General features: G+C 50.3%; 4 protein-coding genes and 1 long non-coding RNA gene across 16 annotated transcripts; 1 reads left to right on the top strand and 4 right to left on the bottom strand.

Annotated features, from left to right (window-relative positions):
- Nucleotides 1–326: 326 nt before the first annotated feature.
- Gpd1 (glycerol-3-phosphate dehydrogenase 1) lies at nucleotides 327–7,718 on the bottom strand. Its single transcript, NM_022215.2, has 8 exons — nucleotides 7,666–7,718; nucleotides 6,977–7,154; nucleotides 6,033–6,173; nucleotides 5,258–5,396; nucleotides 4,847–4,959; nucleotides 3,320–3,553; nucleotides 2,937–3,043; nucleotides 327–2,186 (listed from the first exon to the last, which is right to left on the bottom strand). Exons 1-8 carry the CDS (start codon nucleotides 7,704–7,706, stop codon nucleotides 2,090–2,092), a joined length of 1,050 nt encoding a protein of 349 aa, NP_071551.2. The 5' UTR covers nucleotides 7,707–7,718; the 3' UTR covers nucleotides 327–2,089.
- A 3,814-nt stretch (nucleotides 7,719–11,532) lies between these two features.
- On the bottom strand, nucleotides 11,533–22,073 carry Smarcd1 (SWI/SNF related, matrix associated, actin dependent regulator of chromatin, subfamily d, member 1). 2 transcript variants are annotated; one of them, NM_001108752.1, is made up of 13 exons: nucleotides 21,892–22,073; nucleotides 21,067–21,254; nucleotides 20,733–20,775; nucleotides 20,512–20,634; nucleotides 19,954–20,076; nucleotides 18,931–19,047; nucleotides 17,771–17,872; nucleotides 17,377–17,538; nucleotides 17,159–17,256; nucleotides 15,864–15,999; nucleotides 14,284–14,406; nucleotides 13,205–13,306; nucleotides 11,533–13,101 (listed from the first exon to the last, which is right to left on the bottom strand). In NM_001108752.1, the coding sequence occupies exons 1-13, from the start codon at nucleotides 22,066–22,068 to the stop codon at nucleotides 13,048–13,050; spliced, it is 1,548 nt and encodes a 515-aa protein (NP_001102222.1). In that variant the 5' UTR covers nucleotides 22,069–22,073; the 3' UTR covers nucleotides 11,533–13,047. The 2 variants fall into 2 exon arrangements, with proteins under 2 accessions (NP_001102222.1, XP_063120031.1); XM_063263961.1 differs by lacking the exon at nucleotides 21,892–22,073 and adding an exon at nucleotides 21,667–21,841.
- A 1,247-nt stretch (nucleotides 22,074–23,320) lies between these two features.
- Nucleotides 23,321–53,542, bottom strand: Asic1 (acid sensing ion channel subunit 1). 9 transcript variants are annotated; one of them, XM_017595126.3, is made up of 12 exons: nucleotides 52,211–53,542; nucleotides 50,947–51,324; nucleotides 50,231–50,426; nucleotides 29,453–29,603; nucleotides 28,737–28,864; nucleotides 27,841–27,994; nucleotides 27,471–27,527; nucleotides 26,892–27,045; nucleotides 26,364–26,455; nucleotides 25,809–25,888; nucleotides 25,627–25,731; nucleotides 23,321–25,493 (listed from the first exon to the last, which is right to left on the bottom strand). In XM_017595126.3, the coding sequence occupies exons 2-12, from the start codon at nucleotides 51,306–51,308 to the stop codon at nucleotides 25,389–25,391; spliced, it is 1,584 nt and encodes a 527-aa protein (XP_017450615.1). In that variant the 5' UTR covers nucleotides 51,309–51,324; nucleotides 52,211–53,542; the 3' UTR covers nucleotides 23,321–25,388. The 9 variants fall into 9 exon arrangements, with proteins under 9 accessions (XP_017450615.1, XP_038935865.1, NP_001401832.1 ...); XM_039079937.2 differs by having other exon boundaries at nucleotides 51,264–51,324; nucleotides 52,211–53,540; NM_001414903.1 differs by having other exon boundaries at nucleotides 27,841–27,991; nucleotides 52,211–52,767.
- Nucleotides 53,543–60,499: 6,957 nt separating this feature from the next.
- On the bottom strand, nucleotides 60,500–70,855 carry LOC134479572 (uncharacterized). The gene is made up of 2 exons (XR_010053091.1): nucleotides 68,993–70,855; nucleotides 60,500–60,809 (listed from the first exon to the last, which is right to left on the bottom strand). It is a non-coding gene; the product is annotated as an uncharacterized LOC134479572 (long non-coding RNA).
- Nucleotides 70,856–70,961: 106 nt separating this feature from the next.
- On the top strand, nucleotides 70,962–100,911 carry Racgap1 (Rac GTPase-activating protein 1). Of its 3 annotated transcripts, none has more exons than NM_001108112.1 (17): nucleotides 70,962–71,138; nucleotides 80,137–80,225; nucleotides 82,637–82,842; nucleotides 83,945–84,081; nucleotides 85,316–85,385; nucleotides 87,189–87,239; nucleotides 88,621–88,701; nucleotides 89,223–89,340; nucleotides 90,080–90,207; nucleotides 92,346–92,510; nucleotides 94,587–94,682; nucleotides 94,766–94,964; nucleotides 97,011–97,116; nucleotides 97,277–97,409; nucleotides 97,632–97,755; nucleotides 98,735–98,840; nucleotides 99,882–100,369. In NM_001108112.1, the coding sequence occupies exons 2-17, from the start codon at nucleotides 80,141–80,143 to the stop codon at nucleotides 99,955–99,957; spliced, it is 1,881 nt and encodes a 626-aa protein (NP_001101582.1). In that variant the 5' UTR covers nucleotides 70,962–71,138; nucleotides 80,137–80,140; the 3' UTR covers nucleotides 99,958–100,369. The 3 variants fall into 3 exon arrangements, with proteins under 3 accessions (NP_001101582.1, XP_006257462.1, XP_038935257.1); XM_006257400.5 differs by having other exon boundaries at nucleotides 71,011–71,138; nucleotides 80,141–80,225; nucleotides 99,882–100,911; XM_039079329.2 differs by lacking the exons at nucleotides 70,962–71,138; nucleotides 80,137–80,225; nucleotides 82,637–82,842; nucleotides 83,945–84,081; nucleotides 85,316–85,385 and adding an exon at nucleotides 85,072–85,252 and having other exon boundaries at nucleotides 99,882–100,911.
- The last annotated feature ends 6,983 nt before the right edge of the window (nucleotides 100,912–107,894 follow it).

The raw sequence follows: 107,894 nt of genomic DNA, 5'->3' as shown, positions 1-107,894 counted from the left end.
GAGGTGGGGAAGAGGGGGGCATGTTTGACTCACTAATGTTTCTGTCTTGTGCGCGACCTCCTCGTAGGCAAGCGATGTGACAGAGCCTCTAAGAAACGCTGAGAAGACTGGCTGACAGCTTGGGTGGAGGAGGGGATACGAGGCACAAGAGGGGAGAGGGAGAAAAGGAGGGAGCAAATTGGACGCCAATGCTGATTGATGCCCGAGTTGTGGCTGCTATTAAATAGGGATGATCTTTTTTTCCACTTCTTGTCTTACATTGAGTAAAACATGCATGCAGTGATACATGACCCCACGTGCTGCCACATAAACTACAACTCTTCCAGTTTCTGGAAAAAACACACTTTATTGGGTAGACAAGTGGCCTGACAGAAGGCCTCAGATTCACAGTTGACTGAGCAAACATAGGTTAAGGTGTTGGAATCTGTCTGCATCCCGCCCCAGCCTCCTGGGAAACAGCTCTGAATTGAGTCATGCGTGGGAGGGTTCCGACCCAGTTGGGATCGATGACAGGGCTCCCCCACTTCACCTTTCCCAATGGCTCTGACCTTCATTGATAAGACTGAATTCTTAAAGGCTAGGAGCGGAGAGGGGCCTGGCACTCCGATGTGTTAGTTTAATAGCAAGCTGGCCAGAGACACCGTGTGCCAGTTGCTGCCACACGCGAAATGGAGACCCCTGGTGGAGGGAGAAACCTCTCAGCTCCCGGAGACTATTTATAGCTAGGGCTCCAGGCTGCTGATCTGTGACATTCTCCTGCTGCCACCAAACCTTGGAAAGGGGCCAGTACAAGGCATACTCCCATCCCCCTGCTGCTTTCCCTCACCCCAGGGCAGGCTCTTTTCAATTGTTTCTTCCCTCGAGTTCCCCAGCTCCTGATGTGTGCTGTGCTTATGGTCTCATGAGGACCTTGTCCCAAGGGCAGCTGGCTTTGGCCTTTCAAGGCCCACCAACCATTGTGGAAACCTGCTGAACCTTGAGCTGCTCCTTGGCTCCAAGCCTATACAGATACTTGGTAGCGCTCTGGCTGTTTGAAAACAGCGGAAAGACACACTGGCTTGGGCAAGAGGAAAGGGTAGAGTCAAGAATACGGGTTGAAGGAGCTGTGGAAGATAAGCTATGAATCCTACATTCTGTTAGACATGAAGTCAGTGATGGGGACAACCCTGAGAAGAAAGATATGGGGTTCGGATGCCTTTTTTAAAGGCGTCAGCAGTTGGAGGGGCTGGCTGGCGCTTCTCATAGCCAGAGCTCCTGACTAGGGAGGTGGACAAATCAGAAGGTCAGGGGAGCCTGAGCCATCTGAGCCTGCTATGAAGAAGTGTAGCTCTGTCAGCAGATTGAGTTCCTGCTCCCCAAAGAGGGTGCTGGCAGCTGGGTGCAGCAAGGGAGAGCTCGGAAAGGTCACACAGGGTGGGGAGGTCCTGGCAAAGCTCTAGGGACCAGGAAGTCTCTGGGAAGAATGGAGGCCCCGGGGCCAGAAATGCCAGTGTGGAGCTCTCTTGTGCCAGAGTAGCCTGGAGGAAGGGGAAGCAGAGGCTTCTGAGGTGGCAAATGTTGCTAGGAGAAGTTAGAAGGGAGTTGTTTGAGAGCTTTGTATTTTGTTAGCAAACAGTGAGATCATTGATGCTGCGTGGGGCCTAGCAGAGGTCGGCCAAAAGGGTCTCTGGGGTCTGCATCAGCTCAGGCGTCCAGACCCTTCCCTTGGCAGCCCTTGCCTCATCTTTCCTGTGGCTAAAGAACTTCTTCAGTCACTTAACGGGACAGATTCCCAGTGTGTGTGAGGCAGTAACCAGCAACCCTTGACTTGGCGCCTTCCCTTCCCCCAACTGCACCCCTAGAGCAGGCAGCATTGGGGCTTGGTTCCACACCTCCCAGAGGACGTGGAGGAAGCGTGGTGTGGTTCTGCGAGAGGCCGCAGGTTCCACAGCAATCTCCAGGTATGTGGCCGAGCCCCACAGCCTCCTGTCCCCAGGGTCCTTCAGAGAGGACTCTGCTGGATGGGAAGTCCTGGAGACTGGTGGTGTCACACGCTTCTGCTTGTCTCCCTTGGGGCAAAGGCGCTGTCTGTCTTGGGCTCTGGCCGAATTCACATGTGCTCTGGGTGGTTCTGCAGGCAGCAGATGAACTCACCCACTGGCTGGCCCTCATAGCACACTTTGTACACCGCGGTGAACAAGGGAAACCTAGAGAGAGAAGGAGCCTCAGCTCATGTCCCTACCCTCGGTCCACCCTCAACACCCATGCCCACCTCGGTCCAGACTCAAGGCTAACTCACCACTTCCCTAGGCCAGCTCTCAGTTGCTACCCACCGGGACTCTGAATTCCCAGCCCTGGAATTTAGGGTCAGGTTGCCACCCACCCTCATCTTAGCATACTGCACTTGCCCGTCTGACTCAGGCTTTAAATCCTTCCTGGTTTTTGATGAGTAACCCATTTAACTCTCCGGACCTCAGTGTCATTGGTTATAAAATGAGTCCAGTATGATACGGTAGCAAGGATGTGGTTTATATGCTGGTGTACTACGCCAGCTATTTCTTGTCTTCCCCCGCGTGGCTAGTCCCTGCATCCAAAGCCATGAGCTGCTCTTTTGATCCTGTGCTACCTGGGAAGGAGGACCCTGAAGCAGAGCCCATCCTCAGCACCCAGGACAGGGGTAGGGGACAGAAATGGTGATTTTAAGGGAATGTAGGAAGAGGTAGAACAGTCAGGTGAGGTTTCCTGTCCTGGAACTCCAACGTCCAAGGGCGGGCAGGGGACAGGGAGGAAAGAGCCAAAGGGGCCAGGCAGCTAGTGGAAAGACCGCTAGAGTGAGGGTGAACTGGCTGAACATAGTCGGCACCCCAGACGCTCCAAGCTCTCTGTCCATCGCACACGTGGAGAGGGGCGGCAACCACCCTGGGACTCCTCCCCCAAGGGCTTTGGCGAACACTCACTTGTCCACGAGGCCCTTGTGTTGGAGGATGCTGTGCAGCTCCCGGGCTGTCTGGGGCCCCTGTAGCTTCTGCCCGTTCAGCATCTCTTTCTCCAGCTGCTCAATGGACTGTGTGAAGAGGGTGCCAGGAGAAGGGAAGTGGGAGGGGGCGCTACGTGGGCAGGAAGGTCGGGTGGGAGGTGGGGTCTTGAGGGGGTGGAGGAGAAGTAGAACCGTTCCAATCTCTCCTTCCCTGTGGTTGAACCCAGGGCCTCAAGCGGACTCTGCATAGGAGTGCTCTACCGCTGAGCCACATTCCAGCCCCTGCCTTCTGAGACAGGGTCTGGTTGCCCCGCCACCTCCCTACAAATCACCCCTCCTCCACCTTGGCATCTCCCTGCCTACCTTTCCGGTGCGAGCGAAGGCCTCTGCCACCTTGCGGTTCCGCCCCCCGTAGCAGGTCGTGATGAGGTCAGCGACCCCACAGCTCTCCAGGAAGGTGGCGGAGGACACAGAGCCACTGCAGAAGAGCTTGGCGAAGGCGATCATCTCCATGAGCCCCAGCCGGATCACTGCCGCCTTGGTGTTGTCACCGAAGCCAAGCCCGTCACAGAAGCCAGCCCCAACAGCCACTATATTCTTTGAGGAGTAGAGGACATGGGTAGAAAGTTGCCTCTCCAGAGGCTCTACTTGGAGCCTTCTGCACCTCCCTGTGCTGCCTATCGGCCTTGACACACCCATCAATGAACAATGACGTGGCCTCTTAAACTAAGTCTTCCCCTTCCTCCTTCCCCAAGTGCTGTGTGCCTTCCCAAACCCATGTCAGTGTGCATGCGTGTGCATGTGTGGGTGCCTGTGCGCGCGCCTGTGTATGTGCATTGCATGCTCGTGGGCGTGTGTGTGCGTGCATGCGTGCGTAGATATCTGTGTGCCTGTGTGTGGAAGTGACTGACATGGTTTTTCTCAATTACTCTCCACTATTCTTATTATTTACTTATTATTAATTTGCCAGATGGTCTCACCATATTACTTTAGCTGGCCTAGAAATCTGTGTAGACCAGACTGGCCTCAAACTCACAGAGAACCACCTGCCTCTGCCTCCTGAGTAATGGGATTAAAGGCTCGCTTTACAAGGCCCAGAAAAACTTTTTTTTTTTTTTTTTTTTTTTTTTGTGATAGCATCTCTTGGCGAGCTTGGAGCTCACTAGTTGAGCTTGACTGTCTGTCCAGGAACCTCATGCCTCTGCTTCCTCACTGCTGAAATAACCAGTGTGCCACTGAGCCTAGCTCCTCAACATGGCTTCTGGGGATCAATTCAAGCCTTTAGGCTTGTGTGACAAGCACTTTACCAACAGAGTCATCTCCCTGCCCTGGCTGACCTGGAACTGAAGAGATCTGCCTCCCTCTGCCTTCTAAGTGCCGGGATTAAAGGGGTGCACACCTCCACCACCTCTTGGCACTTTTTCTTAATTTCTATCTCATATTTATCCTTGACATTCCCTGTGAAGAGTCACACCTCCTCTCCTTTTTAGAGTATCACAGTATCTCACTATGTAGTCCCTGACCAGCCACAAAGTTACAGAGATCCACCTTCCCCTCCCCAGTGCTGGGATTCAAGACACCGGCCACCATAGTTCTGGCCATCGACACACTGAACATCTTGTGTCCTATTAACCTGGAATCTCTTCACATTGGACCATCACAGGGACTCGGGGCTATGCCTCTCACAGGAGGTCTAAGGGGTGGAAGAAGGACCCACTGCTGAACAGTTACAAGTCAGTAACTGGACCCTCTGGCCTTACTTCTACGGGTTTTCTGTGTGTACACCAATGGAGACGTTGCCCAAGTACAAGAGTTGGTTCCAGCCACCCGGAAGAGCTCAGCTGGGCCCTCTGGCAGGCTTCTCCTCGCTCTAAAGCTGTATCCTCTCACCTTCAAGGCCCCACAGATCTCCACTGTGTCCACCTCTTGTACCACGGTGATGCGGAAGTTGGGTGTTTGCATCAGCTCCTTCAGGAGCTGTCCCTGAGCAGGGTCCTTGCAGCCTAAAGTAGAGAAGGGGTAATCTTTGAGGACAACCTCTTATTTTGATCCTTAAGATGGTCTCTTGGGCTCTTGCTGTGTTGCCTAGGCTGACCCAGACCCTGGGCTCAAAGAAACCCTCCTGCTTCAGTCTCCTGAGAAGCTGGGGTGACAGGTGCATGGCACAAGCAACCACCCAACTGCCCCTCACACCAGCCAAAGCAAGACTCACAGCCCCACCCCCCGATATCCCAGGCTCCCCTCCCATCGGACAGCTAAGGGCTTGGGCAGCAGCTAGGGCGGTGTGTACAGGGGTCTCACCAATGGTCGTCTCACAGAACTTCTCTTCAGCCACCTCACTGGCAATGTTGGCCCCCATCAGCACGCTCATAGGGATGCCAAGGCTCTCCCCAATCACTTCAGAGATGAGTTTCAGTCCATTGGGGCCCTCGTCTATCCCCTGGGCAGGGCAGAGGGTGGAGCTCAGGTAAGCTGTCCTTCAGACCCATCTGGTACCCTCTCTAGAGATCCTGCCCCAATCCCATCTAGCCCTGACTTGCTGTGAGAACAGCAGGTAACAGTGGCCAACCCATCCCATTGACTCCCTCCCACACTCTTATCCAACCTACCTCTTAGAAGCATCGTATGCCCCTAAGGAGCCCCCTAGACATCCCAAGCCACTTCCTTTCTAAGACATCTACCTCTATCTCATCTTCATCAAGTGACCCAGCACCACACACACACACACACACACACACACACACACACACACTCTCACACTCACACACTCTCTGTCTCTCTCTTTCTCTCCACCCCAACACTCTCTGCCTCCTTCCTCCCCCCTTTCTGGTACTAGGGATTGAACTCAGGACCTCGTGCACGCTAGGCAAATTCTCCACCACTAAAGCCACACTTCCACTAAAGCCACACTTCCAGCCTCAGCTGCTTTCTTTACTCTCTCCAAAGCCAATCCCTCCCATGTCCGGGGTTCTCAGCCTCTTTCCTGTATATTCTTTTCTGTGCTCTTCTATCTACCCCCCAAAACCCGTAATAGTTAGCAGCACCTCATCCCCAAACACCGAGGCTTCCCTGGTACCTTAATAAGAGATATGCCAATAGTATTGGCTTTCAAGTGGCCCTTGAGCTGGTCACAGATCTTGCCAATGAACTGATGGGGTACCACAAAAACCAGGATGTCAGCACCTGTTGCAGCCTGGACGACATCTGGGACAGCCACCTGTGGGGAGAGCAGGTCATGTGCCTGTTAGACCTCTCCTAGTCCCAAGGCGGACGGACCCCTTTTGGAATATCTTCAAGCCAGTGTTAGGGGAGGGAGGCTGTTTGAGACTGAACTGGAAATATCCTAACTTCTTGTATTCCCTGTCCCCAGCTCTCCTGGGTCACTGAGCCTTCCTAGAACACGCCTCCTCCACACAGCCACACTCTTAGCCCTTGGCCATGGGTCAGTGAAGACGGCCAAAGGCAGCCTAGGCTTGGCAAGAGAAGAGGCCAACTAAGATTTCATCACTGTGTCTTAGGGGCCTTTACTTGGCAGCGGCAGCCCCGGTCTCCCTGCCTATTCCCTAGTCCCCCTTCCTAGGTGAGGAGAGCACCATATGGATTTGACCAAAGACCGAAAGTCCAACGATCAGCCTTCAAATGTGCTAATAGCCAGTGAATGAGTAACGAGATTAGAGTTCAGAGCAGGCACGAGAGGTTGGACCCCGAGTCCAGGGGCCTGAGAACCAGCCTTTGGTTGCCACGGAGACCAACTCCCCCACACCCCGCTTTCCCACCTAAGCACCTCTAAGGGGTGATACATTCAGATTCCAGAAAGAGTCCAAAGGAACAATTTAGGGGCTGCATGGGGGTACTCCAGGCCTAGGGCAGTCCACCTGCTGCTCCACCAGACCAGCTGGCATTTAAAGTGGCTTCCTGCCCTCCTTTCAGGAGGAGGCATCTCGAAGTCAGTTTTGAGTGTTGACTGCGGGGGACACCCCTTCCTTGCCACGCTCTCTTCTCACAGCGGTTGGAACTTACCACATTAGGGGGCAGCTTGTGCCCCGGCAGGTATTTCACATTCTCGTGTTGCGTGTTGATGATCTCAGTTAACTTTCTGCCCCCGATGTCTTCCTCAAACACCCACATGGTCACCCGTGGATCAAAGTGTGCCAGTTGGCTGGCATTACTACCCACGATCTTGGCAATGGCTGAGCCCCTGGCAGGAGAGGAAGCACGGGAAAGTAGAGTAGGGTGAGAGGGAGGAGGGGGGTAGCACCTCAAAAAGTTTGTTGGATTTTTTTTTAACCTCCCCGCCTCTCATGTCACTCCACCCCCTTGCTCCCACCCTGATCGCCTATGGTAAATGTGCCTCCCACCGCGACTGGCAATAGAGAGACGATTCTGTCTACCCAGTCTTTGCTGCTGGTGAAGTGGGCTAGCCTTCCCACACTACACAGGCAGCTCCTTGGGCAGGGAAGGCGGCAGCACTTAGCTCACCTTCCTCTGGCGAGCAGGTGCAGCTGCCCAGCAGGCACAGCCGGGAGGTTGGGCACAGTCTGTCCTGTGCGCCGCCTAAGCACTGGAGACAGCAGCCGGAGTCCGGCCCGCTCCTGAGCGCATTTCCCATCCTCTGCCTGCTTCCTGCTCATCCAGCCTCCCTTTGGGGAGCCCCTCAGCCCTCGGAGAAACCTTCCCTCCCCCCCCATGCCCTTCATAGAACCGCTTACCAGTTGCCGGAGCCTACGATGCAGACTTTCTTGCCAGCCATGGTGCTGCTTCTTGCTTCTCTGCCCCGGCGGGTGTGGGCTCTGAGTATTTAACTCCACCACACGTGGGTGCAGCCAAGCTCCGCCCCTGAAGTGGCCCAGAGGCTGGCACCCAGGGACAGGGAGTCTGGCCTGGAGAAAGGGGAGTAAAGGGTACAGACGTGTGGGGAACAGGACTGAAGCTGAGACCAGCTTTTCTTCCCGTTTGCAGCTGACGGTGCCAGCCAGTTTCTTTCCTCGACTGGCTTCAGCTTAGTCCCCCCACCTACGTCTTGTCTTGTGTCTGTTCAGGAAAACAGTCCCCACTATGCTTCAGTCTCCAGCACTGAAATAAACTGCAACTAACAGGGCAGGCATGGTGTTGTGAGTCTTTAATCCCAGTACTTGGGAAGCAGAGGCAAGAGGGTCTCAGTGAATTTGAGGCCAGTCTGGGCGACAAAGTGAGACTCTGTCTAAATAAATAAATAAATAAACAAACAAACAAACACACACACGAGCATCAGTGCTTTGGTGCACCCCCGACCAAGGATTAAAATATCCTGGGAGAAACTAGACATAATGGTGCACCCCTTAATCCCATAATCCCAGAACTCAGGAGGCAGAGGTAGGTGGACCTCTGTGAGTTCAAGGCCAGCCTGGCTTACAGAACGAGTTCCCAGACAGAGGGGGTTTCACAGAGAAACCCTACCTTGAAAAACTAAAAACGGGCTGGAGAGATGGCTCAATGGTTAAGAGCTCTGACTGTTCTTCCAGAGGTCCTGAGTTCAAATCCCAGCAACCACATGGTGGCTCACAACCATCTGTAATGAGATCTGATTCCCTCTTCTGGTGTGTCTGAAAACAACTACAGTGTACTTATATATAATAAATAAATCTTTAAAAAAATAAAAAAGAACAAGGTTCTTATTAGTCAGGGTTTTCTAGAGTCATAGAACGTATGGGTAGTCTCTATACAGTAAGAGGATTTGTTGATGACTTACAGTCTGTAGTCCAACTCCCCAACAACGGTCAGCAGCAGCTGTGAATGGAAGTCCAAGGATCTAGCAGTGGCTCAGTCCCACATGGCAGGCAGGCGAAGAGTGAGTCTTCCTCCTTCCAATGTCCTTATATAGGCCTCCAGCAGAAGGTGTGGCCCAGATTAAAGATGTGTACCCCCACGCCTGGATCTGGGACTTGCTTTGTCCCAGATGACCTTGAACTCAGAGAGCTCCTTGCTTTTTAGTCTCCTGGGATTCATAGCCACTTTGCCTCAAGATCTCCATGCCAAGATCCAGATCAGAAACTTGTATCTCCCAGCCTCAAGATCAGGATCACAGGTGAGCCTTCCAGTTCTGGATTGTAGTTCATTCCAGATATAGTCAAGTTGACAACCAGGAACAGCCACTACAGTCATCGTGGTTACTCACAGGCCAGGGACTCACAGTGAGCCCCTTCACCTCAGATAATCCCCATTTGAAGGTCTCTAAAGGGAAGGCAGGAAGGAAGGGCAAAGGTAGAACCACTGATGCCACATGGCCCAGAGTCCTTCCAGGCTTCAGAAAGGGCAGAAGGCGGTGACCAGCATACACAGTCCTGGGTAAGCTTGATCTTCCTTCAATTCTTCTCTCAAGGCTCTGCCTGTCCTACAGGAACCCTTAAAATAGCTAGTTTACAGACACTAGACAGCAGAAGAGAAGCCAGAGTTACAGCAGCAGCTTCCAAAACTCAAGGGTAGCCATGTCTCCTGAGCTTTGTGGTCTCTGATGCTCATGTGTGACTTTGGGGGAGGGGAGAATGGCAGGCCCACATCTAGCAGTTTGAGCACCATGGCATCCACAGACATCTGTTTGACTAAGAGGAGGAGCTCGGGTTTCCAAGCCACTCCGGAAAGCTCAGTGCAGGCTCCTCACCCTCTGGAGCTGCACCTTGACCCACAGGGCAGACGCCAACCACTGTATGCTCATGTGCAGACCTCCTGGCTTGGCACACCACGAATGGAGTGTTGTCATCCTCCAGGCTACCACCGGCCAGTAACAGTAATCGGCACTAGGTTAGAGGGGAGTGCTGACAGCACTAAGAAAAAGTGGGTAGGAGGTAACGACTGGAAGCGTGTCTCTTCCCCCCACCCCCACCCCGGATCAGGGATTACACAGAAGCAGCCTATCGTGGTCAAAAGGCCAGGCAGTCTGTGATGGGGACAAACTCGAAATCAATCAGTGGTTGTTTTTTCTTCTACCAGATTCTGCCTAATGTGGAGCTGTCCTCCCACAGACCACTCCTTTATCACACTGGCACCGAGATGAAGGCGCCAGTGCCAGGCTGCCAGCTGGGAGCACTGATTACGAGGGCTGGAAGAGAAAGGATGTTCCTGCCCCTGGCACGTATGATAGGAACATGAAAGAATGGGCATTTATGCCTGAAATGGGTGCCTTGTTTTTGCCTAAATACTCCCGTCTCTTTTTGCCCCGACAGCCTATTCGGTTGTGTAGAGAGACCAAGCACGTGGCTATTCACACAGGAATAAAGGGATGCTCGGCACAGGAAGTTTTCTGTCCCACCAAAGCTTCTCTAAGAGCAAGCTGGACAGTGTCTGCTTGGAATTAATGACTCATCAGCCACTCATCACACGTGCAATTAGACTGGGTAAAAACAGATGCCGGTTCAGTGCCTTGATACCTGCTTCCTCTGTTCCGGGTTATAACGCCTCTTTTTAACCCTCTCAACTCAGACAATCCAGCATGCCCTGCACTGGCAGACAACACTACTCAGCAGATATCCAGCTACTCAATGGGCAAGATTCTTTTTGTGTGTGTGAAACGGGGTCTTTGTAATCCTGGCTGGCCTGGAACTCAGAGGTTCTGCCTCTGCCTCCCTGGTGCTGAGATTAAAGGCCGGTATCAATGAACTGCACGGATGGGTGAGATTTTTTAGCAGTGACTTCAGGGTGTGACAGTCGCTCGTTCAGTGCGCCACACCTTCCTGGACGAGAGAGTGCAGTGGGAAGTTGTGAGCCACCCAATGGAAGCAGGCGGGACCGCAGGCATTTCGTGCTTTTTCCAAGGGGGATTAATGTCTGAGCAGCCAGGTAGGCAGCCCTATCTACTCCACACAGGACCAAAGCAGCCACTCCACACTGGATTTTAAGAACAGAACAGGCTTCTTACATCGGGCACTGTAACGACTCGCATCTGTAATCTCCACTTGCAGGTGGGGGCTGCTGAGATAGGTGCACAGTGAGTTTAAGGTTAGCCTTAGTTACAGAGACCCCTATCACAGGGAAACAACACAAAGAAAACCCCGGTGTCTTGGGGCCATTCACAGAACCTCAGAAAGCATGAGATCAGTGCATGTGGTGGGTCTGTATGGAAAACCTGTCACTGGGCCCTTGGCAGCGGCTGGATGGACATGTACTCTTGGGAGAACAAAGCCCAGTTTCATCAAAATCAAGGGGCCACAGATGCCAAGGACAGCTTGTTCCTGCCAGTACATGACATGGAGATTTCAAGGACGAGGGAGACACCAGTAGCGGCACTGCCTTGTCTGTTCTTGATGGCTGGGAGTTGGAGCAACCAACCCAAGGGCATTGCTGAGGTCACAAGCCTCTAATAAGACCCAGAGTCCCCAGGGGAAAAAGACTCATTTCCCAGACCTCCAGAGCCTGGCACGACCGGCAAACATCCTCAAGAAACACCTGTCAAGGAAGAAGGCACTGGGAGGGAAGATGGCAGACACTACAGTAGTGACTCCCAGACAGCAGGGGACTCAGTGATCACCCCCCAGATAGTGGGGACCCAATGATTCCCCCCCAGACAATGGGGACCCACAGCAACCCCACAGACAGCAGGGACCTGCTCTTCAGAAGTCTTTTATTAAAACTGGGTGACATCAGTAAGGAGACAGTACAAAAAAAATTTTGGTCCATGAAAAAAAACAAAACAAAACACAATTCAGTTAATAAAAACAGTTATCAACAGGGACACTGGGAGTGCCGAGTTCACCCATCATGCTTCTAGCCAGAAGCCAGGCTGGGCTCAGCTGCCCCAAGGTTGTCCAGTGTCACTGTGGGGAGGACCTTCCAAGAGGAGGGAGGCTATTGGACATGAGGAGGACAGGGGAAACACTGCTGTCCCAGTACAGAACAGGCAGGAAGGAAGGGTGCAGGAACACTGCTCGCAGGAGCCTGAGGTGGGGGTGGGGAAGCAGGGGCTTTGTCAGTTCTGTGGGTTCAGAGCCCATGCTCAACGGAATCCCCGTGCCCAGCTGTCTCCCACCCTGCAGTGTTGTCTGCGAGCCTGGGACATGCCACTCCAGGTGACAAAACCTGGAAGAATCTGAGGCTTCCCTGGAAGACGCAAAGCCATCTGTCCCAAGGGGCCAAGACCACACAGCCTGCTGCTACCTGAGGTCTGAAGCTTAGAGGGCAGGGGTGGGGAGTCACAAACCCATTTCAGACCTATTCTCCAGCCCTAGGCGCTTTTACTCCTCAGTGCCCTGGAAGCCACCAGTGGGTTTCAACTGGGCAGACATGGGACAGGAAGACAGGGACGGCCTAGGGCTTTACCCGTTTGATTTCAGGCCTGTTTCTCCATTTTTGGAAGGGGGCAGGGTGGAGTGAATGAAGAAGCCACTCCTCTAACAGCAGGAAGGACAGTCTCTGCTGGGAATGACAAGGAAAGGCGAGATCCCAGCCCAAACACTGCGGTTAGGGCAGGTGTGGGGAAATCCTATACTGACAGCTACGGGAGTGTGTGGAGGAGCAAGAGTTGAAACCACACTCCAATACTGACATGGACCCCACTTGGGGGTCAGACAGCAGGTTAAGTCCAGAGGGCAGGGACCAACCTGGATTCAGTGAAGCCCGGAACCTGGGCTCCTTTAGTGCTAGAGGGCAAGAAGAAAGGTGAATGAATCTGCTCCAACCTGTGGAGGGAGGGAAGGAAGGGAAGAAGTAGGGTTACCAGGAAGCCAAGGTCAGCTAGCTTACAGACTGCCCCAGGCCTGAGGCTCAGAGGGCGACAGCTCCCAAGGCCTGGGTCTCCCTGCAGCCCGCCTGACCTCAGGAGGCCCCACCGCTTCAGAGCACTCATTACCACTACGGTTCTCTACACTATCTAGAGGTCCTATGTAGGACAGGGAGGTAGAGGCACGTGGGAGCTTGGTGGGGAGGAGCTGAGGTGGGAGGCCGGGGTGCAGGAAGGGATAACAGGTGACTGTGAGACGGAAATGTGACACCCTCTTCATTGTGACACTGTCCTGGAGCCAACAGCATCTCCTAGAATGCCTCAAGCAAGACCAAGACAGGGACACTGAGGCAGGCAACACGGGGCCCACAAACTCGGTGCAGACACTAGGGCCAGGGAGGCCCTATGTGTTTCGGATTCCCAGGGCTTGCTCTAATTCTTGCCGCCTCTGCTGCACCTGCAGAGAAAACAGGAATGCAAGCTCGAGAAACCAAAGGCTGGCGGCCAACGCCGCTGCCCCTCCTTGGGCCACTTCCCCTGTGCCCCGGCACAGCACCGACCTTGGAGTAGAAGTATCGACACACGGCCTCCTGGGCCCAAGGCTGGAAGTAGAACTCAGCTCGGCGCTCCTCTTCCGGATTACCCACCACATCAGTCATTGTCTGAGGGAGGAGAGGACAACAGGGTTCCTGCTTTCAAGTCTGCTCTCAGCTGAACTTACCTCTTGCCCACCTCCAACCCCCACCAAAGATGCTGAAATTCTAATCCCCCGGTACCTGTGAATGTGACCTGACATGGAATAGGGTCTTTGCAGATGATCAAGTTAAGAGTTCATTGGGATTGGCCCTAATCCAGTATAACTGGTGTCCTTATAAAGGAGGGAAATGCAGACAGACAGACAGACACATACACAATGTGAAGACAGCAAGCCTGAGCTGAGGGACACCCAGGGTCACCAGAAGCTAGTGGAGATGTACAGGACCAACCCTGTGGCTACTTTCATTTGGACTTCCAGTCTCCACCACTGGGAGACAATCCCAGTGCTCAAGCCGCCCAATTTGGGTCAGGTTTCTTCAAAAGCCCCAGCAGACAAAAAAAAAAAAAAAAAAAAAAAGACACCCCCAAGTCACCCCAAGCACCCATTAAGTCACTGTCAGCAGGTGACCTTTCTGCTGTGCTGGTCACAGCAATCACGAGTCGGGCACCTATGGCAAGCCGCCAAGGCACATCTTCCTGCCTGGGCCTATGATTTTCTTCTTCCTGGGAAGCATCTTCAACCCCATCTCGCTTCATCTGCATCCCCTCACTCTGAACAGGTTTACTGCCGCCAGTCGGCTGGCCACGGTTTACTACCCTTTAGTGACACACTAGCCTATGTTTTCCCAATGGAACACATCTGTGGGGGATCAGAGCCCAGATCCCCAGTTCTAGTCCAGCTGGGAGTCCAAAGCCAACACTGGGGAAGTGCTGACTACATTCCTGATGGCCCTGCCTCATTTCCCTCATCAACTCTAAAATGGGATGGACTGAAAAAACAAAAAGGTGGTCCCTCAATTCTTCAACCAGCTTTCTGCGCAGAAGTAAAATGATCACGTGTTGCACTCCCTGAGTCCCTCTGGGCCTTTCTCAGGCTCTTTACCTTGAGGTCCCGGCACTGGGATTGAAGCCAATCATTGATGAAACCCTGAGGGTCTCGGGCAAAGCTCAGCATGAACTCTCGTTGGGTCTTCAGCTGGTTGATAGTTTCTATTGTCTCATGGATCTGAAAGAAAGAAGGAAGCTCCAAGGTAAAGGCAGACCCAGGCTGACATTGTCAAGGTGCCCAGAGTCCACGGGTGCAAGCACTCGCACGGTGGCCGTCTGGCTCCCTTCAGAAAGCAACGTGCTGGCTCCTATGCAGGTAAGGGAAGCTGCAATTTCGGTGTCTTCAACAGGAACCAGTACAAACCGAACGTTTGGCCACCACCATGCTCCAGCAAACCCTCGTGCTCTCTTAGCTTCGCAAGACACGGTCGGCTGAAGTCTCAACTAAAGTGGTTACCCTTCCCCTAACTCTCCTTCTCCTTCTCCTCCTTCTCTTCTTCCTCCTCCTCCTCCTCCTCCTCCCAGACAACTCTCCCTCCAAGGCCGGCCTCCTCTCAGCCCCACCCAACAGGAGCCACATTCCTTTGAACTCCATCCTGTCTGCACCTTTAGTTTGGAGCCTGGACACATCTCCCACAAACCATCAGCCCAGTCTCCAAATGGATCTGCTGCAGGTCTGCCCCTCTTCAACTCTCCCCACCTCCCCGCTAATGCAAACAGCATTAGTACCTCCATGACGAAGGTTTTGTCCCGGCTCTTTTACCTCACCTGCAGGAGGGATACATGTGCTTTTCCCAGATCAAAGCGTTACAGCCAGGCTCCTACTGCCCCAGTAGCTTCCTCTCCCCAAAATCATACCCTGACATCTTGTACTTCTTGTGCTGATTTTGCGGTTATCTGTAATTGTAGCTGCCAGGAACTTGTTATGTATACAAGACTGACCCTGAACTTGGGGTGTACCTCCTCCTGCTGCTGCTCCCAAGTGCTGGGATTGCAGGAGTGAAGAACATGCCTTCCTCTGCTTCTTTCATGGATACCCCAGGCTCATTCTCCCTTTGAATTCTTGCACACCTTGTTCTATCTCTCTTGTCTTCTGCCTCCCATACCCCAAACACCACTGTGTTTCTTTGCCATCTGTTAACTTCTATTTCACCCTTCAAATTTTAGTTGAGGCGTCTACTCTCTAGGAAAGTCCACACACATTATCTCTGGTGGCTACAAAGCCCTTTGGTTTTGCGTACAGTGCCTACAGTACCAATGGCGGCAGCAGGGAGAGCTCCCACTGATACCTTATGGCGGGAGGCACAGGCTCAGGTCCTTAATAACGTGGTCTCATTTCACACGCAGCCGCCATGGCTCGTGTCTATAACCCCAGCACTGTTGAACATGACGTAGAAGAATCATCATGCATTTGAGGCCAGCCTACTCTACAAGGGACAGATGCACTCAAAATGCTAAAAACAAAAACAAAATGTAATAGGCAGAATCTAAATGCATGTATGTAACCTGCCTCCACTTATCACTAAACGTTACCGACAGCCTGACAAGTTCTGGGTATCAACATATTTTTTAGTTAAAAACGAAAAGCAAAAGGCAGCTGGGAGCTATGATGGACGGTGGGACAGAGACCCCGACCTTGTTGTCTAGAGTAGCGATCTCCTGCTGGCTGGCAGTGGACAGCAGGAAAGAGTTCATCTGGGTCTTCAAAGTGTCATCCACTTCCACATCAATGTCGTAGCACGCTGTCTTTTTCTGGTCATTTGGGTCAACACTGGGGAGGAAAGTAGCAGAGTTCAGTAAATGGCTTTTTCTGAGACCTACGTACCAACGTCAGAAGATGGTCCAGGGATGAGAGGAAAAGGAAGCGACTGCAAAAGGTCAAAGTGCACAGCAGAGATGCTCAACGTCTTCCTTCGGAGAGCTGTATGGAGTTGTATCTCCAGATGCCTTACTGCCTTACTTCAAACAGATTTAACCTACGGTCCAGCCTGCCTCTATGAGTAACAACTTGTAACTCAATAAATTTGGTTTTCAGTACATTCCCATATATTCATTCTCTGTGTGTGTGTGTGTGTGTGTGTGTGTGTGTTTCCCAGGGCTGATGTCAGGTTGTCAGGCTAGGCAGCTAGTGCCTTTAACCAGCTGAACCATCTTGTTGGGCTGAGCTTGGTTTTAAGAAAGTCATAAAGTTCAAATAGCACCAAAGGCATTTTGTGAAAACTTTTAAAGACAGGAGTCCGTGCAATGGACTTTAATCCCAGCACACAGGAGGCAGACGCAGGTGGACCTCTATGAGTTTGAGGGGAGCCTGGTCCACAGAGTGAGTTTCAGGACAGCCAGGATTACACAGACTCTTGTCGGAAAAAAAAAAACAGCAACAAAAAGAACAGGACTCCAGTTTCTGTGGACGCGATGTACAAGCTATAGAGGGACTACAGGTGAGGGGCTCAGGGACTAGGGAAACTCAGTCTTTCCGGAGTAACTGGAACAAAGAGGGCAAAGAGCAGGCGTCTGACAGGCGCAGGGCTCTTTATCTTCCAAATTATGAGAAAACAAAGCAAGAGTGGGAGTCTGACTGGAAGCCCCTCCTTTCATAAAAAGATGACTGCTGACTCCCACCACAGTGACAATCTGCATCTCCCGCGGGAAGTGGAGCCCTGCTGTGACAGTGCTGGCTGATGTCCAGCCACTAACACTCTAGCTTTAGCCAGAGAAGAGTGTGCAACCACCCCAAACACCAGTAACCTTCAGGCATAAACTCTGCAAAGGTGAGCAGGTAACAGGCAAGCAGAGGTTGGTGCCATTATCGGTTTTCACAGTAATGAGCTTACGTAATCTAAACAGAAATAGAGCAAGTGCATCTAAGGAGACCTCTGGACATCTGATAACGGGACGAGCAGGCTCCCGAGGGCAGGGTCCAGCACACTCACCTGATGACGTGATTAATGATGATGGGTTCTGGTGGCATGAGCAGGGCATGCAGCCGCTGAGGGATCTCTGAGAACTTCATCCGCTGAGATTCAAAGATCTGAGAGAGAGAGAGAGAGAGAGAGAGAGAGAGAGAGAGAGAGAGAGAGAGAGAGAGAGGCATTACAAATCGGCACTTTCAGTGCAATTAGACTCTCGAAATAGAATGTGCCTTACATACCTGCTGGAGGTACTTGTCACAGATAACAAACTCTCGCTCGTGAGGGTCCTGGAGCTTATGTGTTTTAATATATTGCCACAGTGCCTGGATGATCACTGGACGTGTCTGGGTGTGGATGCCCAAGAGGCGAGCCAGGCGAGGGTCTAATTTAAACTGGGGGGGCTGCAGAGAACCAAGAGTGTAGATGAAGCTAATGAGATGGATCCATGTGTCTTTCGGGGTATTTAGTACAGCAACGGACTCAATCTAACGGACATTAGTAAATCTGGACGGCAGGGTTACAGAGGACGAAGACACATGCTGCTGTCGCTCTAGTGGAAGAGCATTCCTGAGTAGTCAGACACTCATACACTGCGGCCAGGAAAGCTGGACTCTCCACACCTCCCAAGAGTACCTGGTAATCCAGCATCAGCAGGACAGTGCACCGTACATTCACATCTCCTGGTCGCTTCACCTGGAAGCCGTCTGTCTCCTGGGTAGTGGCGGTCCTGTGCCACTACAGAGAGGAAGGTGTCAGGGGGTACTCTTCCAGAGGAAGAGCTGGGGTGGGAGGGAAGAGCGTCTGTAATAACTGAACATTCAACTTCCATTACTGTGGCTACTGGGGAAGAGCAATAGCTCCAGGCATCTCTAAAAAACATAGATGGCTTTGGAATTATTGTCTACAAAAGCAGAACTTTCCAACCCTGTTTGAGATGACTGCATTTAAAATGGCTTGAATTTCCAGTAATAAATTTACCCACAAAATGAATATTATACATGGAACAGGAACCTAAGACAGTGTCAGTTTACTGAGGGCCAGCTACCCATGTCTATGACATGTTACATCCATGTCTATGACATGTTACATTCGCTATGTAACAGAGCCAGTGCTTGAGCTGACTCTAGTCCAGTCTTAGCTATTCTACTGCTATCAAGTCAAGCGCTTTACAGATTTCTACTGACTCTGACTTACTTCCCATGTCTCTTAGTGGTTGGAGTTAAGGGGCTGCAGCTACAGTGGTAAAGAAAGGGCAGGTTAAGTTCACACGTACACTAGACCGCTCTGGGTTCACGTCCCCAAAACACTGCTGCTCACAGCTAACACAGTCATCGAAACACTGCACACCCAGGAGCTGTTTAGTATTTCTGGTTATCTGAGACATAAATCTAAAGGATCAGGGACCAAAAGGAAGATACAGATCGATAACCTAGGCTCTAGTATCACTAGTACTCCATCAGTCAACCCATTAACTACAGCAGCGACGATCAGGAAAATAAAGCATGTCAGCAACTACAGCCCACCAACACTTGTAAGCAAGATGCAGAGACAGCCGAGAGTGTAAGAGGACTCTACCAGAATTTTCTCTGGGGGGCAGTAGTCAGGACAGAAACAAGTGGTCAAGTCAGATAGCAAGAGCTCCTGGGTCCCAACTCAGTACGGCTAGCGCCGCCTGGAGGTCAATGTGCAAACTGCAACGGCGGAACCCCATACCTGGGCTAATCTGTTCAAGCTTGGTCCCCAAACCCATCATCCCCCAAAAAAGTTAAGGCCTGGAAGGCAGAACTACTCACTTCTACCAGATGGTTGTCTGGCCCATAGAGGTCTTTGTCCAGTTCGATCACCAAGGACTTAAAAAAGGAAGAGAACTTTCTCTTTTGCTTGGTGGCATCATATTTGGACAAGGCTGACTAGAAAAGAGATGGGGAGGGGGAGGGGTATGTTACACGAAGTCCCCAGGACAAAGTTCCTTAGGAAGCAGTTTCTAACTCCAATGGGGAAAACCCTTGAAGTATCTTCTGGTTATGGCCAGGTGGCCACTGAGTCAGTCCTGGTCCCAGGAGCACAGTAACAAGGACAGGATCTCTGACTTCAAGTTAAGCCAAACCGCTAGCACAACAAAGCACATCTGAGCAGAGGAAAGCCTGACAGCAGAGGGCAAATGAATCCCAGGCCAGAGGCAGGGGAACAAAACCTGCCTTTCTCTGGACAGAACACATGACCAGCAAATAGCCTGGACCTACCCAGAGGCAGCTCGGTTCCCCAGCAAAAGTGCATCAGACGAGCTCACTTGCACACAGTTTAAAAGTGTCAGAGTGCAGAGCTCTGAGGGAACGGCGAGCCTCCCCAATGAGCTGCTGGGTGGAGAGTCTGGGGTGCTCATTAGTCTGATGAGCAACAAAGAGCCAAGCCTTTGGGGGGGCTATCGTACTTAAACTGTGGTGCCTCCAATGAAACCTGGGAAGACAGAAATAACCTCAAGGACCTAAGGGAGGAAACATGGGCTCAAACACTAAGCACAGATGGTGGTGGGGATAAGTGAGCACTGAAATCCGAAGGGCAGCATCACCAGGCAAAGTAAACAACAACCCAGACCCCAGAGCAACAAAGGTTTCCACTTGATACCAGAGAAGCTGTGAGAGTAGGCACAAAGGACCATTGTCTTTGTAGGCAGGGAACACAGCACCCCCAACCCCCTTCCGGAAGCTCCCAGCAGGAGTGGTGAACACCAGTCAGGTTTCCTGCTGACCACACAGCACTGCTCCTTCCCAACAGCTCCCACCCTGAGCACCAACCACCATGGACCCTGAACTCACATCCTCCAGGAGCCGTCCTTCTACCCGGAGCTCCCAGGAAGCCACAGTCCCTTCCCCGTCCTCGGCATCCGACTTAGCCGGATTGAATGTGTTAGAAATGAAAATCCGCAGCTTCCGTTTTTGCTGAGGAAGGCAGAAACAGGATTGACCGTGGGGCTTCAAGAGCACAAGGTTCCCTAAAGCTCCCAGGTCACTCCTACCAGGCTGGCTTTGTAGATGGATAAGGACTCCACTGAGGAGCAAACAGGCCCTGACTTGGGCCTGAGTAAATGTGCCAGGGTGCCAGGGAGACAAAGTCGTGCAAAGTGGCAGGTTCCCAAGGTAGCGAGGAGCAAAAACAAGGACAGGGTGTGTTTCTGCTGAAGAGAGTGGGAAGCCCCCCCTCTCCTTGCCAGCCGCCCCACTCCTATGCTCCTGATGTAATTCCTGGTTTGCAGGCAGAAGGGAAAGATGCAGTTTAAATGCCAAAGAGAGATGTGCTGTGCCTTTGGGTTTTCTTCCTAAGCTTGGTGGAGCGTCCTGGCTCCCTCCTGTGACCCTCTGGTACTCTCCTGGTACCTTGATGGGCCGCTTCAAGGCCTCCTGGATATCCAGGCGTTTCCTCATAATAGTCTGGTCCAGTTTCCTTTCAAAAGCCAGGAGATCCATGTAGGCCTGTGATTCCGGTACCAATTCCCGAATCTTAGGAACAGAAAGATAGGGTCAGGCCCTAGAGCTGACCACCTCTATTCTCAAAGCCACTACCCCTTCAGGAAGGCCTCTACAGCTGCTGCACTCACCCTCTGAGGTAGGATTTTGTCAGCCATCTTCTTTTTCTTTGCACTGTTCAGAATAAATACTGTTATCAGGTTGGGATAGGAACTAGTCAAAACATGAGCATCGCTGTGAGCACCTCCATTTATGGTACAGCTACTACGGCCTACGGGATGACTCTCCATCTCCCAGTACCACAAAAACTCCACTTCATCACGAGGCCAGAGAGCCTTCAAAAGGGTGAGTCCCTGCAGCACCATTTGATACTGCAGCGCCTGACTTCCTGGGGACTCCCAGCATCAGCATCCTCACAGGCCTCCTCCCATCCCCGTCTTTCCTTCACCCCAGGGGGCATCTTACTTGTGATTTCGATTTTGGACCGCCTGCTGCTGGACCTGCTGGATCTGTTGAGGTGCAGGTCTCTTGCGGGATTGGTCCATCCCTGACTGGGCCAGGCCAGGTCGGACTGAAGGGTTCCCCCCATAGCCAGGAGGTCCCATGGAAGGTCCCTGAGGTGTCATTCGGCTGCCTGGCAGCATACCTGGTCTCTACAGAAGGGAGAGGACCAAGAGATGTCATATTTTTCCATGCTAGCCCCACCAAGGAAGGAAAAGTGGTGGAAGGCTGGATTTCAGGGATGGGGTAGGGCTGGGGGGTGGGTAGAGTGGAGGACAAGACAATCCTTTGCTTCTTTGAAATATGGTAACTGGAGCTTCTTCAGGCCTACTAGTGATTTAATGGAATATAGTCTAAAAACTAGATTATACTTGAATTTTCTGATCTATGCTGGATCTGACTCATCAGACATTTCTAGTCCTACTTTTTTCTTTTTTTAAACTAGCTGCTGTCTCCTCTAAGGCTGACCTCAATTTGCTGCAATAGCTTGGGTGTTCCTGGAGACACTGGGGCTGCCCATTCCCCTCTGCATCCCATGCCCATCCCAGGGCCCACTTCACCCACCCTGGTTCCACACTCGCTCCTCACACGGAAACAATGCCGCTGGGAGCAGGTAAGGATGCTAACCTCCTTCCCCCCACTCTTCCTCCGCTCAGTTTCCCCCACCTCCACTCCCGGCCCGAGCCCCTCCCTAGGGAGTCCCTCCCACTTCTCCCTCACCCCTGTCAGTCCTCCGCCCTCGCTCGGCCCCGCCCCCGGCCCGCGCGCCCCTCCTCCTGTCCCACTCACCGGATAGGCCGCCCCGGGCATCGGAGAGCGGTACAGCCCTTGACCCGGCGCCGGGCCCATTCGCACGGGAGGCCCGGGAGTTCCGCCCGGGCCCAGAGCAGCCGCCACGCCCGCTCCTCCTGAGGCTCCCGCGCCGCCGCTCGGAGCCACGGACTGGAAACCCGCCCGGGCCGCCATCTTCCCGGAGCCGCCGCTGCAGCTGCACAAAGAACCGGAACCGGAACTCCCCCCGCCCCCCGCGCGCCCCCCGAGCGCCTGGGCTGTTTGTGGGCCCGGCCCGCCGGCGGGCACGGGCGGCTCGGGGCAGCGAGACTACGGGCTAGAGGGGGCGACTAGCGGGAAAGGCGTGCTGACCACTCCCTCCCGCCTTCACGGGCCAGGAGGGAGCACCATAGAGAGGCGGTGTGCTGATAAAGAAGTGCCGGGAGCGAGCGCCCCCGGGCGGTTGGAGGACGTCAAGGCCTTGCAAAGAGCCCAGCCCACCCCGCAGGCGGCTGGAGTGATGCTTCACCTCGGCCCAGTGCGTTTACCTCTCCAAAGCATTCTGGTTGGTTTGCTTTTTGTTTTCCTACGGATCAGACTCCGGATGCTAAAGAGGGAAACAGGCTGTTTGTTCGTTTTACAAACGGAAAAGCTGAACTCAAAGGAGGTGAATGTCGTGGCAAAGACAAATCGAGATAAGAGAAAAGCCATCCTGGATTCGGGTCTCCTGGCTGGTAGCCAGGGCCTCATCTTATAAATAATGGCTTAAGGGGTTGGGGATTTAGCTCAGTGGTAGAGCGCTTGCCTAGGAAGCGCAAGGCCCTGGGTTCGGTCCCCAGCTCCAAAAAAAAAAAAAAAAAATAAATAAATAAATAAATAAATAAATAAATAATGGCTTAACAGCTCCCCGGCACGGGAACTTAGCCCTTCACCTCAGACCTTTAACTTCAGATTTTAATGAATTCTTTTACCTTGAATCTTCTCCAAAGAGACCCGGATATCTGTTGCTTTAGATTACTTTGCTGGTCCACTGCCTAGGGAACAGAGGATTCCTGAATTTGTTCTTTTCCAGGTGGATCAGTGTTTTTACCTGATCAAGTATGTAGGGTCTCGAATAGCCTGGTCTAGCGTTAAACTCACTGTGTGATGGAAAACAGCTGCTCCATCTCCTATGCGCTGGAATTAGAGGTGGAACCACCACACCAGACTACCACCCAAATTTCTTTAGTTGTGTGGCCCTCAAGGCAAGCTCCGATCTAAAGGTTAACACCCAGAGTGCAGGGTGCTGGCAGCTCATACCTTTAATCCTAGCGTTTGGGAGGTAGGAGGATCTCTGTGAGTTCGAGGCCAGCCTGGTTTACAGAGCTGTTCCAGGACAGCCGAGGCTACACAGAGAAACCCTGTCTCAACACAAAACAAACAACAAACAGAAAACCAACACTGAAGAGATGGTTGAAACCCAGTTTATTAGACCAGAGGCATGCGTCACCCAGAGCCCCTTCTGCTGCCCCCCAGTCAGTGTCCATTTCCCTGCTTTGCCCTGCTTCCTTCTGGGGGAGTTCTGTTCTCTAAACAACTCTTGGGAACCAAAAGGTTTCAAAGATTCTATAGCCTCACTCTCTGGCTCCAGGCCAACCCACACAGGTGATCTGCCCATAAGTCCTGTTTTGGAATTAGAGACCAAGAGACAGTGGGGACAGAGAAGGCCTGGAAAGATATTGGGGCTCTGGCCTGGGAAGGGTACCTGGTGGGGGTGGGGAGGCCCTCTACCTCGACTTTTTTTTTTTTTTTTTTTGGTTCTTTTTTTTCCGAGCTGGGGACCGAACCCAGGGCCTTGCGCTTCCTAGGTAAGCGTCTACCTCGACTTTTAGCCAGCCCTGTATGGTAGGGACACACAACAGCAGGGCTTTCAACTCCTGCTCTAGGCCTACCTCTTTCCTCACATGACCAAGCCCTGGCTCACCAGAAAATGCAAGCAGTGGGCCTAGGCATCAAAGTGAGGACAGGGCACTGGGCACCCTGAGGAAAGAAAGGCCACTGAATGAATGAGGGCTTCAGCTTCTGGCCTTGGGTACTCACTGCCCAACTGCAAGGGTCAGTCACCAATCCCCAGCTCCCCCTGTCTGTAACATTCTTGGCTTAGTTTCCAGCCAGTGTCCTTCATTCCTGGATAGGAGCTACCTCTCCAGCAATCCCTTCCCTCAGGGAGGCTACAGTCAGCCAGACAAAGGGCACCAGGATAGGTGGAGCAGGAACATGTTAAGGCCGTGGGGAGGGCAGAGAGTGCCCCGGTCATGGGGGCCGAGGGAGAGGCCAGAAAGAGGCAGAGCTTGTAATTCACAGCTTCCTTTATGTCGCCACCGAGACAGTGTGAAGGTTACAATGCGCGTGTCATCTCCTTGTGCTTCTCAAAGGGATGTGTGTACACAGTACAGACACCAGGGGAGAATCCAACTCTTTATACAGGCAAAGGCATTCAGAGACAGGAGAATGGGAGGCAGGGGGGGTGGGGGGAGACAGAAGGGAGAACTTGGGGCTGGGGGATGATTCTCAGAGACAAGAGGGAATGGGACTGAGACAAACAGGGCCGGAGGGGAGTATATACAAGGCTATAGTAATATAGAGTCTGTATCATATAGAAATAGAAAATGCAGATGAGGTTGCCAAGAGAAGCAAATGAAGTCAGGGAAGAGGACTTGGAACTGTTCCATAAGAAAATTTATGGATGCGGCCCTCTGCAAAGGCCTCTGAGAGAGAAGCCAGTGAGGTCAGGCGGCCGTGCCGCTCTCCCTGAGCTGGAAGCTAACCAGTCAGGTCTTCTAGGGGATGTCACAGAGGGCTGCCTCTTGGGATCTCTCTCCAGCAGCTTTGGGTTGGAGGTGACTTACGGATATTGGGATGTGGCCTACAGCACCAGGGCCACACGGAGTCCCCGTCTCTACTTCTTCAGGAGATCCTCCGCCCCCCTAAAGGTTCTATATGCTTGAGGGAGCAGAACTGGGCATGGAGTCCTTACCTGGAGACTTGGGCTCCTGGGGAGTCACCCGGCTGAGAGCATCTCTTAAGGCTAGGGAAGTCCCCTCACCAGCCCTCTCCCTTAAGGTACATTCTCTGGTTTGGGGCCAAACTTCAGATCCTGGAGATCCCCTCCACCCCTCACTAAGAGGGGGCTTTGGTGACTGGTGGCAGCAGAATGTAGGTGGACACTCAGATGACAGACAGCCAGACAGACAGAATTCAGGCTTGGAGCTAGGGGAGGCAGCATGGAGCAGAGGGGCAGCCTGAGGTCCTGACCGATCTCTCTCTTTTTATATTAGTTTAATTTCGTTAAAATAAAAAGATGGGATAGAGGCTGGGAGAGGACTCTATGGTCAAGACTCCTTTCTCACCACAGACAAGAGGGAACCACTGACCAGGAATGCAGTTAAGTCCACAGGGTAGCTGGGGGCAGTTGGGGGCCCCTTGCTCCCCCAGCCCTCCCCACCTAGGCCTTTGGTACAGCGGCCTGCGAGGGCTTAGCAGGTAAAGTCCTCAAACGTGCCTCGAGCGGGATGGTGAGGTAGGATGTTGGCAGCGTACGTCATCCCGGCAGGATGTCCTCGGAGGCTCTCGCAGGGATTCTAACAGAGGGACATAAGACGGGAACCGGTTACAGAAAGGGTTGCGGGCAAAAAGGCGGCGTGGAGACGGGGTTGGTCTGAGGCTGTGGGGGAAGGGCACGCCGCAGGTCGCCTCCCTGCCTTGCTCCCTCACGTGTCTTTTGACGTCATCCAGGCTGAGCGCCACGCCCTTGTCTGCGCTGCTCCTCTTAGCCTCCTTCTGGCACTTTCCACGTCTGCACAGCCTGTGCTTAATGACCTGGGAGAGGTCGTGGCAGGGTGGGTGGATCGGAATCCCCAGTGGGGTGGCCCAGCCCTGCCCCCTTACCTCCTTACCTCGTAGGCATAGTCAAAGAGTTCCAGCACGGTGAGGATGCTGGCACCGATGAACAACCCCATCTGGCCCCCGATGTCACCTGAGGGGTCAGGTCGGAGAGGTTAGTGGGCTCAGGACCAAGGGGCTATGGGGTTCAATAGGACAGGGGCAGGCCAGCCATATTTGCAGAAATTGGTGCCTTGATCCAGAAGGATTAGAAGACCACACTCTGGCAGGATTTTATTCTCTATTCTGTATGTTCCTTCCCAAAATGAGTGTTTCTTATTCAAGAAAAATAAACTCTTTACAAAACTCACTACTTTCTTAGTGTCTGGACCACTTTCAAGGACACACGGAGCGGCTTCTACCTCTAGCCCTCAACCCCTCCTCTGATGCCCGACTTATCCACTTTGTCCTAAGAGAAGACCGGGTCCCTTTTCTCTACTTCCTGCCACACAAGAGGGCTCAGGGAAAGGCCCCTGGGGATGGGACAGACTGAGAGCACTTAGTTTGGGGTAGGAGGGAGTCATATCTTATCCTAGGCATAGGAGAAGGCTGGTCGTTCAGAAACTCACCCAACAGCCCTGCGATCTCATAGGCCTTTTTCTGCTCGATGGTCTCATAGTTGAGGACTTCAAAGAAAATGTCCAGCACCAGAATGTTCTCCCTGCACAGGAGGGGGGGGGGTAAAAAGTTAGGTTCAAGTCATATCTCTGCCCCTTACTAGAGAGGTCATCTTAGCTGTGAGTCTCTCTGAGTCTGTTTCCAAATCTCTGAGACACGGATGAAGAGTCCTGCCTGCCTTCTAGGGGTGCTGTGAGGATTAAATTAAATGGTTGAAAAGACACCCTGCACGCTGGCAAGTGGAGGCGGTCCCAGTTACAGGGATGAGTTTGGAGTTAAGAGGCTAAAAGGAGGAGGGAGAGGAGTGTCTGAATTACTTCCAGCTTGGTCTCCCCACACACAACCCACACTCTTCGGGGGCCTCTTGGACCTTCTGTGACTTATCTCAGCTTCCTTGCACCCAGAGACTCTCGTTAGGCCCACCTGTACCCTCTGCGGTCCTTGTACAAGTGCTCCGCCCTGCGCCGTAGACCCCTTACCCTATGTACTGCTCCGATTTGTTGAACTTCTTGGCCAGGTACTTGGCGGAGGCTTTGCTTGGGATCTTGACCATGGACAGCTCCTTGCCGTAGCGGGTCAGGTTGCAAGGCATCTCACACACGCAGTATTCCTGGTCTTTCTCCACTAGGAAGTCTGTGCCCACGTGAAAGGCACACGTTGAGTGGCGTCCTCCTTTCAGTGCCTTCCCAAGATGGACACACTGACCCTGCCCAAAATATCCCTAGAACCCTTTCTCATCCGCCTCGGTCCTGTGTCAATCCTTAGCTCATTCTCACCCGGCCTTCCTGCCCCTGCATTTAATCTTATGCAGCATTCCCTTGGGGTTCTAAAGGACCAACCATCTGAGGCTGAAAGAAGAGGATGAAGGCCCTCCCAAGAGACTCTCATTAATTCGCCACAGGGACCTTGGAAGGTGCAGTTCTCAGCGTTTAGAGGCAGATGCAGGTAGAAGCACAACCATTGTCCAATCAAGTCCAACCTTGATCTCAGTGCCCTGTGCATGGGACAGACAGCATTTCCTTCCCTCCCCCTAACTGTCCCAAGCCAGAGACGCTCACCCAGGGCAGGATCTGCACACTCCTTGTACTGCTCTGGAGTGCAGTATGGGGCGTCCCCTACAAAGCAAAGAAGACAGGACAAGTAGAGATTAAAGGGGTCTGGTGCCGTGTAGGGCAGAAGCTGGGAGATGGGACAGTAGGATGAGCTATCCCTGGTGCCCTGGAAGTGACCTACTCTCACACTCCACCCTTTAAAGACCCTTCCCCCGCTCCCTATAGACAAAGGCAGGAACTGAGAGACAAGAGTGAGAAACATAAGAAATTAAATGACCAGGGACCAGGGTTAGGAAGGAAAATACAGACAGGGAACAGGGGAAGGCAGTGTAGCCTGAGATAGCCCAGGGCTGTGCTTGGAATCTTGGAGCCTGACCTGGCATGTGCACCATACGGCAGTTGCAGTTCTCCACCAGGTAACGCGTCTCGCAATCAATCCGGCAGGCAGTGATGCTGTAGGAGTCGAAGAAATCCGAGTCCATGGTAACAGCATTGCAGGTGCCCCAGGGTGAGGGCAGGTAGATGAGCTGCTGGGAGAGCCGGGGAGCTGGGGAAGTGTGGGGGCTTCTCCCCAATTCCCCTTAATGGACTTCTCTGGCAAGATACAGAACTCAGGAGTCTTACCCCTGGACCTCTAAGGTCTTAGAGTTCACTGAGTGTTCCTCCCATCCTTGATCACCCACTACTGCATGTGTGTGCGCGTGTGTGTGTCAAGTGTGTGTGCATGTGTGTGTGAGTGTGTGTCTGTGCATGTGTGCATGTGTATGTGTCAAGTGTGTGTGCATGTGTGTGCACGTGTGCATGTGCATGTCAAGTGTGTGTGCATGTGTGTGCGTGTGTGTGTGCGTGTGTGTGTGCATGTGTGCATGTGCATGTGTATGTGTCAAGTGTGTGTGTGCATGTGTGTGCATGTGTGTGTGCATGTGTGTGTGAAGTATGTGTGCACGTGTGTGTGTCTGTGCCCCATACATAGTCCAGAAGTAGAAGTAGATGTTGACTATGTTCCTCTATTTCCCTCTACTTATTGTTTATGAAAGAGAATCTCTTACTGGATCTGGGGCAGCTCACTGGCCAGCTAGCTTCAGGATCCATCTGTCTCTGCACGCCCAGCCCAGAACTGGGGTTACAGCTGTGCACCACTCTGGTTTACATGTGTGTTGGGGTCTCACTTGAGATCTTCATGCTTGCATAATAAACACTTTACCCACTGAGCCGTCTCCCCGGTCCCCAGAACTCCATCTTGACTCCCCAACACCCGCTGCAGCTTCTCACCCTCTGCTCCTGGCAAGACACAAACGTCTGGAAACCTGGAGCCACACCAAAGCCCAGCTGGTCGATGAAAGGGGGTTCATCCTGACTGTGGATCTGCACTTTGATGCCTGCTTCGAAGGATGTCTCGTCTGTAAAGATGAAGGCATGAGAATTGGGAGGAGCCTGGGGCACCACAACTTCCTGGTAAGAAGCAGCCTCCACTGGGACTTGGTAAGGAGGAGATAGGGTCCAAGCACACCTTCAGCCTCCTGTGTTAGCAGCTCCATGGTGCTCCAGTGACCTCTGGATCCTACAGACTTCTTTTACCTGGTGTCTACAATGTATCTTGCTGTTTCAGATAATCTCTCCTGGACTGTCACTGGCTCAGGCCCTCTCCATCTCTCCTCATCCCCTTCTCTTTTCTCCTCATCTCTCTGCCCCCAAGTCCCCTGAGACCAGACAGCCAGGCAGTCCAAGAAGAGAGGGAGTTATTTATAGAGTGAGTGGCGGCCACTGATGGAAGAGGATGCCTGGTTACCTTGGAGAGTAACTAAACCAGGAAGGAGGAGCCAGGGAACCGAGAGTGCGGAAGTCACATAGGGGCAAAGACAGACATGGTGAGATCTTGGGAGAAAGGGGACGTGTCTGAATTTGGTGCCAGGGCTGCACAGTGGAGCCCTAATTGAGTTTGGGGCCAGGCGGGCCCAGGGAGGGTGTTCTTAAGCAGACGGACATACCGGTCTCTCCCCACACAGGCAAATATTCATCTTGCTGAATGTCCAGCATGATCTCCAGGCCATTGCCAGTCCCACCTTTCATGGTCTTCAGCCGTGGCCGCCCATCTTGGCCCGAGTTGAATGTGTAACACTTCCCATACCGAGTGAAGACCTGGTGGAAGGCAGAGTAGAGAGCATGAGAGTTTTGCCAGCAGGATGAGCTTCCGATCGGGCTTAACCAGTGAGAACCACAAGGGATCGGACACAGACAGAGAACGGAGTACTGATCCCCTCTCTGCCTCTCTAACCAGGCAGTGGCTTAGGTCCTCCACAATTGTCACCCTTGCTGGGAGGACTCCTTTTGTGCTCCTTCAGCCTTGGAGCGATAACAATTTCCCACTAAGGCTAGCTCCATCCTCCCCCCACCCCTCACTGGCTTCCTTAATCCTGCACGCAGCTTTGCAAATAGCCCCTTCGTGAAAGTCTTTTCAACTGAACTATCAAGGAACAATCTTCCTCTTGCTAGGACCCTAACATGCACCGTTGTCACCATGACCTGTGACTGCTAAACCTCTGAGGCCTTCTGAAACAGATCTTTAGATCTTGCTTTGGGATTTCACCCCTCAGTTAAAAATCCTTCCAAGTCCTTCCTCCACACCTAAGCCCCTCAAAGCTAAGCCTCTCAGTCTCTTCCCTCTCTCGTGTCCACCATTGTCCCATTATCAGCAGAACCTGTGAGCAGTCCCAGTCACCAAGGCAAGAACCAAACACATCCAACACATCACTTTCCCTCCCTCCTGGACCAAACACCAAGGCATGGCAGATTCCGGTGCTTGTAGAGCTCAGAGGGCCTCAAAGGAGATACTTTCCTTGTTAGAAGATCCTGTATCTTCTGCCCTCGCTGAGGCCCAATGGCCCAAAACACCAGGTTACAATCACTTCAGGGACTGGGATAACCCCCATCTACTCCTACATGGTAGGGCACAGAGCAGTGGGTATGGAAGGGAAAGGCCAGGCATCTGAAATATACATGGGCTAGAGGGGCATCAGGCTAGACTGGACTATAGGCTGATCTGGGGAGATGGTGGGATGCGGCTGGCCACTGGCTCTGTATCTAGAAATTCCCTTCACCTCCGGGTAGGGGAACCAATGGGGAAAGGTGATATTTTCCAGTGATGGCTTCTTCCAGTGCTGGCCACTGAATGAGAGCTGGGAGCAAGGACTCTGATTTAGAAGTTTCCCAACGTCACTGACAGACATGTGGATCATACACACACACACACACACACACACACACACACACACACACACACACAGAGCTAGTTGGGGATGGACTCTCCCATAGGAAAAAGCACAAGAGACCAAGTGAGGATGTGAGCTCTGCTGACAGAGGTGTCTGTATGAAGGGGCTCTGCCCTCTCCACCTATGACCCCATTCTGCACTCCAGAAACGGTGGCTCCACCCCCCCCCAACTATTACCCCAGCCAACCACTGCCCAGTCATAGGCAGCCCCTAGCAGGTCAAAGATTGACTTCACAGCTAGAGCAAGGTTCGGGGCCATGGAGAGGTCTGGAGAACAGCAGATGAGACTAGAGGATATTCTAGGCATCAGAACAACACTAATTACTGGTAGGGACATATTTCAAGACCCAACGAGGAAGAGCTGTGCTAGCTGCAGACTCTGGCATCCCAGGTGAGCTCAGGACCAGGCTAGGTCGGGTTCAGCGGTTACCAGCCCCAGTCTCAGGAGCTGATGGGCAGAGAGAACGGTGGCTAGACTCTTGGGGTGTTGTGGTAAGCATGGGTCCCACTCACCACTGAGAAGTTGTGGGGACCACAGGGGCCCCCACAGTAGGAACAATAGAGCAGCATGTCCTCCAGCCGGTGGCAAGAGCGATTATAGAAACGATGGAGGTTAAAAGGCTCCCCGGAGAAAGCCTCTGGGCCAGGAGGAGCAAGGGGCACCCCGGGGTCATCACTCTCATCCAGTCCTAGCATGGGGGCCAGGTAGAGCAAGTCAGGGTAGCTGAGCTGGGACAACCGCACGGCATTGGTGTTGCAGAAGGTGACAGCTGGGAAGACCAGCTCCGTGGTGGCCACTTCGTCTAGCAAAGTCACGTGTGGGTAGCTGAGGTAATAAGCAACGCGGTCCCCTACCTGGCACAGGAAGGCACCCAGTGCTATGACAAAGGCCACTGCCCATAAGGCCTGCCTTGGCCCTGGGCCCCCTTCCACAAACACATGGCTGGCACCATGGAGGGTACAGCTGTTGGCGAAGGCCACCAAGTCCCTAGGTGAGTCATCACCCTCATCCAACTCCGACCCTGCCTCCATTTCCTTCTCTTCCTCTTCTTCCGATTCTGAGCTGTCCTGCTGCTGCCGGTGGTGGTGGGGACCCCAGATATCTGCCATGGATCCCGGGGCCTCCTCTCCAGAGGAGAATGACACAGAACAAAAGATCTGGATGGGCATCTTGTTCAGGAGACAGGAAGAAGCCACCAGAAGGGACGGAGGTTGGACTTCGGCTAGGTCTGCGCCGGTCCAGCTGTCTGTCCTTCCTCACCAGAGCCTCTGTGGCAGTGTGGCTGAGCTGGGGCAGGGCATGGGGAGGAGGACCAGACTGCTCTGCTAGAGAGGGCGTGGTCTGTGCCGAGGATGAATAATTGATGGAGAACTGCTAAGAGAGGGGGGGCACTGCCAGGGATGAGGAGAGCTGAAGACCTTTGTCTGACACTGGCTTCGGCAGGATGAGGGTTTGGGATCTTGTTACCCTCTCCTCAGGTGAGGTGACGCCCACTCCTCTCACTGCCAGGATGACCTCAGTTGCTGCCCTCTACTAGGACACAATGCATGCTGTCACCCCCAAGCCCCCCCCAATGTCCCTCAGTTTTTCTGGCTCCCTTTACTCTCACTTGATCTAGCCCGGGTTCTGGGCTCTCCAAGCCTCAGGCCTTCTGCAGGCAGGCTCTCTCAATTCCTCTCCACTCACAGTCCCTCCGTTGTTTCATTGATGACCCCGCCCCCATCTCCTAGCCCACCCTCAGCCTCTGTTTACTTTTATCATTTCTTTGATACTTAGTTACCTTCCCATGCCTTCCCCCTTTACTTTGTTACTCCCTGCCTGCCCAGTTTAATTTGTTACTCCCCGAGCCTCCAATACCCCTTGTCATTCCTTGACCCACAGCTAGTCTCAATCTCCCATTCTCCTCCTAACCTACAGTTCTATTTTAGGTCCTCATCCTTCCCCAAAGCTCAGCACACTTAGGTCTCATCCCCCCACCCCGTTTTTTTTGTGGCTTGTGGGGCAGCCCAGGTTCCATTAGCAGATGTTTCTCAGTGACCACAGACTCATGTCTGACCAGTTCCCAGCACTGGGGGAGGGACTCCTGAAGGGGAAAAGCTTGCTGACTGAACAGAATGCTATCACCGCCTCCACAGTTTGTCCTCCCCACTAAAAACAAAACAAAACAAAGCCAGTTTAGAAGGGGTATGTGAGAGGCTCTCCTCCGGAGGGTGGAAGGAACTGTGACCAGTGGGGAAACAGAAGGGCCTGGGGCAGGTGAACAGTGTTGGGAACTAACTTGAGAGCTCCTCCCAAACCCTAGCATTATGTGCCCCTCAGTACTGAGGCTCCCTCTGCTCTTAATGGACCAATCCCTACCCTAGCCCCTGGCCTCGGTGTGTGCTCTGGTCACCCAAGGCCACTGGTTGAGGAACTTGAGCCAGCAGCCAAGTCTCTAGGGCCAAGAAGGTGACCTAGAAGAGGAAAGGGAAAGAGGGAGGGAGGAAGGGGAGGGAAAGAAAGAGATGGAGAGAGAGAGAGGAGACAGAGGAGACAGAGACAGACAGACAGACAGACAGACAGACAGGAACACAGAGAGACAGAGAAGGGGGCCAAAGCAGATTAACTCTTTCTCAGCAGGGCCAGGAGTAGGTCTAGGCTGAACAAGTCTACTAGGGACTTCCTATTCCCTGCTGGTTTGTGGGAGAGAACCTGGGATGTGTTGGGGTGAGGGGCAGGTGCTGGGTTCTAGAAGAGCTGACAGGAGTGCAGCTTCCAGCCTTGCCCAGCTTTATCCTTAGCTGGGTAAAAGGAACCCCAGAAGAGGAGAAAGCCTCGGCCCAGTCCCTCTCCAGTCTTCCATTCCCCTTAGACTGTCTCAGTTCTTCCCCTCTGAACGATGGTCTCCCAACTAGTAGTCTCTCAGTCTCCCCATGTCTGCACTTTCAGTTCAGTTATGCAATCCTGCCCATTCCCACCTCCCTGCCCCTGGCTTAAAACTCCTCAGTGCCTCATGGTAAAGCTCACTCCCCGATAGCTCTGTGCATGGTACTCTCATTACTTATACTGCTCCCCAGCCCAGCATCCAGCCCAGCATCCAGCCCAGCATCCAGCCTAGCACCCAGCCTAGCACCCAGCCCAGCATCCAGCCCAGCACCCAGCCTAGCACCCAGCCTAACACCCAGCCCAGCACCCAGCCCAGCACCCAGCCCAGCATCCAGCCTAGCACCCAGCCTAACACCCAGTCCAACATCCAGCCCAACATCCAGCCTAGTACCCAGCCCAGCACCCAGCCCAGCACCCAGCCCAGCATCCAGCCTAGCACCCAGCCTAACACCCAGTCCAACATCCAGCCCAACATCCAGCCTAGCACCCAGCCCAGCATCCAGCTGCCACAACCCTCCCAGGCCCACTAAGCTCACTCACATTCTTACAGCCCAGGACTCCTGCTCAGCTCTGCCTCATTTTCTTCCTCATCTCTTTTATTTTATTTATTATTATCATGCATGTGAGTGGAGGAGTGTGATGGTCGGAAGACAGTTTTTAGACATCAGTTTTCTTTTTCACATTGGGCTCTCAGAACCAAATTCAAGCCTGGAGCCGGGCACAGTGGCTTGAATCCCCGCTTTTGCCTGCTGAGTCAACTTGCTGGCCCTCTGATGCTGATGTTGTTGTCATCATTATCATCAACATCATCATCACTACCACCACCATCATCACCATCATCGCCATCATCATCATGGTCTCACTCTGTAGCCCAGGCTGGCCTGGCATTTCTCCTGTCAATCACAGAGATCCAGCTGCGTCTGCCTCCCATGTGCTAAGATAAAGGTATACGACCATGTCTGCTTCCTCTGATCATTTTTTTTAAAATTTGTTGTTTTATTTAGGTCTGTGCGTTTTTGTCTGCCTGTGTGACTGTGCACCACAATGTGTGTCACACTAAGAGGGTCAGAAGAGGATCCCTTGGAACTGGAGTCCCAGACCACCGGAAGCTGGTTGAGAGCAGCTACATGGGCACTGGGAAGGGGCCAAGCATCCTCTGGAAGAGCAGCCGTGCTTCTCAGTGCTGAGCTATCTCCCCTCTGATCTTTCTAAAGAGACAGGCTCTCACTGTGTTGCTGTCCCTAACTCCTAGGCTCCAGTTGTCTTTCTGCCTCACCTCCCAAGCAGCTGGGTTTATGGGTCCACACCACCGTGCCAGCTCCCTGGTCCTTTCTCAATACCCTATTCATATCTTCTCTGATGGCTGCCTCAGGGTCAGTCACTACACAGGACATTTCAGACGTGAACGCAGAGTCCGTGAGGGGGAGTGGTTGAGGCGGAGAGGCTACCTCAAGGAAAAAGAAGGTAAGACTAACGTCAAAGAGGATGGGTAAGGTGGCCGCAGTAAAGGTAGGCACTTGCGGACAAGCCTGCACCTAGGTTTGATCCCCAGAACTTAGGTGGCCGGAGGAGAGGACTGACGTCCACACGTTGTCCTCTAACCTCTCAAATGCACCCATACACAAACGAGATAGAGAGATGTGGTACAAAACAAAAACCCACAAGAGGGTCTGGGTATGAGGAGAGATCCGTCACCTTTAACTGTTATCCTCTCTTGTACAAATCCATGGGTGCCCTTCCTTTCTGTCCGCTGCCTCATGGACATCTTTCTCCTACCTGCCATTCTCCTACCTTCCAGGCTTTAGTTCTCGCCTGGCAGGGTCTGCTTTGCTGCCCTTCAGTTTCAGAGGCTTTGGCTTGAGGGGTGCGGGCTGTGGTTGACCCTAGTTGCCCATTTACCTCTTGCCCACTAGAGGGCACTGTCTCCCTCCTTCAGATATCCTAGATTCACAAGAGGAAACTAAGGCAGAGGGAGCTTCAGGGTGAGAGTTTACCCCCAGAGAGGAGGCTGTAAAGAGGGACAGCAGCTTTAGAGGACACTGAGCTGACATAACTCCCCCTCACACCTACACCAAGACTACCATGCACTCCTTCCTATACAGCAACACACAGGCATGGAGATGCACGCACACACATACACCAATGTAGATGCACATACTCCTACCATATTCACACACATGCACACACATACACACAGACACATGCATGCACATGGTCACCCATACATAAGTATGCACACAGTCAGATCCCTATACTTTCCCTCCCCCATTCCCTCTCCCCTCATTCCTTCAAATTCCCTTTCAATTTCATTTCATTCAAAAAGGCACATTCAATGTTTTTCAGTAATGGTAAGGTAAGAAGGCCAGTGAACACACACAGAATGTGCACACACAGACTGTGCACACACAGACTGTGCACACACAAACTATAGACACACACACAGACTGTGCACATACAAAGACTGCACACACAGAGACTGTGCACACAGAGACTGCACATACAGAGACTGTGCACACACACAGACTGTGGATACACCACAGACTGTGCACATAGAGACTGTGTACACACACAGACTGTGCATACACAGAGACTGCACACACACAAACTATGGACACACACACAGACTGTACATACACAGACTGCACACAGAGACTGTGCACACACACAGACTGTGCACACAGAGACTGCACATACAGAGACTGTGGATACACACAGACTATGGACATATACAGAGAGACTGTGGACATACACAGAGAGACTGTGCACACACACAGGTTGTGGACACACACACAGACTGTGCACACACAGAGACAGTGTACACACAGGGACTATGCACACAGGGAACCCAGGCTGTGGACGTACACAGCAGCCCATGAGGAGACGATCAAGTGCACACAAACACAGACCTACACTCCATTCTGGGCCCTGGGTTGAGGATGGGGCTCAGCTGTGGAGTGCTTGCTGAATGAGCTCCTGGATTCATTCCCTCTGCACACATGCTGTGATCCCAGCACTTGAGAGGAAGAGGCTGGAGGACCAGGAGGTGATCTCAGCTACAGAGTGAATTTGAGGCCTCCATGAGACACACAAGACCCTGCTTCAAAATGAACAAATAGCTCAGCCTGGTCACACACACATCTTCAATCCTAGGACTCGGGAGGTCGGGCTGCAGATCTGTGAGTCTGAGGCCAGCCTGGTCTACATCACAAGTTCTAGGCCAGCCAGAGCTAGTATATATGTAGTAGTATATATGTGCATATGTGTGTGCACTCTTGTCCATGTGTCCTTATATGGATTCCAGAGGCTGGGTGACCTCGTCTATAAATCTCCACATACATAAAGTAAAAACAAGTCAGTGAGTAATGACTCAGGGCTTTCCATTCACGGATGAGCCTCTTCCCCGAGTCCTCCCCCACCGCTAAGTGTGTCAACTGAGTTCTTTCTTACTTTCTCTGCATCCCTTCTGAATCTCACCTCCTTCCACATCTGGGCAATGTTTAGTAAAATCCCAGCACTGGGGAGGTGGAGACAGGCGGATTCTCTGGAGCTCAATGGCTAACTGGGTCCTCGCTAATCCATGAGCTTCAGGTTCGGTGAGAGAATCTGTCTCAAAGATAAATGAAGGGGCTCAGCAGGCAAGAGCCCTGGATACGCCTCAGAGGACCTGGGTCCGATTCCAGCACCCACAGGGCACTCACAACTGTTTATAATTCCAGTTCCTGGGGATTTCACATCTTTTTCCATGGTACACAGACATACGTGTAAAATACAAATGCATGTAACAAAGTAGAATAATTTATTCTAGCCCATTGTAGAGATGGACAAGGACACCCAGCACTGACCTCTGGCTTCTACACAGGCACACGTGAGCAGGTGTGCTTATATACATTCATGCATAACATACATGCACACATACATACACATGCACACACACATGCACACACATGTACACACATGTACACATCATGCATATACACTCACACACATGCATGCACACTCATACATATACACACATGCATAACACATACATAATGCACATGCACACAGGTACACATATGCATGCACACACATGTGTACACACACGCACATACATGAACTCATGACACACAAATAACACACACACACACACACACACACACATACACACACACACAGTGCTGAGCCACAAAAACCAATTCAAGTCTCCTAATGAGCAGCGAGTACTAATATTGGAGTTGGGACTGATAGTGCACACTTGTAAAGGCAGAGGCAGGCAAATCTCTGTGAGTTCTAGGTCAGCCTGGTCTACAGAGTGAGTTCTAGGATAGCCAGAGCAAATAGTTCAAAAATAGCACAAAAGCAAGCCAGGAAACAAACAAACAAAGGGCTGTCAGTTAAAATGAGGTCATCTACCTGTAAATGCCTTCTTTCTACCTCGCTTCTGGGGAACAAATCGTGGGCTGGATCCTGCCCGTATCAGACTTATGATTTAAAACATTTACAAATCAAACTATGAGGAACGTTATGAGAATATTCCTGGGGCGGAGGACGGGGGAGCCTAAATCAGACTGGGAATCAGTAAAGTTTCCTGAGAAGTAAGGTTTGACATGTCTGCCCCCTGTAAGGTGTCTGTCTGTCTGTCTGTCCCCAGGCCCCGCCACATGTGTGTTTCAAACAAGAGACTGAGGGCTTAAACAGAGGCTATGTGGCTAGAAAGGAGAAAAGGGAAACCAAGTCACCGGGCCTTGTAAGACTCCTGGTCCAATAGTAATGTACGCTCTCTGTTGAAGGATTGGAGATAATCAAAGCTAGGTTTTGGCTCGGTGTGCTGTGTACACCTATAATTCCAGCACTTGGGAGGCTGAGGCAGGAGGACCAGTTCAAAGCCATTCTTGGATCCACAGTGACTTTCAGGCTAACCTGGCAACACGAGACCCCGTCTCAAAAAACAAACAAACAAACAAAACAGAAAGAGAGGGAGAGAGAAGGAGAGATTACGAATGAAGCTGCAGATCTTGTCAGTCCTTGGCAGGGTCTGTCAAGGCAGATGAGGGGATGAGGTGTCAGGGAGGGCCTGTGGAACTGGTGGGGCTCTCTCCAGAGCAGACACTCAAGGGAGAGAGGACTTGTTGGAGAAGTAAGACGATATGAGTTTGGTTCTGCACCCGATGGCTTTCAGGAGCTTCGAGGCCCCCTGAGTAAAGACGTTAATGGAAAATTGGCCACTGGAGTTGAAGCTCTGAGAAGAGAGCTGGCCTGAGACCTGGAGCCGGCACCGTGTAGATGGTATTCAAAGTCATGAGCGAAGGTGTGACTGCACAGGAATAGAATACGGAGTTAAAAAAGAAAGATGGGAAGAGAGAAAAAGCGGCCTGATCTGGCACTGTCCACGGAAGCTAAATAGAATCCTACCTTATGACTTAACCATAGCTCCTACTCCCAAACCCAAGAGGAGTGAGTACACGTGTCAACCAAAAAACCAGGAAGAAGAATGTTCACAGCCTCTCTATTTATAACAGCCCCAAACCGGTGACAACCCAAATGTCTAGCAGTAGTAGAACGTCTAAATAAGTTGCATTCTATGAATATAATGAGTTAGCACACAGCAAAGAAAAAGAAACGCCCATCGCAACATGACTCACGGGTGATCACGAGCAAAAGTAGGTCACCCTGAGACGTCGAGGAGGGTAAGTACAATGCCCGGGATGTTTAAGAGAAGTGAAACTCGGCCTCATCACTAGAAAAACCACAGACTCGGGGCTGGGGATTTAGCTCAGTGGTAGAGCGCTTACCTAGGAAGCGCAAGGCCCTGGGTTCGGTCCCCAGCTCTGAAAAAAAGAAAAACCGCAGACTCCTGTGGGATGGCACTCACCTCAAGTATTGGAGGTGTTTTGTGTCCGTGAGAGTATAGACCAACAGTACGTACTGTTACAGTGTAAGGTATCCCAGCGCAAAATCCTTCAAGCTATGCCTTTAAACTATATCCCTATGATTTAAAAGAAGAATGAAACCACAGCCCTGAGTGAGGACGGTACACACTAGCCAAATAGAAGGGACCGAATTGGTAAAGAAACAGAAGCGGCTGGGCATACCAGTTAAGCCGAGAGACTCGACGGTCAGGAAACATAACGGTTTAGAAAACAGGGGAACAATTTGTTGCTGTCCTTTGATGCAGCTCTGGGGATCAAAGCCAGAGCCTTCTGCCTGGAGACAAGCTCTTTAGCACGGAGCTTTGTCCCAGCCCCTCAGACAATGCTTTGTTTGTTTATCCTGTTGGTTTATGCTTCAAGTTTTAAAGACAGCATCTTCTGGAGCGCACACTAGTCTTGAACTTGCCAAGTAGCTGAGGATAACATGAACTCTTGATCTTCCTGCTTCTATCTCCCAAGAGCTGGGATTACGGGAATGTGCCAGTATTCCCACCCACCTCTCCACCTCCCACCCCACCCCACCCCTTGAGACAAGATGTCACTTCTATCCCAGCTGGCTTTGAACTAATTATGTAGGGAAGGATGACCTTGAACTAAGGACACTCCTGCCTCCACCTCCAGGGTATAGGAGCAAGCTGTGCAGGGCTGGAGATAGGACCCAGGGCTTCATGCAAACACTAGGCAAGCCTCTACCATCTCAGTTGGTCCCCTGCCCTCCCTCCCTGTGGTGGTTTGAATGAGAATGGTTTCCATAGGCTCATGTATTCAAATACTTGGTCCTCAGTTGGTGGAACTTTTTGGGAAGGATTAGGAGGTGTGGCCTTGTTGGAGGAGGTGTGCCACTTGGGCTTTGACGTCTCAAAAGCCCATGCTATTTCCCCAATTAGCCGTCATTCCCTCCTGCTTGTGGATCAAGATGTGAGCTCTTAGCTCCTTCCCCAGCGCCATGTCTGCTGGCCTACTGTCACATTCCCCATTTTGATGGTCATGAACTCTAACCCCCTGGAATCATGAGACCTAAATTAAATACTTTCTTTGAGAAGCTGCCTGGTCATGTTGTCTCATTTTGGCAATAAAAAAGAAACTATGTTAGTTGGACCAGGTGGGCAGGACGCAGCAGCCATTTGGACTTGTTGGTAATACATACGTACATCAGAGGACGGGGAAATAAATCCAACAAAACTCAAGGGCCTTCTACCTCAGTGAGATTCCTAGGAGTCCCGTGGTGTGGGGTAGGCAGAGATGTTCCTTCTAAGGGAAAGGCAATTAGTGCACCTGGCCTCTCCCACCTCCAAGAAAGGAGCTCAAAGCTTAGCGGCCGGATTTGGAGTCTGGAACCAGCACATTCCTCACCTGGGTGTGTTAGGAAAGCTGTTAGCTTTGAGCGGGGCCTAGAGCAGGAGAAGGCTCTTCAATAGGTCCTGCCACTTGGACTGTATGACCCAGCAGACCTGACGGTACTTGTCAGTAATAGATAAGGCTGGTGTTTGAAGCCTTCGATAGCCCCCCATGGGTAAATCACAGAGGAAATGCCGTTTTTGATACCGACGTCTGTCTTAGTTATTTTTCTATTGGCTGTGATCAGACAACATGACCAAGGCAACTTCTAAAAGAACGTGTTTAATTTGGGACTCGCAGTTCTAGAAGGTTAGAGTCCATGGTCAACGTGGCGGCCCCGGGCAAGTGTTGGAGTAGGAGTTGAGCGTTCACATCTTGATATAAGCATGAGGCAGAGAGAGCTCACTGGGAATAGCATGGGCTTTGAAACCACAAAGCCTGCCCAGCATGGAACTTGGGATCCTCTTGCCTCAGTTCCCTGAGAAGCTTGGTCTAAGAGCCTGGGGCCTGTGCCACCACCCATGGCTTTGCTCAACAGTTTTGAAAGCTACTGAAGATGAAGAATAAAACACGTTGTTTGCTGGATTTGACAGCATGAATGTCGCCATTGGTCTTTAATTAAAGCCAGACAGATCAGGGAGAAGGCAGCTTGGGTAAGCAGGAGTTGAGGAAATGTGTATTGAGAACCGTAAAATCACTCTTAATAACATAGCAGAGGGAATCCCAGTAGTGTGGAGGGGGCTGGAGGGAGACAGTGGGTAAGCAGCGCTCTTCCAGAGACCTGGGTTTGAGTCCCAGCACCCACCACACGGCTGCTAACCACCATTGGTAACTTCGGTTCCAGGGAATATAGTGCCCTCTTCTGGCCTCATTGGGTACTGCATGCATGTGGTGCAGAGACACACGGAGGAGGAAAAACACCCACCCACATTAAATACAAATAAATCTTAAAAAAAAAAAAAAAAGAAAAGAAAAGAAAAGAAAGGAAAAGAAAAAATATGGAGGGCTCGTGGGTGTGAAAGATACATGCTTTGGTTTTTTATCGTAGCCCAAAAACTGATCCATAGGAAGTACTCAGCGAACGGTAGCTATTGCTATAGCTACCTGTTTATTTTCTTGAGATGGGGGTCTTACTGTGTGATCCAGGCTGGTTCCCAGCCAAGACTCAAGGGATCGTCTTGACCTGTAGACAGCTGCCACATCTGTACCACAGGGCTTGGCTCAGGTGTGTATTTTAAGGGTGGAGCACACTGCACATGCTTCAGTGTCAACAAGGACAGCTCCACTCTGTGGAGATGTCCTGTAGGGGAGGGAACGGTTTTAAGAAGCTCCTTAGCAGGTAGAGGGGCCCCAACAGAGTAAGTCGAGACCATTTTAGATAGGATGACTGCTCCCTTCCGGGTGTTGCTACGGGGGGGGGGGGGGAGATCTTGTTTGAAGCTTCTGTTTCCTTAGTAAATGGGAGCACAGTCATCTGTCAGGAGGAGGTGTAAGAAGAGCTAGGAAAGGGGCTGGGGATTTAGCTCAGTGGTAGAGCGCTTACCTAGGAAGCGCAAGGCCCTGGGTTCGGTCCCCAGCTCCGAAAAAAAGAACCAAAAAAAAAAAAAAAAAAAAAGAAGAGCTAGGAAAGACAGAACCAAGAAGGGTCCCCAGCTCCGAAAAAAAGAACCAAAAAAAAAAAAAAAAGAAGAGCTAGGAAAGACAGAACCAAGAAGCTCGGGGTCGACTGAGGAGGTCGATCAGTTGACCAGGATGACAAGGGGCTGGGTGTTTCCCAGGTAGCACTGCAAGTCAACTTAAGGGTGTTGATCACGGATACAGTGGGATGACTTGATGCTGTGCCACTGTGGGGTGTGACTTTCTCCATACAGTGAGGCCGCCTGGGGCTACTCCCTTCGGGGTTGTGGGGACTGAAAACAAGGTGAAATAAAAAGGCAGAGGTGTCGCTGGGTGTGAATAGCATACGGCTTTGGTCCCAACATTTGGGAGGCAGAGGCAGGTGGATCTCTATGAGTTCCAGGCCAACCTGGTCTACACAGTTTCCATAAAATAAGATAAAATAAAATGAAATAACAAAATAAAGGCATGGGGTGGTGGTGCACACCTTTTACCCTGGCACAGGCAGGTGGATCTCTGGGGATTCTAGGCTAGCCTGGTCTACAGAGCAAGTTCCAGACAGAGCTACTTAAGGAAGCCCCTTCCATAACAATAGTAACAGATAGAACAACTGAAAACAGACACCTGGACATTCAGCCCACTCATGGGGTGGGGTGGGGTTCCTGGGGTCGCTTCTGCACCCTTTCTACCACTCTACATTGCTTCGCCTGAGCACATGAAGCTGGGGAGCCCAAAGCAGCTTCATCTGTCACACACAGTCCTGTGACCAAAGCCTCAAGAGCCTGGACCTGGAAGATCCGAAGACAAAGCCATCATGGTCTCCGGCAAATCACATAACATCCCTTACCCTCAGTGTCCCGTTCTCTGCAATGGTGATAGCAGGTTTCCTCCAGACTCATAACTGTGAGGCTTAAATGAGCACAGACAAAGGGGATTTAGAATCTCAAAGCAAGACTGAAATTCGCTGCCACGGGCTCCTCATGCAACAGCAGGTCTGTCCGCACGAAAGGCCCCTCCCACACCACACACATCCACATACTACATCCGCATTCCCCTGCAGACGTGCAAATGGAGGTGCACAGGAGCGGCTGCTCCCTAGGGACACACACCCAATGGGTGTACCGTGAGGAGTCTGGTTGGCTGCTGTCACGGCCCAGGCCACTGCAGCAAACTCTCCTTTAGGGACGTTCTTCGCCCGGCATACTGATGGGGCTTACCAATTAGAGATACACAACACTGAACAGCACAGCCCAACCTCCCTGGGCCCCGGAGACAGTCAGTTGACAGATGGTGGGGGTGGGAAAGAGTTCTCTTTCTTAGAACTCATAGGATCTTAAAAGGTCTTAATTGGGGCTGGAGAGATGGCTCAGTGGTTAAGAGCACTGACTGCTCTTCCAGAGGTCCTGAGTTCAATTTCCAGCAACCACACAGTGGCTCACAATCATCTATAATGGGGTCGATGGCTTCTCCTGATGTGTCTGAAGACAGCTACGCTGTAGTTACAACTTTTTAAGGGAGTAGGACAGTTTCACAATCACTTAGACGTATCCCTCAGGGCTAGGCATGGCTGCCCAATCCTTTAGTCCCAGCACTGACTGAGGAGGCAGAGGCAGGCAGATACCTGAGTTTGAGGCCAGCCTGATCTATAGAGCAAGTTCCAGGACAGCCAGGGCTAACCAGAGAAACCCTGTCTGAAAAAAACAAAACGAGAAAACAAAAACAAAAACCAACTAAACAAACAAAGGATGTCCTATGTCCTAAGTCACTTCGGCACATCTGTTAAACGCAGACTCACCCTTGGCAGAAGTACCTCAGAGGCCTCAGGGGCTGCTCCTTGACAACACTTCAGCACGACCCCTCTCCTCACAGGAAACTGGACCTAGAACTATGCCCCAATCTCACTTTAGCCCTCCATCCCAGATAGGTACACTTTGCCCTTGCCCACCCAAGGATCCTTTACTGGACTCTTCTCAGCCAGAAGGTAGCAGCCTTAGCAGCCACAACTCAGAGCAGACCTGGCTCTCGAGAACTGTCATCTGTGCCTGGAGGTGGTGGGAGCACGCTGTAACCCTGGGGTGTTTGGAGTAGCTAGCTGAGGAGGTAGGTGGAAGAATTCTACCTGGATCTTGCTAGGTCCCCCAAGGGCAAGAGTGAGGTCTGGCTTTCACTGTCACACCTCACCCCCAGGGCAGGAGCTGGCATTTGGAAGTGCCTGCCTAAGGGGAGTGGATCACAGAACCTGTCACCCCCTTTTTCCCAATTCCTCACTCCCAATCTCCACTTCTCTTCACCATATTCCCAACCTTCCCCTCCATAATCGCAAATGCTCTCCACAAAGTTGAAGTCACCCAGGAGTGACCTGTATGCAGAACAGAATGTCCCCAACCAGTCTGCTGGCATTCTTCTCCAGGCCACAGTGGGGTGCAGCACATCACCCAGTGAGCTGTCCACCGGCTGCCGGCTGGGCATTAGCTAGACATCCACTCCTCCGAGTCCTTACTTCCGACTCTGCCCCCAGAGGCACTTAGTTACTTACATCAATTCCCTATTACTTTAGGCAAGAGCAGAAAGATCAATTAGCTTAGAGTAGCCTCTTAGCTGATAGCAGTCTAGGAGAACTGGCCAGGGTGGGGGAGGTGGAGGGGGAGCGGCGAGAAAGGGAGCTAAATTACCCAAAGATTGTAGACTATGCAGGGAAAGGAAAGGAAGGCACAGCAAGAAGACTGTTCCCCAGGGTCTCTGGGTTCTTGATTGGCTCTGCCTAGCTCCTCCCCCACACTGTAATCTCCGAGCGGGTACGTCCCAGGCAGGAGTTCCTGATTGGCTCTTCCTAGCTCCTCCCCCTGCATCTCAGCTCCGGTTCTTCCCAGGGAGGGGAGCGGGATGGGTGTGTCTGAATTCCTTGGGGGAGTGGAGACTCTTTATCCGGTGCTTGTTTATCCTGTCCACACTCCCTTGGGTGGGGTCATCAGGACCGCCTTTTCTCCTCTTTCTCTCCTCATCACTCCTGCCCTAATTGAAAGGAATAAATTTATTTGAGAGCTGAAGAGATGGCTCAGCGGTTAAGGGCAGTAACGTCTCTTCCAGAGTTCAATTCCCAGCAACCACATTGGGGCTCACAACTATCTGTAATGGGATCTGGCGCCCTCTCCTGGTACGTCTGAAGACGGCAGCATATTCATAGATGTTTTAAAAAAAAATCCACTTGGATCAAGGTCTCCTAAGGACGTTTCTTCTGAGTTTCTGTGGAGTCCAGTGAGAGTAAAGGGTGTTTGAGAATTGGCCGCCGTCCCAGGGCTCTAAATACTTGTTTTTAAATTTTTGCTTATTAAATAATGATTTACTTAGTTTAAAAATGTTTACCTTTTTGTTGTAGGACTTAGTACCTCACTCTTGCCAGTCAAGTGTCCCATCAGCTTCTAGATGACCTCTATGTCCCCAGTCTGAGCCCCAGGATCTCGCCTCCTCTTAGATTAGCACCTCCTTCCCCACGGTGTTCCAGAATATTCTTGTCTCCCTTCAGAACCCTGAGGAGGGCCTCTCCCCTTCTATGCCTACCTCCTTCACTCCACCCCGTCATTAAGGGATTGTGCCTGCTTCAGGATCTAGAGTAATCTTATGGGCACCCCATAGATTCCTGCCCCAGGTGCCCAACCCTGCTTAAGATTACCCTTCGTACTGCACCCCTACTTCTGCTCCTACTGCACCCCTACCCCCAGGACACCCACTGTCTGTTTCTTCTTTCACTCCCAAGGCGCAGACATGAATCCCTGCTTCTTTCTCCCTAGGCAAACGCTCCGGGCCTCAGCTGGAGGGGCTGGCATAGGGCGGATTGGGCAACCATCTGCAGGCCCCCTCCCTCCTCCCATTGGAGCTGTTCAGCATTCCAGCCACATCCGGCTCCCACTGCCAGGGATGGATAAGGTGCAGCTGGAGGCTGCCACCAGCTGTGACTCTGTTCACTCCCCAGCCCCTCCCAGAGTCTAGCAGCAGCTGAGTCCCCCTACCCCCATACCCCACCCCCTCCTCCACCCCACCCCTCCCCCCTACCATGGAACCCTGCTCTGCCTTGGCCTGGCTGCTGCCCTCAAGGTGGGGAAGGAGAGGAGCTTCAGATTTTGTTGCTCTGGCAACCAAGCACCCCACTGGGAAGGATGGGAGATGGCCAGTTTAGAAGAGGCCTTATCTTGGGCCTTCCTTGCTCTCTTGGCTACACAGGAAGGAGCTACCGATATCTACCCAACCAGATTGCCTAGGGATAGCCCCTCCCGCTTCCCGACTTTCTCGATCCCAAATGATTTTCCAAAATAATTTCTCCTAACTTGGTTCAGGCCCTACACTCCCCCCATCCTCCCTCCGAGGCCCCACGTTCTGAGCAGCAATCTACTCTCTGTGCTCCAGGGTTCAGAAGTACATCTCAGGGAGGGAAAGGCTTATTGGGAGAGCTCGGCTCTTTGGGTACTGGGGTAGCCTTGTGTTGTGTGCCTTCCTGAACAGTCCTCATGAGCAGAGCAGTTGCTGTTTATATGAAGCCCACCTTTGGAAAACACACAAAGAGGTCTACATATGCCCACGCACATGATCCCCACAAACAACACGGAGCAGAGGCTTGGCCCTCAATTAAGACTCCCTGCTTTTTATAAGTCACACACTTATAATCCCAGGAAGGATTTGAGGCCAACATGGGCTACAAAGTAAGATTTATATATATATAAAGGCACCTTGGTATTGAGGGACACCAGGATAGTCTCCTCTTGGCCCTGACCCTGAGGACAAATGCTTTTTCTTAGGGCTACATTGCCTAGTCTAGACCCACATCCCTGACACTTACTGCAGGCATAGCAGAGAATGATACAGCTGGGAGAGAGGAACTGAATGTGAGCCCCCTTAGGACTGCAGAGGATGCAGAGGATGGCCAGCCAGGCCCTTCTGCACTGAGGAGCTGTCACTTGAAGACCCCTACAGGCAGATATGGCAGTGTTCATGAGGAAGGGACCTGGCAGTGAGGCAGTGAGGCCAGCCTCCCTGCCGGCAGTGACAAAGCCGAAGAGTCTGGATCCAGCTGCTTTCAGGGTCAGGCATTGGACATCAGAAACAGAACAACTCTAGTCTTTCCTGACAATACAGAACCAAGAAGCGCCACAGTTGGGTCTTCAGGACGCTGGCCTGTGTGTCTGCCTCTGAGCAAGAACTCACACTGGGGCTTGGGGCGGGGGGGGGGGGCTCCATGCTGCTCTTTCAGAGGAACCAACATTGACATCCGATGCCTGTAACTCCGGAGGATCCAGCCCTTCCCCTAGCCTCTGAGGGTGCCCACATACCCATGTTCGTACATATATGGGAAAACACTCATGCACATTAAAATAACAAAATACTTTAAAAAAAAAAAAAAAGAAACCAGATTGCTCTAGAACTCTGCAAACCAAACACATCTCTAGCTGATAACTTAGAATTCTCCCTCAAACAATACAGGCCAATCACATTTCATTACCTCTGTGTGTGGCATGTGTGTGTGTGTGTGTGTGTGTGTGTGTGTGTGTGTGTGCAGAGGGCAATTTGTGGGAGGTGTTTCTCTTCCACCATGTGGATCTCAGGAGTTGAACTCAGGTCACCGGTCTTGGCGGAAAGCACCTCTACCCACTGAGCCATCTTACCAGCCCCCAACTAAGCTTTTCATGGACTTACTACCTTAGCGTCTCCCTGCTCTGAGCCGTGCTCTTCCCCCACCGCATCCAACACTCCAAACCAGCTATGCCAGCAGGTTCCTCTTCTCCCCAGCACTCCCTTCTGTTTGTATATTCCACAGGCTGAGACAGGGGCAGCTACTCTCTCTCTTCTACAGTTCTAATTCTCTTGGAAACACAGTGTGTGAGTCTGGGAACCCTCTGGGCTCAAGGTCTGGGGAATCTAGGACTTTCCTGTTGTGCAGAAGTAATAGAGGAAGTACTTGCTTCTGGGGGTAATGGTGAGGCTCGGGAGGACTGCAAGGCAGAGCTTAAGAGATGGGGAAGCCTTGTGTAACCTTGGCAGGAAATGTTAAACATGCCCAGGGCTCTAACCTCTCCACACAAACAAGTGGGTCCCTGTTGCTTATGGCGAAGAGGAAGCAAGCAGGCTGAAGAGAAAATGGTCAGGGAGGCACGAGAGATACTGAGAGTGGAGAATTAGGAAGAGGCTGAAGAGAAGGGGTTTCCGAGGGGCAATGTCAACAGTGAAGTGACGTGGGAACTTCAGGGTCAGGAATACTGGAGATAAGAACACAGTACATTGGTGCCTAAGGAGACATGGGTTCTAATCCTGGATCTGTCATTATCCAAGCTAGCTAGTGAGCTAAGGCAAATTATTCTGCTGCTTCCTCAGTCTGTGCATTTGTAAAGTAACGTGGTTATTTAGCAAAGGGATTGAGAGAGTGTAGACTCCAGATCTTTAGGGTTTTTCTTGCCTTTGTGTGGGTGTGCGTGTGCATGTGTTTCTTCTTTGAATTTTGAGATAGGTCCTCCCTATAGCCCAAGCAGTGTGCCTTGAACTCAAAATCCTCTTGCCTCAGTTTCTCAAGTGCTAGGATTACAGACAAGCCTGTAGGACTGTATCCAGGATTTTGCTTGTTTGTTTAATTTTAGAATCTTATTTTGTTGCCTAGGCTGGTCTTGAACTCCTGGGCTCAACTGCTCATCCCTCCTCAGACTCTCAGCTGGGCCAACATGTCAACCCATCTGGGTACAGTCTTGGTTTGTTTGAGACAGGGTCTAGCTATATGGTTCAAAGTCCCAATCAAGCTCAGTCTTCCAAGGGCTGGGATTGCAAGTGTGTACTCCCACAGCCAGCTAGGTGTGTACCCCACAGTCAGCTGTGTGTGTACCCCCCATAGACAGCTATGTGTGTGTGTACCCCACAGCCGGCTATGAGTGATTTTTAGCCCTGAGGAATCTCTGTGATTTTTCCCAAGAACACCTAGTATATCAGTTGTCAAAGTCAGTTCCCCAGAGCCTGTGGTATGAGCCAGAGGGCACTGTATCCATAGGGTGTGGTGTGAACTGCAGGGAAGGCATCTCCATTTTCAGAAGCAAAGGGAGCCTCTGGTTCAGCTGTAATTGCTGCGTTTTCCGCTCTGCCTCTGGGTGTGGGACTATGTCAAGGGAAAACCTACCCTGGCCTGTGAGTTAGTGCGTGCGTGCGTGCATGCATGCCTGCCTGCCTGCCTTCTGTGGTGAGGGTCGAGTGGAGAGAATGACCCGTGTGGCTGTTCCTGAGGAAGTTTTCTAATGTCCCAGCTTTGAGACATGCAGTTATCGCCTGAGGATCTTATCCAACGCAGGCTCAACTTTGGTTGGGTTAGGAATGTGGGGTGGCAAAGTCATTCATTTCTTCCAAGCTCCCAGGTGACAGTTTACAGGCCTGCTATTGGGTAACAAGAACTGGAGCATACCTACCACTGCTGACCCTGACCTCTGCGACCCAGAGCGTAAGCTCGGAGGGGTAAAGCGTGCCCACGTGTATGTGAGTGTCTGCATGGGTGGTTTGTGTAGTATATACCCGGCCTTTCTACCCTGCCACCATGGATGCAACGCTGAGTCTCGAGTCTTCATGCAGTACAGAGGCACCATGTGCCTAAGAAAGTCCCCATCTGCCAGAAGCAAACCCCAGAGCACCGGGCCTCCTCTCCCAGAACAGCAAACATAAAATGTGCTCCTTGTCTCCTCCTCCCTTGTCTCCTCCTCCCCTTCCAGAGACCAGGGTGACAGACCCTATACCAGGGATTCACTCACCACTTTGAAATCTTCAGCGCTGCAGGCCTCCCCACGGAAGTGGCACGAGAGCAGCATGTCTCGAATATCGTGCCCCGCTCTGTCGTAGAATTCACGCATGTTGAAGGGCTTGGGCTTGAAGCTCCGGAAGTTGGCCTTGTCCTGCAATATCTCTAGCTGCTTTTCATCAGCCATCTGTGTGTCCGGGATCTCATACCTGGAGCCCGGGGGGGTGAGGGGTACACGGATCAGCATGATCATTGGTACCCTTGTCCTACTTGGGGTGGGGTGTGGGCATCCCTCGGAGCCCCCAGAGGATCAGATCTGGGCATAGACAGGCAGAGGAGAGCTCGGCGTGTTGGGAGAGCCTGACACATAGAGGGCAAGAACACCAAGGATCTGTAGGGCAGGAGCTATGGACGGTACAGCCTCTCCTCCTTTAAAGGTGGTCCAGCCCCTAAGTGAGGCGAGGTGGATATAGTACCGGGAGGCAGGCGACGCTCTCCAGGGAAAGAACCAATACCTCCTGGCTCAGGCTGGGTGGGGATAGAGCTGTTTTGACCTACACTGGAATCAAGGATTGTGCGTAGGTGACTGGCACTCAGCGCTATCTCGGTTCCTCCGCCGTGAGCTGCAGGTTTGAGGGGATGCTAGAGGGCAGAGCTGGTTGACTCTTGGTGGGCTAAGGAGGTTGCTACTCCACAAGCCATGCAGAGGGGCGGATAGGAGCTGCCCACCTGTTGTTGAGCAGGGCCAGCAGCTCCCCAGCATGGTACAGGTCATTCTTGGAGACTTGGCTAAAGCGGAACTCATTGAGATTGCACAGTGTGACAGCAGGGAAGGTGAGCTGGGAGGCAGCCACTTCGTCAAGCTTGGTGACGTGGTGATAGCAGAAGTAGTACTGCACACGCTCAGTGCACACACACAGCAGGACGGCCAGCGAACCCAGGAAGCACAGGGCCCACAGTGCCCGCTTCAGAGACAGCCGCTCATAGGAGAAGATGTGGGCAAGACCATGCAGCGTGGAGCTGCTGGCGAAAGCCTGGATGCTCACCGGCTGGACACCACCCACCTCCTCCTCCTCGGTCTTCAATTCCATCCTTGCCAAGGGGATCCTGGAGGGAGGAAAGAAGAGACAAGACTCTGTCATTGTCCTGAAATGAAGGCATATACAGGTCCCCTCCAGTTATACCCATCCAAAATCCTTCTCCGGAGGTCACTACTCAGCTCGGGGAAGACTTCCCTGACATGCAGGCTTCAGAGGTGGCTCAACCGAGGGACCATCCAAGATGATAACCATTCAAATATTTGGGGTGTCAGCTAGGGCCTGCAAGCTTCCCAGACTATGGGAGACCCCAGACACAGCCGTTAGAGTGAATGAGGGAAACCCCAGTGCACCCACAGGCAGGCATGGGAGTTCCCTCCAGATGTGAGGTCCCTCCGGGACAGGAACAGCTACCCCATCCAAGATCAAACTCCCCATAATGGGCTGAACCAGGGGTCAGGAGCTCTTCTCATGATCAAGGGTATCCCCAGGAATAGGCTGTCACCTCAGGAGCTAAATCAGGGCCACCTCTCCGGAGGTGGGTACATCTGGGGAGGGGCCCTGCCTGAATCCTCACCTTCTGTGTCTCCAGCTCTCAAACAGGCACAGGCACAGGCACAGGCACAGGCGCAGGTTCTGTGTGTGTGTGTGTGTGTGTGTGTGTGTGTGTGTGTGTGTGTGTGTGTGTGTGTGTGTGTTTGGGAGGGGATGGTAGGCTGCTTGAGGTGGATGTACGAAGGGGGGGGCGCGGTTCCCTATGACAGCCAGTTGTCCCCGCCCCGAACGCACCCCCTCCAGTCCAGCTTCTCGTCGCAGTCAGATTCCCGGCTCGGCCCCCCGCCCCCTCCCCATCCGCCGAGCCTCCCCAGAAGCCGGAGAAAGCTACAGGGGAGCAGAGTCTAGGCTTCAGGGCGCCGGGGAGCCCGGGGCCCAAGGCGGCGGGGTCGGAAACCCACCTGAGGGGGCTGGGGAAAGCCGGCCGCCGCTGCAGGTCCTGGGGCGCGAGGCCGTCCGTGGACTCAGCGCCGCGCCGCGGAGGGGCTCATGGCCCGGAACCCGAGCCGCCGGCCGCCGCGGCACCCGCGTAGAGCCCTGCAGGGAGCGGCCCGCCCGGCCGGCTCGGCTCAGCTCGGTCTGCCGCCCGCGCGCGCTTGCTCTCTCGGCTCGGTCCGCCCCGGGCTCGGCGCGCTGGCGCTGCGCGGTGCTCTCAGCCCCGGGATCTGCAGGGATCCATCGTCCGGCCGGGAGGCGGCGGGAGGGGAGGAGGAGGGGAAAGGGTGCGCGTGCGCGCCTACGAGTGTCTGCGAGGGTGTCTCTGGGCCGGTGTGCGCGGGGGGCCCCCGGCCCGGGAGCGGAACCGAGGGCTCCCCCCGCTGGCTCGCCTCCTCCCGCCGCTCTCAGCAGAGCTGCCTCGCCTCGGATCCTGGAGCCCGCTCCCCGCTTGCGAGGCCCTGTGGCGTGTGTGTGTGTGTGTGTGTGTGTGTGTGTGTGTGTGTGACTATGGTATGTGTGTGTGACTATGGTGTGTGTGTACGCGCACGTGTGCGCGCAGGAAGGAGGGTGTCTGCCCCCAGCGTCCCCCTCCCCACGTCGTCTCCTTTAGATCGAAGCTCCTGCCTCTTGCTGCTGCTTCCTCTGGTGGCACATGCACACGTGTCCACACACACACACACACATACACACACACACACACTCCGAGTCACAGTCACACTTGACTGATTCAAGCACTTGCCTGTGTGGAGATACAGACACATTCAGACCAGAGTCTTACCCTGCCACTCAGCCATCCCTGAAGCCTGACCCCCACATAAGCACTTACCTGTTTACACATTCACTCACCTGCTCCTATTCCTGCTTCCCACCTTCACGTGACCCACACACATGCACATATATGAAACACCTGCGGCCACCCAGACCCCATCTGTATACCAGTGAATTTCTTAAGCAGCCTGTATGCAGGCGCCTCCATGGCCGACCTATAAAGCAAAGAGAAACAGAGAGAAGAAAAGAGACATAGCTAGAAGTGAGGGCAAATGGGTCAGAAGTAGGGAAAGGGAAAACAGAATAAAAAGGTACAGAATGAAGAAATGCTACAAGGAGGAGTATGTTCTAGGCTGGACCAGAAATCTGGGCCCTGAAACCTGGGGGTTGTTCTTGTAGCTGTCACCTCTCTCCTTCCCTCCCTCCTTTCTCTGAGGCCTTGGGGGGGGCCCTCCCTATCCAATTAGCAGAGAAGGAGCAATCAAGGGGAAGTTGTTAATTTGCTGATGCTCATTAGGGGCTCTTAACACAGAGGCTGTTGAGGTCTGATGGTGTCAGATGATGGTGTGCGTGTGTGTGTGTGCGTGTGTGTGTGTGTGTGTGTGCGCGCGCGTGTGTGTGTACGCGCATACGCATGCGTGTGCCTGCGCTGTGTGATGTGAGACCAGATTTCTATCTGTAGCAGTTCTTTTGCTCCACTTACAGGCTGGTGAAGCTTTGAGAGAAGGACTCAGGGTGAGAAACAGGTCTTAGGGACATGGTTCTGGGTTTGAGTTAGAGGAATGAACCTGGCACAGAGGGAAGAAGTTGATGAGAATTGGTGAGAGGTACCCTGGAAGCCAGTGTAGAAATCTGGAGACCCCCTACCTCCAGGGATAGGGGCTTGGGGCTGGGGAGAGACAGAAGTCCATTCAGCAGGACCCAGAGCTCCAAGCTGCCAAAATAAAGAGAGAATCTTGCATTCAGCCTGGGGAGCTGTCCAGCGGCACAAGCGGTGCTGGTGGGCTGCCATGCCCCTGGGCAGCCACTAGGTGACAGCACTCTCCCAGACACTTAAACTCTACTCAGAGGGTGATGGGGGAGGCGGCATTCAAGACTAGGAATTACCCTAGAAGGGTCGCAAACTGGGTTTAAGTGATGATTCTAGCCCTGGGTCTAGTCTGGTTCCAGGCCTTCCAATGTCCTCGGGGGAGGTGGGGACCATCTTGAAACATCTGTAATTCCTCCACTTTGCAACCCTCACAAGCTGAGCGACACGTGGAGCCTCTTCTAATGGCTGCAAATTGCTTCAATCACCTGGGATGTTACCGAGGGAGCAGGGAGCAGCGGGGGTGGAGGGAAGGTGATGAGGTGAGGTGGAGGCAGGCGACAACTGATTGAGGCCAATGAAAAGCCGCAGGAGGAGTCTGGGGGAAGATAAAAGGCATGAATCAGGTATCTGGGCTCCATAACCTGATCCCATCACCAGATACCACTGGCCCGTCGTTATGTGCCTCAGTTTCCTGGTCGGTATGATGAAGGTTGGATTTATTTCACCTTGTTTTTCACGGACTGTGTGAGTTACTGATGGAAAATGCGTAGTGCATTGATCTGCATTAGTAAATCTTCAATAACAAATATTACTGGCATTCTGGTTTAGATCTGGAAGTAAAAAAAGCCAAACAAACAAAAAACCCCCACCAGAATAGACATATCAGTTCAGACTTCGAGATGATAGTTCCTAATTCGGGGAGTTGGGTAAGTCTTTCACATGGACCCAAATGGGTTTAATTCTGATCAAGTAAACCTCACACTCAGTGGGTGGAGCTTAGATCTCCAAACGTTTTGCTTTGTTTTGAGACAGTCTCACTGCGGAGCCCTGGTTGGTCTGGAACTTACGGTGTAGACCAGGCAGGCTTCAAACTCACAGAGATCTGACTGCCTCTGCCTTCCGAGTGCTGGAATTAAAGGTATAAGCCACCATATCCGGCTGGATGGCCAAACTATTTTTTAAATATTATTATTTCTTTCCTGTACATGGTTGTTTTGCTCAAATGAATGTCTGTGTGTCACATGAGTGCCTGGTGCCTGTGGAAGCCAGAAGAGGGCGCTAGGTCTCCCGAGCGGAAGTAGTGTATAGATGTAAGTCGACCTGTGGGTGCTGAGAATTGAACTTGAATTCTCTGGCAGAGCAGGTGAAGCTTTTAGCCATTGGCCCCTCTTCAGCCCCACCCTAGCTTCCTAAGACCTCTAAGCCTCCTCAGCCTCAGTATGTCTGAATCAAGATTCATATAATTACAACCATCCCTAGCCTCTCTATAGCTTAATCTTAACCTAAATTCCTCACTCTGTGGCTTGCTGTTGTCTGAGGGAGATCTGCAGAGGGGCCACTTCCTCCCAGCCTCTCCACTGCCACAAACATCTCCTGCAGCTTCCCCTGTGTCCGACAGGGGACATGGTGAGCAAGGGCAGACCTCAAGACCTCCAGCATTAAAGCGGAGTTTGTTGATGAGGGATTCTAGAACAAAGGTCAGCTGTGAAAGGCACGGGAACTGGAGGTGCCTCGGAGAGGTCCTTATCCTGAGAAGGTCTTGCTCACCAGGAAGTCTGTGGTGCCAAAGCCTTGGTTAGATGACACTTGAGAGATCCAGGGGCTGAGATGAGGTCCTTTGGCTTCCGTCTGCTTCTCTGGGCCCATCCACCCAGGGTTTTGATATCTTGCTGACCTAAGTTTCAGTCCAAGATGCATCTGCAACACCAGCTTTGTGTGGCCCTGGACAAGAAATCTAGTCTAGGGCTGGAGAAATGGCTCAGTGGTTAAGAGCACTGGCTGCTCTCCCAGAGGTCCTGAGTTCAAATCCCAGCACCCACGTGGTGGCTCACAACCATCTGTAGTGAGGTTCGATGCCCTCTTCTGGTGTGTCTGAAGACAGCGACCGTGTGCTCACATACATAAAATAAATACATCTTTAAAAAGGAAAATAGAAATTTAGCGTACCTGGATCCCGCTTTTCTCCATAGACTATAAAATGCGACTAATGCCTAGGCGGATAAGACAGCACGTGCCTGGCTAATAGTCTGTGTTCCATCAGTAGTGCCAAGCACCAACATCCCCCTTGAAAGGCTGATGGGGCAAATTCCCCATGGATACTTTCCTTGCATATGGTCCCATCTGCTGTATGTATAGAAGCACCCTCCAGCCTGTCGGAGATGGGTGGGGGAGAGGGGAGGGCAGGGGGGGGGCAAGGCACCCTGGGACTGGGAGGCAGCTCTTCTCGCTCCCCCGTGCGTGAAATCACGCACGCCCCAATCTGTCCACATCCACTTCCTTTGCCGGCTCAGCAAATGCAGAGGCGATTAAGAAGTTAATTAGCAGGCAGCGGGGAAGGGGATGGGGACCCATCCTTGCACTCCTTCACCCCTCTGTGCCCCCACCCATGACCATCCCTTCTCCCCCTGCTGGCTTGGTGTTCTGGTCCAGATGCTCCTCTTGCCTGCTTCCACTGTCACCCTCTCCAACTCATGCTCTGCTCCCTTCTGACCCCATTCCTCTCCTCTCCTCATCCAAGTCACCACATTCTTTGTTGTCAAGGCTCACTCTTCCTCCTCCCATTCTCCTCTCCTCTCCTCTCCTCTCCTTTCTTCTTCCAACTTCCTGGTTCCTGTCCTGTTCGTACTTGGATCTGTTGAATAATAGGCCCCACATCTGGGACAGGAGTCAGCAGCTTCATGGTTGCCCGCCAGGTCCCCGTGTCTGCCCCTATAGTCCTGGAGCACCCTTGTCTGGCCCTTCTGACTCCTGGCTCTCTGGTCTGCTCAAGGACTCTTGTTTGTGCTGGTGTATGGGGCAGGGTAGGACATGGGACAGGGCAGGACATGGGACAGGGCAGGACATGGGGCAGGAGGGACACGGGGCAGGAGGTGGTGGTGATTTCCCCCACGCTCTTGCCCCTATCCGTGCAGCCACAGCTAACTGAACCTTTCTTTTCCCCTTCCTCCCTCCAAACTGGGGTGGTAGCCAGAAGATGAGCACCTCCCTGCCACACATTCTGACTTGTGTGTCAGCAATGCCATTTTTGGATGTCACAGTTTTTCAAGGGAAAGATCATTAAGGAGGAGGGGGCAAGATAGAGATTAAAAGGGCAGATGCTTGGAGAAGAACCTGGTAGGTAAGGAGAGCTAGAGACATTGAGCAGGGGCAGCGATCCCTGAATAGGAAAGTCTGGGTCTTTGAGCAGTGAGAGATGGAGGGAAACAGAAGGTCCTTGGTGCCAGGGGCTTTTCTTACCCCTAGAAACTTCCCTGGTTTATTTTTTACCCCTATTACCGACTGGTTTTCTCTACATTGGGTACTGTAGCTACTGGGGAACAGGTCCTCTTGTACCTGTTTCTCAAGGGGTGTCCCAGAGGAAGCAGGGGTTGCCTTGATTCCAGAGGAGAGAGTACTCTGGATGAGGTGGGCCTAGGCATGCAAGCTCAAGTCTTTCATTTGTTGGCCTGCAGTAGGGGCACAGTAACCAGGGCATCCCCCTGGGGAGGGAGGGACTGCGTTTCTGACTGTGGGATGCAGAGACCTGGAGTGAACCTGGCCAGTGCAGCTGTCGAAACAGCATTTAAGGAATTGCATAAATGAAGAGCATTCTCCGGGAGTCCTGGCTGGGTTAGGCAGGGTGTGTGTATGTGTGTGTACGTGTATGTGTGTGTGCTCGCACGCGCACGCGCGCCCGGGTGCGTGTTTTCCTTTCCTTCCATCAGTTAGTCCTTAGGGCGCTGGGGTCTCGGAGCTGTTCCTAGCCAGGCACAATCCTCCACCACCTAGCAGGACTTCTCCAGTCCGCTGCCCTTCCCAGCGGGCCCCCCTCCCACCCTAACCGGCGCCTGTGGAAGGCGCAATCTCAGCGCCCAGGGCGGCCAGCGAGCCGGGAGAGGCAGAGGCGGTGAATAATTCATAGGGCTGGGAGGCCCTTATCTCCCCGGCCGGCCCCACCCGGGGGCCCCTGTGCTGGGCTGGCGTCCCTCGGCTCTCTGCTTTATCTCGACGCCCAGCTTGTAATGCAGCCCTCCATATCACAGGCAGAAGGGGAGATTAATTTTCTGGTTTTGCATGGGCGGGGAGGGGGAGAGGGCGAGGGGAGGTGCCGGGGAGCAGAAGCTGGGATCTTTCCGATTTCAGACTCCAGCGGCTTAATCCTCTCCCAGGCCTGCAGGAGCCGGAGGAAGAGGGTGTTGCAAGCCAAATTTCATCATCATCGGTGGCAGCCCCAACAGAGGGAGGAGGAGGCGAGGGGCAAACAGACGGCAGAGGCAGCAGCGCTGGCGCAGAAAAGAGGAGCTGTTTGGAAACAGGGTGTAGGGTGGCCCTCTCAGTCTCGTCACGCATAAGGCTGGCTTGTGGCGAGCTGGAACTCTCTGCCCACGTGGAACACGCGTGGGCACACGTATGTGACATCTAGAACTTGGGGGCACTGGGCATATACCTCTTTGGAAGTTGACAGCGTCCTGATTTCTGCCTTGTCTAGCATCGGTCTTGAAAAAGAGTCTAAAGAACGTTGACTGACTGGGGAATGTTGATGGTCTGAGCAGACAGTGCCACATGCTCTTAGAATCTGGCTCTGCCAGCTCCTTGCCATCTGCCCCGTGGGCCCTGGCACGTGCCCACTTCTGGTTCCTTTCATTTTGGGGTTTTTTTACGGTCTGCATAGGACAGCGAGGTTTTCTGCTATATCTGCTTATGTGGCATAACTACCCAGAGCTGGAGGAACCCACCACCTGTTAGTTGAGCACCCATTCCATGTAGGGGCGTGGTCAGGCAGCTTTGTGCTTCCCACAATCGGAAGTGAGCCCTGTCTTCGCGGAGCTAACCACCTAGGAGAGATGACTGATACCTGGGGTAGCTGATTCGTTGAAAGACAGAGTGTGATGCTAGGAAAAACCACCCCGGGGGAGGAGAGCTGGTGAGAACCAGGGAAGCTTTCTAGCATGTAGTGTTTGAGATGTGCTTTTATTATTGGTGTGAACTGATAACAAGATAGAGGCAAGGCATTTTAGTCTGGGAAAAAAAATGATGACGGGGGATGTGAGGGTGAAGACACGGTAGTTTTGTCTGTTTAGTGGGGTCAAGTGGAGGAACTTAGATCAACCTTGGGGTGCAGGGTAGCCATTGATGGGTTTTGAGCAGGAAGTGGCATCGTCAAAATGGTACCCGTGGGAAGGTAAAGAGAGCCAACAACATTGAACATTTGTGTGCTGGGCATTTACTAAATGTTATGGAAGAGATTATCTCGTTAAACCCTAGACATTTTATACTCGACCTGAGCCAAACGGCTGAGAAGCGATGTTATCTCACTGTATATAGATGAGAAAGCCACAGAGGTGCTGGCGACAGAATGCGAATCAATGGAAGATACAGAGATTGAGGTGATAAATTATTTAATGACTCACGAACTTTCAGGCACGGGGTGGGGGGGAGGGAGAAGACATTTTTGTATTTTGGTGTTCAATGTATTCACCTTTATCCAGTGATTAGCATTTTTCTAAATAGTCTCATACCACTCACAATAAACCAACAACTTCTGCAATTAGCAAATTTCTTTTCTCTAAATATTTAAACATTGATTGCGAATGAAATCAAGCTCCCCATAAATCCATCGGTTTCTCTCGAAAGCCTTAAACATCATTAAAAGCAGACGAAACATCCATTACGACACCAGCGTAGAGCACTTTAAGGTCTTTGTGTGATATTTCCGCTGCTACTCTCTTTGTTCCTACTGTTTTGTTTTGTTTTGCTTTTTTCACCCCCAGACATAGGATTTTCCTATCTTAAACTAGAGAGCAAAGCTTTACCTTCTCCCACAGGCTGACTACTGGAGGCGATTAGGTAGATGGGAGAGAGTTTGGTGGGTGCACAAACCCCAGGGGTGGGGGACCTCTGAGGGATTCTTCTGGGATTCATCATGCATCCCCTTCCCCTGCCTCACCAGGAATCGTTCTTTTTCCAGTCAGGCCAATCACAGGCTTTGATATTTTTGTGTGTGACCCTAATCTTTTGCCCCCAAATGCTTCTGGTCCTGAGGCCTTATCTTTACGGCGCAGCCCACCGGATAGCACTGTTCCGAACGGGGCTGGTCTGGTTAAGCTGAAAGCCCTTGGTCAATTGGTTAACTGGGACTTCAGCCTCCTCCTTCTCGTCAGCTGTTAAGGCCTCCAGCATTGTCAGCCAGGGCGCCGAAGCGAGTTTCTAAGATGAGGTATTAAGGGCTTAAATTAGGGCAGTGGCGATGGAAATTAAAAAAAAAAAAAAGGAGAGGACGGGTTTTTTTAGACGGTGTTTGGAAAGTCCACGGAAGCGAAATTGACTTCTGGTAACCGGAGGATAATATTTGCCTCACGGATTCAACAAAGCACACATGAAGCCTTTTGTACCTTACGAGCACCACTGATTCCTCGCCCCCCCCCTTCTTTTTGTTATCACGGCGCGATTATGAAATGACTAAGAACAAAACCACACAGGGTTTTTTTTTTTTTTTTTTTACAAATGTAGTGAAAGGCAGGTGACACGAGGGGCTTGAAGGACAAGTGGCACTGGGAAAGGTTGGCTGAAGGGACAAAGACGAACCAGGGGTCATAGAAACCAAGGGGGTGGGGACAAGAAACAGTACTGTGTGTTAGGAAGGCCAGGAGAAATGGTCCGGTCTGAAGTAGGTGGGGCAGTGTGGATCTGTCAGGAGACAGGGACGTAGAAGAAGTATAGGGTCTTCTAGGATGTGCTGATGTGGACCATAGAGGAGCTGGGGGCTGAAGCCAGGCACTTGGGACCTGAGAAGACACAGACAGGAAGGTGAGGGTGGCTCTTGGTCCCTCGGATGCACAGGACCAAGGATCCCTTTGTGACCAGGTTGACTCTTCTTGGTGAACGGAAACCGTGCCATATGGTCCTCGCTCTTCTGGCACAACCACCGCCTCCCGCTCAATCCCCAGCCTTTGCCGAGACTCCGAGAAGCGGTATTGCAGGAGCTTAGGACCAGCAGGAACTTACCCAGACGTGGCGCCGCCAAACGGTTTTGATACCAGATTTTGGGATGCGGAAGCAGGAGGATCACGGGCTTAAGGTTAGCCTAGGATACGAAGGGAATTTAAAATGCAATACCCTGTCTCGAAGAACCAAGTGCTGGGCCCGCTGCTCAGGGCTAGGGCACTTGCTTGCATGGCCACCACCCTAGGTTTGACCCCCAGCACTGGAAAAACCAAACCAAGCCAGACAAGTACTGAGGGTGAGCACGGAAGTCACAGGCTTGGAGCCACAAAGTTCCTCCCCCGATCTTCTTTTACCTGTCACTCAACGTGGAGATCCTACTGCACAAGGACTCAGTCACCTAGCTGTCTGAAAACCCCCTCCTATGTGAGGAGCATGTTTCTGTTTGTCAGGCTTTAAAATGCTGGGATCGGGGTGGTAGTCCTGGATGGGTTTAGTGCTGAGGCTTTGACAGAGATGAGTCCACTCATGTATGGGCTTATCCAGGAACAGGGTGGTATTGGGGTGTTTAAAGTAATAGGAGGTAGAAGTGGGAAGAGATTAGAGGCCCAGCCTATGACTCTCTTGGGTTCAGGGTTAAAGCCTGTGGGAAGATGGAGAAAGGGAATACAGTGATGGGGTGGGGTACGTCTACAGGGATATGATTGCCAGACACAGACCAAGGGTGTGAAGATTCCGTGTAGGGTAGGGAGGAGACCATCGAACTGGAAGGAGCCACAAATAGGCCTTAAGTGCAGCATCCCTCCCTCTGTCCTGGGCCTCTGGCCATGTTACCCTCCTCCCTCTGTCTGCTGGTGGTAATTACTCTCCATTTGGTCATTACTTAGCTCACTAATTGCCTGAAGGAGACGAGAAGCCTAGAGTAGAGGGCATTGGCAGGAGGAGTAATGGATTAGATGGACTCTTGGGGAATGGAATGGACCCTAGTGTGGCATGGGCTAGAGGACCGTACAGCCTGCTCAGATCCAGTTTGGAAGAACATTTTTCAACTGTAATATGGACACCAGTATAGACACCCTGCCAACCCCAGTACAATCAATACCAATGGCTCCATTTTCCTTCGGGTCATGGCCATCACAATTACCACTATGGTAGGCATCCTCTAACATGGCTCCCAGTGACCGCTACAATCCTGTCCCTTTGGGTATGGGCTGTAATTAGCAACTCACTTCTACTTAAAGTACTTGTACATTTATTTATTTGTTTATTTATTGTGTGTGTGTGTGTGTGTGTGTGTGTGTGTGTGTGTGTGGTGTGTGATCAGGAACTAGTACTCCCATCTTCCTATAGATTCTAGGGCTCAAACTCAGGTTGTCAAGCCCTTTGCCCTCTTAGCCAACATCTCTATTTTTTTTTTCTTTTTTTTTTCTTTTGGAGCTGGGGACTGAACCCAGGGCCTTGCGCTTCCTAGGCAAGCGCTCTACCACTGAGCTAAATCCCCAACCCCAGCCAACATCTCTATTAAACCCCATCCAGCGACCTGACTTTAAGGTTAAACTACACTGACTATGGTAGTGCATGCTGGTACTAGCACTGTGGAAACGGAGGCAGAAGGTTCAGGAGTTCAAAGCCAGCTCCCGCTGCACAGAGACTCTGAAGCTAGCCCAGGCCACATAAGATCCCGTCTCAAACAGATGGATAGACAAACAGACTAGTCTCCCAAACCACCGAGGCCTCCATTTTGGTAGCTCTTGTGCTGGCATTGAGGAGAAACAGCTACCCTGACAGCAAGCAGTGTCCCTGGAGGGGCTCCCATGGAGGGCAGCCCCAGGCCTTCTCCCCCTCAGGTCCTAAAGGCTAAGAGAACCTGAATACTAATTGTGTTCATGAGTCAGGTGCAGACAACCACCCAGTGGAGGCAATAACAGATGAAACTGTAGCCCCCTGCGGTCACCTTCAGAGCTGACTTGTGAGAGACATTGTTGACTTAGGCCATCCAAACCCTGGCCTGTGGAAACAGAGATGGTGACTCTCTTATTGTCTTGAGCAGCTGGGTTCTAAGTGACATCTCTCATACAGTGCTAGACATCCAGTACTGTTACCCCCTTCAATTCATGTCACTTAACAGCACAAAAACCCTCACTACCAGCCCCAAAAACCTTTCTAGGACCCAGTAACTGCCGGGTCCTCCTTATGGCCCAGGGGTGGGAGATGTGTTCAGCTGTCAGTTGGGGACTGTCATTGAGGAGTCAGGTCACCTTCCTTAAACACGGGTGGTGGGCTAGAGAGATGGCTCAGTGGTTAAAGGCACTGACTGCTTTTCCAGAGGTCCTGAGTTCAAATCCCAGCAAGCACATGGGGGCTCAGATGGTGCGTCAGAGCAGAGGTCACAGAGGGGTACTACTCACTGGCTTGCTTCGCCTGGCTTGTTTCTTATAGCACTGAGCAGCAGGGTTCTGTATATTCTATAGAATTTATAGCCTCAGGATGGCACCACACACAGGGGACTGGGCCCTCCCCCGTCAATCACTAATTAAGAAAAATGCCTGACAGGCCTGCCTGCAGTCTAATCTTATGGAGGCATATTTTTCTTCGTTGAGGCTCCCTCCTCTTAGATGGCTTGAGCTTGTGTTAAGTTGCCAGGACAGGGTGGTGGGGAAGGCCTCACGGAGGAGGAACTCCACGAAGGCCTTTACCCAGTCCTTTAAGGATCAGTGAGATCAACCACAGGAGAAGCGGGGCGGGGCGCGCCAGTGTCCGTGAAGCTTCAGGGGAAAACTGAATGGAGGGGAAGGGTATGCAAGGGACCTGTGAGAAATGTGGCTGCAGCACAAATCGGGTCGTGAAGAAGCAGCACTTAAAAGCTTGTGCAAGACTTTGGGCTTTCCAAAGCCCCCTGTGCCGCTCTTGAGAGCCAGCTCTTTCGTGGGGGAGAGAGCTGTGGACGTGGCCAGTGACGGAGCACTTGCCTAGTATGCGTGAAGTCTTCCACTCATTCTCCAGCATGGAACTGGGGTGTGGGCAGCAAAAATCGGCTCAGTTTTCCAGCTCTGCCGTGGAGGACAGGCCTGTACAGAGGCCCAAGCACTCAGTGGAGGCCGCGTGGGGTGATGGGATCAGGCCACTCAGCCTTGGGTTGTCCCAGTTGGTAACAATAGACCCACATAGGGTTAGCCTCGTGTCAATTTAATCTCTTCTCGGGCCATTGTGCTGTCTGGATATCTTCTGAGAAATTCTAAATGGAACCTGGCTCACGGTAGCCTGATAAGAAGTTCTGATCCGGGGCTGGGGATTTAGCTCAGTGGTAGAGCCCTTACCTAGGGGCCCTGGGTTCGGTCCCCTGCTCCGAAAAAAAGAACCAAAAAAAAAAAAAAAAAAAAGAAGTTCTGATCCTGGCCATCCCCTTTTATCCCAGCACTTGGGAGGCAGAGGCAGGCCAGCTTGGACTACAGAGTGAGTTCTAGGACAGCCAGGGCTACACAAAGAAATTCTTGTTTTTGAAAGCACAAACAAACAAAAATCGTGATCTTTGGGGTTGGAGAGATAGTTCAGCTCAGTGGTTAGGAGCACTGACTGCCCTTCCAGAGGTCCTGAGTTCAAATCCCAGCAACCACATGTTGGCTCACAACCATCTGTAATGGTATCTGATGCCCTCTTCTGGTGTGTCTGAGGACAGCTACAGTGTAGTTATATATATAGTAAATAAGTCTTTAAAAATTGAAGGAAAAGAAAGATCTTGATCCTGTTCCCTAAGCCCCAGCACTTCCTCTGTCGCTGGAGGCTGGGTGGAAGTTGCTTCATTCTGGATGAGTCAGGATGACTCCAGAAGGTGTTAGTCTTCTGTGGACAGGTGAGCTGGGTAAACCAGGAAGCGGACGTACGTGACCAGATCCCGCTTTCTCTGGAATATCCTTCAGGGTCTGTGACAGGCACTCTCTCAGCATAGGGCTGGTTGACAGAGAAAAGGCCAAATTGCGGTGTCTGTTCCTCAGAGACTATGTCACCCAGGAGCTTAGGCCAGAATCAGGGATTCTAGGACTGGAAGAGCCCCCTGGAGGCTTTGTGGTATCCAGCCATCCTCAGCCTTTCATGGCACCTTCTACAGACTTCCACCCAAGCTCACCCTGGTCCTTATTTTCTTTAGTCCCATTTCACAGATGAGCCAGTGAAAGATGAGAGTGAGGGTGGAGGCAGCAAGCAGTTTCGCTGACCCCAGGTCTCTGGAGGACAAAGGTCATCTCTTTTTCTTCCACTTACGTGGTCCCATGATTTAAAGAGGCCCAGTACTGTCCCGGGCTGAGAGACAACTGGAGGTTGGAACCCCAGCCTCCCCTCCATCCCCTAGAGCTGTGTTCTTTCTGCTCCACCACCCTGTACCAGGTAGAACTGCTTTGGGGAAACAAGTTTGGCAAAGGAGAGAAGAAAGGAGGGGCTGGCGGGAGGAGGAGGGAGCTGGGACCCTGCGGGTAACTGCAGAGAACAGGTCGATATAAAGAGATGGGCGAATTAGGACGCCGGGGTCCCCAGCTGGCTGGGGCTGGGACCAGCCCCTCACACAGTCAGGCCCAGGCCTGAGGCTGCAGGCTGCCAGTGTTCTATAAGGACCCCTGGAGAGCCCGAAATCAAACATTCCTCCTCCCCTGCTCAGACAGCCTTATTGCGGTTGACAGTAAATGTATTGCTGTAATCTTTTCTCATTTTGCCAGGACCAGCTCCATTCTGACCTCCCTCCCAGCCTTGATGGCTTCACGGAGGTGGGAGGGTGGAGGCTGGAACTGACAGAAAGAGGTGGGAGGGTGGGGAGGGTGAGGCTGTCAGTGGGGTAGCTGCAGTGATCCCAGACTTGACATGGCCTTCTCTCTAAGGTGCTGAACGTTCCTAGATGCATGGGGGGTGGGGGTCCCTAGGAAAAGCCTGTCCCTTAACCCAAGGGTCTCTCCCTGTGAGTGAGCGGTAGGTAGTGAGGAAGCAAAGCATGAGACTGCAGGGCTGTAGACCTCTGCAGAGCACTGTGAGTGTGTGTGTGTATGTGTGTGTGTATGTGTGTGTGTATGTGTGTGGTGTATGTGTGTGGTGTATGTGTGTGTGTGTGTGTGTGTGTGTGTGTGTGTGTGCGTGTGTATTTAAGGGATGGTTTTCCTGCCTACCTGTCTGTGCCACTGCCCTCCGCTGCTCAGAGAATCAGAGAAGCTTGGCCACATATATGTATTGTTGCTCCTTTGGCTGTCTCTCCTGGTCTCTGCTGAGAAGCCCTTAGCTGGCAAAATACAGTGAGGCATTCAGATGTGTGGATCAGATGTGCAGGAGGATAGGACAAACAGACAGAGAGCAGAAAGCCTGGGGGATAAAGATGGTATTTGAAGCCCTGATAAAGGGAGGCAGAGGCAGAGGCAGAGGCAGAGGCAGAGGCAGAGGCAGAGGCAGAGGCAGAGGCAGAGGCAGAGGCAGAGGCAGAGGCAGAGGCAGAGGCAGAGGCAGAGGCAGAGGCAGGGGCAGAGGGGCAGAGGGGCAGAGACAGAGAGAGGCAGAGGCAGAGGCAGGGGCAGAGGGGCAGAGACAGAGAGAGGCAGAGGCAGAGGCAGAGGCAGAGGCAGAGGCAGAGGCAGAGGCAGAGGGGCAGAGGGGCAGAGACAGAGAGAGGCAGAGGCAGAGGCAGAGGCAGGTGGATTTATTTGAGTTCAAGGTCAGCCTAGTCTGCAGAGTAAGTTCCAGTTCAGCCAGGAGCACACAGTAAAAAATCCCAACAAATAACATTTGAAACGTAAATAAAGAAAATATCCAATAAAAGAAAAAAAAGAAAAACCCCAACAAAATAAAACAACAAAACCCCCAAGGCGTGGGGGCTAGACAGAGAGACTGTGAGAAGACATTTGTAGCTCAGAAGAACCAGAGATGGGGTTGCTGGTGCTGTGTGAGACAGGAAGAGCAGGTGAACGAGATGTGGTCCTAGATGATGTGTGGTAGCAACTCCAGGGCAGAGAGGGGCGAGCCAAGTCAAATGCTCTGCTGGAGAAGTTGGGGGTGGAGTGGTTGGGGACTGGAGGTCTAGAGTTTTCATTTGTTTTGCTAAAATTAATCCTGAGCTTGCGCGTGTACATGTGCATCTGCTTTCTCAGGGAAGTGTAGAGTCCTGTCTATCTCTTCATGGCTTCTTTAGGTTGAAATGGGTCATGTTTTGCATTTCTGTTAGTTCATTGAAATAGGTAGGGCCTCAGCTTCTGTGGGGTAGGATGTGTATAAACAGACAGACACCAAATTCTCTCTTTAAAGTCCTCTGGCCCCTTCCAACAGAAACCCTTGACGGACTGGCTGGACTGGATCCAAACCTGTAGAGTTCGGCAGAGAACAGCGAGGGGGTGGGTCCCTCTGGCTATAAGATGCTTCCTATAGCCAGGCAAGCATGCTATCCACCTGGAGATTTCCCTGCCTTGTTACACAGTGTTCAGCGTCCCATCCTTCCTTTTCTCTCTCTCCTCTCAGATCTGTCCCCTCCCACCCCGCTGCATACACCTTCTTTCTGTTATATAGTTCTGGCTGCCCTGAACTGAATCAGGCTTGCCTCGAACTCAGAGGTTCACCTGCCTTTGCCTGGTGAGTGCTGGGATTAAAGGCTATCATACCATGCTTCTCTGTTCCTCATTGTTTTGTGCTTCTCAGTATCCTATCTGAAGATAGCCGAGATGGAATTTGAGAGACTCTGTGTTTCTGCAGTCTGATCAGACAAAGAAAGATATGGAGATACAAAGTAATAAGTAGCCCAGCTGGGCTGTAGCTCATTCCTTACAATGCTTCTTTGACAGAGGCCCCGGGGTGGGGAGGGTGGGGGGTAAGGAGGGGTGTGGGGATGAGGGGTGGATTAGGGGGTGTGTGTCCATGCCCAGAAAGGCATAAGATGGGGTGTGGTAAATCCTTGGCTTCCTGGTAAGTTCAAGGGCAACCTGAACTATGTGAAAGTTCGTCAAACCAAACCAAAACACCAACTAATATTCTTGGAGCACAGTGCATGACTAGCTCTGTACTGAGTTTTGTAAACAGCTTGATCTCATTCCTCCACCAGCCTTTATCATTTATTGATACCATCACACTTATTTAACAGTCAGGGAACCCCAGGAAGCACATCAACTAGTTTGACCTGGTATTAAGGTGTCTCACGTGGCTCTGTGAAAATCATTTCCAGTCTTGTCCCCAGACTTCCAGGGGCCTTGCCCCTCAGACGCACTGCTTGGATTTTCTCTCCACATGTCTGCCTGCTTCACTTTCTACCTTAGGGTTGGAGTCTGCCCATGCTTTGGTCATCAGTCTTAGAGCATCTGCCTTTAAATCGCCGGCCCAGAACAGAGTCCTCAGTCTGGTGCTGTTTGACCCCAGGTCACCTTACATGTGCAAGGTGAACCCCTTCCTGGGGCAGGAGAGCTCACAGATGAGCTGGGTGGGGGTAGTGCTGAGACCCTTGAGTGGAGGTTCAATTTGTATTTCTAGAAAGAGGCTGAGAGCAATGAGAAGGAACTGGAAGACACAGCCGGGTGGGGCAGTCGAGGTGAAAAGACAAAAGCGCTCAGTGAGTCAGGTGACAGCGCCTCTGTCTGGATCTCTGGCTCCTGGCAAGGAAGGGTTCAGGCAGGGCGGGACCGGGCTGCGGGGCAAGGGTGATAGCGCTCGTGCTCCAGCGAGAATGACTCGCCCCACACACTGAAGCCCTTTTACAGACTTAGCCACCCACCACCCTCATCCGGGCGCTCGAAACCACTGCGTCTCCAGAGGTCGGACATCGAAGAACCAGGTTAAAAGCCAGCGCCTCCCGTAAGTGGCAGAACTAGGATCGAACTCTAGGCTTCCTGGAACTGGAGCCTTTGCTTTTTCCCCGTTCAAGTGGATCCCAGCAGGCTCCCTACGCACAAAACTAAGTTTGGAGGCAAAAGGATTTTAACACCTCTAACCCCACTCTGTACCCGCAAGCGCGCGCGCGCACACACACACACACACACGCACACGCACACGCACACATTCACTCAGCATTTTTTCTCACCAGTCTGGTGCAGCAGACAAAAGGGGCTGAGTGAGATGGTGCTTGGCTCCTGGGTTCGGATGAGGTGTAGGAGGACAGTGTCTCCATACCGCTCCTGCTCCTTCACCCCCCAACCCCGCCTTCCCTCCCGGCCAGCATCATTTGGAACGTGTAGATTGGGTGGTGGGGTGGAATACTGCCACCATCTGGTAGAGTTCAACTCACCTGCACTTGGATGACTTTATTGGGGTTGCCTACCATGCCAAATGTAGCAGTGAATCAAAGGCGTCCTGCTGCGGTTCTCCTGAAGCCGATGGACTGGCCATTTTACTGAGCATTTACTTTGTACTGGGACATGTGCTTAGTTTTTTTTTTTTACAAGGACCTCTGAGTATTCCTCTGAAAGACCTCAAGAGACAGACATTGTTTCCACTTCTAGGTGTCTGAGCCAAAGCACAGTTAGCACGTGGGAGGCTGGACAGAAGTAACTAGAAGAATCAGAAAAAGATAAGGTAACTCCCACGGGGTGGGGAGTGGGGTGGAAGGGGAGCTAGTGTTTATAGCAAAACCACAGAGACAGGCAGCATAGACTCCTTTGAAGAAAGCAGTTAAAAAAAAAATTCAAGCTGCCCAAAGGACAGATAAAACTTAGTCAGATGGAGGTGAGGGAAGGGGCTGGAAGAGTGTCTGGGGCAGATGGGACTGCAAGAGTAAAGCTCTGGATGCTAGGTGTCACTTGGTGCACTTCAGGACCTGTAAACAAGATGGAGGGCAGTTAGGGAGCAGGGAAGCACAGGTTAGGGGAGCCATTAAGGACCCCATCTTTTTTTTAAGGAGGGGAGGTGAAGTGATTAATGGTTTTCAGCAAGGAAAAGCCACGGTTAGAGCTGCTTTTTTGTTTGTTTGTTTGTTTGTTTGGTCTGGAGCTAAAGTAGCAGAGGCTGGTCTTGATCTCTCAGCCTCCACTCCTTAAGTGCTGGCGATTATGGGTGTGTGCCACCACACCCACACAGAACTGCCTTTTAAAATACCAACTGTTGTAAAGAGCTCAAGGGCACAGCTCCCCTGGTGGTTTGAGAACTGAGGCAGACTAGGCTGGCCTTGAGTTTACAGACATCTGCCTGCCTCTGCTGTGCTGGGCTTAAAGGCATATGCCTGGCTCACCCTTTCTAGTAAGCTCTAGCCAGCCAGTATTTTGTCAAATTGCAGGTAGCCACACCTTCCAGTAATTAGTAAATTCAGGAAGGAAGGGACTCCAACACAGAGAAATAACAACAACAACAAAAGAACAGAAACATCGGGAGTACACTAATAGATTAAGATGAATGGTTGTATATTGAGTGCATTTCTGATGTTGGGCCCAGATCTTTAAAAGTTTCAAAGCCTCTGTACCAATACAATGCCAAATTTTAAGTGCCATTTATTAAATGGAATTATAACACTTCATTCTGCACTTCTATTTGTTTTCTTGAGCTGTCTCACCCATTCATAGCTACTGGAAAGCAGAGACCACATGATCTGTATTTTTTTCTGATCTCTAGCAGAGTGCTTGCTATGAAGTTGGCATACTTACTGTGCATCAAATAGAAGTCTGAATGGATGCGTGAGTGAATGGGGGGGATAATTATAGCTCAGTAAATATGGTTAAAATGATTGTTGCTCTGTCTCCTTCTGGAATTCTTCCTATTCTACAGTGAGACCCGAAACTATTCGGTTATTAGTTTCCAAGAGTCCTATTTGTCTGCCTGGGGAAACATGGAGGCAAGAATAATATGCAATTAGTCAACAGGTCATTAGAATAATTGCAAGAAAGGGAGCCGTAGCCGGAGCCTGGAGCGGGAGTCCTACACAGGCCATGAAACACCCACTACTCCCGCAAAAGTGTGCCCACAGTCAAAATGGCCGTCTTTCGGCGTCTCGCTAATGTAATGCGCACGCTCTTCCCGTTTTGCGCCCGCCCCCTGGCCCTAACACGTGCGTCGCCCAGAGCATGATCTCCTCTGTGATTGGCTGCTGCGCGATTTTGAACCGGATCCGGCGGCGCGGTTTTACACTGCCGTTAGTGAGGCGCGCAGCTGGTGGACAGCAGCCCTCCTGGGGCGCGGCGGCCGGAGAGTAAGCGCCGCGGGCCGAACAGGGTTGCGTGTGCGCGGGGCCGGGAGCCTCGGTAAGCGGGTCGAGGCCGCGAGCGGGCGGCGGAGGGAGGAGGGGGGCATCTGGAGGGGTCTGCTCTCGGCGTGGGGCTGCGCGTTAAGTCGGGAGCGTCCTTTTGAGGCGTGGCCCGACGGGTGCGGGTGTGGTTCCCTCAAGGTGGTCTTGGCGAACTCTAGTGCGGGACGTGGGAGTGGCCGGGAGCGAGCCCCTCTCACCCTTTTCCGAGGAGCAGTCTCTTCTGCGGGAGAAGTCAGGTGTTTGAGGAACCTGGCGGCCTACAGTGGAGAGCCTCTACCTTCTTGGCTGTCTCCCACAAGGCTAATTAGAACATCCCTATATGTGGAGAGCTAGAATGCTGCAAATGCGGAGCCTATCTTTTTCAGCCCTCCTTTTAATAATAATTTATCACCTATTTCTGCCACTGACCTAGCTACCGTTCTGCGATTAGCATGGGAAACCCTTTGGGGGTGTATTACTTTATATTAACAGCCTCCACCCACAGAAAAGCTACGACTGTAATCTGGCAAGCCTCGGAAACCTTCTTGAAGCGCCCACCAAAGTTTTTTTAAGCGTTCCTTGATTTATGACTGTTCTTAACTATAAAACTTAATGAGAATGATTATATCAGAACATGGTATTTATTTAGGTAACCTGGATTCATGGTCACGAGCCAGGGTCACTTATATTTGGCTCAGGAAGGAACACTCATTTCTCTTGGGATGAGAACTTTGTTTTTGTGCCTCAGAAAGAGAGGGAGGGAGAGAGAGGGAGAGACGGACTGCAGTACTCCCAATAGTGTATTGGAGGGTTATTGGAGTTACTGTTCTATCACACTCTGTGTGTGTGTGTGTGTGTGTGTGTGTGTGTGTGAGAGAGAGAGAGAGAGAGAGAGACAGACAGACAGACACACACACACACACACACACACACACACACACACACGGTGTCTTATGTAGCCCAGGTTGGTCTGAGACACACACACACACACACACACACACACACACACACACACACACACACACACGGTGTCTTATGTAGCCCAGGTTGGCCTCTTGTATCCAAGGATAACCCCGAACCTCTGATCCGCCTGTCCCTGGAGTGTTGGGATTACAGGACAATTTGGAGATGACACGTGTGATCCACCATTCTCAGTATTTGCTGTGTTGAGGACAGAAACCAGGGGCTTGTCACTCTAGGCAGGCATGGTGTCAGCTAAGGTATAGGCCAGCACAATGGTACATTTAAGTTCAAGTAAGATTCTTCTACTAACCCTTAAGAAACTGTTGACTGCACATCAGGCTGCTGGGGTGCAGTAAAGATGGGGACTCTTGTGCTGTTAGACCTCAGTGCTGTCTGCTGACCAGCTTAGCTTCTGGGTTGATGAAAGGTAGTTATTTTTTGGTTTGTCTTTTTTTTTTTCCCCCCTGGAACTCAGAGATCTGCCTGTCTCTATGTCTCCCAAGCTTTGGGATTAAAGATGTCTGCCACCATTCCCCTTGGTAAAAGGTAATTAATTCAGGCCAAAATTTCATCTGATAGCAGCAAGGAGGTGGCTGGTGCATTAGTGGGGTAAAGAGATGACTGAGATAGTTTGGCTGCAGATCTAACTCTCCACAAATACACAATAAATCCCTCCCACCCACCCAGCTGAGGACCCAGTGCTAGGCAAGCTCTCTACCACTGAGCTAAATCCCCAACCTGCCTTATAGAATTCTTAACATTGGCTTTTTTCCCCTGGCTTTTTTCAGTTGACAAAAATTTCTACTCAATATAATAGCCTTGCTATATTATTTTGGCTGGCTTCTGTGTGAGGGTGTCAGATCCCCTGGGGATGGAGCTACAGACAGTTGTGAGCTGCCATGCCAGTGCTGGGAATTGAACTCAAGTCCTCTGAAACAGCAGCCAGTGCCCTTAACCACTGAGTCATCTCTTCGGCCCCCCTCCCCGCCAATATAAGGTTTTTATACCGTGCTACATTAATCAAAAACCTGTCGTTGCAAGGACTCACCTTTGAACCTGAGGAAGAAAACTGGCCATGAGGAGGCTCACTCAGTGAGTGTCAGGTCACCTACCAAGCATTGGTAGTGGGCAGTGTTCTAGATACCAGTGGCTCTGCTAAGTCCTTGCTTTCCAGACAGTAAGTAAACATGTTAGGTGGAGACAAGCACTCTGGAGCAGAATAAACCAGGAGTTACAGAAAAGGCTGAATTTAAAAGTGTGGCTGGTGGAGACTTCATTGAGAAGTAAATTCCCAGGGGTCAGGGAGAAGGGGACGGAATGGGATGGGTGACTGCCCATGCTAGAGACTTCTGGCAGAGGGTAACTGAAAAACTGAATCCAAAGAGAACGAGTAGACCAATGGTAGCCCATCGACTCTGTGATGCTTGCTCAGTGCAAACAAGATGCTAACAATCAAAAACTGTGTGCCCCGAGCGAGAGTGTGGTGGGCACAGGGCTGGATGAGGGGGATGAGGTTTGTGTTTTGAGGCAGTGTTTTATGTCTGCCTAAGTTGAAGTCATTAGGAAAAGGCTTCAGTGACTGCTAAGGCAGACTCTGGGTAGGCCTCACAGGAGACAGCAGCAGTGTGCCGAACTTACCTGTCACATCCAGTTCTCCTTCACTCTGGCCTTGACTCTTATTGAGCTGGAACATTCTGTTTACTCTTTCTTGATTGGTTTGCTCATAGGAACTTTTGGTTTCGCGGTGGAATTTCTTCTGTCCGTGGGTGGAGCCTCTGATGCAGAGCTGAGGCCGGACAGTTAGGGACGTGGATTGTTCTCACGTGCTTTGAATGGAAGCACCTTAGTCTGAGCTTGTCTTTGGGAGTATTTGTCTGTGGTAGCAGGAAACCTACACTGTTAATCTCCAGAACAACAATGTGTATAACAATGCTTTTCATTAAAGTACTTTGCTGGAAAAAAGATCCAGCAAGCAATCTGCCATTGCTTTGTCGTATGGAAAGTAAGTCTTCTTTTTTTTTTTTTTTTTTTTCTTTTTTCTTTTTTTCGGAGCTGGGGACCGAACCCAGGGCCTTGTGCTTGCTAAGCAAGTGCTCTACCACTGAGCCAAATCCCCAACCCCCGGAAAGTAAGTCTTGATGGGGATAAAAACCCCGATGTATAGTTTTCTTAATAATGTTGTGTGGAGGTGAGTATAGACGCCTTTCCCAGGATGCCCTGCAGTAAGAGCTGTGACAGTCTGCTGCTGTTCTGAAGGACCGTCTGTCTCTTTCCCGGGTGATTGAAATTAAATCGGGGGCTCACAGCAATCATAGCAAGCTGGGAACCTTTCTCCTGGTGCTGCCGAATTGCTCCCTTAGGATACTCACAGATTGGGGATATAACACAGTGACTTCTCCACCTCTGGGACTCTCCATCGATAGCAGCTGAGATTCCGGGCACCTTTTGTTTAAAGTGCTTCATAAACAGATCCCTTTGCTCACATGGGCCTTTGCAGTGTTGTCAAACGGCAGCAGCCTCTGCTTGGCGAGTGACAGCTGCTCCACAGCTGAGAGCAGTGCTCTGCAGAGGACTGCCGTTTCCTCTCATGCTACCGCACCTTCTAGCCATCCATGCTGCTAAATAATAAAGGGAGGGGGATGGAAATGTGGCCCAGCAGGAAAATTAAAGCCATTCTCTACTGACACTGGAAAGGCTGAGTGAGAGTTGGTGTGAGCAGAGGGGTAGGTTTGTCATCTATAAATAATTCCTGAGAGTCCCTTCTGTAGATGTTAGTGGAGGATTATATTTTACTAAACCAAGTTTTGATTCTCCTAAGCAAACCTATATTAGAGGAGGGAAAATGAGCTTTCTTCAGGAGCAAGAGCTTCACCAAGAACCGCTTGTTTGACAGGTCAGGAGTTTTTGGACCTAGGTGACATCTGTGTTTACACCCATGGCTGTGCTTGTGTGACTGTTAGGATTTGCAAGTGTCTGAGAAAATCTGCAACATATACTACGGTCGATGCTTGATAACATTTTAGTGTGTTAGGGCGGAAAGAAAACAGACACCTGGGTGTCCCTGGTCGCTCAGCGTTTAGTCATTTCAGGTTTCTGAGCCTTTAAGTTGTCTGTAAAATGGCAGCTTAGTTAATTAGATTCACATGAAGAAAAAATGTGAAATGTCAAGTTTAGTACTCAATTCACAGCAAAGGCATATATTAAATATTATGTAGTACTATTTTAAAAAATAGTCTATGCTTCTGAGTTTAGTGGAGCCTCATGTGGAGACAGTCTAGACAACTTAGGGGAAATTACTAGAGTTGTGAATCATTCTTCCAGAATCTAATTAACAGCTATCAGACCCGGAACAACAAAGACCCACTCCTGTTTTCATTAGCTGTACTTTTGATAGGGTTCAGTTTATACATTATAACATTTTCACCTACATTTGCATTCTCTTGTGAGGCAGTCTACTCTATAGATTGTCTCAGAATCAATCCATCTGCAGGGATAGGGTCCTAGCCTTCATGGGCCAGCCTCTATTTAATGATGCTAAGCTGACGTGACAGAAGTATTGTGTATGTCTAGTTCACGTCTAGGCACCATGTTAAATACCGCGTGCTTGTGTATTTTAGTGCTGTAGTAGCAAATGCAAGATTTCTGTCCTCAAATTTAGTAAAGTTAAACTAGTGTGTCTGAGTAGCAACTGGTAAAGAGTAGTGGGGGATGGACCGGGGGATGTTGGAGGCAGGAAAGAGTTCAGGCAGGAAGTCAATCTGAGTGGTGACAATTGCGTGGGATGAGGAGACTCTGACCCATATATGAGAAAAGTCCACAGACGAGGAAGAAACCAAAGATATTTCTGAAATTTGGAACTGAAGGATTAGAAGGATAATGAAAATAGGGAGATAAAAATTGGGAGTCAGAGCCAGACCTGCTGGTAGTGAACACCTTTAATCCTTAACTCAGGAGGCAGAGGCAGTTGTACTTTTAGTTCAAGGCCAGCCTGGTCTATAGAGGGAGTTCCAGGCTCGCATAGGCTACGTAATGAGACCCCGTTCTCAAGAACCAACAGTGCCACCTGGGAGTCAGTAGGACAGTTGATGTATATGAAGGAGAAGGGAGAATGGTGTTTCAGAAGTTCAACACGAAGTGTAGCCACGCCTTGAGAACTACTTTAGACAGACGAACTGTAGAGAGAAATTGGTGTGGTGAACTACCAGAGCTTGGGACATGGCTGGAGTAGAGCAGTGGCATGAATTCAGAGAATTTGAGGGATTAATTTAGGTAATATTTGGCACTAGGAAGGATACCTAGACTTCTGGTAAACCACGAGGAACTGAGAATTGCCTCTCTGCTTACAGTAGAGCATTAGGATTTTAAATATCTATCTCCTAGGTACATAGATGTCAAGGAGACCAGTGTGAGACTCTGTGACAGCTACTGTGGTGCACTGTATCGTGTAAATCTGTGTTGTTGGAATCAGGTTTGTTTTCAATAGACCGCTCTTTCTTTAGCTGAGCAGAGTGACTCATGCCTTATATCAGCAGTTGGGAGGCTGATTTAGGAGTGCTATGGGTTCAAAGCCAGCTTGGGCTCTCTCACAATGGTCCTTTCCTCAAAACCAATCCAAACCAAACCACAGTAAACCAACCTCTAACCCTTACTCCTGGGAGTAAACACAGAGAGCAGAGTAATAACGAGGAAATGTGAAGATTCTGTTTTTATTTCTGCTGCTGTAACAAAATACCTTAAATTGGGTAATTTATGAAGATAGACATTTATTTTGTGTGTGTGTGTGTACACAGGGGCCAGGTCAGCCTCCAGTGGCGTTCCTCGGGAGGCTGTCCACTGTGGGCTTTTTGCTTTGTTTGTTTGAGATAGGGTCTTACTATGTGCACCCAGGCTGGCCTTCATTCACAGAGACCTGACTGCTGCTGCTTTCCTAGTGCTGGGATTAAATGATGGGGGAAAGTCGTGCATCACCACACCTGCCCCGTGTCTCATTTTTTGAGATGGAGTCTCACTGAGAGTGGGGTGCGCTCTAAGGATCTTTCTATTGCTTCCCCAGTGCTAAGGTTATAACTACATTACCTGTTCCGCTTAGAGTTTCTCTTTTCCATTCTGTTTGTGTGGGGTGTGCTGTATATGTGCCATAGCATGCAGGTGTTGGCCAGAGGGTAACTTGGGGAGGTAGTCGTGTGGGGTGGTGGGATTGAACTGGGGTTGTTAAGTTTTGCAGGAGGGTCCTTATCCTCTGAGCCAGAGTCTGAGGGTCAGACTTGGGTCCTCATGCTTGGGCAGCAAGCATCATGGGTGGAGCTCTCTCTTTACCTCTCCCACCCCCAAACAGGCATTTACTTCTTAAAATTTAGAAAGTCCAAGACGAAAGTGCCATGAGATGGCTTGAGAAAGTCCAGGTGAAAGTGCCGCGAGACAGCTTGGTCAGGACTTCCTTTGCTTTTACAGTGATGCCTTTTTGTGATCTCCTGTGGCAGAACAGTCGGGCTACCTAGTCCTTCAGGCCTTTCCCAAGGGCACCCAGTCCCTTGACATCCTAGTTCTGCTGCAGGGGGAGTTCAGTTTCAGCTTGCGTTGTGGAGGGGCACAAGCAGAGAGGGTCAGGACAGGTCTTACTGTCGTTTAAGATGGATTTTTGGTGGTGGTTTTAGGATGAGATCTTGTCATGTATCCCCCTGACCTGGAGCTTGTGACCATCCTGCCTTTGCCTCTAGTGCTGAGCTTTTAGTGCACAGCACCACGCCTGCCAGGAGATACAGCCCCCCCCCCCCCCCCCCCCCCCGGAGCTGGGGACCAAACCCAGGGCCTTGCGCTTCCTAGGCAAGCGCTCTACCACTGAGCTAAATCCCCAACCCCGGAGATACAGTTTTTGCCTGCTCTGGTGGTGCACATCTTTAATTCCAAAGACAGGTAGATCTCTGGGTCTCAGCCCAGGTCTCAAAAACAAGAAAAGCCACTCCTCTGTTTTCAGCATCATGGTTGCCACAGAAACTGCTGTCTGAGTCCCTTAGCAGGAGCTCTCTTGTTCTGATGGCAGGACACACTCACGAGGTTGAGGCTGAGGCACGGTTCACTCAGGATTTTGAGGTAGAAGAGATCAATATCCCGTGTAGAGCGCGGGCTAGTAGCCTCCGTGCTTACTGGAGCCAGAGGAGATGATGTGAATTGATGCTGTGCGGCGCGTGCTTGTGCGTTTGTTAGGTCTGTCCTCCTGCTGGTCTCCACAGCACTGTCTGGGAAGCTCGGTTAGTTTGGTTGCCTAGCAGCTTGCCATAGTTGCCTGGAACCAGATATGTTGCCATTTGGAGAACAGGGTTTCAGCCCTGTTCAGGTTACTCTGCAGACAAGCTTGGGACTGGTAGAATTTATTTCATTTTATTTGCTATTAAAGCAGTTGTTTCATAACTACAAATGAATATTTCTGTAGTGTTTAATACCAACTATTTTTATGCTCACACATTTCTTTGTTCTTTGTGGAGTTTGATTTCCTTTTTTCATTTCTTAGTGTCATAGCTTGTGGTACAGTTTTACAAACATTTACAAAATCACCAAAAATTCAAAATAGAGCTCTGAAACTTTTTTAGATGAAGTGGTGACCTAGACACAGCATCAGGTGAGGAAAGCATGAGAATTCCCTAATGTATTTCTAAGAATATTTTATTTTGGAGTGAAATTTGACTATTTTCTTTTCTTGATAATTTTTTGTCACATTTAGTAAATGTCTTTCTTGACTACTAAATGAGCTTATTTTCCTAATCCCTTCCTGGTTGAAGTCTATTTGGAATGGAATTGTGTGGAAGGCCTGAGACACAAAGCCTGAAACTCCCTGTACAGAGCACACTGCAAATGGCTTGCCTTTGTCCTTGTCCCAGTGAAGGTGGTGTATTGTCTCTCTGATGCCAGAGTGGTATAACATAATCCCTCGCCTTACTTAGTATAAATTTATTAGACACAGTCCTGCATACAGTCCAACAGAGCCCCGCACCGCAGAAGTAATTCCTGTGCTGCTGAGCTAGCAGTTTCCCTACTTAATCACTGTGTGATGTCACCTGTGCCGTTGGTGAGAAATGTGCTGACCAGGTCCTGCCTTTTAAGAGACAGTTGTGACAGGATATTAGCCAACAGTGAAATTAAAAATAAACATTTTAAGTTACATTATAGGTTTTCAAAGTCTGAAAGATTAAAGTAACAAAAAAATATTGAATGAGACTTGAAGAACCACATTTTGTGGAGTTATTTATAACACATTGACTTGCTCATTCCTACTGAAGGCAGTTAGCACAGCATCCGTGAGGAGCAAGGGGCTTCACACAAGTAGACAGGGAAGGCAGATGTTTCTAGTTTATATGAATCTTTGTTTTTGTTTTTTTTTTTTTTTTTTTGTTTTTTTTTTTTTTTTTTTTTTTTTTTTTTTTTTTGGTTCTTTTTTTCGGACCTGGGGACCGAACCCAGGGCCTTGCGCTTCCTAGGTAAGCGCTCTACCACTGAGCTAAATCCCCAGCCCCTTGTTTTTGTTTTTTAAGACAGGGCTTCTCTTCTCCGTAGTCCAGGCTGGCGCCAAACTCAGAGATCTGCCTGCCTTTGCATCTCAAGATTAAATCTAAAGGCGTGTGCCGCCACAGCATGGATCCATAAGTGAGTCTTTTATTGCAACTTGGATCTGGCATGTTTGTAATCAACATTTGGAAGGCTGAGGCAGGAAGGTTATGAGTTCAAGGCCAGCCCAAACAATCCAGTAAGACATTGTCTTAAAAAATAAACAAGCAACCTGGTGTGATGACACATTTCTTTAATCCTAGCACAGCCAGATCTCCTAAATGAGAGAGAGAGAGAGAGAGAGAGAGAGAGAGAGAGAGAGAGAATAAAGAAACAACTTTTTAGTATAAATTAGGATCACACAAAATTGTTGGCTTGAGACCCTTCTAATGGTGGTTGTGGGTAGAAGAGTCCATCCAGTGTTGGTCACTGACAGATTTACTGGATTGATGTTGACACTTCTGTAAGGGGCAGAAGGCAGCTTCCCTGATGTATATTTGATTTCTTGGCAGAAAGATGGATACTACAATGGTGAATCTGTGGACTCTGTTTGAGCAGCTTGTGCGCCGGCTGGAGATTATCAATGAAGGAAATGAAAGCAGTAAGTCACTCTGAGCTGGGCTGTGGAGGGTGGGAGGGAGCGTGGGGGAGACCAAATAAAAGGGAAGCGCAGCAGATTGGGGTTTTTAATACTGCTGAAGTGTGTTGAAGTCTGAAAGTTGGTGTACTGTCAGGTTCCCTAAAAATGATGGCTACTTCAGTGGTAGAGCGCTTACCTAGGAAGCGCAAGGCCCTGGGTTCGGTCCCCAGCTCCAAAAAAAAAAAAATGATGGCTACTTAATGGCCAAAGCCATAGGCTGTTGCACTGTGTCTGTGTTCTGTGCCCATGGAAGCCAGAAGAGGGCAGGAGAGCCTCTGGAGCTGCAGTTACTGGATGTGTGAGCTACCCAGTATGGGTGCTATGAAGCTAACTCCGGCTCTCTGTACCCCTGGGCCTTTGTTCTTGCTCCCCCACACCCTTTCTTTTTTCTTGGGTGCCTTTTCATAGCATAGTGGGTATTAATTGCCAATTTCTTACTCCATGAAGTGGGGATCTGGATTTCTAAGCATGTTGCTTTTTTCTTTTTCTTTGTTAAGAGGGTTGGCCTCATACTGTAGCAAAGACAATTGAAGTCATGGCAGTCCTCTTGCCTCAGCCTCCTGACTGCAAGCACAGAGCCACCTCATGCAGCTCTGTTCTTCATGTTCTCACACAGGCAGGCCTCCAGTTCACTAAGTAGCCCAGGCTGGCCTAAAAGCTCTGTTCTTCCTGCCTTAGTCTCCCAAGTCCTGGCTGGCCTGGAACTCACCATGTAGACCAAGCTGGCTTTGAACTTACAGAGATCCACCTGCCTCTCTCTACCTTTAGTCCCCAAGTCCTGGGACTAAAGGTGTGCACCACCACACCTGGCTGTAATTCTTTTATCCTTTTTTTTTTTTTTTTAATTTTTTTTCTTTTCTTTTTTTTCGGAGCCGGGGACCGAACACAGGGCCTTGTGCTTGCTAGGCAAGCACTCTACCACTGAGCTAAATCCCCAACCCCTTTTTAAAAATTTTTAAAGCTTTTATGTGTATCGGTGTTTTGACTGCATGCATGTCTGTGTGAAGTTGTTGGATCCCCTGCAACTGGAGTTACAGAAAGTTGTGAGCTGCCATATGGGTGCTGGGAATTGAACTCAGGACCTCTGGAAGAGCAGTCAGTGCTCTTAACCATTGAGCCATCTCCCAAGCCCTAATTTTTGATGCTTGATATTTACTTTGCCTAAGATGACTTTCATACTATCCTAGTTTGCTAAAATTAGTCTGCTGCTAACGTAAGTTCCTTATGACCCGCTTAATTCTTCCCTCCTTTCCCTCCCTCCCTTCCTTCCTGTGTTTTGGAGACAGAGTTTCTCCATGTAGCTCTGGCTGTCCTGGAACTCACTCTGTAGACCAGGCTGCCATCAAGCTCAGAGATTTGCCTGCCTCTTGCCTCCTGAGTGCTGGGACTGAAGAACCACCACAGGCCTGGCTCGATTTCTTTTGAATGAGTTTGTATACAAAGTTGAAAGTTTAGTCACATTAAAATTGCTTGTACGATGTATATTTCTGCATATGAAGAAGTTCTCTCACTACCTCATAAATCTGGTGGCTCATGTGAGTTGCTCACCTCATCGCGTGTGAGATGGTGGAGGCTGAGGCTGAGGTAGGTCGAGGTTAGCTTGGGAGCGTGAGGCAGGCGTACAGACACTAGAGGAGCAGTTTTTGCCAACATCAGGAGACAGAACGAATGCTGCCGGGCGGGCGGCTCTCTTTGAGGTGCTTCCTGCTGCCTAGGAGTGCTGTCTTTGCAGACATTTGAACAGGATTCCCATTCGCTACCAGTGACTTCCTAAGAGCCAGTGCCATCATTTCTTCTCTCACCTGGAGGTGTTTACTTACCCTTCAGGGAACTGTTAAATGGCAAAGCACTGGCTCTTTACTTTCTAATCAATATTTGTATAATTATGAGCAAATGGAATTTCAGGCCTTAGATATCTGTAATATTAATCCTCATCTACTGGAGTATATTGTAGCAGTTATAGCTCAATTTGCTGTTTAACTCTGGCTCAGCATGTGTGCCTGGGAAGGAGGTTGTTTTGTGTGGCTGTCCTGGTGTATGTGTGTGACAGCTACTCTAGAGGAATCCCTCGTTGATTGTCTTCTGTTGAGAGCGTTCAGCGTTGGTGACCTGGGGAGCCAGGTGACTAACTTACATACTCCATAGCAGATGCCCTGCTTAGGCCAGAGTGCATGGTAACCTATTGAATGAGGGATTGCTTTCCACTCAGCTATTGTCCAAAGTGAAACACAGGGTTTGTTCCTGGTCATTTTCAGCTGTTTGACCATAGTCCAGCAACACTCATATTTGGGGTGAAGCTAGCTGTGGGACCTATTTATTTGAGTAGCTATGTCTTTGCTACTTGGATTATTGAAGTTTTTGCCTGTCCTCAGTTGAATTCATCCAGGTTGTAAAGGACTTCGAGGACTTCCGAAAGAAATGTCAAAGAACCAACCAGGAGCTGGAGAAATTCAAAGATCTGTTGTTGAAGGCAGAGACTGGGCGGAGTGCCCTGGACGTCAAGCTGAAGCACGCCCGTAACCAAGTGGATGTGGAGATCAAACGGAGGCAACGAGCTGAGGCCGAGTGTGCGAAGCTGGTGTGCATTGCTTTGCGTATTAGACTGGTGGGCGGGGCATTGTCTGATGATGTCTCTACTTAACATAAATACCCAGTTTCTGCTTCTACATGAAGAACTCATTTGACATCTTGCCTGTGATTAGGGATGAAACGGAAGCCTGTGATTTCTGCTTTTCAGTTTGAGATTAAAATGTATGTTCTCCTTTAGGCTTGAAACTGTTTTTCACTCGACAGGCTTCAAGTGAGAGTTTAAAGAGTTAAAGCAAAGCAGCTAAAAGTGCTTGCCTGGCGTGCACAGCCCTGGACTAAGGAGTTAAAGTGGGGATCAGAAGGAAATTCTGGATACTTAGCTAATACAATTATTTGCTGTTCGGTGGGGTGTGTGTGCCTTTTGAGACAGGGTCCACTATTTAATCCCTGACAGCCTTTCACTCAGGTGATTCTCCTGCCTCTGCATCCTGAGCAGTAGGTTTAGTGGTGCATGCCAGTGTACCCAGCCTGTGTTGTTACTATAAATTGGAAGAGCATTGTCCTCTTTATGAGTTAGTGGCTCTGGGCCTTTGTCATCACAGCTCTCTAGCACAGGGTGCAGGGCTGGATGCAGTCATATCGAGCAGTGTCAGGTGGGTCATGGTGCCGCAGTGGAGAGCTTTACTCAGGGGAACTAATCCATCTTAGCTCAGTGCAGATGCCCCAGGAAGCCCAAACTGTCTGCATTACAGCTTTGTGTCTATTTTAATGCATTTTGTTCCGTCATGTAGAGAAACATGCGACTGCCTTCTTTGATCCATAAAAGAAGCTAATAATTGTTCTGATAAAGACAACACTAAGTATGTTTGCTCTGTGAAATCTATTCTGGAGCTCTCGTTCTATATCATTCTCCCTGGTTTAGCAGTTTAAGGTCTTCTAGCGGAGATCTTGCTGTTCTATATGGGGTTGCTTTCACTCATCAGAAACCAGCCACAGTCAGGGCTTGGTGTGAATTAATATTCTATTGTTGTAAGGTCTTCCTGAAGGCCATTTGCATAATGTATTTTAATGTCTTCTGCCTATCCCATAAATTTGAGGTGAAGCTTTCTTCTCTGGCTGGTCATGATGTTTTACTCTGCTTTGGTCTGTAGGAACAACAGATTCAGCTGATTCGAGATATACTCATGTGTGACACAACTGGCAGCATCCAGCTAAGCGAGGAACAAAAATCAGCTCTGGCTTTTCTCAACCGAGGCCAAGCATCCAGTGGCAACGCTGGGAACAATAGGTGGGGACTGCATCTGTTGTTATCTGACCTCTGAAACACGCTGCTTCCGGGACGTGTGCTGAACAAAGCAGAAAGAGCCTTAGAGGAGGGCAGAGGGAGATAGAGGGGGAGGTGGGGGAACGAAGCCAAAAAGCCCATCCCCATCTGCTTTCATTGTTTTTTAAGCTTTCGTTAGGATGCTGTTTCACTGTGGGCACGATTTTGATGTTGGTGTTAAATTGCACATCAATAATGACTCCTGTCCAGTAACTAAGGTCTGGAAGGTTCAGCAACCCTCGCTTGTTCTCTGGAGAGCTCTTGTGGCTGCTGGGAGCTAAGAGTAGACAGTCCTTTTGGTTCCACGGTGTCACTGAGACAGGCTGTTGGGCTTTGGGTGTAATGCTTCCAGCACAGTGAGGAGGAGAGGTTCCACATGTGCAGGGGGAAGAGGTTCCACACGTGCAGGGTGCCCATGAAAAGCAGAAGGAGGTCCTGCGTCCCTGGAATGAGAGAGAGAAAGATTAAAGCTGCCAGGAACTGAGCTCCATCCAGTCCTGGAAGGATAGCGTGTGCTTTTAGTCACTGACCATCTCTCAGACCCCACCCCCAATCCAGCCTGTATTTTAAAGCGTGGCCTTTCATATCCCAGTCTGGTCTTGAACTTCTGATCCTCTGCCTGTACATCAAAAATGTTACAATTACCTGTATGGACCCCTATTTCCAGCTTGGGCTTAATGTCTTCAAAAGTCAGAGCTGGGGCTGGGGGTAGGCCCAGATAACAGAGCCAAGTATATAGCTCAGCACCTTGCAAACTGGGCCTGGAGTTACACATTTGTGCTCCCAGCATTTTAGGGAAGTTAAAAATCATCTCCTGTGACAAAGGAAGTTCATGGACAGCCTGGGCTAGAGGCCTTGTCTCAGACAAAACAAAAACAACAGCAAAAAACCTCAAAAGCCCAGTGCTGGGCAGCAGCAGGCATGATTAGATTCAAATTAAGCCTCAGCCTGCGCCCTGTAGTCCACACTCAGCCAGAAGAGCCCCGTGGGCCTGGCTGCAGTGCTCTGAGCCACTCTTCACTCTTCACGGACCCAGCCCAGGGAGACCTTGGAGCACAGCGCGCTGCAGCGTGCAGGCTTCGGCTTGGCGTGTCTGAGCTCGCTCACTCCATTACCCGACCAGTGGGACTTTCAGGTGCCGGTGGCTTTTATGTTTTATGGTGTTCTGTGTCTAACGCTGTTACTGTTTTTAATCCAGACTGTCAACGATTGATGAATCTGGCTCCATTTTATCAGATATCAGCTTTGACAAGACTGATGAATCACTGGTAATAAACATTTGCTTTCTAGAGTTCTCTCCTTCTGTTAACCTGCCCCCGCAGGAGCATGTCTGCCCGTCCTTGGCCATCCTTTATGACTGTTTATTAGTTGATTTGTTACAGGTTCTGAGCTAGTAATTTAAATATAAATCCACACAAGCTCTAAGATACGGACTTAAATATTCAGTTTCTGGAGAAGAAATGTGAAGTTTAGGATTCCCTGTGAGGTTGAAGGTCTCTGAAAGGTTTCTGGGAGGAGCCTGGAGTAACTGCTTATGACTTGTTAAAGCCCAAGAAGTGAGCAAGCTTGACCAGGCCAGCTGGTTTTGTTTGTTTGTTTGTTTGTTTGTTTTTTGGTTTTTTTTTTTTTAAATCTATTTTTTTCCCCAGAGCTGAGGACGGAACCCAGGGCCTTGCGCTTGCTAGGCAAATGCTCTACCACTGAGCTAAATCCCCAACCCCCAGGCCAGGTGTTTACCTTTAGTTTTTGGAAAAGGGTCTCATGGAGTAGGCGGCCTGGACCTTACTGTGTGCAGACCCAGGGAAGGCTTTGCTGCTGCTGCTGCTGCTGCTGCTGCTGCTGCTGCTGCTGCTGCTGCTGCTGCTGCTGCTGCTGCTGCTGAGGTGAACAGATCTGTATCTTACTTCCAAATTAGTCTGGTTCTCCAGGAAGCCTTAGCCATCCTTCACGTCCATTAGAAGGGAACTGAAGCCCATCTAGAAGGGTGCTTTAGATTTCTCAGCAGCGTGTTGTTCCTCGGTTAAGCAGTGGTTTGCTGTGTCTAACTTGTTACCTTTTCTGGGCAGCAGACCTGGTAGAATTTCTGTATAAAACATAATATTTCATATACCTACATATATTTTAGTGTTTAATGTTGAGGAGACTGGTAGTCCACCAGTAATTTATCATTTCTGTGGAAAGCTGAAACCCTGCAAACAAAACAGCACGGGAAATCGTTATTATTTGGTTTTGATGCAGCAGCAGATAGCAAGCACTTACTACATGCCTAGGAGTGTTTTTGCTCATTCAACCAGAGAAGCAGATGTCCATTTTAAGGTTATGAATATTGGGCAATCACTTTCTGAAATAAAGAATGATACGGGACAGGTCTGGGCTATATAATGAAACATCAGCTGAGTTCTGAGGAAAACCTCTACTGTGTTAGCTGTTAAAAGTTGGAGCCGATGAACCCATAGAGAGATGACGTAACTGTGGATTGGGGAAGTGCAGTCCTGCGGACCCACTTTGTTCTCACTGTTTGTAGGAATTGTGTGTTTAGGGGTAACCAGTAGGATACTAAAATGTATGCCAGTGATTACAATAACGGAAGTGAAACTGACCGTGGTAAAAAAAAAAGCACTCAAGGGTAAACTTGCTTTTAGGGCCACGGAAGAGGGCACCGAGGGTTATATGAGTTAAGCTAACTTTCTAAGTGATATATTTCCCAGCAGCAATCACTTGAGGAAAGAGTCACATCTAACATGGTCAGAACAATGTCTTCTATTCTCTAACTTCTAAAACTAATTAGAGAAATAATGAGCGATAAAGACTCAGGCTCCTGAAATGATCACGGCAGGAGCCGATTCTCTGACCTTCTCTGTCTCTGTGGCATTGCTTCCTGATTCTGTTACTGTTGCTTCAGTATTTGAAGGAAGCCTGTTAACTGCAGCTTTGGAACAAATGCCAGAGGCCTTTATTTCCCTCTTCCGGGGCTCTAAGTTAGGCAGTCTGACTCGTTTGCTGCACATTTATTTGCATAGGATTTATGAGCGACCTAACCAAAGATATTAACATGATCTAATTGCCAATAGGACTGGGATTCTTCTTTGAAGAATTTCAAAATGAAGAAACGAGAAAAGAGGGTATGTATTTTCTTGTTGTCCCTCCCCCAGTGGGGCTTGAATGCACAGCCCCATGCACAATCGGCAAGTACACCCATTGTCTCCTCACCAAGCGCCAGGATGTCCTTAACTCCTGTGTAAGCAAGCTTTGATTGTGACCTCCTGCCCCAGCCTTCCAGGTGACTGCCATCGTGCTCAGATGTTTAATGTTTTTGCCTGACATCATGCCCCACACTGTGATCCTAACACAAAGAAGGCTGAGTCAGCAAGATCAGAATGTGAGGCCAGCGTGCGTTACTTATCAATGTGAGACCATACATAACCATCAGGAGAACCAACCAGCAAAGAGTCCCATTGGTTACCGTTTTCCTTTTTGGGAAATTCAGATACAAAACTGACACATCTCTGGGCATTGTTAAACAGAAACACAAAATGTAGGTCAGCTGTGGTGCTGCCTGCTTTTTTTTTTTTTTTTTTTTTTTTTGGTTCTTTTTTTCGGAGCTGGGGACCGAACCCAGGGCCTTGCGCTTCCTAGGCAAGCGCTCTACCACTGAGCTAAATCCCCAACCCCTCTGCCTGCTTTTTAATCCAGGCAGAGGCAGGTGGATTTCTGTGAATTGGAGCTCAGCCTAGTCTTCAGAGCAAGTTCCAGGACAACCAGGGCTATATCAAGAGACCCCGTTTCAAAACAAGCACAAAACGCAAATGAATTGATGCTATTTTGGGCAATACTTTCTGACTTTAAAATTTTATTTATTACAGTTTTGTGTGTAATGTGGCCATGTGAGTGCAGGCATAGGCACACATACCTCAGTGCATGTGGGTTGCTCCTCTTCAAGCCTCTGGGAATTGAACTCAGGTCCTCAGGCTTGCACAGTAAGCACCTTTGCCCACTGAGCCATCTCACTGGTGCTCTAGGGGTCACATGATGGTACTGCTTGAAGCGGTGACTCGGGCAAGAGTCTACTTTATCTTACGGGTCTGGGCTACGTCCTCATGTAGTAAGGAAGAGAATATCTGAGTTTGTTTTGAGTTGTCCGTGAATTTTTATGCAAGAATTTTTTGCTCTAATATATGCTTCAGAAGCAGTGTGTGTATAATGGGATATGGAGATCTCTGTGCTGACGTGCTCAGCGTATTTGATGTGTTTCCAAAGACTTCATGTCCTTAGATAGGATTATAGTTCTACTTTTCCTGATTCTGTCTCAGAAGCTTGTCTCTTTTTTCTATAGCTGAAAGCATTTTTGTGTTTGTTTAACAAATGGGCCGTGAGAAAGAGCGCATTGTTATTTATTGTAGTCCTGGTTCTTAGAACTTGCATGCATTTGTCTGATAGGATTACTGTGTTTTCTGGGTTTCAGTTCTACTTGACACTGAAGTTTTGCTTTTATCCCTTCTCCAGCGCTCCAGCAGTAGACAGTTCATCGATGGCCCTCCTGGGCCTGTGAAGAAAACGTGTTCCATTGGCTCTACAATAGACCAGGTAAGAGAAGTCAGGGCCAGAGACCTGGGGGCCTAAACACACCAGCGATTAGTGGCTCTGCAGAGTGATAGTACTCAGTACTGCTGCAGTGTTACTTGAGGAAGTTAGAGTCTTCTATGGAGTGAGGTCCTTTATTATCCATTCGAGTGGGCTCTGAGTAAGAGCTGTCAGCTAGGCAGGGTGTGATGGCTCATGCCTTTAACCCCAGCACTCTGGAGACAGATGCAGGTAGATCTCTGCATGTCTGAGGCTAGTTTGGTCTAGCATAGTTCCAGGACAACCAGCATTACAAAGCAAGAACCTGTCTCAAACAAGGAAAAAAACTTAGTCCGGTCAGCTGTCGGTCTGTTGTTCTTTGCTCTCTCTATACTCCTGCAGTGTGTGAGATTTCAGCTTAAGGGCTTAGGACTGGAATATAGGTCTTATTCAGAATTTGGTGATTTTTATCCACTGGAAAATACCTGTATGGAAACAGTCAGCGCGTCCCTCTTTCATATGGCAAACGTTTCATTTTGTTTCAGGCAAATGAATCAATAGTTGCTAAAACAACGGTGACTGTCCCCAGTGACGGTGGGCCCATTGAAGCCGTGTCCACTATCGAGACATTGCCGTGTTGGACCAGGAGTCGAGGGAAATCAGGTCTGGCAGATATGTAGCTACATTTCCTCCTTATAGCCACAGGGCTGGCTCTGGTGACAGCTACAGTCTGCTCACCTAGAAGCCGAGACGGGAAGTGAGAGTTGCTGGGTAGCCTAGACTTCATACTGACTCAAGACCAGTCCTTGGCATACATGGTGAGACCAAAAAAGAGGGGCTGGAGAGACGGCTCCGCCCAGCTGCTCTCATAGAAGACATAGGTTTAATTCCTAGCACCTATAGGGTGGCTACAACCATCTGTAACTCCAGGCCTAAGGAATCTGACGCACGCTTCTGGTCTCCTTGGCACTACACTGCACCTATGGTGCAGATTCATTCAGACAAACGCCCATACACATAAATAAAGTCTCAAAAAAATTTTTAAAAAAGGAAAAAAGCACTGGTTCCAATTGAGAGTTAGTTGGTTTCTGCGAATCCTCTTGAGACATGGACATGCTGGGTAGGGAAGTTCTTATGAGCGCCTGCCCGATGCTACCCCGAGTAGTGTCTGCTGTCCTTTACTCTGTGGGGCTGGTCAGTCTGAGTGCACCACTCGTGGAGAATTTTAGCTTTTCTTGGAAACTGTGTGTGTGTGTGTGTGTGTGTGTGTGTGTGTGTGTGTGTGTGTGTGTGTGTTTACTACTATTAAAAGTGAAGTTAAAAAGAGAAAATTAAAATAGGATTAAAATTTATAAGGACGAACACTTTTATGACAAAAGTTTAAATTTGATTGTTTTTCTAGGACCTTTACAACCTGTGAACAGCGACTCTGCTCTCAATAGCAGGCCACTGGAGCCAAGAACTGAGACAGACGCTGTGGGCACACCCCAGAATAATGGCATGCGCTTACACGACTTTGTCTCAAAGACGGTAAGTCTGGGGTGCCTTCGTTTCCTCTGAGGCGTCATTGCGGTTGTGGAGACGGGCTGGCTCCTTCTCTGTGGCCCGGTTGGCCTCTCCCTCTGTTGTACTTTTGCTTTGTCCTCCCAGTGTGAGGGGCTACACTATAGTACTTCCACCTTTCCTATTTGTCTCTCTTTAGGGGGACTAGGGCCGTTGTCGCTTTGTTCAGCTTGTTTTGTTTTAGTTTTTTCAAGACAGGGTTTCCCTGTGTAGCCCTGACTATTGGAATTTGATCTGTACCAGGCTAGCCTTGAACTTGAGATTTACCTGCCTCTGCGTCCCCAGTGCTGGGATTAAATGGGTGCAAAGCTACACCTGACTTTATTGAGCTGATTTTACATACAATCACATATACTAATTTTATTAAAAGAAATTACTATTTTCTGTGTCCCTTGCTGAGTGGGGGGTGTGCATATGCTATGGCTGGTTCTCTGTCCATCACATGCATCCGGGGATTGAACTCAGGCCATTAGGCTTGGTGGCAGGTACCTTTACCCCAGGACTTTGGTAGGGCAGTTGATGCTCTTAACTGCTGAGCTGTCTCTCCAGCCTCTCTTTTTTCAATTTCTTTAAAATTACCTTGCATGATGTTGCCGATCTTAATGTAGGGTGTCAGTTCATTTGGAGTGGGAACTATAGGCAATTGTGAGCTGCCCAATGTGGGTGCTGAGAATTGAACTTGTGTCCTTTCTAAGAACAACTTAGTTTCTGAGTTGTCTTTCTTGCTCCATTGGTCTCCCATGCTGGGATCATAGATGTGAGCTACCATTGCCTGGCTTCGCTCATCCGCTTCAATGTTCAATTCCTTGACATTCAGTGTAGTCCTATAATTGGGTATCTGCCGACAGTAGCAGTTTTAGACCATTTTACCATCCAGAAGGGAAATCCCAACCAAACCTAACAGGATTTCCTCCATCACCCTGTGCCACACCAGCATCCAGTTGCCATAGGCTTCCACCATAGACTCTGCTGCGTCTCTCTGGGCGGGCTGTCTGTCTGTCTGTCTGTCTGTCTGTCTGTCTGTCTATCTATCTTAAAACATTTCCCATACACGAGGCACATGGCATGTGTGCCTTTGTGTCTGGCCTCAGTCAGTCGGTTACAGTCCCTCTGTAGCCTGGTTTATGTCTCTTTATCTGATGAACGATGTTCCCTTGTGAGGAGAGCCCTTGACTCATCCTCATCAGTGGAGAGAGCTCTTCTGCATCTGCTGGGAAGACATTTCCACTTCTGCTGGGTATGCATATCTGCGAGTGCTGTTGCTGTCGTACTGTAACGGTGCTTGAGTTTCAGCTTTTCTAGATCTTGTCAACACTTATGACATTGTCTATCTTTGAGAACTTCAGACATGCATGTAGTGTATGGAGAGCATATTCACCCCATTCACCAGCTCCCCAAAACTCCTCAACATGCCCCACTCTCAACATCATGTCCTCTTTCTATTTTTTAATAATTAATTGAGTCTAATATGCATGAGTGTGAGGATTCATGCACTGGAGCATGAAAAACTTCCCAGCAGCCTTCAGAGAACTGACTCCCACCTCCCACAGCATGGGTGAGGGAGGGGCTGGCTCATGAGCACCCACTCTCCACTCCTGACTGAGAGGTGTTGGTAGTCAGCCTTTTTCCTTTTTCTCTTCTCCTCCTCCTCTTCTTCCTCCTCTCTTTCTCCTCCTCTCCTTTTTTTTTTTTTTTTTTCCCCAAACAGGGCTTCATTTTGTAGCCCTGGTTGGTTTTTGAGCTCACAGAAATCCACTTGCGCTGTCTCCTAGGTACTTGAATTAAGGCATGTGCCACCATGCTCACCAGACCACTGCTATTATTATTATTTTTTTTTTCCTTTTTTTCGGAGCTGGGGACTGAACCCAGGGCCTTGCGCTTGCTAGGCAAGCGCTCTACCACTGAGCTAAATCCCCAACCCCAACTACTGCTATTATTAAAATGAAGAAAACAAGACTTATTTCACAATTTTTTTTTGTGGGAATTACATTAAAATGTGTAATGGGCCTAAAATGTTATTTCATACATACAGTGCGCTTAATGCATGTAGTTGACATTAACTCTAATTCATATTGTCCCATGCCTCTGCCCTGTTTTATCTCCAGGTTATTAAGCCTGAATCTTGTGTCCCGTGTGGGAAGCGGATCAAGTTTGGCAAGCTGTCTCTGAAGTGTCGGGACTGTCGTTTGGTCTCTCATCCAGAATGCCGGGACCGATGTCCCCTTCCCTGCATTCCTCCCCTGGTGGGAACCCCCGTGAAGATTGGAGAGGTGAGACTCATGGCAACCAACCATCATTTGTTACTTTAGTCTTTAAAAGGCATAGTATCAGTTTTTCATTTAAAAATTATTGATCTCAAATAAAATTCCCTCCAAGAAAAATGAATAGAAATAGTAAAATGTCAACTTGTAGTGGAATCTTGTTTGGGATTTTCTATTTAATAATCTTTCTATGGCGGGTCCCTCTTCACTCTCCTCTCCTAGGGAGATCACACACACACACACGCACACGCACGCGCACAGTAGCCATTCTTCTAGCCTACCCCTGGTTCCTACCATTTAACTCCACAGTGGTGAGCTCAAGGCCATTCCTGTTTACTGGCTCTCCAATCTCACCCTCAGTCCCACCCCGTGAGCTCGCGTTCGTTCTCTTCCCTATTGTTGTTACTGATGTTTTGGTTTCTCAAAACAGGGTTTCTCTGTGTAGCCCTGGATGTCCCGGAACTTGCTCAGTAGATCGGGCTGGCCTTAAATGCAGAGATCCTCCTGCCTCTGTCTCAGGAGTGCTGGGATCATAGGCCTCTGCCATTCATTATGCTTGCTTTATTTGATAGAAATTGTCAGTTTATTTAGGTCTAGACCACACACTGGAAGATGGATTTAACTATTACTCTGTATATGTGTGTCTGTGCATGTGAGTACAGGTGCCTCTCTAGCTGTAGTTACAGGTAGGTGTGAGGCACGTGGCATGGGTGCTGGAATTGAACTCAGGCCCCCTGCAAGAGGACTCTCACCTTCAGCAGTTTCTATCCCTGTCTGAATGCCTAACTAGAAAGAAGACGTGAGACCTGGGCACGCAAAGCTGTTCTGTGCTAAGACACAGCGTGTGTGCTGTCTGTATTGAGTGCAGAAGTCTCAACTGCACTCTTGTTCCAGTCCATCGTCTTCTCATCTGTGCAACTTCCCCAAGCCTCTTTTCCCTGCACTGAGTTCTACACGAGTCAGACCACATCACAGAGCAGCCCTGACGCTCCTGTACCTGGCTTTAGATGCCAACATGTAACTGAGTAATGGTTGCACCTTGTTGAGTGCAGGGCTAACATAGGGCTAGCCAAGACAGGAGTGGGGAAAGATTTGTTAACCTTCAGAAGGGTATACTGGGATCAGTTCTCAAGGATCCAAGCTCAAAGATGGCCTTACCTCTGCAGGGTGAAAGCTGTGGTGTGCCACCACACCCAGCTCACAGCAGGGACCTCTCCACTGCTTGCTTTCTCGGTCTCCAGTAGAAGAAAAGGAAGTAGGCGGTGTTGGTGGCATTGTTACCTGCTCATGACAAAGCACGGTTTTATTTATATACATACATACATACATACGTACATACGTATGTATGTATGTATGTATGTATGTATGTATATATTCTCACAGCAGGAAGACAGGAAAGTGACCAAGGAAGGCTCTGTGTGTTTGTTTTGAGGCAGGAGCTCATGTAGCCTTGGGTGGCCTCAAACTTACTATGTAGATGACTTCAAACTGCTCTTCCTGCTTCTATCTCCAGTGTGCTGGGATAACACGCATCGGTCACCACAGGGTCAAGACCAGGCCTCATACATGTCAGACTTATACTCTATCTCCTCCTCTTTTTAAAGATGTATTCATTCTTATATATTTGAATACATTGTGGCTATCTTCTGACAAATCAGAAGAGGGCATCAGAATTTAGTACACATGATTATGAACCACCATGTGGTTGCTGGGAATTGAACTCAGGACCTCTGGAAGAGTTGCCAGTACTCTTTAACCGCTGAGCCATCCCTCCAGCCCCCAGACTTATACTCTAATAAAGCCGCACCTCCCTCTCCCAAGATCCTTCAAAAATTTTATTCTTATTTAAACTATGTATGGGGTGGGGTATGTGGACATGAGCTGAGGTACCCCTGGAGGCCAGAGAGGTCACATTCCCCCGGAGTGGGGGGTAGGTGATTATGAGTCACCCAAGACTGTTTTAACATGAATTGTAGAACAGAAATTTAGAAGCTGATGTAATTTCCTAGTGTTTAGTGACAACTCTTTGCATGAGGTCTTCCTCTCTTAGTCTCAGGGGTTAAATCATAAAGCTTCTTCTTCCAGGGAATGCTGGCAGATTTTGTGTCGCAGACTTCCCCAATGATTCCTGCTATTGTTGTCAGCTGTGTGAATGAGATTGAGCAGCGAGGCCTGACTGAGGTGAGAGGAAACCATGCACAGGGAGAGTTTGTTATCTGTAATAGTAATTTGGAAGTCCCTGAATAAGTGTCATCTTTTAATAGGCAGGCTTATACAGGATCTCAGGCTGTGACCGGACAGTAAAGGAGCTGAAAGAGAAATTCCTTAAAGTGAAAACCGTGCCCCTCCTCAGCAAAGTGGACGACATCCATGCCATCTGCAGCCTCCTGAAAGACTTCCTTCGAAACCTCAAGGAACCCCTTCTGACCTTTTGGCTAAGCAAAGCGTTCATGGAGGCAGCAGGTAAGGGCAGAACTTGATTGTGCCACCAGCTGATTCCAGAACTGAGCTGTGTTCACACAGTGTACTAATGTTTCCCTACCTTATACAGTGTCTGAAGTGTAGTAGGCACTCAAACTGTTGAGTGGGTGAGTAACTGTCCATGCCTCCCATCATGCCGTTCTTCCCTTACTTAATTAGAGAGGCTGAGAGATGCTCTGTGGTTGAGCACGGGCTTCTCTTCCAGAGGATCTGGTTTTGATTCGAAGCTTCTGCATGGGTGGGTCACACTGTCTGTGACCCCAGACCTGAAGGATCTGTTGCCCTCTTCTGCCTCCTTCAGGCACCACATAACTGTCGGCAAAGTGCAGCAAAGTGCCTGTACACATCAAATAAAAGGGAAGAATTAAACTAAATTAAACTAAGCCTGTTTGTTGGTCTTGGTTCTTGGTTGGGTTTTCGGTTGTCCTTTCGGAAACAGAACCAGCTTTTTTTTTTTTTTTTTTTTTTTTTAAGATTTTATTTATTGTATATGAGTACACTGTAGCTGTCTTCAGACACACCAGAAGAGGCATCAGATCTCATTACAGATGGTTGTGAGCCACCATGTGGTTGCTGGGATTTGAACTCAGGACCTTTGGAAGAGCAGCCGGTGCTCTTAACCACTGAGCCATCTCTCCAGCCCCAGAACCAGCTTTGATTCCTTTCTTTTCCACCACAGACCGTGTTAGCAGCTTGTAAATACACCTTAAATCTGGTATTTGTCATGAGTCCTGGTACTCAGCTGCCCTCGGAACATGCTAAGAACCTGCTGACAGATTGTGGTGTCTCTGCTTGCCCCTACATGATAGTGTCTGTGCGGGTGCTGTGTGGTCCTTTCACATTCCTAAGTTACTTGGTGGCCCTTTTGTCTCTGTCCACCATTTTTATTTTATTTTATAATTTTTGTTTTGATTTTTGAGATGAGGTTTCACTGTGTAGTCCTGGTTGTTCTGGAACCAGGCTGGCCTCAAACACAAACATCCACCTGCCTCTGCCTCCTGAGTGCTGGGATTAGAATCATGTGACACCTGCTAGGCTTGTCCATCGATTTTAGACTAACTTCATCTTTATCGTGGTTAAAAAGACCTGTGTGACTTGGCTCCTGGTTATTGTCTCCAATACCATTTTCTTTATACCCTTCCTTCCTCTTTTCTAATCGTGGAGTTTTGGATTTTACTTTTTATTTTATGTATATAGGTGTTTTACATGTCTGTGTACCACATCACACAGTGCCTACAGAGGCCTGAAGAGGGTGTTGGGTCCCCCACAGCTGGAGTTACAAGCAGTTGTGAGCTGCTGTGTGGGTGCTAAGAACTGAACCCAGGTCCTCTGTAAGAGCAGCCAGTGAGTGTCCTTATCTCTCCGCCCAGTCTTGGAATCCATAGCGTCCACCCACCACAAGTCCTTAGCCCCAGCAGCTTCCCCCTGGATGTCTCTGCAGTTTGTTTCCCAAGCCAGGTGTATGACATGGTAGTCCCAGCACTTGGGAAGTAGAGGCAGGATGACCAGGTATTTGAGACAGCGTTGGCTACACCATGAGTTTAAGATTGGAGTAGGCTACGGGACCCAGTTTTAAAAACTAACCTTAAACCCACCTTCTGCCCAGAGTGTGAGAAGTAGCTGACCCCATTACTTCAGCGTCCCATGGCTCCTTTTTTCTACCTGGCATGTGCTTTGTTTTCCCTGACCAGCTCTTTCAGTATTTATTCCAGGAAGCAAGGCCTCTGTCTGCTTTTTCCTCACACTTAAAGCAGCACCTGGTACAGGGTTGGCCCTTAAAGGTGGGATGACTGTCGATGGCTGACCCCGCAGTTGTCTGTCTTCCTAGCAAGTGGGTTGCAGCGGTGAGCTTAGGCTGTTTGAACTGTTGGCCAGTGTCCTGCCTGTTCATGAAACCAGAGTCTGGTGCTGTCATGAGCCTCATCAGAAGTTCCAGAGCCCCGTGTGTAGGCGGCCTTTGAGGTCGGTAACTTTGAAGCTGCTGTCCAGGGCAAGAGTCTGGACCTTAGAGCTTTCTTGTCATCACAGAGATAACGGATGAAGACAACAGCACAGCCGCCATGTACCAGGCTGTCAGTGAGCTGCCCCAGGCCAACAGGGACACGCTAGCCTTCCTCATGATCCACCTCCAGAGGTTAGTGTGGTAGATTAGTCTGTGAACCAGGGAATCTTCCAAGGAGAAGACTGTGGACTGGGTGTCGGAAGTGTGGACACTGGGTTGTTGTCTTACAGAATGTGTATTTTGGTGTGTAGTGAGGAGGAATAGTATGTCTTTAATATAATCTTTTGTTTAGAGTGGCTCAGAGTCCGAGCACTAAGATGGACGTTGTCAATCTGGCTAAAATCTTCGGCCCTACGATAGTTGCCCACACTGTGCCCAATCCAGATCCAGTGACGATGTTCCAGGACATCAAACGCCAGCTCAAGGTAGGGGCTCATGTGTGCACACAGATGCAGAAGGTCTGAGCTTTGCACTAACATGGCATAGTGACACAGTAAGCCGTGTATGGCGAGCACATGCAATGGCCGCTGTCCCAGGAGGGTCACCCCAGCCTGGTCTACATTTCAAGTTCTAGGCAAGCCTGGGCTGCAGAGTGAGACTGAGAAACAACGAGGATTACACGCAGTAAGCTTGACTCTGCCCTTTAGGTGGTGGAGCGCCTGCTCTCTCTGCCCCTGGAGTACTGGAATCAGTTCATGATGGTGGAACAAGAGAACATGGACTGCCACCGCGGCAATGGGAGCTCAACACCACGGACACCAGACATTAAAGGTCAGTCCTGCCTGCGTTTGCTGCTGCTTCTGCAGGCGCTCGGCGGCAGGCCCATTTCTCTGAGCTTCCAGCTGTTTGGATATCTGGGCTGGGCGTGGGAACGAACACCTGTAACCCTAATGCGTAGGAAGTGAAGGCCGAGGCAGAGAGCTGAAGGCCATCCTCGGCGAGAGTTCAGCGCCATTCCGGGTTCCACGAGGCCCTCTCTCAACCCCTCTAATCGGTGTGCACCAGCTTGGACGTTCCATCAGTGTTTCAGAGTTACATGTATTCCATCCAGCGTGATGGAATTCCCAGGGTTTAGTCCTGCTTTGGGTGTGTTAGCGTGTTTTATTGATTTGGTTTCATTTTTGATTCTTTCCTTCGGAGCTGGGGACCGAACCCAGGGCCTTGCGCTTCCTAGGCAAGCGCTCTACCACTGAGCTAAATCCCCAACCCTGGTTTCATTTTTGAAAAATGTTATGTGTGGTGCACATGCCATGGTGCATTGGTGGAGCCCGAGGACAACTTGGGGGAATTGGTTTTCTCCTCCCACGATGTGTGTGGGTCTCAGGGACCGTCGTGCCTTTGCCTGGGAGCCGTCTCACTGGGTCTGATTCTGGTGTGACTTTGCCATTTCTGCTACCATTTGAGTGGAATGGTTTTATCCCCACCAAATAGACCTATTAAAAGTGTCTTTTTAAGGAAAGTGTCTTGTTTTTTGTAGTATATGTAAAAGTCAAATGTTCAGATGTCAGAAGTGTGAGGTTTGGAGTTTGGGAATTGTCTGAATCAGGAAGTGAGTGTCAGCTGTTCATTGAGTAGTTGCCTGGATGGTTCAGAAGACTCAGGAGCCAGTTACCACAAAAGGGCAAAAATGGCCTGTGAGCTGCTACACGTCTAACTTTCAGAGGCTAGTCAGCTAAAACCATCCCTCGTCAAAGGTACTTTCTTTATTTTTCCAAATTCACTTAAAAATATGTCTCAATTTTATTTCAAGTGAGCTTATTGGGGCCTGTGACCACTCCTGAATTCCAGCTTGTCAAGACTCCTTCATCAAATTCCCTGTCACAGAGATTGTACAACCTCTCCAAGAGCACACCCAGGTATGCAGAACTTCTCAGGGGTATGTGTGCACATACTCGTGTGTGTGTGTGTGTGTGTGTGTGTGTGTGTGCGCGCGTGCGCGTGTGCGTGTCTGTGCGTGTGTGCATGTCTGTGTGTGTGCGAGTGTGCGTGCGTGCGTCTCTCTGTGTGTGTGTCTCTGTGTGTGTGTCTGTGTCTGTCTCTGTGTGTGTGTGTGTGTGCGCGTGTGTGTGTGTGTCTCTGTGTGTGTATGTGTGCGTGAGTATGTGTGTGTCTGTGTGTCTCTGTGTGTGTGTGTGTCTCTGTGTGTGTGTCTCTGTGTGTGTGTGTGTCTGTGTGTGTGTGTCTCTGTGTGTGTGTGTCTGTCTGTGTGTGTCTCTGTGTGTGTGTCTGTGTCTGTGTGTGTGTGTGTGTGTGTGTGTGTGTGTGTGTGTGTGTACTCCTGCATGAGTTGCAGCAGCATGCTGGGGTAGAGCATACCTTGTAAGAATCAACTCTCTCCTACCGTGTAGTTCCTAGGAGTTGATTCAGGTCTTCAGGTTTGGGGACAGTAGTTTATTGAAGGTGTATTGGTGTATATGCCTGCAGTCCTCCAACAGTTCTAGCATTTGGGAGACTGAGACAGGAGAATCACCAGGAGTGCAAGGCCAGCCGGGGCCTTATCTAAAGAAGTAAATGAAAAGAATAACTGAAGTAGAAGTGGAAACCTCAGATGAAGGGCTCTGCGGTGACCCTGGGACCCACCCTGCTGGGTCAGTAACACCTTACCGAATAGCTCCCTAGGCAGTTCCCATGCTTAGTTTTATATCAAGTAACATAATTGTTATTCAGTATTTTTTATAGAATGTTTTTTAAAGAATGTGTACTTACCTGCATGTGTGATGCCTGCACTGGAGCACCCACCTGGAGAACAACCTTTAGAGTTAGTTCTTTCCTTCCTCCTTTGTGGGCTGTAGGGATGGATCTCAACTTGTCCGGGTTCGCAGTAATCACCTCTTTGTGGTGTCACTCACCAGCCTGTAGAGCACTTTTCTCAGCCGTTCTCTCTAATTTATTTTTAGATTTGGGAACAAGAGCAAGTCTGCCACCAACTTAGGTCAACAGGGCAAATTTTTCCCTGCTCCGTACCTCAAGTAAAGCTGTTTCTGCCTACTGTCTGCCTACTGCAGGAGACACACCTGTTCGCTCCTCAGCTCCTGTGTAATTACTACTTTTAGCATTTTCCAGGCTTTAAATAAAGTTTAATGTATATGAGAGTTTGATTATTACATAGCTCCCTCTCACCTGGTGACCTAGCACCTCGTAGAGTTGTTGGGAGCTTTAAAATGGAGCTTTCTGCAGGGTAGAAGGACAACGGGAATCGACTATGGCTCTTCTGGGGGGGGAGGGGGATCTCTTAGGCTTAAAGCCAGATACAGCTCGTGAAATGACTGGTCCTGTGGTGTCTCTTAGACAGTGACAGAAACTGTGCCTCTTAGGTAAACCTGAATTATCTCGGGACAAGAGGTTTTGGGACAAGATAAAGAACTACACAGAGGCCACAGGATGGCCCCTTCTCAGAAGCCAGGTCCTCTTCTCCTTCAGGGAGTGACACATGGCCGGGAGCCCTCTGCGGCGGGTAGGCCGAGGCACTGATCTGAGGATACTCACTTCTAACTGGGTTAAGTCTGAGTTGTAGAAAGTGCTAGAGGCTATGATCCCACGTGGCGTGTAGTCTCTAGTCAGCCTCAACCTGGACTTTGTTTGCAGTTGATTGGGGTCAAAGCCAGATTGGTTTAAAGCCTGATTCATTCTGACGACTGACCCCTTGTCCTTTGTCCAGTGGAGCCTATTTAAAAAGCCAGCTAATAGTTCAGAAGATTGTCTATTTTCATACAGCGAGAACGTTAGTTGCTTCTGTCTTTGCACTTTAGGTGGTGAGCTTTTTCCAGACATGTGTATGTAAGCATTGGTTTTTTGGTTAGCATTTTCCAGTGTCTAAAATGGCTTCCTTCCCTGGGATGTTTTCTGATACTCATACTAACCCTTATCTGTAAGACATGTATTTGGAATATTATGTGGAAAAAAATAAATACCTTTTTCAAGATGAAAGTGATGTTGGCTTTCTTGCCCTTGAGCACCTTTCTGAAGATGTCTCCCATACAGGGTGTTGCTTGCACCTTCCAGCTGAACCTGAAGTAAACCTGGAGAGCTTCCTCCTCCTTGTCATTCAGTCTGTTTTTCAAAACCGAAGTCCTAGATTTGTTACCTTCTTGTTTGAAGAAAGCATTTTAGGGAGAAAAAAAAACTTTTTAAACTAGTCTTTAGGGATCAGAATGGTGCAGATTTAAAGAAAAAAATTGCCGCTGGCTGTCTGCCTGGAACATCCTTCACTGCTGGAAGTGACTCTGGAGTGAGCCGGGATGATTAACTGAGGACACCTGCACTAAGAGCTCGAAGCTGGTGAGCAGACTGTATCTGAGATTGGAGGCAAACAGTCGCAGGCTTAATGTGTAACAGTGGACAGAGGAGGCAACCGACTGGCTTTTTTCCCAGGAGGGGGCAGCTCTCACAGCAGGGCCCATCTGCCTCAGCAAATTGACAGAAGTTGGGTCCCGTCTCCCAGGCTCCCCTCTCACACATGCCTGCTAGGCTCTTTTCTAACGCTGTCCTCTTTTCTCCTGTCTTTGCAAGCCTCACATTGGCCTGCCTCCACGTCGCTGTTCCACAGCGTCTCTCCAAGGTACACTTGAAGTCGCTAATGTGAGGAGGTAAATGAGTTGTGTAACGTTAGTGAAGGCAGAACTGCCCTGCGCAGGAATTGATGGCCCGTTAATGAAAAAGGAAACAGCCTCCTGTGTCACTTGCTGGCAGCCGGTTGCTCAGGTTTTGAGCTAAGTCAAGAGACCTTAGCTGTGCTGACGATTTTGAGGTTAGTAAAGGGAATGTACCTATTTCCATTTCAGCAGCCCCTCACATACAAGGGCTCAACTACCAAGGGCCTTTTTAAAAAATTATTTATTTTATGTATATGAGTACACTGTAGCTGTCTTCAGACACACCAGAAGAGGGCATCAGATCCCATTACAGATGGTTGTGAGCCACCATGTGGTGGCTGGGAATTGAACTCAGGATCTCTGGGAGAGCAGTCAGTGTTCTTAACCACTGAGCCATCTCTTCAGCCCTATTTAATTAAAGGGATCCACTGTTTTGAAGGGGCTGGACCCTTATCTCTTGTTTGTCGCACTTTCTCAAGATACCTCTTCATCTGTCTTGTTTTAGACCATGTCTCTCTCTGGCCCAGGCTGCCCTAGAATCGCTTCATTTATTTTTATTTATTTTGGGGGCAGTCCCTCAATATATCCCTGGAACTTGCTTTGTAGTCCAGGCTTCCCTTAGGGCTGTCCTGTTGCCTTAGCATTCCAAGTTCTGGAGTTGTAGACATGAACCACCATTCTAAGGCTAAAAATGGGAATCTTTAAATCTTAAATATCAATGTAAGCACAACTCTAGTGGTATCTACTTAACTGGACAGGCATTAGCCGGCCTGGTTCAACAGCAACGATCTGTGTCCATGGCTGGGTATTTGATCATTTCTCCTTTTCCAGGAAGATGGATTTGTAGCTAGGCCTGGTGGTGTCTTACAGTTTCGCACTTCATTCATGGGATTTTCCAGTTGGTGTTGTTGGGTTGTGGATGACTGGGGAATTGACCCTGCAGAGTGAAGCCACAGAGGGGGGCAGCAGTTAACATTCATGTGTCCGCACACATAGCTCTCGCATCATTCTACACATACAGTGTGCCCAGTGCTGGCTGTGGTACCCATGCATGTCTGTATAGCCTCATACATTGTTTCACACACAGTGTACCTATCATGGGCTCTGGTACCCTGCCTACGTACATAGCCACATACATTATTCTACGCATACAACGTACGCGTATTTGGGGGTGTGCCGTTCTCATATTTCCTGGGGTTTTTTACATGAATGAGAAAGCCGTTGTGGAAGTCCAGCTTTGAGAAGTGATTATGACCACGTGGTTCAGAGTTTAAGTCAACTTAACTCACACAGTAGGATCTTAGTCGGCGTACTTTACTTAACGCAGTCTTGGTGATGACTCAGGTTTAGCCATCATTAGGGTGTGGAGAAAATGTAAACCTATAGAACTGGGCCTGTTAGCATTGTGCTTTTAGTGTACACAGGGTTTGGAGAATGACCACTTAACTAACCTAAGAACTTGGTAATTTTTTTTAAAATTTGCTTCCTGTAGCTAGTGTGTTTTGTAAACGAAGAAAGGCACCAGGCCAGGAGCTCCCTCGCTTGTGTAATTCATTAGACCGTAATCCTCAGAACTATATTTGTTGATGGCTGCTGTTCACGAAGTCAGGTGGAAAACAGCCAATGTCACCAGGAATAACCTTGTAGTGGGTGAGAGTTTTGTCCTCTGTCATCACATGGGATGGGAAAAAAGGCCACTTTTGAGGACTCCGACTTGGAAGTGGGGTTTTGGTTTGAGTCGGGTTTATTTCCGTTTGTGGGCTAGGATCTCACGTAGCTGGTGCTGGTCTCAAAGCTTACAAAGCAGCTGAGGGTGACCTTTAACTTTTATTTTATTTATTTATTTATTTATTTATTTATTTATTTATTTATTTATTTATTGGTTCTTTTTTTCGGAGCTGGGGACCGAACCCAGGGCCTTGCGCTTCCTAGGCAAGCGCTCTACCACTGAGCTAAATCCCCAGCCCCCCAACCTTTAACTTTTAATTGTTCTGCTTCCTCATTTAGGATGCTGGCATTGCAGCTATGTGCCGCCACCTCAGGGTATGGCAGTAGGTATCGAGCCCAGGGCTTCATGTGCATGCATGCCAGATGGCCACTCTTCCGGTTGAACCAAATCCCTAGGCCTCACTTTGTTTTTATCATACACTGCTGTACCCCACACAACTGGCCACACCTCTGTGGCTGGCTTGGACACATAAATATGGAGGCTTCTGATGGGCACTTGCCAGTTATTCCTGCTCATCGCTGGAATTAAGGACACCCTCTCCATAAAAATCTCCAGGACTTAAAAAGTGCTTCTTTCTATTTATTTATGTGTCTTGGGTGCTGACCTGCTCGGATGCGCATGCATCAATGCTTGCAGTGCCCATGGAGGCCAAGAGGACATCGGATCCCCTGCATCACTGGGTGGGTGCTGGGAATGGAACCCTTGTCCTCGGTGCCAGCCACCAGTGCTCCTAACTGCTGAGCCATCTCTCCAGCCTTTAGGACACTTACATAGTGACTTAGCCCATTCAACAGCTGTTACTTGACCTCACGGTGCCCTGTGAGGGCAGAAGGATGGGTGGTGTGTCCTAGTTGGTAAATTCAGTGGGATGACTTGGCCCAAATGTCCATGAACTATAGTTTCCGTGGGATTAGAACTTGAGGATTCCAACTCTTAGTGAGCAATGGTGGGTGCTATTGCACACTTCCTAATAGCAGAATCTTTTTGGTGGAGTTTAATACCTAATAGTTTAAGTTGCCCTTAGCTTTACGTAGGCTCCAGTAACACACTTGTATCCCCAAATGACCAAAGAGTAAATGAGCAAAGCTAAGTTGGAGGCACAAGCTTAGGATTCTAGCATCTCACAAAGTCGGGCCATTTCAAGGCCTACCTGAGATAGTGAGTTCTGGGCCAGCCTGGGCAACTTAGTGAGACCATGTCTCAAAAAAAAAATGTTTTTAAAGATTAATTTATTTATTTATATGAGTGCACTGTAGCTGTCTTCAGACACACCAGAAGAGGGCATCAGGACTCATTACAGATGGTTGTGAGCCACCATGTGATTGCTGGGAATTGAACTCAGGACCTCTGGAAGAGCAGCCAGTGCTCTTAACCGCTGAGCCATCTCTCCAGCCCCATGTATCAGATTTTTAAATTAAGAAGCAGGGCTGGAGATATAACTCACTGAGAGAGTGGTTGCCTAACATGGGAGAGGCTCCAGTGGTTCAGTCCTCAGAACTGCAAACAACAAAGCCAAAACTGTATGTAATAAGGGACTGAAGAGATACTCAGTGATTAACAGAACTGGCTGCTCTTCAGGAGGACCCAGGTTCGATTCCCAGCACCTACACCACGGCTTACAGCTGTCTGCAACTCCTGTTCCAGGAGATCTGCCTGGTTTCCGTGCGGTGCTAAGACATGCTCTCCAACAAACACCCATATATGTTAAATGGACAAACAAAAAGCTCTAGTAAAAAGTGGTTAGCAATCATTTTCATTTTTTATGTTTTTTATGTTCTCATCATTATAAGAACTTATTTGAGTGCTGGAGAGATGGCTCAGTGGTTAAGAGCACTGACTGCTCTTCCAGAGGTTCTGAGTTCAATTCCTAGCAACCACATGGTGGCTCACAACCATCTGTAATGGGATCCGATGCCCTCTTCTGGTGTGTCTGAAGACAGTGACAGTGCACTCACATACATTTGAGACTAGATCTCACTGCCGAGTCAAAGGGATACCACCGTTCCCAGCCTTGTAAGTGAGGAATCCACTGATAACTGAATACAGTTCACCATGCTAGAGGGGACCCAGAAAGAGTGGGAACAGCCATGCTTCGGGCAGGGACAGAGGGCTAGGGACAGACTCTGTAGGGGTTGGGGTATTGCTCAACAGAATGGAGGACTTGGTCCTGGGAAGTTTTCTGTACAGAAGGAGGAGAATGAACAGGCACGAGCCTGTGAGGTTGTTCCTCTACGAGGCCTCTGTGCCATGAAACTCGAAGCCAAAGACAGACAAGTGTGAGCCGAGCTATCGTCCAGCTTTGAGGATGTGTCAAGGGATTAGCTCCCTGCCTTTCCCCTCTGAGTGGCACAAGCTCTCACTCCGTCTCATGTTTACCGTCTGGCGCTGAGTTAAGAAGTCTTCAAGTGATCTCTTCAGCAGCCTGAGCAGCGCCAGGCCTTTCTGAGGGCTGTTCCGCTTCCTCCCTCTCCAACCCTGGGGCCCAGTGCTCTCCACAAAGTTGTGTCCACACGTGTGCATGCCTGGGGTCAGAAGAATGCACTAGAGCTCCCAGAGGGATTAAATGAACTTCCAGCCCAAGGAGTCAGCGTGCTTAATGGTCCAAAGTCTTTCTGTTGTCAAAACTAACAAGTGGCCTTGTCCTTAGGTGAGTTGTTCCTACCACAGAGGACACTCTGCCTGCCGGATGATCTGCTCCATCCAGGACACAGTAGCTAGAAAGATAAAGGGGCTGGGATTTTTCTTCTTCGGAAAGCGAAGCTTAGGGGTAGGGGTGCTTGAACAAAGCACCGGCTTTCCTCCCAGGGAGCTGGCTGCTCTCCCCTCCTGGGCTAATGTGCACTGACTACAGCTAAATGCCTGATGCTTCTGGATAGCATCCAGCCCCTCAGCAGAGCAGCCACATTGGAGATACAGCTGCTGGCATTAAAGGGCTAAGCCCTTTCCAGCTGCTTTGCTCTAACGGGGAACCTACCGCGGTCAGAGGCTTAAGGGAGCCGTCTTGGCTGGGTTAGAGGAAATGACTAATCTCTGTATCTTCTCTGGACGATGCCCAGAGGCTCCAGGAAAGATAACCTGGTGGGGTGGGAAGTGGCTGGATAATGAATGGTGTTACAGTGCTAGGCTATTGTCTCAAAATTGTGGTACTGGGAGTGCCAGAGCTGAGCTGTGCCACGAAGTAGACTTAGATGCCTGAGCTCTCTGGCCCACAGCGGCCGAGGTCCCCTTACCTGCTCCACGTCCCAGTTCCCGGGAAAACTCAAACTCTGACACAGGCACAAACGTCTACGTGAGGACGAAGATTAGAAAAGCTGAGGCCTCAGGAGGAGGCCGCAGCTCGATGCCAAATGGTGAAAAGAGAGGACGAGGGAGGTCACACAGATGTGTGGTCAAGGTGGTGAAGCTGGCATCGTCTGCTATGCGTCAGGCTGCATGCTGTACAGCTCCGGAGAGCTCCGGTGTGCTCCAGCACTGACTTAATGGAACCTTGACAGATGTGTGACAGGGACAGAGCAGCTCCAGTGCACAAGCCGACATGCTCGGTCAAGTGTGCAAGCAGGTTCAAGCTCCAGGCATGCACCCAAACCACAGGAGCTGAGTGTGGAAGAGTCCACCACCCGCTGGACATTTTAGACAAGGAGCAGCTAGGTTGATGAGAACACCCTGGATGCCTTGAGAAAGACCAACCGACGGCTCACCAACCCCAGAAGAGCAGCTGTCCTCGGCTGAGGTGCTGAAGGACCAGAAGACCGCTCTGCAACCCCCCTCCCCAGTGCCCGCCACCGTATAAAATGGGGGAGGGTGGGGACTGCTTTCCCACCCCCCCTCAAACCTTGTTTCTCTGTTCTCATGCTTCTCCCCAGACCCAGAGAGCAAGATCTTCCTTCTGTCACCCTGCACAGCTGTCTACAGGAGTTAGGACGGTGGGTGGCTGATTGGCCTCCGTCCATTGAACTTGCTCCAGCCCAACCCTGAGTAGGTCTACAGCATTGCTGCCATGGGCCATCAGTGGAGTGGAGGGTGGGGAGGACATGGTGGAGCTTCCCTGGCTCCCTTTGCTGCACTGTATCAGCTCATTTACAGCAATGCTCAGGCTTCTCTGTACAGCGGAGGACACCTTCCTTTTGCTGTCCCCTAGGCTGTCCCTCCCCTGTGTCATGCTCTGTCCACCACAGTGGCAATGGGGTGGCTGTCTGCTTGGAGTTCCAGGTGTGGGGAGGCACCCCTCCGTCTTCTTGTCTGTTCACCGGGTGCCCCCTTTCTCTTTGGGCGTCCTGGCTTTGTGCTCACCGAAGAAAAGTCTACAGGCAACAAAGTGGAAATGTTCTGCCGTGAAAAAGAAGACGGCTCCAGTTTGGCATGGCTTGTGTTTTGTCTTGCCTTTTTGAAAAGGATTCCGAGGCGCAGTCTGGAAAACCTGAAGCCGACATTGCAACAGGCAGTGGGAGAGGCTAGGGAGGTGGTGGCCATCCCTCTGAGAGCAAGACTTGAGGCCTTCCCGACTTAGACTGATTAGACTGATTTAGACTCAAGATTTGAAGGAGAAACAATCATTTCATTGATTATAAGATGTGCTTTTAAAATGCCTG

Source organism: Rattus norvegicus, chromosome 7, assembly GCF_036323735.1.
Source record: "Rattus norvegicus strain BN/NHsdMcwi chromosome 7, GRCr8, whole genome shotgun sequence".
In the NCBI taxonomy this organism is placed as follows: Eukaryota; Metazoa; Chordata; class Mammalia; order Rodentia; family Muridae; genus Rattus; species Rattus norvegicus.
The sequence above is the reverse complement of the archived record's forward strand: the minus strand, read 5'-3'. Positions and strand labels throughout refer to the sequence as shown.

Coding starts and splice junctions, on each gene's coding strand:
- Racgap1 (XM_006257400.5), top strand. CDS start 80,141: ATGGATACTACAATGGTGAATCTGTGGACTCTGTTTGAGCAGCTTGTG. Junction 84,082..85,315: donor GGCAACGCTGGGAACAATAG/GTGGGGACTGCA, acceptor TTTTTAATCCAG/ACTGTCAACGATTGATGAAT. Junction 90,208..92,345: donor ACGACTTTGTCTCAAAGACG/GTAAGTCTGGGG, acceptor TTTTATCTCCAG/GTTATTAAGCCTGAATCTTG.
- Asic1 (XM_063264284.1), bottom strand. CDS start 31,904: ATGCCCATCCAGATCTTTTGTTCTGTGTCATTCTCCTCTGGAGAGGAG. Junction 27,995..28,736: donor TGTCTTGCCAGGAGCAGAGG/GTGAGAAGCTGC, acceptor CGGCTCTCCCAG/CAGCTCATCTACCTGCCCTC. Junction 27,046..27,470: donor GTGTGCAGATCCTGCCCTGG/GTGAGCGTCTCT, acceptor ACGTGGGCACAG/ACTTCCTAGTGGAGAAAGAC.
- Smarcd1 (NM_001108752.1), bottom strand. CDS start 22,068: ATGGCGGCCCGGGCGGGTTTCCAGTCCGTGGCTCCGAGCGGCGGCGCG. Junction 20,077..20,511: donor CCTTGAAGCGGCCCATCAAG/GTACCAGGAGAG, acceptor TGCCTTCCTCAG/CAAAAACGGAAGCTGCGGAT. Junction 19,048..19,953: donor AAGGACGGCTCCTGGAGGAT/GTGAGTTCAGGG, acceptor TCTCTTTTCTAG/TCAGCCTTGTCCAAATATGA.
- Gpd1 (NM_022215.2), bottom strand. CDS start 7,706: ATGGCTGGCAAGAAAGTCTGCATCGTAGGCTCCGGCAACTG. Junction 6,174..6,976: donor ACAAGCTGCCCCCTAATGTG/GTAAGTTCCAAC, acceptor CTCTCCCCACAG/GTGGCTGTCCCAGATGTCGT. Junction 3,044..3,319: donor CCTTCGCTCGCACCGGAAAG/GTAGGCAGGGAG, acceptor CTCTTCACACAG/TCCATTGAGCAGCTGGAGAA.